General features: G+C 39.9%; 9 protein-coding genes across 10 annotated transcripts in view; 4 read left to right on the top strand and 5 right to left on the bottom strand.

The window, feature by feature from the left end:
• Window positions 1–11086, bottom strand: part of LOC140937230 (tetratricopeptide repeat protein 37-like) — a 46401-nt gene extending 35315 nt beyond the window's left edge. The window contains exons 1-10 of the mRNA XM_073386772.1: window positions 10955–11086; window positions 8704–8847; window positions 6240–6331; window positions 5395–5467; window positions 5018–5110; window positions 4395–4424; window positions 4076–4192; window positions 2145–2286; window positions 1465–1599; window positions 897–998 (exon numbers count right to left, since the gene is read on the bottom strand). Of these exons, the coding sequence (XP_073242873.1) occupies window positions 897–998; window positions 1465–1599; window positions 2145–2286; window positions 4076–4192; window positions 4395–4424; window positions 5018–5110; window positions 5395–5467; window positions 6240–6331; window positions 8704–8847; window positions 10955–11050 (1024 nt within the window). The 5' untranslated portion in view covers window positions 11051–11086. The remainder of the gene's footprint in view (window positions 1–896; window positions 999–1464; window positions 1600–2144; window positions 2287–4075; window positions 4193–4394; window positions 4425–5017; window positions 5111–5394; window positions 5468–6239; window positions 6332–8703; window positions 8848–10954) is intronic.
• A 3488-nt stretch (window positions 11087–14574) lies between these two features.
• LOC140938119 (transcription termination factor 3, mitochondrial-like) lies at window positions 14575–17022 on the bottom strand. The gene is made up of 2 exons (XM_073387646.1): window positions 16480–17022; window positions 14575–15396 (listed from the first exon to the last, which is right to left on the bottom strand). Exons 1-2 carry the CDS (start codon window positions 17020–17022, stop codon window positions 14815–14817), a joined length of 1125 nt encoding a protein of 374 aa, XP_073243747.1. The 3' UTR covers window positions 14575–14814.
• A 143-nt stretch (window positions 17023–17165) lies between these two features.
• On the top strand, window positions 17166–25884 carry LOC140938117 (uncharacterized). Its single transcript, XM_073387645.1, has 6 exons — window positions 17166–17431; window positions 19371–19612; window positions 20542–20699; window positions 21819–21961; window positions 23064–23187; window positions 23594–25884. The coding sequence occupies exons 1-6, from the start codon at window positions 17313–17315 to the stop codon at window positions 23669–23671; spliced, it is 864 nt and encodes a 287-aa protein (XP_073243746.1). The 5' UTR covers window positions 17166–17312; the 3' UTR covers window positions 23672–25884.
• A 2847-nt stretch (window positions 25885–28731) lies between these two features.
• Window positions 28732–34965, bottom strand: LOC140937112 (uncharacterized). Its single transcript, XM_073386644.1, has 3 exons — window positions 34572–34965; window positions 30970–31484; window positions 28732–30172 (listed from the first exon to the last, which is right to left on the bottom strand). Exons 1-3 carry the CDS (start codon window positions 34921–34923, stop codon window positions 29960–29962), a joined length of 1080 nt encoding a protein of 359 aa, XP_073242745.1. The 5' UTR covers window positions 34924–34965; the 3' UTR covers window positions 28732–29959.
• A 3923-nt stretch (window positions 34966–38888) lies between these two features.
• On the top strand, window positions 38889–55106 carry LOC140938928 (SCO-spondin-like). 2 transcript variants are annotated; one of them, XM_073388455.1, is made up of 17 exons: window positions 38889–39417; window positions 40307–40468; window positions 41317–41484; window positions 42073–42246; window positions 43010–43180; window positions 44160–44330; window positions 44723–44893; window positions 45234–45401; window positions 45880–46050; window positions 46913–47083; window positions 47311–47481; window positions 47860–48024; window positions 48237–48407; window positions 49845–50015; window positions 50777–50956; window positions 52394–52576; window positions 54832–55106. In XM_073388455.1, the coding sequence occupies exons 1-17, from the start codon at window positions 39051–39053 to the stop codon at window positions 54834–54836; spliced, it is 2940 nt and encodes a 979-aa protein (XP_073244556.1). In that variant the 5' UTR covers window positions 38889–39050; the 3' UTR covers window positions 54837–55106. The 2 variants fall into 2 exon arrangements, with proteins under 2 accessions (XP_073244556.1, XP_073244555.1); XM_073388454.1 differs by lacking the exon at window positions 54832–55106 and adding an exon at window positions 53723–53905.
• Window positions 55107–58443: 3337 nt separating this feature from the next.
• On the bottom strand, window positions 58444–95634 carry LOC140936253 (chloride channel protein D-like). The gene is made up of 24 exons (XM_073385690.1): window positions 95270–95634; window positions 92294–92415; window positions 91226–91259; window positions 89712–89792; window positions 89213–89391; window positions 88438–88530; window positions 87445–87604; window positions 78899–78982; window positions 78562–78666; window positions 77132–77221; window positions 76597–76676; window positions 74198–74346; window positions 73568–73649; window positions 72039–72128; window positions 70041–70111; window positions 68866–68966; window positions 67906–68072; window positions 65897–65948; window positions 65311–65435; window positions 64515–64620; window positions 63383–63481; window positions 61249–61337; window positions 59853–59882; window positions 58444–58752 (listed from the first exon to the last, which is right to left on the bottom strand). Exons 1-24 carry the CDS (start codon window positions 95465–95467, stop codon window positions 58611–58613), a joined length of 2529 nt encoding a protein of 842 aa, XP_073241791.1. The 5' UTR covers window positions 95468–95634; the 3' UTR covers window positions 58444–58610.
• A 10243-nt stretch (window positions 95635–105877) lies between these two features.
• LOC140938482 (thrombospondin-1-like) lies at window positions 105878–108556 on the top strand. Its single transcript, XM_073387959.1, has 3 exons — window positions 105878–106296; window positions 107103–107282; window positions 107842–108556. Exons 1-3 carry the CDS (start codon window positions 105912–105914, stop codon window positions 108129–108131), a joined length of 855 nt encoding a protein of 284 aa, XP_073244060.1. The 5' UTR covers window positions 105878–105911; the 3' UTR covers window positions 108132–108556.
• Window positions 108557–110234: 1678 nt separating this feature from the next.
• Window positions 110235–134599, bottom strand: LOC140936254 (chloride channel protein C-like). The gene is made up of 24 exons (XM_073385691.1): window positions 134327–134599; window positions 133390–133511; window positions 131978–132011; window positions 131309–131389; window positions 130290–130465; window positions 128641–128733; window positions 126642–126801; window positions 125798–125881; window positions 124706–124810; window positions 123860–123949; window positions 123348–123433; window positions 121512–121639; window positions 120863–120944; window positions 120143–120232; window positions 119196–119266; window positions 118267–118367; window positions 117503–117672; window positions 115650–115701; window positions 115026–115150; window positions 114494–114599; window positions 113195–113290; window positions 111535–111623; window positions 110851–110880; window positions 110235–110528 (listed from the first exon to the last, which is right to left on the bottom strand). Exons 1-24 carry the CDS (start codon window positions 134537–134539, stop codon window positions 110387–110389), a joined length of 2526 nt encoding a protein of 841 aa, XP_073241792.1. The 5' UTR covers window positions 134540–134599; the 3' UTR covers window positions 110235–110386.
• Window positions 134600–140298: 5699 nt separating this feature from the next.
• Window positions 140299–143402, top strand: part of LOC140939205 (tyrosine-protein kinase RYK-like) — a 15066-nt gene continuing 11962 nt past the window's right edge. The window contains exons 1-2 of the mRNA XM_073388775.1: window positions 140299–140657; window positions 140756–140901. Coding sequence (XP_073244876.1) covers window positions 140519–140657; window positions 140756–140901 — 285 coding nt within the window. The 5' untranslated portion in view covers window positions 140299–140518. The remainder of the gene's footprint in view (window positions 140658–140755; window positions 140902–143402) is intronic.

Below are 143402 nucleotides of genomic sequence, written 5' to 3'. Positions count from 1 at the left end.
ACTTTCAGCATTAAAAAGACTTAAGACATTTTTTGCACCCAATACATAATTTACTAAAAGGGGTTGAGTTTTAAACATTCCTAGTTACTTATCACAGCATTTCAGTAGGTCAGTGCTAGATTTGGCCAGAACCCTGTTACACCGTCCTGTAGATAAAAGTATTTGCCGTGCACGTTTTCTTTTCATAACGAAAAAATAGGCAAAATACTGACGTTCTCCAACAACTTTCAGCCTGGTGTACGTTCATGGTGTGTTCTCAAAGAACAACATATATAAAACAAATACAAACTCTTATTAAAGCTATGGTAAAACAGGCAACAAAACGTGCAACTTGTTTTGCAATATTGCAGCAGGACGAGTTAAAAAGTGATGTTGCGCGTTTTACCTCCCACGGTCAAACCTGTCTTAAAACAAATCGGGTCGGCTGACTTCTGAACGGATAATAAACGCAGGAGTCACCCCAAATATGGGACTTATGTTCCTTGTTGCAAGTTTGCCTTGGGGCCGGTAAAACGCGCAACATATACAGACTTTGCTGCAAAAGGTAGAACTTCTCTCTGCTTTCTGCAACAACTCTTCGCAACCAGTAGCAACCTGATCTGCTGCAAGACAGGTTTGATTCGTTGGCGTAAAAACGCAAAACATAGCTGTTCAACTCTTTTTGCAGCAATGCTGCGAAACAAGTTGCACGTTTTTACTGCCCGTTTTAACGTATCTTAAGTTGCAAGATTTTGAAATATAAATATGGATAAAAGAAGAGTGTGGTATTTGTTTTTTGAGGCCATGTATGATTGGACTGCAAAACAGTCCGTACTTTTGCGCATTCAAGTACGCGCGAGCAGTCAAACAAAAGGTCTGGAACAAGGCTGAAAACAGAGAGCGAGACTATGCTGTACCTTTTAGAGCACTTTTCTCTGCTTCCTTGTAGTCGTGAAGACTCATCTGAGAATGACATAAAGCCAGCCAGCCAAATGGACAATTACTGAACACCTGCAAACCTGTATACAAGAACCATGTAACTAACTGGTCTACTCCACTCCAAGCTGAATATGTTATAGTTAAAGGTCATTAAAAATTGTCACTGACAGAAACTTGTCTCTCGCTTGGAATGGGAGAGTTGCTCACCTAACCATAGTTAATACAATGGAATGGTTATAAAGCCCGTCAGTCTCTTTTGTCATTTGTTTTAATTAAACTTTACGGTGCCCAAAGTTCAATAGCATTGCCAACATTTTGAACTTACTGACCAACTGCAATGAAGACGTCACAATCTGCGATTTGTGAACAAAAAACATAGGACAATGCACAATCAGGGAACTCCCAACATAACGCTGCAGCACTGTTGTTTTTATCTTTGATGTTTGCCGCCTTTCATAACCAGTCTCTTCTACTATGACCAAACAAACTAAAGAGACCCAAGTTAAAGTCGTTTTCATTCATCAGTTTAATTACACTTTTGCTTGCCTTTGTTTAGTAATGCTTTGGCCATTATAACCTCCTTCTGATGAAGTAATACAATTCCTAGTCCGACCAAGCCTACACCAGATTCAGGATACATGTGACACAATCTCTGAAATAAGGCTGTCATCTCTGCAGTGGCTGTAAGTACATAGTAACGCCATGTTAGAGACTAGCCTGTTCCAGGCGTTTAGATAGTGGGGAGCAACAACGTCAAAAACAATGTACGAAAAAAAGTGTGCTGCTAAATAGACCTATTGATTTTTTTAAATTTATTTTTATTTTTTATTTTGCTGTTCTCGTTGCCGTCGCCGTTTAGCATTACACGATTTTATTTTTTTGTTTGAGTAAATTATAAATATATTAACGAGAGCTTCGGTTTTAGCCCTAGCTAAATCGTTATATTATTTCAAAAAGATTTCCCAATGGACTATAAGAATTTGTAGGCAATTTATGATTAATTTGCAACATTTCCACAGACAGTGAATTCTACATTTTTCCTTAAAGTGAATCACAAAGTTGGTGAGTTGAAGAATCAAGACACACGATATTCATGTCTTGTAAACCTATGTTAATCACCCTCAGACTCAACAAAAGAAAACTGTCGTAAAGAAGAAGTGAAGAACACTAACACTGAGCAAAGACGGACCCAACCTGTAGAAAAATCCTTTCAAAGAAATACTTACTTGCAGTAACCATTGAGTGAATAAAATGTCTTCCCAGTAACTCCAAAGGAAACAATGCACAAGGAAACAACTGAGCCATGGCTTTAGCTTCATCATGAATCTTCAGTCTTTGTTTTTTCTCCAGTTCTTCATCCCCACTAGCCTAAGAGAGAGGTGTTTCCATTAAACAGAGAAACAGTGTTTTGATAACAATGATAACATATGTATGTTTTAGAGCAACACCATGAATAGAATTTGGAAGAAGGAGAATTGTAACACCAGAAAGCTCAGAAAAAATTCGGAGCTCCAAGTAAGAATCAAACTCAAGACCCTCTGAGTTCTAGTTCGAGTTCTACTTTGACGTACATGCAGAAACATATCTTACTACAAGTAACTGATTAAATGAAGTGGGGGATTTTGGGTCAAGGGTCATTAGAGAGATTAAGCATTGCGTTTATGGCAAATTGCAAACGTGAATTTGTACCACGTGACCAAGTTTTCCATTTACTTATTGTCTACTGTTCATTATAAGTACACGAAAATCGGTAGATTCACATCAGTTCTATCCGTGAGAATTGTTTTAAGCTGTTTTTATCTGCTCATTTCTCATTTTGAGAATTTCTCAACTTGAATCTCACGTTTGTCATTTGCTGTAAACACAATGCATATATGTCTCTATTAATAGCACGTCAAAAAAACCCACTTAAATAACTACCGTAAATGCTCGAATAAGCTTAACCATAGTTTTCATTATTACTCAACTCATCAACAATTTTTGATAATACAATCAACTCTTTCTTAATGGAAAGAGTTTCTGTTCTATAAGACAGAAACCTCGCTAACGGACACCTAGAGTTGAACCCTACTTTATCCTTTTAGTTGACTCTCTATAAGACAGACATCTGTCTAAGGGCACTTTCCAAAAGTCAGAACTGGCCAGCTGGACCATGGCAGCACCAGTCATTTTGAAAATGAAATAGGCTTTTTCCAAGAGTTTTAGATGAAAAACTATTTCCTTCGTGCATACTATTTAGCATTTGACTGATCTGGCTGGTTAGCTTTGATTAAAAGTAAAATTCTCATTACGAAGGGCATGTCCTGCCGGTCAGTTCTGGCAAATCGAAAGCCCCCAAAGATGGACACATACATCTGTAATGCTGGTTCTCAAAGGTGTCCATCTAAGAGGGAGTTGAATGTATACTATGTCTACCATAGTTAATACACTTAAAACAATCTTCCACAACTATACATGATAAAAAATGGCAAGCTTTTCTTAATTCAAGGAAGAAGTGGCAAAAGAGAAAGTCCCACATTTACAAGACCAGGTTTGTATCAAAACCTTTTCCCATCATTTTAAAGTGGATATATGTACAGCTGTATGTTACAGGTCAAAATTGTTTAACCTAAGTTGATTCTCAATTCCTCTGTATCCTGGCCCTAATTCATGAATAATAAAGGGCTAGGAAACATTAAAGGAAATCGAGAATTAACCTAGGTTAAAAAAATTTAACCTGAATTTAATTTTGACCTGTAACAGATGTAATAGTAACTATTGTCAAATCTGATTGGCTATCAACTGCCCTGATTTCAGCCTTAATTGCACAGTTTAATAGGACAATACGCGTCATGCCTAACTAATTGGACAGTACGCGCCATCACGCACGCACTTAAATGGCTTTTTTTTTTCAGTGCTAGCTAAACAAAATTTCGAATTTCTTGTGTTTTGATTTAAAATATAATCTATTATATCACAAATTTTGTTAAAGTTATGATTAATTGGTAACAGAACTTCGTGTCATCCAATTCGGTCTGTAATCATACTTGTGATTAAAAAAAACGGCCTCCCACTACGCGGTCGTCCGATTTTGTTAATCACTCGTATGATTACAGACCGAATGGGACTCCACTCAGTCCTGTTACCATTACTAATAATTATCATAATTGCTGTTTACCTGATGTTTCAACAAAAATCTGAGGAAATTTTCATAATGATTTTCCAGCTCATTATTTGGGCCCAGCTCAGACCATGGCCAGTGGCCATGAGCAACTTTCTCATAGGCATCCTGTAACTTAAAATTCCATACAATATTTTATTACAATTAAATAGTACCAATATTAAAGTAGACAGGTAGTATTCTTATCAACGAAAAGGAATACAGTAAAATGATGTGCAAGTGACAAAGATTTGCAGAATAAGACAGAATAGATTTTGCAAGAGTTTCATACTCTAATAAGATTGTGTTATTGATGCAAAAAGCTTTTTGTAGCTACCTTCCCAATATCTTTATCTTCTAGGGATTCCTGGAAAAAAATAATTTAAAAAATGTATCATTTTTCATAGTTTAATCATTATCAGACAATAAGCTGTCTGATAATAATTAAATTATATTTAAATTACAAGATAACAAACCTTCTGTTAACATTTAACGTATTACATGTATGACTTGCCCAAGAATGCAAATGCTGCCAAGCGAAACAAAATGAATGAGATTCTGGTCAACAGTGTTCGTTGCGCTGTGCTTTCATTGATTTTGAAACACTGCATGCCCTCTCCAAGAAACAGTTTATTGTGAAATGTCATAAGACCTGGTAGTTAAGTCAAATATGACAACAAGCATACTTGCAGAATAAATTCATGCTATATAAAATCACAAAGTATGGCTGTCACTCATCTTCTCTTGCAGTTCAGGAACATTCTTCCATTTATTTTTATCCCTGCTACAAATTTATGATATGATTTTCCCAAAATTACATCTTACATGTGACAACCTGTATAAATAACCCTAATGCAACTCTCTTTAGTTCCATGTCCCTAACTAATGCATCTAATATCATGGCCTTTTCCAGCAGAGTGTAGATTTTTTAAGAGGAGCCGAATGTTTATCTCAACTAACCTTTTCAAGCAGTTTAATAATTCTCAACCAAATGTTCAACTCCTCTGTGACATTTTCAGTTGCCATAACAATCTTCTCCCACAATTCTGCTACCTATAAAAGTTAAAAGCTTATTTATAAATAAATTGAATAAGTTAAGACTCACATAACTGTTTTGCTTTGCAAAAGAGTAATTATTTATTATTACTCTTCCGTGCATTGCCCCTTTTCATAAAAAAATAATAACTACACTGACATTTATAAAGTCATACAAAATTTGGTAACACAGTTTCCAGTATGTACAACTTTCAATTCCTGCAAATCTGTTGGCTAAATCTAGTGAAAACTTGCTGGTCATTGATGTGAGCATGAATGCATTTCAAGTTAATTTATCCTACCTTTATAGTGTCGCCCTGATTTTCAAGAACCTCAGCAAGTTTAGAGGCAATTTCAATCCATTTTGTCTTGTCACTGTGTAAAGAGAAAGTGATGGACTTACTCCTCGGACATACATTGTATTTTCAGTACAGATGTTTGTCCATATTAACACTATACATTTACTTCTACCATTTTATAATAACACAGGTGACTGTCAAATCTCCACATATAACAATTTCTCATGAGCGACCACCATCCCAATTTTACAATATAAGTGTGCTTCCAGCAGGCAAAGCATAATTTAATAAATTTAGCCAGGGCTTAAGGCAAAGTACCCATCAATAAATAGACATCCACTCAAAGTTAACCCTGAGATCAATCGAAAAATAGTGACTTGTCAGCAGAGAACTTAAAAGAACATGTAACCTGGATGGTTTGACACTTGAGCCCGCAATACGGTCACGTTAGGCTGGTTAGCAGATAACCTGTTTTTACAGCTGTCAATTGATCACAACATGGATGTGCAATATCAGGTTGCAGGCTCCCACACTAGCTAGAAAGTATGACATTTAATGTTGATTTCGCTGTGGTGTGGACTAACAAGTGATCAGGTGGAGGAAAGGTCACATGATTACATAACCACAAAAATTTCTCAGATGGCTAGATTACCACATTTTCTTAGGTATGGGGCTCCGCTAGTGCACGTGTGGAGCTCCACCATTATTTTGGAACTTCTTGCTAGCAATCACATGACTTGTAAGTGACCATCAAATTTCGGCATATCAAGCAAGCATTACAATTTTACAGGAGGTTCGACTTAAAACACCCACAACCACTACAAAATCACATTGTAGAAGCAACATACCTCTCAAAAAACTGAAGAAGCTTGGTGTAAACTTGTGGAAGTTCACCTTTAAGAAGTGGATTGGTTTCTTTTTCACAAAGAGCAGCAAGACCCTTAAAACAACAAGGTTTTGCATTTAAATTTCACTAAGGAGCAAATCTTTTTCAGGTGCTTGAGACAATCTTAAGTACATCACTGATGAAAACTTAACAATAATGGCCATCTTTCTTCCTGCCAGTTAAAGAACTAACAGCACAAACTGTCTACAGTATATGATGTTGTTTCTTCCTTTAGCTTAGTTCCTTTCACATCCAAGACTCATTCAAAAACTTGAAATTACATGGACTTGTACCCAGTCTTCCACTATATGAAATCTGGTGATCATGACATGAAAACCAAAAATAAACAAAACCCAGGCAAGAAACAAAATTGGCTTTTGGCCAGTTTTGCTTATTGCCTGGATTAGAACCCTTGTAGAAATTCAGTACATTTAAAGTATACTTTATATAGGTGATAAACACTTTAAAAAGTATACTTCATTTGTACTTAAAGTATACTTTAAGTATACTTACCAGAAGTATACTTTAAGTACACAACTTTTCGACACCTAAAAAGTATACTTAAAGTATACTTAAATGAAAGTATACTTGAAGTATACTTAATGGGAAGTATACTTCAAGTATACTTAAAATATACTTAAAGTATACTCAATGCAATATGTTTATCAATCACTGAGACACGTCAGACTGGGATCAATTATATTGTAAAATCATTTATTGATATAACAAAAAAAGCAATACAAATGTACTAAGAAAACATAAAAAAATATATAGCAAATCTTGTTGGAATAGGTTTCCACAACATAAAAATATACATTTTCTATTCTTATCAAAGGAACTCACTGCATTTGATTACCATAATATATTATTCTTCTTGATTTTAGTAAAATTTTCATTGGCAATGAGAACATTTCAAGGAAGGTACATGTATATTAACAGGTTTCTTTCTGAACTTTCTTTAACTCACTTGTACTTAATAATTATTGCTTAGAACCATCACACAATATTCTTCTTAATTTTAGTAAATGTTTAATAGACAAGAATGATTAGATCTGTACTCTTTGGCCACAAAGTAAATTGTGCCATTACCTTATTAAAGAAATATGTCTACCTATTACGTACAAAAACTGGAACGAAATGCGATCTAACGAAAACAAGACTTGGGTTTTATATTTTGAATTTACACTGCACATTAGGCGAAGTAAACAAGCTTTTACTTTGTAAACCTTAAGGCTCAACTCGTGTGTCATTTGCAAAGAAGAATCGATATATATTGAAACGACTGGAACCGATACATTTTTCACCCCAAAACTTACTTGTATCGTCAAAATTCAGTCATGGTGTACTTCTTTTGTTTTCTTTTCAAGTTCCACTCATATTGTGCTCGAATTGTGAAGATAAATTAAAGGCAATATTCCAAGCGTATAAATATCTTGAAGACACTCTCTGCAAAGCTCAACGAACGTTCCTTCGAAACTGTATCGCCCGCCAAAACCATATATGGAAGTTAGGTATGCCGTAAATGATTCATACATGACCGTATTAGGAAATCCACAAGATCCCGTATATTTTGCGACGGTACTGGAAGTCAGCGGTAATTCAACACCTTCATATATGCATTTCTTTCCTCGAACGTAAAGATGTCCGACGATGAGCAATGGTTTTGCTTCGAGTTCTCGTTCTATTTCTTAAGGTCCTCGTAAAAAAGGAGGTAAAACGACACGGGCCTTACAAAAATTCCACGAAAGACGTTAAAGAAATGACCAGAATGAAACTGTGCGACTTTGCCATTTCGCCCAGGGATCGGCGGATGATCTTCTTACGAAGGAAGTCGACTGAACAGCTAATTAATGTGTGCCCTGTGTATCTAGAAACCTGTTATATACTTCACCACTCGGAAGAAATCTTTACATGATCTCAACTGTGTCCTTAATAGAAGAAAACTGATTTGATCTGAATAGTATTTTGAAGTTAAATTATACTTAAAACATACTTTTAGTATACTTTTGTCTTGTAGTGATTTCAAGATCCGGACAAACCTTCTTAGATCCTCAGATCAGAATGTGTCTTTAAGTTTCAAAGTATACTTAAAGTACACTTTTCTTTGCGAAACTATTTTTCACAAGCACTGAAGTTTGAAGAAGTACACTTAAAGTATACTTAAGTATTTGAAGTATAAATGAAGTACATTTGCCAAATATACTTCATTTATACTTTTTTTCTGGAAGTACAAACGAGGTATACTTCAAATGTACTTTTTTTCTGAGAAGTACATATAAAGTATACTTGAAGTATACTTAAAGTATACTTAATTTCTACAAGGGAAATCACACACATACAAAAAAATAAAACCAGGGAAATTTGATATAGCATACTAAAAAAAAGCACACATGCACAGGACTCTCTATAAGGGTTTAATCCCTTACCTGCCAAGCAAGGACCTGTGACTCATCAGATTCAATTGCCTTTCTGTAGGCCATGAGTGCCTGGTCAGCTTGGTCAAGCTCTGAAGCACATTTGCCAATGAACACTAAGGCAGTGTAGTTGGTTTTATCCAACTTCAAGACAGCCTATAAATATACATACCAATATGGAACAATAAACACTAACTTAGTGACTGGTCCCTCAGGTAGCAGTTAACAATAAAACTTGGTGCGTGGGTAAGCCTGCCAGATACATTGAGATATGAAGTACAACAGATGTTTGGAGAGCATGATAACAAAGAGGCTTAAGAGTTGCTCGAGGCACAAGGAAAAATCATTTAGATTAAATCTCTGGAACTGTGTTGAAAGTGATTTGTTTTACAGACCACACAGGAAAACTTATACAGCTGTACATTTAAAAATTTAGGAAATTAAATCATGGTGGGCCGTGAACATTTTCGGATATAATTTGGGGGTGGTGTCATTTCAACAGGGGTTCTCATCATCTTTAAAGGGGAAAATTTTTGTCGGAAGTGCCATAAGATGAAAAGCTTCCATAAGAGGTGTTGCAGTATCTCTTACAGTATTGAACCAAAAAAACGAAAGAAGCTGTATAATTTTTTGCTGTTAAAATGATAGCTATGATGAAATGAGATGTTCCAGTAATTTAATAAGGCATGTTTTTTATAAAATTATTGTTAATAACAATAATATTATACATTTGCCTATTTAAACAGCTCCAAAATCATTTTTTAGAGGTGTTCCCCAACCCCCCAGGCTGCTACCATCAGATTTTGCAATTAGCAAGCTTTTAAAGCAATGAAAAGTTTACATCCCAGACGTCATGAACAGCAACCAGAAGTTCGATGTCTCGCTTGACAGAACGCTTCTGACTAATATAACAAAATCTGAATGCCTTTGTGTTAACTCCCGCTGTATAAATTTGTCGAGCCACAGTACTGAAAGAGAGAAAATATCAACTTGGGATTGCCGTTTTTGACGTCCAGGATGTCAAAGTCTTCACTGCTTAACCCATTCGCCCCTGAACCGCCCGTAACCGCCCGTGCGGATCCAGGTCCTTTCTACCCTTTGTGACGTCATCAGTTTTAACGGTCAAGGACAACTTTCTTTGCTAACTTGTGCAGAGTGAAGAGATCTTTCAAACCATACCAGAATGAGCACAATTCAGTCAAGGACACCGGAGAAAGAAGCAAAAAACCACGTGACATTGACCTGAAAATCTCCATGAAAATCTTGTTCCATTACCCACCTACCTTTCCTTTCACCTAATCCTAAGATCCTAAAAGCTTTCCTAAAAACTCTTCCCACCAAATTGAAGCCTACTAAATGCCCAGCAAGAGAAAAAAAAAATGAGGCAAGAAAAGCGAAAAAAGAAGGGAGGAGAGAAAGCAAAAAGTAAAAGTCAAGACTGCTGTGTCACTTTTAAACCCAAAAACTATCTCGAAATTTTGCTTTCTGCGCATGACCGAACTTCGCAAGCTGATATTTTGCATCTGGATCAGAAGGCCATGAAGTGTACGACCTGTAAACCGGTTTGTGGTGAGTTTTAGCTCTTTATAGCACGACAGTGACCAGAAAACCACTCGACTAGCTTCAAAACGCGTTTTTCTGCAAAATCTCCAGGAGCGAATGGGTTAATGCATCAGTCAATTCCAGCTGCACACAGGTTTCCCCCGGGCTATTACTGGGGCATTGCCTGCCTTGTCAGTCCTGGGTGGTGGGGCATTTGCAAATTTTGCTCGGCCCGGGGACTGGGCACTTTCCAACCCAGGGGGCCATTCCCAAGCTTTCAACACGCACGCAGTTTCCTATCAGAATATAAGTACACAGAGGATTTTACTAGCAAAACAAGCATATTGGGTGCAGCTGGAATTTTTGACTGATGCACAAGGTCCCCAATGTTGACCGTTTGGTAGGAGACAGTTTTATTAAAAAGTCATGTGAAAGTTATTCATAGTAAATAGCAGTTTGAAATGATATAATTATATTTCTGTTTATCTTTCTTTTTTTTCTGATCATTATATGTCAACCACACACTTATTGTCTTCAGAAATCTTGACAAGACCAGCCATACCGCGTGCCAGAAGCATATGACCCTCAGGGTTACCTCTGTGCGTACTTAAAATGTTAAGCTCACACAGGTTCGCAGTTGTATTAAGACCTAATTTAAAGGGATTTATACTGATCTGATGAAGTACCAAGATTTCACATAAGGTAATAGTTGGATATTTACCTTACAGTGCTTGAGAGCCTCCTTATATTCCTTATTTTTGATGCACTCTCGTGCATTTCTCAAAGATGTCTTCATTTCTTTCGTGCCTGTCGCCATTTTTAAAGTGTTCGTTACTACTTCATGTAAAACGAAGAGAAAGTCCATCCCCGCAAGGCGGGTCACGCGCAGCTTCCGAGATTCAGAGAAGAACAAATTTTTCAATAAAGAAAACAGTTTAGTTTCGAGGAGTTAAGCTAAATAACGTGCAATGACAAAAACAAGCACTTGTAAGAAATTTATTAATTGTGAGAAAAAATCGTATTCAAAGTGAATACAAAGGTGGCAGCTATTATCCATGGTGGCAGGCCCCAAGAAGAGGTCTATCTCTCTAGAAAAAAAAAAATAATCATATCGATCTCAATGTTTTACAAAACTTGAAATTATTCCGTTTGCCTTGATCGGAGACAATCCTCAATCAATGACGTGTCCTACAAAGCGAACAATTTAAATCGAAGGTAGTCTCAAAGTTACTGCAGTCACCAGGTGTCTAAGGTTGATTATGAGCATCAAGCCAGAGTCATCCCTTTGAATTCTATCAGTATTCCACCCAGTTTTGAGAGAAATAACCATGATCAAACTCCATTTCTTGGTGTTAGTTGCCGCGACGTACTTGGTCAATTAAGGGGCACGATCTCAAGGATCAAAACAAATTATTGAGCTACGCCGCTGACTACCGGTATCTTATGGCCAGTATGAAATCAATGTCCAAGGATGGAAGAAGAGAAAACGGACTTGGTATAGAAGAGATTATAGTAGGGGTGCATTTTAAAAATTGTTATTGCGAAGGGTGGGGGGTACAATTTACGACATAATAACAAGTAAGACTGAACTCCTGGTTCTGCACGCTAAACATCGCCCTAAGCCACCATTAGATTCGATTACTGTGGGTGGTGCTACTGTGGAGCCCACATCTAGCGCACGGAACATTGGTGCCGTCTTCGACGATACCATGAGTTTCGAGGAACACGTCAATGAACTATGCAGTGCTGCTTTTTATCACATCAGAAACATTAGTCGTATACGTCCATACCTTAGTATTGACTAAACCAAAACACTAGTGCATGCATTAGTAACGTCTCGCTTAGATCATTGTAATTCGCTTCTCTATGGCCTACCTGATTATCTTATTCAGAGACTACAATCAGGGGCACCCAACGAGAAATTAGTTCAAAACCGCTAAAACATAGCATTGTTAAACGTATTTTGATATTTAAACGGTAGATATAGGCATATTTTTATCCCCTAAAAATTTTTCATCTGTTCGGATTTCCTAGCTGAAAGTCTAGTGATCCGAAAATTTTAGGGATCAAAACTGACCTTTTCGAAAATTTCAGCCAGAAAAAAGGCTCCCGAAAATTCTGGGTGACCTTTTTAGGGTAAAAATCCGTTGAAAATAGGCAATTATACCATATTTTAGATGTACGAATATCCTAGGAGAAGCAGGCAAGCAAGAAATTTTACAACAATTGTTCCGAAAATTCTAGATCTCAAATCATCTTCCGAACAGATATTTTTCCGAAAATTGTCGTTGGGTGCCCCTGTACAATATATTCTGAACGCGGCGGCCAAAGTGATCACTTGCAAGCGAAAGTTTGATCATGTCACACCACTACTTATTGAGCTACACTGGCTTCCCGTCCGTCAGCGTATTGTTTTTAAGATCTTATTGTACACCTTTAAGGCACTCCATGGTGCGACTCTAACGTACCTGACTGAGCTCATCAGTCCTTATGTTCCTAGGCGAGCTCTTAGGTCTGCCGACCAACTTCTACTGGAGCAGCCAACGCACAAGCTCAATTTGATTGATTTGTCTTTCCCAGTGTGCGCGCCTTACCTCTGAAACTCGATTCCATTTGAGATTAAAAGCAGCGCATCTGTCTCTACCTTTAAAGCTAAGTTTAAGACATAAGTTTTTCGACAAGCATATTTTTAGACTTTCAATGTTTTTTCTTTTTTTTTGATTTTTAGGACTTTTAGACTTTTGATTTTTTCGATTCTTTGGATTTTTTACATTTTTTAGTGTATAGATTATAATATATTTGACACTGTAAAGCGCATTTGGGCGTTAGGAAAATGCGCTATAGAAATTTATTATTATTATTATTATTATTATTATTATCATTATTATTATTATTATTATTATTATTATTATTATTATTATTATTATTATTATTAATTTTCATATGTAATTATTTTGCGGGGGGGGGGGGTAAACTTTTGATACACCACACTTTTCAGAAAAGGTAAATTCCTTCCCGGAACAACGTTTACTATTTGTACAAATCGGTTCCATTTACCAAAAAAATGCTGCGAAGGCCTGAAACTGATATCAAAGCTAAGATGACTTTAAAAATGAGACACGAATTTCCGTATGCGATATTCCGTCCGGAAAAACAATTAAAGGCAAATTGGGCACCGGAAGTCGAGTTCCGTCCTTTCCGCGCGTTTTACCGTCGTCAAATGACGTTCCTGTTCTGTTGCTAAATCAGCTACATCCGGTGCCGTGCGAACATAGCCTTAAAAAAGGTTTTTATGGTAACATCAAGAGACAAGAAAATGAATAGTTAAGATTTTTTTTGAACCAACACACGCAAAGAAACGAGGAATATTCATGACACGTTCATCTCGCTAAGCTCTAAGCCGGTATACCTTTTGTGTCAACGAACAGAACGAAATGGTTAAGTCAAACTCAAACACAAACCTGAACTTCAGCTCAAACTCTGGCTCCTCTAACAATCAATTAAGCATCAGTCATAATCCAAGACATGACATGACAGTAAGGCAGCTGTGTCTGTAACATGTCTACGCACATTTTTTTTCTTTTTTTTTTTGGATGAATTTGGCGAGCGCGCAAGCTAAGCGAGTACAAGAAAAAAGAAAAAAAATAACAAGTTACAGTTGTTCCAAAGATGTACTACGGACCGTCTGTTTTCCCATTTACCAAACCCTACACCCTTGGGCTAGCGATCCATAAATCCCTATCAATCATACCTAACAGTAACAAAATTCTCAGAACTGATTGGCTATCAACTGTCCTGATTTCAGCACTAATAGGACAGTGTAATAGGACAGTACGCGTCATGCATAAGTATTTGGACAGTACACGCCATCGTACGCGCGCACTTAAATGGCTTTTTTCACTGCTAGCAAAAAAAACTCTCGGAATTTCTTGTGTTTTAATTTCAAAAAAAGCCTACAATATCACAAATTTTGTTATGGTTATGATTAATTGGTAACAGAAATTCATGTCGTCCAATTCGGTCTGTAATCATACTCGTGATTAAACAGATCAGACTTACGCTACGTGGTCATCCGATTTTGTTAATCGCTCGTATGATTACCCACTGAACTGGACTCCACTCAGTCCTATTGCCATTATAAATCAGGACAGTTGATAGCTAATCAGATTTGAGAATTTTGAAGGTCTGTGAAATGTCGGGTACTGTGTGTAAGGCAAAGGATACTTTGAATTCTCTGTGTATAAAAGAAACTGTGTGAGTTTGTGTGACTTAATGTTCATTTATTGATCTGAGTGGCAAAGACTAGTTAAATCCTTCACACGCTCTCAGGGTTTCCTCTGTTACTAACGCTTTTTCAGCTACCAGCCTTATCAAAACATAGCCTGCGAGCAAGCTCTTGATTCGAGTTTCCTTTTGCATGCGGCTCCCGCGTGACTCCTCGCGACTCCCCCAAATGGAGAGCATGTTCGCAGGCTAATCAAAATGGGATCACTAAATCATCAGTTCATTTGGTTTCTCTAATACACAAGTGATGTTAATCTAAACATCAATTTGTTTAAAGCAGTTGTACATGTACATTTGCTATGTTTCCGCAGTTGGCTTTTTTGGTTCACTTTCCTCCATCTTCCCTTCTTTATACTGTTTATTATTTAACTCAATTTCATTGGCACAGCTGATGAGTGAGTCAATATTGTTTATAAAGGATTTAAAATCCTCTATTGATGTCTTTGCAACCTTTTCCACAAACTGTTTATCTGAGGTTGTGACGATAAGACCTAGTCCATAATCATCCATCCTCATCTCATCTGTAATGCGACCCACATGTTTCAAAAACTGGTGCCTTTCTCTTATTCGCTTTAGAGAACATTGAAACACGCGAGGGCAGCGTGCAATGCTGGATGGGCTCAAATTCATTTTCTCAAAGCAGTAATTGTATTTTTTAAGGATTGCTTCTTCACTAAATGTCAAAACAGAAGGCTGTTTAAGGATTAAATTCTTTATATGGTGCTTGTTAAATTTCAGTTCTTTCTCAAACAGCTCGATTTTTTCTTCCAGAGACTTAACGGTGTAACTGGCGATGAGGTGAGGGCACTTGGTCAGTACATGAAGTATTTCATCAGTGGTAAACTTTGGTTTGACTTTCAAGTTCTCAAAAAATTTTACCTGGGAAAAGAATAATGAAAGCATCAATAAAAGGTTATAATGTAATAACAACTACCTCTATACTGTACACACTGAGGGACATTTTTATAACTGTGCTTGATGTATGGGTGGGAAATTTAACACCATATCAGAGGAGTGGGGTTGAAAATATTGACTTGAATTCATATGCCTCTCAAAAAGTAATGCCTCAGTCTGACTGTGGAACAGGTAATAAACGCTGTCAAACCTCATAAGCCACCACCTAAAATGCAAAGACTTAGTGGCCACTTACAGCAGCTGGTGGTCGCTTACCAGAATAGAACCACGGGGGGTCTCTTCCAAGAGGATCTATGGACATATTTACTTTATGGAAGATAATTTATTGCATGCAATTTCTAAGTTACGATATTGTAGTTTCATGCATGTTGTTACTTAAGTTCTTTTTATATTCTAAGTAGCATAGTACACATAGTGAACATGACAGATAAGATAAATTGCCAAGCTGGAAAATGTAATTTGTTTGTCCCAGGGTGGGACATTATTTTGTAACCTATTTTTAAGCCCCACTGTGGAGCATTTGCAGCTTTACAAACATTGGGCTTTTACATTTTAATATCCACACCCTTCCAGTTGAGGAACATGGAATTCTCCGGGGTTACAAATTGAGGATTTCTTTAGGGATAGAGTAAAAGAATATGGAATTCTTTGGGGTGAAGCTTTAATTTTCATGGAATTCTTCAGGCGTAAACCCATATTCTTCAGGGGTGGGACCCATATTCTTCAGGGGTAAGCCCACATTTTTTATGGAAGTCTTCAGGGGTGAATGCAATTTAAGTCCTCAAATGTGGGGGGGGGGGGATATTTAATGCAACAGCCCATTCTGGTATATTTGCTAACCGTAAATATGAAGAACTGTCTTACCCCAAAAATCTGAAAATGTGTGACCCCATTCTAGTAACTCTATTGAAAATTTCACCCGATTATTGTCAATCCAGTCACAAAAATGCAACCCCATCCAGCCGCACATCCCCTTTAGTCTCTTATAAGGAAGTACTCCCCCCCTCCACCCCCCCACCCCCGCCGAAACCGGGACTGAGCCATTACCTTATCTGGCAATGATATTTCTGTTCTTCCTGTCAACACGCCAGGCGACTCCTTAACGACATAAGCCACAGATTCGGGATAGATTCCAGCCTTTTTCATGGCTTCTATTCGCATCCTCAGCAAATTCTCCTTTGCTGTCAAAATACCTGGTCTTCGAGAAATTATTTTCCCTTTATCTTGATGCTCAATCCCAATTTCGTCCAGAAAGTTTAAAATTTTCTTCACTTTCTCAACTGACAATTTTTTCACGTCAATCCTGGCGTTATTTTTTTCCACTTTGAAACCTATGTTCTCTAATAAACTTTGCGATGTAACTCGTTTCACTTTACACCCTTCTAAATGCTTTTCAGCACTTTGCGAGCAAATGTTCGTTTTCTCAGTCTTGCGTAAAGATTGGTTCGTTGTTGACGAATGCCGAGCTTTTCTTCGTATGTATGTCATATGATCAGCATGTATATAACTTGTCTGGTTCAATGACACCATTTTTCGGAGAGGAATAGAGTCCATTATCCGAACATAGCGAGACACCGAGGAGGTCGCCATCTTTACTTTCATTAGATCCCAGTTTTCTCACATGTAGGTCACGCAAATCTTTAGGATTGCGTGATAGGTGCTGGACTCCCCCAGAGAGATACATACTCTTCACGCGAATCAAGATTTTTGTCCCCTGATAAGAGGAAGATAAGAGGGCACGAGCGCTTATCAGAAAACCTGAACACTAGCTTATCTAGTAATCGTTTACGTGACACTCTACATTGCAGCGTACCCTAACTAGTAGCCTGGTAACCAAAATGCCGCAAATATCACGTGAATCAACGTGAAGATCAGGCAAAATGGCGGAAAAGTGGGTTTGTTCTATTGTTCCACTTCTCTTTACAGCTCATCTTGTGCTTCCAGGAGTTTTAGGAGAAGAATGTGCTCCAGTTAACCACAATATTAAGGTCCTAAAAGAGTAAGTTTGTCGTCGATAGATTTTTGTCTGATGTTTTGATTTGTGTACAGGAGGGGTCGAGTGGCACATCGATCGGTAGTTTCGAAAACGAAGCACTCGAAAACGAAGACTTAAGCAGGAAGCACCCAAATCTCGAAAACGAAGCACCAAGAACTGGAAAACGAAGCACCCAAATCCCGAAAACGAAGCACCCAAACTCGAAAACGAAGCACCCACCCAAAACGCGGAACCTGTCTGCCCTTAAAAACCAAAATGAAAATGACGGAAGAGGAAGCGCTTTTTTGGCCCCAGGCTATTACCCGAGGACAATTTCTGTCTGGATCTGATCTGTATCACGCAGTGTCATAGATCCCTAATATGTCGTCATAAACATGTATGTGTACCCAAAAAATGCTTATTAGATAAGATGTGTCAAGTATCACGAGACTAATGATGCAGGACTTGCTATCTAGAAACGTTCAGTTAAACAGCAGCCTGGTCAAACAGTTCGCAGGCTCAAAATAAAACCTTAGGATGGATTTGTGGACCTTTGGAGGTGCGGATGCATCCATTGCCTCCTTAAAGTTGTAGTTTGTCAACGTAGAGTGGTTTTGGGTGCTTCGTTTTCGAGTTTTGGGTGCTTCGTTTTTGAGATTTGAGTGCTTCGTTTTCAAGTTTGGGTGCTTCGTTTTCGAGTTTTGGGTGCTTCGTTTTCGAGATTTGGGTGCTTCGTTTTCGAGATTTGGGTGCTTCATGCTTCGGTCTTTGTTTGCGAGTGCTTCATTTTCGAAACTACCCAGGTCGAACTGTATGAAGAAATACAACGATCGAGACCCTTGTTATCTAATTTTGAGTCCAAGACTAATCCAAGGCTAGGATACAACATGAAAAAAAAAAGGAACAAACATAACAACATATATGTGATGTGTTGTGTTACAAGGTCTTAAAACAGATCGCACACATATTATTTTGAGGTGCTGTGTTACAACGGTCAGAGGTTTGTATGAGACTGAAACAGATTTAATTCAAAAAAAGAAAGAAAGAAGGTTAATTTATAAAGAAAGTTACCTTACCTTGTTTCAATGTTGCATTCCTTGTCTTTCATCTGCATTTTAGCCCAATTTCAGAAGATGTAGCTCAACAATTTCGTGGGGAAAACACGGGAGATGGCAATTTGTCAAGATGGGCAGAAATCAGGCTTAAAAGCAGATGAACACCTGGCCCCGGTTGTTTAAAAAATGAATAGCGCCATCCACCAGATAAATCAGTATCCAGCGGATAAGTAGTATGAAGACCAAATGCGTTATTCATCGGATAGTGATTTATCCAGTAGATAGTGCTATCCACCTTTTGAACAACTGGAGGCTGTAGTGAATGACATTTCTTGCCCTGAGACATTCATTATAAACAAAGCAACTGGTTTTCCAATTCGTGTTTACATGACATGTTTACTTTTATTATTATTATTTTTTTTGCATCCTTTTCTATTTCGTCGCTGACTGTTTTAGCATCCTGTATAGTCACATGACTTCTAGGATTAATAAAAATGTATGTATATATGTATGACTGTGTAATTAGACTGCTAGCAGTCCCTCAGCTGGATTGTCCCACATGAACGCATGTTACTTGTAAGTCAGGAAAAGATGAAATGAAAAGGAAGGGCTGCATTCCCTTATACTGCTACTACTATATGCCAGCCAAACTACCTTGCAAGCAAGTGTAACAGTAAGTTGACATGTCAATAAGTAGAATTGTTCGAGCTTGAAAAACAGTGTGTTGACCATGCCTCCTTGTTTATGGATAAATCACATTTTCCATTGTCGGGGCTGCAGTGAATTTGAACACGTTGATTACAAAAGAGATTGTAGTCATCTCTTTTCTTTTCATCTTCTCCTTCACATGTTTGGTTATAATGGATTCGTGCATGATATTTTTGCATTTTTTTGTCATTAACATCTAGGCGTGAGTACTGGGAGTTTGAAATACAAGATCCGGGAGTGCCAAGATGCGATCAATTCGAAGTAGAAGGCAAAAACACCTCATGTGTATTCTACTTTTCAATATGTAAAGAAGTTCCGGGATACTGCCCTGCAGGTTCTGGGATTTGTCTGGCAAACAAAGTCTTTCTTGCAGACAAACTGAACAAAACTTTGTATACACGATTTATCGACATTGGAACTGCCAGTAAAGATTTCAATTCAGGTAGGGCTCTAGTCTTATTTAGTCAACATTCGCAGTAGGTCGAGATGCAGTTGAACTTCCTGTAAGCTTATAATATTATTAGGGTCAGCTTAAGGGGTGGGGTAACAGTAAAAAAAGTTAGTTTGTCACTGGAGTTCAAAATACATGCTTCAGTCCAGATAAAGAACGGCGGCCCAGGAATATTGCCAAAATCGCAGGAAAAGCTAGAGATTCATATATGTGTACATACAGTCAACTTTCGCCTTGCAGACACCCCTTTATTATGCAAACCCTGATAAAACGGACAGTAGCTAAATCCCTGGCAAAAACAAATTACAGACATTTGACTGAAAGAAACTCCGACTATTATGAACTCTCGCTAAAGAGGACACTAACTCGCAGTCCCTACAATGTCCTCTATAAAGGGAGTTGATTGTATAATGAATCGTTCCATTGTGTGTGTCTGAAAAAGGGAAATTGTTGCCAGCATTAACCTCCACAGGTGAGGTGACCAGTCGCAGCAATTTTATGACCATTATATAGATTATGGCATATATAGAAAACCCTCTGATCATTTGAAGGCTGTACAATCAGTGACGTGTAGTAGTGTTGCACAATATTTTTAGAATAGATTGATATTTTTCAAAATCTGTTCATGAAGACAAATTTTTAACCAAGGTGGTTAATGCATGTATTGCATTTGTTTCTTTTCAAATGTTGATAACATTAGTTTGTGGTAAGGACTTGAGGTTAGAAAATAAGCTTCGAATGAGGTTAAAATGCAAAAGAACATTTATAAATAATAAATTATAAATGGATTATCTTTTAGGATTTAACCATTAAATTACTCTTGCTTGCATAATTTAATTATCATTACCTTCAGGAAATGGTCTCCATTCCCTTATTCATTTTTCATTTCTTCTTTTCTTCTTTTTTTCACTGCTGTCAAGGACCAAACGATTTCACTCTGACATTCTTTCACTCCAAGTCTACTATAACTCTATTCACGTTCAAGTGTGACGAGTTTGCAAAGTGGGAAGATCATTTAGATGATGGTAAAGTTAATCAATACCTAGTCAGTGCAACTTATCCTCCTGAGGAATATGAGGTATTAAGAACCGGGCATATTATTATTAAACAGTGCTTAATACATGTAGTCTTTAGAATTTATAACGTCATCTATGTGATCGAAATATAGGTGGATTGAAAAGGAACTGTGTTCTGTCTTCATTTGTGATTAGTTTACTAGTTCGAGCACTCTGGCATGGCTTAAATGATACCACAATAATAATTGTGGGATCATTTGGGGTGGCTTTATAGCTAAACCTCCACCATAGCATCAGTGGTGCTGCAAAAGTAATGTTTACATACAAATGTGCCTTTTACAGTTAAAGGTGCATATTTTAAAAAATGCAAAAGCAAAAAAGGAAGGCTGACACAATGTGGTACATGTGGGTAAGGTGCATGTCATTGGAATATCTAAGAAAATCCAGGGATGTTTGCGATTTGATTGACCTTTCTCAAGAAGTGATTGGATCTTGTGTGATTATTCACATTTTCCATCAAAGCAACTTCAAAATACCTGACCACCTTGAATCAAACTTAATCAACTGCTCCATTTGTCCCAAAGTGCTAAAAAGTGTGTTTCAGTTCACAGTCCTGTTGTACTTTGAGTCATCGAGTAAAACGACTGAAGTACCCGAGTCTTGTGGTTTCAAATTTTGAATTAGTTTAAGTTGCTTGAGAAGAATCATACATAAATTATTATTTGAAATCGCTTAATTTGAAGTCTTAAAAGAACATAGAATGATCCTTTATTCTTGCATTTGTTATGCAGTAATTTTGAGAATTGTGGGTCTCCAGGAGCAACATTTAAAGATGCATTAAAAGTGGCTGAGTAATCTGAACTTTAACCTTTCCATCCTCCTTAGCTGCAAACGCGAACACCGGCTGGCCACGATGCAATTCAGACTGTTTCTTTTTCATCTTGTTTTGTTTTAATTTTTCTCAGGCTCACATGTGTGCTCCTCTATTAGTTTCATTTCTCCTTTATCCCTCTCACTCTTAACCTGTGTACAGACAAGAGGGGGGCGTCTGTACACAGCCTATCCCACTCTCTAAAAGACAAAGGAATGAAAACTAAAAAACACGTAAGAACAGGGGTCAGAGAAGCTGTTCTTATGGATACAGTGTAAGCCAAACTCTCAGGATTTGATGTTCACTCTCTCTCTCTTCTCACATTCAGTACAGTTTTGTGTTCAACTATTCTGGTGCGTGCAAACAGGGCGGTGGTGGAGGTGGTGGTGGTGGAGGAGGAGGTGACGAGGGACCTAAGGATGTTCTGAGTGTTGGCTCAATTCTACTTATTGTGTAAGTACTGTACTGCTTTTAATTTCCTTTGTTTTAGTTTCTTATCACCGAATTAGCAAGATAATTTAGACTACAATCAGACCCTCGTTTTCCTCAGGGTTAGGCCTGTCCCGGCAGAGCTGAGTCAACTTTAGCGAACATTTATTTGTTTTAGACAAAACTTAACCCCTTTGCCCGATACGTGCGAAGAGCTGAAAACAACGCTCGCATATGCTCTGATTGACTTTCCTTGACCGATTTGACTCAGGTGGGCGGAGAAAAAGAAGAAAAATTGGCCCCGCTAGAAGGCTGGTCAACCTTCTAGTCGAGGCATTTTTTTGTTTCTCAGGTAAACGATTCGCCGAGTTATGAAGGGAAATGTAGGAAACGTTGGCTCGCGCAGGGTAGCTTGGGTAAGCGAGTGAAAAAACAGCGCCTTATAGCAGAGCAAGGGAAATTCGCGAGTGCACTGTACATGCAGGGTTGTTTTTGTTAATTTTTCATCAAAGCTATCACTTTTAGACGTTCTCGTTGCCATTGCCATCGCCGTGGTCGTTGCTAAAGTTTCCTGGTGTCTGGGGAACTCCTCCCTCCCCCCCCCCCTTTCCGCCCCCGCCGCACTTACCTGAAGATCCAGATCCGGTAGTGACGTACATTTCCGTGGGGTATTTTAAATTGCTTTACTCAAGGGTGTACCCTCTTGTTGTGTTTAAGGCCTAGGCAAAAGTCGAACTTACACTATATCGTGAGACGAAGCAAACTCTAATTTAGGTCGACTTAAGTTAAGATCTTCTGTTGGGTCAGTAGTCGAACTTAGGACGCGTTGAACTAATCGACTGACTCAGACTAAAAAGCAACTTTCTCACTTTTAAATTTTTCCCGAACGAGGCTAAATATACATTTTCATACAATTAGTTTAGTTCGTTCGTTCGTTCGAAGATCGACGTTTTTGTCCCGGAGACGATCTACAAACTTTCTATCCGTCTGAAGCAGGCGAATAGAACGTGTTTAACGATCCAAACTCACACAGACGACCTTATATGAGCCAGAAAAGATTGGTTTGTCTCATGAAAAGGTCGACGTTTGGCCAAGGCCTAAGTGTGACAAGTTTTTCCTTGTGCAGATTTTTTCCTGGAATATTTTTGTATTGCGTGGTTGGAGCACTGATCAATAAAGGGTCTGGAAAGACTGGTAAAGACATGATACCAAATGCCAAGTTCTGGTCAAATCTTCCAGGACTGATTTCGGTAAGTGTTTTAGTGTCCGAGAAGTTACCATCGTTTTTATAACTTGTTCCACGCAGACATTTGCAGGCTAATGAAAGAAATTTTTTTTAATCATCACGGAAAAAAAGAAAGGACCCACCGAAGGATTTTACAACCCTATAAACATGTTCTTTTTTAGTAAGCACCTAAATTAAAAGTGCATCAGAATGGTTTTGAAAACTACACCTACGCCACATTTATATTTTAATGGCTTTCTTTGTCGAGATAGGCGCACCGGTTACGACGGAATTGAGAGAAAGAAAGAATCTTTGACTTTCCGTACAGTATTAATTACGGACCGAAAGTTCCATGAAGAGAACGTGGAATGACTGTGTTATAAATAATGCTGTTATTTTTTAAATTAAGGTTTGAATAATTTCTCTTTCAGGATGGATTCTCCTTTGTTATATCGAAGATCACATGTTCGGAGATGTCCACAACACAAGAACGTTACGACCGCATGTAGTTTTCGATCGTGCATTCCAGGTTTAACTGTGGACTTGTTACGTCTGTAACAAGTTAGTGTGAAAAAAAAGGCTGAGTGCATCTGCTTTTAGTGATGTAGCAGCTCAATCCGTGGATTAAAATGCCTTGGTAAACAAGCAAACCTTTTAACAACATTTTGTGCTTAGTGTAAGACGTTGTATTGTAATTTTTCGTCATGTTTCAGGGCCTTAGCGCGTATCCCAAAGCATTATAGTGTATAACATCGTGGCAGTTACTGCAACTGACTGCTTGTAGTTGGAATCTGAAAGGAAAAGCATGATCTGCAATAAACGTAAACATAAAGTACATAAACTCAACTGTAGTAGGTAACTTACGCGACTTTAAATAGCCTTTACAGAACACTTTTGTCCGGAAATGCAAGAAAACTCGGAACTTAGGTACTTCATACTGGACACAATTATTTCCATATGACTTCATGTAGACACTAAGAGGTCACGTGATCAATGCTTTCTTTAAACAATGACTTGGAATCTTGCTGATGCCAAACATTGACAGAGCACATGAAAATTATCTTACGCCCGAAATTTGAGAGGAAACGCATTGAAGGCAGATATTTTATGGCACTTTGATTTTTCAACAAAGTAGTATGATTTGTATTGGCCGCCATGTTGGAGGGCATACTCTAGCCCTCCAACATGGCGGCCAAAACTACTTTTTGCTTATATCTTTAGACGTTTGACAGTTACGCTCAGATGTGCTGTAAACGTTACCACATCATCTTTTCAACATTTTCCTCGAAATTTAAATGCAATATTTGTGTTCAGTAAGAGGTAATTCATAATTTTAAAAAAAAATCACATTTTGGTCACGTGACCAGCTACGAAGTTACTCATTTTAAGAAAATGGTACGGGTTTGAAAAACCAAATCACTATTATTTTGCTTAAGACATGACCCACTAATCGTTTTTTGAAGGCAAAATCACATAACTTTCATTTTCATAAAAACGATGTCACAGGACCTCTTAGTGCAAATGGCCTATTGCTTACGTTTAAGTGAGGATTAGGGCGAGGGCACACTTCGTGATGTTTACCATGAGGAGCATGAATCTCATTACAGACGCTCAGTAAACTGGGCTTAGCCAATAACCTCTCCGTTTTAGTAGGCGGTGCAAATTTTAATGAAACCGTACCTGCTTAGTAAGGTCCATTCATTACCCTTAGAATGGTTTTCTCACGTTGAAGTCCTCGTGACCATTTAAGTTCTCCAAGTATCTTGATAAAAAAAAATCAGAGTGATATTTCAACACCTCTCACGTAAAATGTCGGATTAGAAAAATTCACGTCGTAGTCTTGCATGGCCACCGCCAGAAATAAATGAACCAAAAAGAGTGATGCACGTGCTAAGATTTAATTTTGCTCATTCAGCTTATTCTTCTTTACGTTCATGCCATCGCCGTCGTTGTTTCGTAAGCTCCGCTATTTTTAATGCGCCTAGTTTTCATTAGCAAGGGAGCAAGAGTCCGATTCCGTTTACGACTCCGTTGCTTACGATCAAGTGAAAAGCAGATCTGTATGAGTCGCAACCAGGGGCGGAAGAACTAAACCACCAATCACAACGCATGAGAACGGCAGTGGGAACGAGCATTGTGATTGGTTTATTCTTCGCCTTCCGACTTCCGACGGCTTCTGACTCCCGAAACACTAGTTTTCACCAAACGTAAGGCGACAGAGTTAAAAGCAGAGTCGGAAGAAAAATGAACCATTATCAATCCATCAACCCTATGGCTCACATTACGACTCCGTCGTTAGCGAAAACCAACCTTTAGGCTTTAAGGATAGGCTTGATACTTCATTTATTTACATGAAGGCAGGTGTTCACAAAGTTGTAGATAAACTTTGGGAACTAAATACTGGTACTCATTTTTTGTTCACTTCAATATTGTTCACAAGTCTAATATATCGTACGTGTGACTTAGTCTAGTTTAATTATGATAATATGAGCGGGGAAAGATTTAATAGTGGGTCAATAGTCAGCTTGCCATCTGCTTAGCGTTACTGTTAAGAAACGGCCTATGGTACATAATAATGTGGCTGTCTGTGTATCGTACAGTTTGCTTATGTAGGTTGTTAGGCACCATATTAAATATATTGAATATTTTGATTCAGTAATGTGTCAGTATTTAAGAGGATATAATGAATTGTTGGTCAATAAAAAGCTTTGTTTTATGTAGATGTATTGTAGGAGATAATTTCGCTGTACCTTCTTGGGTAGGAAGTCGACATGAGCTCACTGAAGAGTGCATGATGGTGATTGCAATTACACTGAATTCAGCTTGGGAGGGTCTCAACCCTCGTCCGCGTTTTAGGATGACTGATTAAAGATTGGCCGCTAATAATAAAGCAGGGGAAAATGTGTAGCCGCGGAATGAGAAGCGAAAACCGGTGCGAAGCCGTGGAAAAAAGCGGAAACCGATGCAAAAATTGTGTAAAACCATGTTATGAATTAGAGTTTTACCAGCATTTTTAAGCTTTTATGCTAGACATGTCAGCCCGTCAAGACATTTTACCAAAAAATTAAATTATACCTAAGAAATGTTATCATGAATTTTTCTCAAGAAGAAATCGACTTGCCTGAACACGTCAAGACCAAGAAATTCTTCTAACCAGAGCCAGGCTTCACCAGTATATGGCGTCATCGCCCCACTCTAAGAAGTCACTTGAGAAGAAGCAGGTGAGGGTGTTGTATTAAACAGGATATGTATTCTAGGATTTTTCTCCTAAACGGAGCCAGGGTTTGAAACCGTTAGCGGCTCACCAATACCCGAGTACCCCCCCCCCCCCCGGCGAGGTTTATTTGAGTAGAAAATAGTAGTAAAAAAATAATCATCAATAAAGCTACACGGCTGGGAGTTACTATAAAGTTCTCGCTAACCGGTGCTGACACCTTCTCCAGTCGAGGCAATCCCTTTCTTCATCAAGCGTCCGTGAGGCAATGCGAACAGGAGATACCTCTCTTCCAACGACAGTGTACTGATGCGCAGATCGTAAGATCTCCTTTCAATCGGCTCCTGACAGATGCCTGGACATTATGTAATGTTGCCCTGGGACTAGCCTGCAGTCCAGGCGTATTTTGGGTGGGCGAAAGCTTGTTCATGTTCGTGTTGTTATTGCCGCCATCTTTGATTTTATGACGGAGGAAGGTTGGGGAGAGTAGAAATAGTAACCAGGCGCTTTCGCGAGCAAAAACATTCACGCGCCCAAAGAAAACGCATGCACTGCAGGCTACCCTGGGAAAAGGATGGAAACCCTTTAGTGATCTCACTGGTGTAGAGTGCGATGCCTTGGGTCAACAAGTGCCCCGTCAGACTTTTGAAGATCACTCTACCATTATCAACTTCCTCGAACAGTTACTCCGTGGCAGCAGGGTTGTTTGTGATAGTGGTTTTCGGCACAGTCAGCCCAACCTACTGCGCGAGACGCAGGTGATGAGGCTTGGAGCTCAACAGGTCAACAATGGACAATGGATTCATCCACCGCGCGTGGGGCGTATGGAAAAGCCGGAATCCGGAACCGGAATCGGAACCGGAATCGGAGCCGGAAACGGAACCGGAACCCGAACCGGAACCCGAACCTAAGATATAAAAATTGGAGACGTTTCTGTCTTGAGAATGTCACTAAAAATAATTGCTCGATCAAGACTTTTCATCCCACATTATATTTATTTATTGTTATTATATTTTTTACTGTCGCATTTTTTGCGTACGACGCAAAATTTTTCTTCGAGAATTTCATATACGCGTGAGTGTTGCAACTTGGGATCATGATTGACATGAGAACTCCTCCTCCCTTTGCCGCCTTTCCCTCACAATGGATGAAACACGGGGTCCTTTTAAGAAAAGGTACGAGTAAGAATATAAAAGTTTTCATTCTTTTCCGTTTTACTGAGTTTGAAAAAATGTTACCATTTACAAAAACATATCTGTTTACAGATCGCGACAAAGCGACGAATCGATTGAAATGTAAGTATGTGTGAAAATGTGAAGTTGTTGTGCCTTGAATTTATGCTCGAGAATGCGGCGGAACAGCATGGGCTGATTCTTTAAATTTTAGTGGTTATGTTATTTTTTTTTTTTTTTTTGCAAGTCATTTTCCGAATGTGAGTATATCTTTGGTATCACGATCTCTGTGCTGAAAATTTCTCAAAACAATGATAACAGAGGACGCCATCTTGAATTTTATTTCCACACAGGGTATCGGGAACTGGTTTCAGTGTTTTCCAGTTTACCCCGTTCTCAATTTAAGTTCCGGTTCCGGTTCCGGTTCCGTTTCCGTTTCCGGCTCTGGTTCCGGATTCCGGATTCCGGCTTTTCCACACGTCCCCGCGCGTGGGAAAGATAACACGCTAGCGGGCGAATCATCGATTTCCACTCATTTAAGGAGAAGACATTTTGCAATAACACCTGATTAAAAAAAATAAACGTTCAGCCAACTTTCAGTTTTTGCCGGGATAAAGCAACAAGCACTTCATCATTAAGCCGCTATTTCTCACTGATCTTCCCTATCCTGAATTTGGATCCGTTTACGTAACTGGCAGTACATTAATAAATCAGCCATTAGAATTTGGAAGAAAGGTATCATTAAAGTCATAGTTTATCATCTGTTATTGATATTTATCAGATAAATGTGAACGTTTATGCAATATTTATAACTAGCGGTTAGGTTTTGATCAGATTATTACAGATTTCCTATAAAAATGGCACTGGAAAATGCAATTTTAAGGTTGTCCTGGGGTTGTCCCCACTGTAGGGTTTTTGTATGAGCCGCCCGGCCCCACCGTGACGCATATCCAGCTTTTCCACCAAAAAATAAAAATGACAACTGCCCATCCAACAAATGTCCGGGGAGATGGGCACGCTTGGAATTGACTGAGCCATTAAGTTCACTTATATATGTAAACAAGAGGGCTCTTGATAAATTGTAAAGTAGCGATAATCATGATGAAGCACAAATTACACAGTCTATATTGAGTTTATCTAAGGTTCGATAAAGAAATTCAATTATAACACATGGGAAGGTAAGTGCGCTTTGATCATTTTAATTTTCTGAAGTAAAGCAACAATTATCTTTACTCACAGTCATTGGTAGGGGTCTACGCGTTAAATTGATCGATCACCTTCACAACGTCCCGTCGCGTCCCGTACCGTCCACACCACCACTCCATGAAGTTTATCCTACTGGCAAGTGAGTCCTGGGGAAAGGGATTGTTTATAAAGTTCTAACAGCGGAGCATTTCTTGACTTCCTTTACAATGGGAGTCTTAAAAAGTTAATTCTTGTATCGGTTCAGACTTGATTCTAGGCTACCGATGATTGTAAAAATGAAAAAGCGACAACAAAACCCGTCATCGTATTTTCACGAAATAAGTAATGGCGGCAATATTGATGGCAAGGCGTTCTTTGATCAGTCTTATTTTGTTTGGGTAGGGCCTTTGCTTCTCTACCATTTGGTGGCTAAATTTTTCGGTGTGGTCGGTAGACATCTGGCAAAATGAAGAGAAATACAGACATCTCTGATTACGTTTTTTGAAATTTAAGGTTGATAGATATAACTGAGTTAGTGAGATCTAATAAAGGGGCAATGTCATGCTATCTACAAAAATACTAAAATAATGCCTACAGTTTGTTATTAAGACAATATTTAGGTATTGAAAATGTTCCCGGGCGTCTCTGTCGCCAAGGATGGCAAAAATGGAGATTGATTGAAAGTTGAAAAATCTGGGCCAATTTTTTCAAGTTTTAATTCTATGCTTGCAAAACAATCGCCAAACAAATTACTATAGTTAGTACCCTCTTTTTCATAACCCCACAGGAGCATTCACTAATTATAAGTAGTTTCTTCAGCACAGAACTGACTTAAAACAGCGATAACCTCGTGACATTGCCCCTTCAAAGCGGAGAAACAGACGACAATCAGTGTATAACAGTATCGGTCATGAATTCCCTTGAGGATGGTAATGAGACGTTTTCTGGAGATAAAAAAAAAATGTTAGTCAGATCTGATCATCGATCTCATGCGTAAACCGCTTTGTTACGAATAAAAGGTACTAGAGAAAAAAAAGCCGGGAAATGAAAGAGAAAAGTGCTTTTCATACAGAATGGAACATCAAAATTATCTAAGAAAATCGTTAGCGAAAAAAATATATATTAAGCTACTCATTTAAACTGTACGCTTATTCTAGTTCCATTCACGTCTTGTTGTTTCACGTTTTGTGATTGTACGTAACTTAAAGTTTAGCCCCATTCATTGTTTAGGTCTCAAGTTCCTCTAAACCCAGTAGAAATCGCGCGACGTGCAAGGACACTTTAATGCCAACAAATTCTTCCAGCCAAAGCCACGCTCCTCCCATGTTACACTCCAGGAATATGATGTCATCGCCGCGCTCTAAGAAGTCGTAAGCGCCATAATTTATCCCTGCTTTTTCTTGGAACTTTAGCAAGCGCTGCCTAAGTACGTCAGATATCTGTTAGGAAGGATCAGAATTAAAATTGGCCGTTAGTGATTTGCAAAGTGTAACAAAGTTTAATAGTGGCTCGTCCAAGGGCTCCCTTGGCATGGGCATGCGTGGTGTCTTATGAAGTATGCCCTTACCTCGCTGCTCGCGGTCATTACTTTCCATGGTGACCCGACGGCTTCTTTTTTGGCCCTTCATTCGCGCCTGGTTACCAGGGAATCAAGGATTTTTAATTCTGATTCGAGGGAATCAGAATGAGCAATCCCCATTAGTGATTTTTAAGCTGTAACAATCCAGCTTGATAACGATCGTCCCCAGGCTCCCTTTTCCTTAGTTACGCGGGGTACGTGGTGTTTTAGGACGTTTGCGCGCACTGTACTCGCTGCTCGATCTAAATCCTTCCCATGACTCCACAATGATTCCTTCTTTTTCGAGCGGCAATAGCTCTTAGGGACGAGGCACAACCTCGTCCCCAGGGTCTTCTCGCTTTCCAATATGGCCGCGGCGTATTGGAAAGCTAGAAGTACCTGGGGACGAGGTTGGGACGAGGCAGAGCTTGTTAAATGCTTAGACCTAGAGGAAGGACTCAATTTTAAGCAGTAATAGGCCCTTTACAGCTGATCACTCACGTGGTACAAAGTCGCCACGCTGGAGAGCAAGGGACGTACCGTGACAAGACAAATAAAGGAAATTTCTATTTAAATAATGTAAACCTTTTATTTGTCATTTACCAATGTGTTCCCTGCTCTCTATCATGGCGGTTCTGTACCACGTGAATGACTAGTTACAAACGGCCTTTCATGCACCTGTGCTTCGCTGTAAAGCTCTTTCTTATCTTGCCTTCTTCTCCAATCCAAGCGATCTTCATGTTCATCGAGTGTTTGCGAGGCAATACGAACAGCAAAGACTTTGTTTCCGACAACAGTGATGCGTAGATCGGATCTCCGTTCCACCAGCTCTTGATAAATGCTCGGGCAATGGGTGATACCGTCCTGTGACACCGATGGAAACTCTTTAGTGATCTCAGTTGTGAAAAGTCCAATATCTGGCGGCACAAAAAGTCCTGTCAAACTCTTAAACACCACGCGTCCGTTTTCCACTCTGCTAAAGAGCTTCTCTACAGCAGGAGGGTTATTTGTGATAGTGGTCTTCGGCACAGTCAGCCCAACCTGCTGCGCAAGTCGTAACTGAGAAGGCTTGCAGTTCAGGAGATCCACTTGCGGTGTCAGTGGGTTAATCCATCGCGCGTGGGAAAGATACATCGACAATGAACGAAGCACCGACATCCACTCTTTGGAGACAAAATTTGCAATGATCACACCTGAAGATAAACAAAAGTCCCACCTTTTAGCCATTGATTGCACTTCCGTGGGAGTGCTACTTATTTGTCGCTTTCCCAACATTTTCCGTTTATTATTGTACGTATAAAGATGTCAAAGTTCAACGCTCAGCATAATCTTGCAGCTATCTCTAACTCGCTCAAAGCCATCTCTTCCGTAGACTACGAGTAGTGCCCATTTTTCCTCAGGGATACTAGAGCGAGCGAAACGCACGTGCGCTTGAAAATCAACCCATTTGAGAAAGGCGATTTTTCTCTCTCACCGCCGCGTCTCGCCTGTCTCGAGGATCGAGTGGGATGATTTTCACGCGCGCTCGCGTTTTGCTCGCTCTAATATCCCTTAGGAAAAATGGGGACTACTCCTACTCTTCCGTCTCTATTATATTAACGAGGGAAGCGCGGGGGAGGGGGGAGTGGGAAGGAAGAAGAAAGGGAGCCATTTTGCCGCTCTTTCCTTCTGGCCGTCCCCTTCGTCGAGATGCCGTGTTACTTTCCCTCGGCCGATCCGCGACCGTGTAGAAATCATAAGAGAGTCAGATACTGATCCAAGGTCCGAGGAACGTTTCTTGAGACTTCTCATTCTGCATTTTACACTCAGTCTTCATTTTACCTCTGGTCCGCAGTCTGCAGTCTGCAGTCCGCAGACCGCGTTTTACACTGACCGACTGAACAACATTTCTTGAAAGTATCGACTCCTACAAATAACAAGAGATTCGGCCACTTTCCCCTTTCTCCGCGATGCTGAGGAGGATTTGCATTGTGAGTATCGATTTTCATCGATTGGTGAAACCAATCGATACTAATCGATTGATTTTTATAGATTATATTAATTATATTGATTGGTTTCCGATGACCGATTTTCATTGATTGGGCACGCCGGGGTATGAACCCACCCCTGAAAATGACCACAATAGGCAAATTCTCTTACCCAGCTCTGTAGAAAATGTATGGAGCGCAGTGCAGAGAATGTGCAAAGCAATATTAGTATCGAGGAGTACTCTACACCACCACAAATCATTTTGCGACGCAAAGTAAAACTTACCTATTACTACTTATAACAACTACCAGGGGCACCCACCGGCCGAATGTTTCCAAACACGCCAAAAGTGTCTCAAATGGTTTTCTACTGGCTTTAGAAGCCTGTTTAGTTAATTTGGGGTTGCTCTGAAAGTCTTAAGTGCTTTTTCGTCCGGGTCCGAAAGTGTCAGCTACCCTTCGGGATGGATCCGGTAGAAAGTTTGAGGACATGAAGTCATAGGCGTACGGGAAATTTTTTGCCAGGGGGGGCGGTAAACCATTTGCCCCCAAAAATCTCGCAAGTTGCCCAAATTTTTACGAAAGAGTCGAAAAGAAATGAGGGCCATATTGCAACAACATAGGCCGTCCTGGCATATGAAGGTGGCTCGATACAGTTTTTCAGGGTCAATACCAAGTCTGAGCATAAACTACGTCGCCATAAACAAACATTTGGAAAAATTGCGACCACAGTTGTATTAAGATGAAAATTTGTCATCATCAGGGTTGCAATGACATCGGAGTTGTCATAGCAACGAAATGACTCCATTACCTATTTTACTTCAGCAATGATTCTCGGCAAGGGAACCTTACAAAATCGTTCACAGGAGCTTTTTTCTCTAATACGGTCGCCTCGATGTTCGTGAAGTTTAAGCAAACCTTAAGAGCGTTATCGAGATATTTTGGAATGAAGTTTTTATTATTAGAAATACGGTAAGAAAAGGAAAATCTTGATTTTTGGCCGTTATCTGTAGAGAACGGAGCGCTTTTGACCTGCAATTTCACCTCATAGTGGTCTTAATCTTTTTAAAAACATGTGTGAAAGATCGTGGAGATAGCTCTACTTGATTGCTAGAATCGAAAGAAGGATTTGATTAGTATGTATCGAGACACTCTTGTTAGCGGTTTTGTAAACATTTCGGTCTACTTTAACAAATTAGCGAATAATTTTAAACCGCTCGATAGATTTTTTACAAGAATTAAGATTCTTCTCGTAATTCAGACTGAGAATTAGTCAGCCACTTTTTCATTTTCATACCCATTGTAGCCTACGTAGCAAGCGTTTCCAAACGAACTCGCGCGGAAACGCTTGCTATGCAGGCCATACCCATTGCTAAATGCTATCTGCCATACACTGTTCTTCGAATTGAGATGATTCTAGAAAGTTATGCGAAAGGTTATTTTAATCAATTCACGACTGGAAATAGCCCATTCCAGCTAGTGCAGTATAGTATAGTGCCCAACAAAAAATGCTGCAAATATGTAAAATTACTCATCACATGCTAGGCATCCACTGTAATGTAACTGGATTATTACGCCGACTTCAGGTTAATATTCAGGCCCGGGTTGCTCGAAGCATGGTTAGTGCTAACCGGCGTTAAATACCATGGAAACCTATACATTTTGATACCTCTTAACCAACGGTTAGCGCTAACCAGGCTTCGAGCAACCGGCCCCAGGTCTTTAAAATAATTAAATAAACATGGAGACGTCTTTATTAACCGGCTTTGCCCAAATTTTCTCTCGCTGCCCAAAAAATCTGAGTTGCCCAAAATTTGGGGGGGGCTGCAGCCCCCCTCGCCCCCCCGGGCCTGTACGCCTATGCATGAAGTAGCCTAGCCTCCCCGCAGACGTTCTTAGGTGGAACGCGTGACGCACGCCTAAGAATGTCTGCTGGGGTCGCTAGAAGTAGCCTTGCTTTCATCAGTTTCATTAGAAAATTATATCTTTATAACGAAATTTTTAGGAGACCTTTTTTGACAATAATCGGATACCTTGGTATTAAAATGTGAACATAACACAACCTCCGAAAATCGCAGTTAAGCTATTAGAAAAACCTCCCAACATTTAAGACAAATGGAGCGGTTATCCAGAAATTTTTAGCTTTTCTCAAGCTTTAGAAATTTCTAGGCAATATGTGCTCCTTCAAACAGTTATTTTACAGAAGCAAATCGCTGGGTGCCCCTTAACTACGCACATAAAAAGTAAAAAAACAAAACAAAAGAATAAAACGCCTTGAAAATTTTTAAAAATTACTATATATAAAAGATCTACCTTGTAGGTCTTCATCACCCTTTAGAATTACAGGTTTCATGCGATACCAGACAGATGTGATTGATTGAGCGGGAATTCGATCGCCATCCACGACGATAACGCAGCTCGGACTAAGCTCCGAATCTTTTCCTGCGGTGATTTCAATGTAATGACCTCTAGAATAAGGATTAAGGCAAACAAATTTTGCCTCATTATCGAGTAATTTTACTTGTTCTAAAACGGCCTGGATGTGTGGATCCAAATCATCGTCGAGACTTCTAATACATAAAATTGTTTTTGCCATAACTACCCAATTACCAAAAGATGAATGACACAATACCTCTTGGTGGATGTAAATCTTAGCTTTGAACATCACAAGACATTCACGCTCCTATGATCTCGGCTCAAAACTGCGCACGATGGAAACACATGAAATATCACCTGCCGGCCATGGCCGTTAGCATGATTGTGTCTCACATCACGCAGCCGTTTTTGTCTCGTCACGCAACGCTCTTCCTCTTGGAAGAAGCGTCCCCGGGGGTAATCAAAAAAGTTTAATCGGGGGAGGCTTCGCTCCGAGTTCCAACCTCTTAACCTTTTCTATACCATTTTTGACGAAAACAAAAAAGTATCCCCTTCACATACCTAGTTTAGAAGTCTCTCAACTGCTGTAAATGCACTGTCCATAAATTGTGAATAAATCACTAAATCAGAACGTTTCCTCGACTTTTTCAAACAGCCTTAAAATGCATCTTAGCTTTTTTGAGCCTTTTTACCGACCGAAATTGCAGATCTCCCTACCGTTTCACGTACTTCAACAAGTGAAATCCTTACCTTTCATATACCCATTTCCTATTTGGTTTGAATTGGGCCTATGTTCCTCTACCATTTGGTAGCTAAATCCTTTTCGGTATAATAGACACATCTGCTCGGGGGGTACTCAACAAATGTTTATACGGGGAGGCTCCGCCCCGAGGTCCAACCCCTTCCCCTTTTATATACCACTTTTCACACGAAAAAAGAACCCCTTTCGTATACCTTCTATTGACAAATGGTACCCAGTTCACATACCTTGTTTAGAACTTTGCATTCCTTTTAACTGCTTCAAATGAACTGTCTTTTAAATAAGAATAAATCACTAAAATAAAAGGTTTTCTCGACTTTCTAAAGCCATAAAGTTCATCTATTAGCCCTTGTAGGCCCTTTCACGGACCCAAATGACAGATTGCCCCACCCATTTATATACTTGAACTAGTGAAACCCCTTAACCCCTACCCTTTTAGAGCGGTTTTCATTTGAGTGTCGAAAAGTAATTGGTTTTGCACTTTCTACACGATGCGATTGGCTTAAAAGATTCGCGCCACCTTTTCATCCAATCAGAAGTAAAACCAAAGCCAGTTGTGACGCGCTCGCATGCATTTTCCCGCGCTTTGCGTCAGCCACATGTAATTACTTCGAGTTTTGATTGGTTCAATGTATTGTCTGTGTCCTATGTGATTGGCCAGAGTAATTACTTTGGTTTTGGTTTTACGACACTCAAACGAAAACCACTCTATATAGGTGGTTTTCAAGCAATCTCGGGAGACACAAATAACAATGGTGAAATGAACAAATGCTGGTGGACAAACAAAGCGAGCTAATGAGCGATCTTTTTTTACCGTCCACCAGCATGGCGGCGATGACGTAACGTGAAAACCACCTATATCTAAAGCCTGAAAAAGATACCCCTTTCGGGCGGAGCCTCCCCCTATAGGCCATCATAGGGAGTACCCCCTGGGCATACATGGCAAAAGGAAGAGAACTGATGGACAATATAGGTACATGTATATAAATAGAACTGGTTAAAGAGGAGAGAGAAATAGACCACGGTGTGTAACAGTGTAAGTTATATTCCCTTGAGAGTGGTACTGAGACGTTTTCGGCGATAATCAATTGTCAGTCAAATTTCATCGATCTCCTAAGTAAACTCCTTATTAAGAATCAGAGGTAACAGAAAACAAAATACGAAATTGAAACAGAAAAGTGCCTCTTACACTAAATGGAACATCAAAATTATCTAAGAGGATCGCAAACGAAAGAAAAAAACAATAACATCAACAAAATCAGCTATTCATTTTATCTCTCATTTATTCAAGTTCCATTCTCGCCTTGTTTCACGTTTTTTAGTTGCAGGTAACTTAGAATTTAGCCCCAATCATTGTTTAGGTCTCAGGTTCTTATATAGGGGGTGTTTACATGAGAAAACTCGCACCGGCGTGAGTTTCATACCGGGATGACTTTTTTATTTCCTACCGCTTTTACATCATGACTGGGTCTACTTGAAAGTACGCTTCATGTTGATAAAATACACGTTAAGACTCAAAATCACAAACATAACGCATGCGCTACCCGCTCCAGTCTACCGGCAGACCGATTTCATGATACCTTTAAGGGATTTCGTACCGGAGTGAAATTCTCGCCCCGGTACAACTACGGGGTGAACTCACGCCGGGGTGACTCGCGCCGGCATGACATTTTGTGGTGGTATCATATAAACAAATGTAGAGCCATGTGAGGGAACCGGAGTGAACTCACTCCAGCGCGAAAGTCGCCCCGGTGTCATGTAAACAGCCACTCATATGGGGTAACGCAATCTCGTTCTCAGAGTCCGCGTTACCCTTGTCTAGCGAAACGGACAACGCTGGACAAGGGTAACGCGGCCTCTGGGAAACAGATATCTCGACTCTTTCAAATTAATTCAACGTTACAAAACGTTCCAGGACAAGAGATAGCAAAAGACGTACAAACAAAGCGCTACTAGTTGTCTGATTAACTGGTTCCGAGGAAGTAAATATTGCAAGCGTTGCTTTGGTTTGTTTCTAGTAACGTTACGTTCTAATTTATAACGTGGAATATTGTTCCATTTTCACTTGATATCCCTTGCATGTGCACAGCGCAGTAAACATCTTTTTTCTTAGGGTGCGTTCGATTGGGAAATCTGGATTTAGATTTCAAAACCGGATTTCGGATTTGCAATCGAAAGCGAAATCCGAAAACGGATTTCGACGCTCAGATATCTGTTTTTACAGTTTCATTTTTGACGTTCGATTGGGAAATCCGAAAAATTATTTGAAAAACTGTCTTTATGAACAGCGGTCTCGCACGCGCACGCATTATCAGCAAAAAGAAGACCACTGTTCACGAGAATAGTCTTGCAAATCCTTTTCCCAATCGAACGGTAAAAAGGAGATCCACGAAATCTTGATTTGGATTTCTTAATTGAAATCCACCCTGAAGACGGATTTTCCCTAGGTGAAATCCGTTTTCGGATTCGCGTTCTATTCCAAAATCCGAAATCCGGATCTCCCAATCGAACGAGACCTTATATTTCAAGTAATTTTTTCCGAACTCCCTTGAAGGTACAATCAAGCGCGGACGGACACTGAGGGGCCATAAAAAGTGTACTTATTAACGGGGTGTCCATATTAAGCGGGCTGAATTTAGAAAAAGATGTAAGGGCTTGACAAAGTAATTAAGGTGTGCGTAATAAAGAGATGTCCGTAAAGCGGGGTTTGACTGTGTGTAGCCTGTTCCAGGGTCCCAGATAGTAGGGATGACGCCTAAGTGTAAGGCACGGGAAAATAATAGCGCGTGATTCGTTTGGGAAAAGGGTCAGGGTTCCTGTTTTATTTTCGTGTTCGCTCTTTCTCAATTTTCGCGGACCCAGCTATCTCGGAGCCTGGAACAGGCTAGACTGTACGTTGTTATCATGAGTCGGCTGTTCAAGCAGATCAAAGGAGGCGCCGTGGGTGGAAAGTCTTATGGAAATTCAATGACAGCTTTCTGTTTGCAGAAAACTAGGCAAAAAAAATATTTTTGCCGCTTTTTGAAGAGGTCGAATTCTGGGTTTAAGTACTTTTTAAAACGTCGTTAATACACTGTCACTGACACTGTAGAACAAAGCTTGAGGTATTCAAGTATGGTCATTAGTTAGTCTTTTGGCTATAAACAACTGGGATAAGATATTACTTAAAATGATTTTAATAAATTTTGATAAATTAAAAAAACTTTAAAGCATGCATGTTTACGTTTCGTTTGGTCTTTTCCTGAGAAAAATGAAGAATAATTCTAAGGTTCGTACGCTTAAGCCTCTTCGGTGTCACTGAATATATTTCTGATATTTCTAAAAATGTCTTCGGTTTCGTCTTACGAGGACGCAAAAAAATTGCTAACCTTCTTGAAAAACGAAAGGAGAGTCTGTTTTAATCTAATTTCTTTTTAAGTAGAGCGCCACTATGTAAATATTTTCTCAATTTAAATGGAAAAATCATGCTATAACATTCCGGGGTTGCACATGAACCTCGCCCACGTCTGATAAAGGAGTAAGCAAACCTGAAATTTGCAGAAAACCAACTGCAAAAAATTGTCATTACCCTTATAGACGCGTCAAAACCAGCACAAACTGGAAGGGCACATTTGACATATTGGAAATTGTAGGCTAGGGAGTGAGCCATAGACAAAATGAGGTGTGAATATGTCACTCGAATAACTTCAATAGTGTTAATTATCATCTGTCTGGTGAATGAAATGGTTTCCGAGCCAAGATTTAGTTGGGCTGCTAGACGTCGTCGTCGAAGGTATTGTAAGCCAGTGGACTGCATCCCTGGAGACTGGAGCCCATGGAGTGACTGTTCTCACACTTGTGGCCCTAACGGTCATTCCACTACAAGAAGAAAGATCATCAAACCTGCTCAATGTGGAGGCAAATGCCTAGTGACCACTGTCGGTGCTAGGGCGTGCAATCGCTTTTGCTTGAATGGTGGAACGCTGATACGTTCGTCGTGTCACTGCAAGAATGGCTACAAGGGAGAATGCTGCGGTGAAATGGGTGAGTTAAAAAAGTTTAAAAACCTGTTTCGTGAACAGGTTTTTGAACAGTCAGTCGCTGCATAGCGTAGCTCGTTTGCATTATATTTGCATCGTCACAAAACTGTAATCAGTGGCCTGAGAAGACTAAGAATAGAAAAATCCTGTATATTGCAATAAATAACGCTGCTGAATATTTCAGCTTTTTTTAGGATTGTCTGAAAGGTATGGACTCCAAAGTCAACTCGGCATCGCAATGTACGATAAAAACAAATGGATGAAAAAGCACTAGGTTGTAGCTTGGGAGGGGGCAGTTGCCATGAAGATATGAATTCTTACATGAAAACTTGACTAACTTTGTTTATTTAGGTATAGCCGGACAACTAATCATAATATGATCTCTTGGTTGTCTCTCTTGATTGTCAAATAATGTTAGGGAATGAATATGGGGAAAATATACTGAGGTTCACTGATAATAACAAGTGAGAAGAAAGCAAAACTTTGATCGCATCATGAGTATGCTATGCGTGCTGGAATTTTCACCTTTAACGGCGTTTTAGGTCCCCACTTTTTTCAAAGGTAACTTAAACGCTTCGCTGTAAACCAGAAAGATCTGCTTTAGCCCTGAAAATGGAGTCGTATAGGTGAGTAAAATACAGTCCTATTTTTGGGTCAGAGCCACTGAATACAGTCTTATTAGCTAAGGCTGATATGGAACCAATGGCTGACTGAAATGAGTCCCAGCGTGGGCTGAAATGAGCTCAGTTTTGATAGGGCTGTTTTTGGCTTACGTTGTGCTTAAATGGCTCCAGGAGAGGTAAATAGGTCTTTAGCCTAACCAAAGAAAGTTCATGAATAACTTCGCAAAGAACAGGAACTGTTTACAACAATAACACTGTTATTTACTGTAGAAAGCGGAACATGGACCAGTTGGGGAGCATGGTGCGCTTGTTCCAAGACCTGCGGCAGAGGGACACAATACCGTAAGCGCTCCTGCACCAAGCCCGGTGGTTACGGTTGTCTGGGGAACTCTGAAGAATACAGATCATGTATGATGAAATCATGCAACTTAGGTAAGAGTTTGATTTCAGTGTTTAACTGGTAATTTCATCGCTCTTTAATCTCAAGAATGTAATGAACGAGGCTACTGCAAGTGCCAGAGGCTTTCTCTCATCTTTCGAAGCAGCCAATCATTTACAAAAGAGTCCATTTTCTTTCCCTAACAAATTTGAAATTTGCATGTGCTGTCGAAGAGGCTAGAGGCTTAATCATGATTCTCCGGCCACCGACGAGAAAGTTAGTAGATGGGAAAATAGCCGTAGTGAAACGGTTTTATAAGATTTCGGAATCTCTGTGGCCCAGCATTCTTTCCGCAAGCCCATACCAGGTTCAATCAGGGGATCGTGCAACCAAGTCGTAGATTGTGCCGGGAGGCTTTAAACGCTTCGTTCTCGCAAGAAGGGAGGGTAGGTGGGCTGGCAATCGTTTTATGCCCCGGACTAGAGCGGAGTAGAGAGCACCTTTTATCAAGAGAGAATGAGGTGTAATTCTCTTTTCCCTTTTGTACAACTATTTGCATTATCACATTATCCACTGCGAAAACGTCCGTAAAATTTGGCGATTTGTCAAGAAATTGCTAAGCTACATCTTCGCTCGTTTTTAATAAAACGTATCACTTTCAAACTTGGCAAGTTTACTTAGTTTTAGGTTTTTATTCCGGGTCGTCAGTGTATTTTTGCTAACGGGTCCGAGACCAAAGTTGGCGGGAAAAATCGTGCAGGAGCCTATTCAAATAGCTGGCCTGCGAAGATATAATATTCTTTACCAAAAACTTTCAAAACTGCAGCAACAACTCAGCTGACATTGCATAGCTGTTAGTATCCCTGTTCACGTGACTCTTCCCCTCTGATCACATCACCAGATGGAGGCTGGTCAGCCTGGTCACCCTGGGGACAATGCACAGGTTCGTGTGGCTCGGGACTACAGACCCGTAAGAGATCCTGTACAAACCCGCCTCCAGGCTACGGCGGGAAAAAATGTTCAGGCCCCGCAGAGCAGCATAAAAACTGTTTTTTGCAACGGTGTCCAGGTGATGTATCAATTATTACCTGTTAGCTTCTGACATAAGAAAGATTAAAATATTCAATACTGTAGTAGAAAGACTTTTCCCGCAGGCCATGACGTGCACTGATATCATTGTTCACAAATTAAATGTCCTGCCATGACGCTTTCGATGGTGGTCAGTTTAGGTTTTTGTAAATTAAAGTAAACTAAAGTAAAAAATGCACTTTCTTTGAGTTATAATGTTTTTAGCACAAACGTTTTAAATAATTACGAACAATCGGTTATAAGTTTTTCTACTTGAGACAGGACCGCCATTTTACGTGGTCATCCGAGCCACGCAAAGATCTAGCCGTTTTCATGAGGGCAAAGGCAATACCTTAATTAATTTCTCAGTTATTTTAAGACCCTGAGTAAGAGTCCGGCTCCGGGATCGAGCCCAGGCCCTCCCGTTCTGCAGTCAAGCGCTCTACCAACTGAGCTATATAGTCCAGCCGCGATTAATAGAGTGTACCTTGGACTTGATTGATTAATGTGTGCACGCCTCAAACCGGTTTTTGAGTGTGTCGTTATCGGGGTGTAGAACACAGAGGCAAATCTTTCCTTTTTGCGTTAGTGAATGGCGGATGGTCAAGCTGGAGTTCCTGGGCTTCCTGTTCCAAGAGTTGTGGGTACGGATATCAATACAAAAGAAGATACTGCAACAATCCATCCCCGGGGTATGGAGGAAAGCCCTGTGTTGGACCCAGCACAAAAACACGAGGATGTTCTGTAAAACGCCAATGCTCAGGTTTGGTGAATTTAATTTTACAACATTCTACATAAGAAGTGTGTCAACTCTTATTTGAGTTCAAACTCATTGAAAGAGCGATTTTTCTTAACTTGACTTAAAATGATTATGCAGGAACAAATTGAATTAAAGCAACAAACGAACAAATGTAAGAATGATATTGGTTTCACGCGGAGGAATGTGTTTGGCGTCAGTACGTGGGGGCATCAAAGTTTTACAAATGCGGGAGCGTGAATGGCTTTTAGCGTATCGATCATCAGCTGTGAGAAAGTTAAGTGTATACAATAAGTGTGAACTACGACAACGTGAAAAACGAGAAGGCGAAGTGCTAGGACATCATATGTAATCAATAATGACTGGATCCAATGGAGCGTTCTTAGTGATAGATAGCTAAAAGTGAAAAGAGTAACATGGAGAGTGATTGTTCTGTTCAATTATAGTTACTGCATTTTATTTATTTTTCAACCTCGGATAAGGCATCTCTAGCCTCATCATGATCATTGGCTCACTGTATATCGATTTTCATCCATTATTCCTAAGTATGACCTTAAATGGAAAAGGGGTGCGACAACAACAACGACGATGTTGGAACACCCAACAGCTTGAAATCCTACGGAATTACAGATGACGTTTTGTAAGATCAAATGAAATTGGGTAAAGTTTAGTTAATTTAATTTCCATTTTCCCTGTTGGATACAAGATTGGGGGCTTATGCAACGCAGGCTCATGGAATAACTGTTCAAAATATTTCGCACTTATTTAGTGGATGGTGGATGGTCAGGTTGGCATTCTTGGAGCAAATGCTCGAGGACTTGCGGACAAGGGCACCAGTTCAGCCACAGATACTGCAACAATCCAACTCCGAAATATGGAGGCAAGCACTGTGTTGGATCAAACAAGAAGACACGATCGTGTTCCATTAAATCGTGTGCAGGTATTGAGTCTCTTCGAATTCACCCAGCTATACAGAATCCCTTAGCCTGTTCAGAGACCCTATATTTTCTCTTCAGAGATGGTCAAGTGCGCGTATGAAAATAAAACCTTGGGGGATTTCTTGACGACTAGGGCCAAAAACATCTGTGGACAGGCTAAGAACACACTAAGAATCCTGCGGTTGCGAAGCGCTTTGTCACTGAAGGACCTGAAAGAAAACTTCATTTGTTGTTGATAATTTTTTTTCTTTTAAAGACAACGTGTTCCAACTGTTTTTTTTTTCAACAGTCAGTTGTCAACTCTGCTTGCAACTGAGTAGGACTAAGAGAGTGTTTTTTCTTTTCGATTTCAGAAAAAAAAAACAACTTGTCGTAAGAACAGCTTTCTTAAAGTAATATGTAATGCAATGTCGCGGATGAAATAACAACCGTTTTTGTGCTCTTTATACTATATAATGAAAGTACTGCAGTTCAAAAGATGACTCGCTGTACTTGTCTTACTCCAACCTGTTCACAGACTATGATTTGTGGGGTAAAATTATGTACCAGTTAATGTAAACCGCCACACCCTCCCGGTGAGACTTAGCAGGGCATCAAACTACCGCTCACTGCTAAAGTTGGAAAATCCCCAAAATTCAAGGTTAACTGATTCTTCTAATTGGAGCTAATGACCCCGCTTAGAGCCAGAAGCTGTTATCTGGCGCTCTTGCTTCAATGCGCGGATTCTTGAGTAAGTCCACCTTGGTGGAAAATACCTCGCCTATCTTGGCTGCCATGATTTGATCAGTCTCCTTGACCTACGACCCTTTCGCAAAAAACTCCCTGCAAATTCCCCACTATGTCCGAGCCGGGAGCGGGGATGGAAGGGTGGGGCTGCGAGAGTTTATATTGACTAGTGTTGTGACTAGTGCATCCTTGCTTGGATCACATGCAATAAGTATTGAATGAAGCATGTTGTGTAACTTATGTATTTCGTTACAGTGAATGGTGGCTGGAGTTCATGGGGTAACTGGTGCGCATGCTCTAAAACGTGTGGTACTGGATCACAGTACCGCACACGATCCTGTACTAAGCCCCCTCCATCATATGGAGGAAAACCATGCGAGGGACAAGCTAAACAGACAAGAGCCTGTAACCAGAAGCTTTGTCCTGGTATGTGTTATGGTTTGTAACCTTCGAAACAACAACACTGGAGTTAAAACTTATTTTCAGCTTTCATTTGGAACGCTAAAGAGAATCGTTGAGATATTTGTGTTGATTAACCAATATTCGTTTAGCGTAGGAATCACCCTCTGAAAGAAAATTTGGATAAAAAGAAAGCATTTATTATCCAAATAAAGCAGTAGAAACTCGCCCCACAGTGCTCAAGTTACTGGAAATTTTCATTTTCTTCAGTTTCCTTTTCCACCAACCTCGTCTTCAGGGCTTTTCCCATTTTCTAAGGAAAAGTCCTTGGGGACAAGGTTAACTTCCCCCTAAATTTCCGCCTTCATTTTATTCTCTTAACATCAAATCTGTCAAATGTTTTTTGTTGTTGTTCTTAGTACATGGTGGTTGGTCTAGCTGGACTCAGTGGGGTGCATGCTCTAAAACATGTGGAAATGGAAAGCAGTACAGCAGACGGTACTGTAATAATCCCGTGCCAAAATATGGAGGCAAGAGATGCTATGGGGCAGCTGTAAAGACTAGGGAGTGTAAAGTCAGACCTTGTCCAGGTAACTGGGTTAATTCTCAAAAACATTAACTCTGGACTTTTGACTTTCAAAATGGTCAATAGTCAGTGTTAGCAGACTGTTTGAACAGACCAATTATTTTGAAAAAACAAGTGCACATGTACGGATTCATCGATTCGATTGTCATGTTAACCCAACTGTTTTATCGTGTTGTTTTGTATTGTAGTTTCGAAATGTTTCGGACGGGTGGAATCACCAAATGTAATACAAAAGATTGGAAAGACGCTGAATAATATCTACACCACAGAACAAAGTGAACCAACAATATTGTCGCAGCTCCACGTCACGAAACACCTCTCAATGTCCAATAATTTTCTTTCAGTAAACGGCCGCTGGTCAAAATGGGCAGCTTGGTCCAAGTGCTCTAGGACTTGTGGGCAGGGAAAACAAACCCGAAACCGAACCTGTACCAATCCCCCGCCAAAATATGGAGGCACGTGCGTGGGTCCGGCTACTCAAACGAAGTCCTGTCTCGTAAAGAAATGCCCTGGTTTGTGGAACCTCAAGTGCTTTCTCAATTTTTCATTATTTATTAAAATCTGTTAGAAACTACAAAACTTTGAGGAAGTCAACCTGTTACTTATTGCCGCAGCAGTGGGTTGTTTAGGCCATTGTTCTTTTCACAGATCCACTGGTTGGGTAGCCTTTGCCAGGCTCTCAGTCAGTAGAGACGAGCGAAAAAAGCGGGCGAACAATGAAAAAGTGGGGGCGAGCGAAAACCGGCAGGGGGAGAGAAGGGGAGAGTCTGGAACAGGCTACGGGTTGTGTCAAGGGGGAACTGTATAGTAAGTTCTATGCGCACTTTGGAGAACAAAAAAAACAAATAAAGTTCTGATTAAATAGCTGCAGTTACTGTAGCAGTTTGTCTTTTATCAACTGAAGGTCCATTTTCACCGACGCCTGTTTTGTTTGGTCTTGTTTGTCTCGAACTAATGTTTCACGTAGTTTATGGTCTCGTTAATTTGCAGTCAACGGTGGCTGGGGTACTTGGAGTAAATGGCATGCATGCTCTAAAACGTGTGGCAACGGTACACAGTACCGCAGTCGCTTCTGCAATAAACCAAGTCCAGCACATGGAGGAAAGCAATGTTCAGGGCCAAACAAAGAGACACGAAAATGTAACACCAAGATCTGTCCAGGTAGGCTCACTTTTCGCTTTTATAAATTTATCTTACAGAGAATAAGGACATGAAAACTCTTCGGTGGCCTTCTTTTTCATTCCTACAATATTCACCAATCATTACTGTCACACTCAGAAAAGCGTGAACACCTGAAAAATTTTAGGAATGTTGATTGTGTACTGGCTAATCACAATAAAGTTCAGGATACGCAAGCGAACCTCAAACCACAAATTAATTACCGTTGCTGTTTGTGGTTTAGTTATCTCGCGCCTTATTGGCTTATTTCTCGCAACACAATAACATTCCATAAATATTTCTGGTGTTCACGGTTTTGTGAGTTTCACAGTAAATACAAAGAAAAAATCTTGAAAACATAAAAGGCGCAATCGAAATGGGCGAGAGGAGCTAAAAGGAGCAAACCAGAGCAGAGGGAACAGGAAGAAGAGAGACCCTGGGAACGAGTGGATTCGTTTCAGTATCTTCTTTTTAAATTACTTAACACGATTACGTGCGTTGTATCCTTAACTTCTGCGAGGCAATGTCTCGTTCGATAACCCACTCGGAGAATCGACCTACGCCCTACAATTTAGGCACTTATTCACTCTATATTGAGAAATAAACCGCAAAGTTATTATCAGTGCATTCTAGGACATTTTTACTGGAATGACGCTTGCAGTTGAAAAGACTCGGCCGGTGAAAAAAATGCGACATTTCAGTTTTTATAGAAGCAAACATAAAGGAAGATAGATAATTTTGAAATCCGGGGAGTCTAGCTTCATACACTCACTTGACTCTCCAAGTGTTTCTCCCGATCAGTTTTCGCTAAAAATATTTTATCGCAACCGTTTTGCACTTACTCTTTTATGGGGAATCTTCTTAGTCAACGGTCGCTGGTCATTATGGGCAACATGGTCCGCGTGTTCTAAGACGTGTGGGACTGGAACCAAGACTCGGAAGCGATCGTGCACCAATCCCCCGCCTCAGAACGGAGGAAAGGGATGCAAAGGAATTGATAAACAAACAAAGTCCTGTTTGCTGAAGACATGTCCTAGTAAGTTCAACTCAAGTTTAAAAATAAGATTACTCTTTTACTTAATAACATCACAATTACGTTATTAATAACATCCTCTTTGTCGCCCGTTATTACTGACTGCATTCACTTGTTCAGTTGTTTTCACTGCGTGGCACTGAACTAACGATAACAAAACACTTTCTAAAAAGAAAAATGCTTTGTGTGTTTTTCTAACAATTGAGCGTTACGAATGATTAATTTTTTAGCGGACGGTGGTTGGAGCGCATGGGGAAAATGGTGCGCATGCTCTAAGACGTGTGGCACTGGAACACAGCACCGCAGTCGGACCTGCACGAATCCAAGGCCTGTGTATGGAGGGAGACAGTGCCTTGGAGAAAACACGGAGACCAGGAACTGTAACACAAATTCTTGCCCAGGTGCGCATGCTCTTTAACCAAAAAACGCTCACAGTACTACTGCCATGCAATATCATTGGCTAAAATAAAGGAAAATGATTTCTGTTCTTGTAACTTTTTAGTAATCAGCGGCTGTCGAAATTCCAGCCATGGCTTAAAACCGCTCATATATTGACCAATAACTGAAAACAGCATTAAGAAATATTGCCGTCCCTATCAATCTCTCACCCCCCCCCCCCCCCCCCCCCCCCCCCCCCCAAAGCGAAGGGTCGCCTTACACTAAAGCTAGCTTTATTTTTCATGAAAAGCAAGTAAAATCTGATATAGCTGAACTTACCACTTCCTGCAGGCCGGCTCTTTCTTGACACTTGGGCTTCCTGTTTTTCTGATCCTTCTTAGGTTATGGCGGCTGGGGTTCCTGGGGAACATGGTCAGCATGTTCAAAAACCTGTGGAACTGGATCTCAAAGCCGGAAAAGAACTTGTTTTGGTTACAACTCTGGATATGACAAATGTCCTGGAACACATGAGGAGACGCGTGACTGTAACACTCAAATGTGCCCCGGTAAGTCACGTTTTAGTTATCTTGAACAGGGAAACAGTCATTAAAGGAAAGATGAACAAAGCAAAAGTAAAATAAAATAAATAAAACGGAGAGATTTTCAGCATGAACAAGCAAACGATCTAATGAATGAAGTAACGCACTATAAACAACAAGCTGCTGCTCCATGGCGATCTGATTAAACACGTGACTGTTTTATTTTAAACCCTTTTCAGTCAACGGCCGCTGGTCATTATGGGCAACATGGTCCGCGTGTTCTAAGACGTGTGGGACTGGAACCAAGACTCGAAAGCGATCGTGCACCAATCCCCCGCCTCAGAACGGAGGAAAGAGCTACAAAGGGATTGATAAACAGACAAAGTCCTGTTTGCTGAAGGCATGTTCCAGTAAGTTCACCCGCCACCCCCCTCAACTCTAAGGGCCGACAATACATTTTTTGTATACACGCATAATCATAATATTACATTGCATTCCTAGGGTAGCGAAATGAACTGTAATTTGTACTAAAACTGAACTACACTGATTAGATGGGGATATGTATCACGTGCGTTTAATCATAATTATTTTAATGGGAAAGGCGAATTATAAACTTTAATTGGCCTTACGTAGCTAGTCAGACCAACCTCGTCCCCAGGGCTTTTCCCTTAAAAAATGAGTGGGGCGGGGGAAGAGGTTGTAGTCAGAAGCAATGGGACAAGTCAGGCAAGGACATGGACAACGATGTGCGCTCTTTGTTCAAGTCTTGTCCGAGAGCGTTTCTTGCGTCCCAGCATGGCGTTTTTGTACCACGTGACTCAATGGCTGCAAAGGGCCTATCGTTATTATTAGCAAGTATTTTCAAGTACGAAAATAGAGATCAAGAGGCGGAGCGGGAGGAGACGTCACTTTAATGGAGCTGAATCACGGATTTCATCCAAATTCTAAAAGTAGAAACTGTCACCAAATTGAGTGAAACAAAAATAATCGCTAAAAACATTACAACAAGGTATTAACTAGTAAAATTAAAACGGGTTAAAATCTTTTTGGGGATTATGAAACCTTGTTAGCCTTTTAATAGTTCATTTTTGTTGTTTGTAACGTTTGATATGTCGCTTGGGAAGTATAATTGTTGGTCAAGATGCTGTGATTTTATCGTTAGAGAAATTTCTTCGTTAACGTTAAGTTCTATAGCGCATAAGAAAGAGAGTTGTAGTCTGCGAGCAAGCTCTCCGGGGCGCTCTGCCTGCGGGGCGGGAAAAGGAGGGAGAGCCTGCATCTACGTCTCTGGAATTTGAATATCTGCATCGAAAAAGTCGATGCGAAATGCTGATTGGCGTTGACGACATTAGTAATGAAGTCATTACCCTGGGACGTGTTTTTCAATGTTTATTTACATTCGCACTCGTTTCCGCTTCGCCCTGATTGGCGGATTCTGACAGTTAAGTCGACGGGGAGCCACAGGGGAATTGGAGGTGGAATTTAAATTCCAGGGACGCAGTTGCAAGCTCTCCTTCCCCCTCCCGCCCTGCCGCCATAGTGAACTAGACGGCCGTGACACAGCACTTTTGAGGATAAAACTAATCCATATGCATTATATTACAGTGCTTTGGTAAATCACGTTTTTTTAGTTGTATTAAACATGGTAACGGTCATAAAAATGAATAAATAAATAAAACAAGGATTCACAAAACAAAGAAAAACTGCGGAAAGATTTTGAGTATGAACGAGCAAGCGATCTAGTGAACGAAGTAAACGCTGGATAAATGTAAAGCTGCTCCGATGATCAATTGCTCCGATGATGATCTGACTAAACACGTGACTGTTTTCTTGCGAACCCTTTTCAGTCAACGGCCGCTGGTCATTATGGGCAACATGGTCCGCGTGTTCTAAGACGTGTGGGACTGGAACCAAGACTCGAAAGCGATCGTGTACCAATCCCCCGTCTCAGAACGGAGGAAAGAGCTGCAAAGGAATTCATAACCAAACGAAGTCCTGTTTGCTGAAGGCATGTCCCAGTAAGTTCCTCTCACACCCTCAACTCTGCACGCCTAGAGTAAACCTTTTGCATACACACACAATTACACAACCAGATTCCTAAGAGAAAAAGTTACCTGTTGTTCGTACTAGTGACTCTAATTAGAGGCGGAAATACATCCACCTGCGTTTTATCATATTTGAATGGAAAAGGCGCATTATAAATTTTTGTGAGGTTCATGTTTGTCTTGTCCCAGAGCGTTTCTTGCATCCCAGCCGAGCGCTTATGTACCACGTGACTGACCAGCCGCAAAGGGACTATTGCTGTTAGAGCGAATTTCGTATGACCTTGAAATATGGTTTCGGTAAGTGTTCGTTATTTGTTTTATCAGCCAATGGATGAAAAGATCAAAACATGCATGGCCTCTTCATTTTCCTGCCAAAGAAACTCCTAATATGGAGAAGGCGTTGTTCGATTGGCCAATCGTGTTGCAGTATGACGTCAAAGCAAAGTATCGATTGATTTCTAGAAAGTTGTCGGACATGAAGTTTTTTTACCCGACCGTTTGCTTAACCAGCCAAAAGACACGCGCGTTTGTGTCCGCCCGATGAACCAATCATATCGCCCTATTTCCGTTCGTTACTTGTTTCGGTTTTGTTCGCCCGTTTTCATTCCAAGGTCAAACGAAAATCGCTCTATCAGTCAGCATAGAAAAGTTTAGGAGTGGAGACCCAGGAGCGGGGAGAAGAGGTCCCTTTAAGAACAAAAATAATCCTTGAATCTGATTAAATTTTTTTGAAGTTGTTGTTAACGGCGGATGGGGAAACTGGAGTGACTGGAGCGCATGTAGTGCATCATGTGGGCCTGGGAACAGCACAAGGACCCGGCGATGCGACAGTCCTCCCCCGGGTCCCGGGGGAAACCCTTGTGTGGGACTTCGTTTGGAGAACAAGCCTTGCAATTTAAGACCATGTCGTACAGGTAAATATACAGAGCAAGACCAGCACATGTATAAATGCGAGTAAACGAAGGCGGGAATTAAAGTATGTAACCAACATCGATTGAGGTTCCTAGGTAACTGATCACCTATCCCTCCCCAAAGTCACAATTTTACCCTAAGGGAGAAGTAAGTGTTAATGTTAACTTAGGGGAGGGGTAGGTACTCAGTTACCCAGAACCTAAACAAGAGCCGATTAGATTCGGCTCCTAAAGAAACTTATTTACGACCAAGTCTGAAAAATGAATGGAGGAGGAAGGATTGACAAAACAAAGAAAGAAACAAATTAACGGCGGACGAAAGAATAAATAAAGGTGACAGGAACTCGACAGGTAATGACTTGACGCTGCAATTATTTGGTAAGACGACAGAGATAAACAAGATAATTTTGCAAAAAATTCAATTGAAATTCCATGATAAGGTCACAATTTCCATTATTAAAAGTGTGACACCTTATTTCGTACGCTGCTGAGTTTCTTATTTCTGAAAAATACGGCCGTGCCGGCACCAAACTCGTCCAAGCAGTACAAATACATGTAGACGTTCCTACCTTTACTCTTTTAGGGACCAGTCATTATTTATGTTGGGGGGTGGGGGGGATTTTTTTTGTTTTAGTATGAAAGAAAAAACGTGACCCACCCCTTTCCATTAGTTAATTCTTGACCCACCCCCATATAACTTTATATAAGAGGTGACCCACCCCCAACCCCCTTCAATCTATACCTCTATAAGGAGTTCCTGTTCACTGAACAAAATCAGCATATCTTGTGGACCAGTGTCCTACTTTGCGGCCACTTCTTGTTGGTGTGCCTTCTTGTATTGTTACAGTATGACTGTCATCATCTGATTCACTTTCGCTTTCAATTTCATCACACAAAACAAGGTCATTGTCACTGTCACTCTCATCACTGTCCTCACCAACACCGATGCTTGAAGGAAATGTAGATTCCTTTGAATTTCATAATAGTGTACTGTGATTCGCTTGATTTTGTCGATTTTCTTTCCGTTCTTGCTAAGTTTATTATGCTCAATGTATTTGTCCAACTCGGGGACTTTCAGAGTGTCTAGCTCCCCCTTCTCTACAAGTGTTTTCCAGTCATAGCAATGTACATCTTTTAAGGCTCGAACTTGCTTTTCTTTTCTTCGCTCTTGCTTACGGATCTCATCGACACGTAGGTTGGATTGCTACTATGACACCCAGTTGTGTTATATTTTATGTCCAGCATTGCATTAGAATTTATTTAGATCTTCCACATGAATTGTAGTGAGTGTGATTCTTTACAAAACACACAATGACCCACCCCCAATCATCGTGAAATTCTCTTTTGGCCCACCCCTTTTCCCTAAAAAAGATAGGCCTGGCCCACCCCATGATTTTTTCCCCCCCCACCCCCCCACATAAATAATGACCGGTCCCTTAGTTGCAGTTGTTAACGGCGGATGGGGGAACTGGAGCGAGTGGAGTGCCTGTAGTACATCATGTGGGCCTGGGACTAGTATCAGAACCCGGCGATGTGATAATCCCCCTCCGAGTCCCGGAGGTAAATCTTGTGTGGGACTTCCCGTGGATAACAAGCCATGTGATCTGGGACCATGTCCAGGAGGTGAGTGAATTGCGTTACACGTCAACATTCATACGAACTATCCCATCTAACCCTACACTGGACAAAGAACAGGTCCCGGTTGCTCAACCGTTGGATAGCGCTATCCACCGGATAAATCACTATCCAGCGGTAAGTGTTAGGCAATCCTATTGCGTTACCCAGTGGATAAACATCTGTCCAGTGGATAGTGCTATCCACCTTTTGAACTAGTGTGGCCAGTAATGTAAAGTAGCAAACAGGGCCTGAAAGAAACAAATGGCGGGTATCTCGCTTATCGCACTTATTTACAGGCAATATATTTTCCTGTGTTCGAACGATGTAACCACATGTTCAAACACAAGGGGGAAGGGGGATTTTCTATTTCGGGGATGCTCTTCGTCTCGCTTTGGGGTGTAAATTGCAGAATTTGGTCTCACTTAGGGTGTTTGGGATGGAAAGTCACTGTATTTGCCCATTCAGGTATCGCTTAGTACTGTGCATAAAGAAAGTTAAAAAAATGCCCTGACTGACCACACAGAATCTCCCTAAGGGATCAGTTTAAGCTTGAGCCACCCCGACATTGGTCTTTCTTAGGGTTTTAATTTGAATTTTCCGTCAAGCATCCCCCTCACTTTATATATATAGGAGTCCCCCACCCCCAACCGGGCGCTGAACCAACATAGCTCAAACGAGAGGATTTCGAAACCTTGTTAACACTTGTTTCCTTTTCATTTAACTTGACCCTTTACTTTGCGCTGCATGTCCATCATTAGAAGCTCTTTTTCTCTGGTATTTCGTTACAGTCCTTTGCTCAGACTTCGCGCAATCTTGTGGTTCCGTGCTTAGCGCCCATTCATTTTAAAAGCCCCATTCAAAGGGACCAATATTACGAAAGTAGTAATTATCCAGACCACACCGACATATCGTAAAACATTTCGATTGTCATCGTGAATTCCTTTTTAATTGTGGGCGTGCAGACACAGAGTGACACCAATTCTAGTTGGCTTCTTGAGACTTTCCTGTCTTTCTAAGACCCGACATAATTAAAGGTCGACTCAACTGAAGTGTGGAGGTTAAATAAGTGTCCCAGTGATGAGTTCCTTGTGGTACTTTCTCGTTTTCCCTTCAGTATTTGTTGTTCGCTTACACTTGTCCTTGAACCTGCAGATTGCTGGAGTGACTGGAGTGGCTGGAGCCAATGCACTAAGGCCTGTGGCTGTGGGAAACAATTCAGGGTCCGATTTTGCAACTGCGCCTACGGCCAAGGATATAGCCAGTGCAAGGGGCCCGGAGAGAGCTCACAAACGTGCAACTGCAATGCGTGCCCGAATGGTCCCCCTTTTTGATGACGTATTTGTATGTATAACGAGAAAAACTCCTTGGTACTCTAGTGGTTCTATGAGTTATATTTTACCACGTTTGTTTTCTCGCGGTTTCACGTACAGCTGGTGACTGAACGTCTTACTCCCAATGTTGCAGCAGTTACTTTGTTCTGGAAATCTTGAAGTCTCAGTTAGGATTAAAAAATTTCCACCTTTTCTCTGCGTAGTGAGCAAAACAACAACTGGGCTCTCTAAAAATTTATTTACCTCAATTCTGTCTAGTTGAAAGTATTTCAATTCAAATTCTAGCGTAGCAATGTAAAACACATAAAATACGTAAACAACTACATCACTGGCCAAGCGATAATCGAACTTAAGTCACCTATTCTTGATATTTCATGTGCCAACCAGACGCGCATTGGTTCTTGAAACAAGATTCTTTCGTTTCACTCGTTACACATTTGAATAACAACCAGCCAAACATCCTCTGCAGCACTTAATTAAGTGTCCAAACAGGGTAGCTGGGTTACAAACAAACGTTAATCAAGTACATTATTGAACCGCCTACTGGTAGCTCAATATAATGTGTACCGTTGTACACCAGACTTCTAAGCGGTGGGCCCGGGTTCCAGTCCATCTCGGACCCACCCTCAGGGTCTTAACACAACTGAGAAGAATGTGCTTCCTTTGTTTCAAAGCAAAGGGTCCCGTTCGTTTCACAGCACTTTCACTGGTCTAACCCTTGTATGACGTAAAAGAATCCACACTGCTGTTCGTAGAGTAGGGGACCTAGAACCCGGTGAAGTGGTCAACATCTCATGGGCTGAGGGGATGATTTAGAGTTTGATATCAGTTGGAGGGCAGATCCACCTGTTTTATCCCCTGTCATCGTGTTGATTCACATGGCGAATTTCACTAGTTTTTGCATTAAATGTATGCTTTTTTCTCTTTTAGGTTAAGCCAAGAAATGCCACTGTGGTCCAGGGAAAGGGATATTCAATTTTACTTAGATCGACTGACTAGTTTAAAACTTTGTATTAAATAAGTAATAAAGGTTTTGAACTGAATTTACTATTCAAAGCTTGTTTCAAATATCTTTACTCCATTATTTAGTTTCAGAAACACGTATACATCTATTTAGACATACGTGCATTCCAAAAACTCAAGTACAAATAAACATGTATTTTATATTAGTAGAAAGACAATAAAAACTGTCGTTTGAAACGGGATCTTCACCCGTGTATGGAAATTTTTTTTTTGTACTAAATAGCTGTAGCGTTGGGAGGTTTATATTGGCTCTGGGCGCAGGCAAAATACTCACAGAACTGCCAGACTCCGACAGGTCATTTCCGACTCCCAGGTTTTACGAAGTAAAAGCATATTAAATAAATTCAGTATCTCTAGCGGAAAAAGGATGTACAATTTCAAGGAAAGTCTAAATAAATAAAAAAAGAAACAATGTAGAATTCAGTTTGCAGATTGAAATTTTTGAAAGGGGAGAGTTGGATCAGATATAAGTTGTCCTCTAAAAATATCCCGCACATTCCAAAATCCAACGATAATAGAAGACACCATAGTTTTGGTTAGCAAAGCAAAAGATGACAACCCGCCCTAAAACCATTTTTCTCATAATATCGAGATCATCCTCCTCAGTAGCAACATTGTCTCGCGACGCGTTTGTTACTTCAGTTCTCTGAAGTGTGAGGCAAGACGCCAGGCAAACCGCATCATGGGTAAAACGAAAGAGAAGAAGAGAGACGCCTGAGTACAAAAACGTATTTAGATTTTAATCAAAAGGCGCTTTCAACAAATAAGCGCCTCACTAACCGCTAAAATGTTAAGCGCAATGAGAACGTGGCTCTCTCAAGTTTAGAGGTGGCGCTAAAGCATCACGTTAAAACCGCCTCCGAAAACCATCAACCAACTCTCACACAAAGATCGCTCTTCTTTGTGGCTTTTTTGTAGCTTGCGCGGTCGGGAGAATCAAAGTGGCGGTAAATACTTATTTCGACAAATCTCATCAGTTGTGTTACCGGATGGCCGATGAGAGTATAGCCTCCCACGCAGACGTTCTTAAGGGTTCGTCGTGCGTTCATGCTACAGGAATGCATGACGAGCCCCTAAGAACGCCGTCTGCATGGGAAACTAATGAAAGTACTGGCAAACAAAATGTTAACCACCGTTTAAGCAAATACCTTTCACAGCGAACAGCTTTAAAAAACCAAGTTAACGAAAAGAAACCCCACGCCTAAACGAAAAGCGCATCTTTTTATGGCTGCCTAAGATCGATAATACGCTCTGCTCCCAAAAAACGCGGCATCGAAAGGATAAAAGGATTAAAAGCGCAGTGATATCTTAGTTTACAGCTATTTCGAGAAAGGTTGTCGCAAAAAATGTGCGCGCGACAATCTCGAAAGATAATATGGTATATGCTCAATACATTGTTCCTGACACTGTAGCTGTCGAACCTACTTTTGTTACTTTCCTTTAGCAATCGCAGACATATGTCTATGGCTTCTCCTGCCATTATTTCAAACTTCTTTGAAAAACAGTGAACTCAAAACCACCCACAATACCTTTCGGGATTGTCGCGTGCACTTTATCCGACAACCTTTCTCAAAATAGCTGTATATGGTGGGCCACACTGCAAAACGGAATGACCTAATGGCTGAATAATGGAACAGTTAAAAACGAATAAAACAAGCCCATGATTAGGCAAAATGTACATCATATTTTTAATTTATTTCTTATTTACTGGACATTTATAGAATTCTATATATTAAAAATCGACCAATGGAAAATCATTTGAAATTTGTGGAAATTTATGAACTATTTCTTATTTACTGGACATTTGCAGAATCCTATATATTAAAAATTGACCTATGGAAAATCATTTGAAATTTACGGAAATTTATGAAGTAAAATTAATCTGAAGATAACAATTAAATTGATAATTCAGGTTCATTCTTTCTTTAAAGCAATTCTGATTTTATATATTTTGGTACGTACAAATTTTTGACAACACAAGAATACAAGTACAGTCTACTCCCGGTAACTCGAACCTTCTAAGGAAACCGAAAAAGGTTCGAGTTAGCGGGAGTTCAAAGCAAATAACTGGAAAAAAGAAAATGGGATGGGGAATGAATGCAAGTAACATACACACTTCAAAATTTGATTAATACAAAGTGCTGTTACTTCGAGTTAGCGGGAGGTTCGAGTGCTCAAGGGTTTGAGTTACCGAGGGTAAAATTATAATAAACGTATGAAGGAAATCCAGGGGAAATCGATTTTGGTTACAACCAGTTGCAAAAATGTTGAGACACTCCCACGAAAAAACGACGTTTCTTGCTTCAAATCGCTGCTTGTCACAGGTCTGAGAGATATATAGTACTGACCTCCCCCCTCCCTCCCATTCAAAGTGGTTCCTCTAAGTTTTGAGCATGATCTTGTATTGCTAGCAACTTTGATAAGGGGTGGAGGGGCGATCACGAGCATACGATCATGGACAGTCCATTTATGCCAAAATACGGTACAGTGTCTCAGCTATTTTTGCAACTGGTTGTAGCACAAGGTTCGAGCTACAGCTGTAGCGAGGGTTCGAGTTATCGGGAGTGGACTGTATATTTCCACCAAAATCTAAATCTGATTAATTCCACTAGTAATTAATATCATATTATACCTTATAAATGTTTTTCTGTTACGATTGCTTATAGGTATATCATAACTACCATATAATACCAAAACTATTTGCGACGTCTATCACCGATGTATATTAGATAAAAGTGTATCTAATATACATATAATAATATAATGCTACTAATATATGCTATTACAAGGAAAGCGAACTCTTCCCTCGGCTAATGCTATCAATATTATGCTACTAATATCTGCTATAATTACAGGGAAAGCGAACTCTTCCCTCCGCTTCTTGAGAAGAAATCTATATAACTGCTCCGAACAGATCAAGACACAGGCGTATTATTCTTTAGTTAGACCCCACTTGGAGTATGCATGCTCGGTGTGGGACCCACATACACAAAAGAACATTCAATCAATTGAGAAAGTCCAGCGCAGAGCGGCTCGTTTCGTTAAGAAGTGCAATCAGCGCACACCGGGTACCAACATAAGTTTACAAGAGGAGCTAAAATGGCCATCATTGGAACAGAGAAGAAAACAAACAAGATTAACAAACTTGTATGAGATCGTAAATGGCACCCTGGCAGTAGAAATTCCAAATTACTACAGGCAGAAGGAACGCCAAACAAGAAATTACTATCCACTTAAATTTATAAACGCTGGTTGCAGGACTAATATATATATAAATAAGGCTTTTTTCCCAGATCCGTTAAAGAATGGAACGAACTGCCCGAAACAATTATTGAAACTGCCAACACAGAGGCCTTCAAGCTTGACTTGAGGGCCCACGCCAGGTCCCATTGAGCATTTGAACATTTTTTATTTTTATATCACCAACACAAATTCACTGCACTGTTTTTTTACCGCACAGAGCACGAGCACAGCACATATCTGCTGAAGATGGGCTGCACTGCCCTTTGCAGATCAGACATTTAGATTTAGATTTAAATCTGTCAGAATTCAACGCCGTATTCAACGCATTATTTTCCTCATAAAGAGTGAAGAATTCTATAACTGAGATAGGTACGTTGGAGGTAAGTTAGGCCAAATAACACGCTCGACAAATAAGCAAGAGAGGTGACAGGTTCGAACTCACTTTAAGCGTCCATGCTTCGCCGGTGCCCTTGTGACGAACTCGGTGGCTGCATTTCGCGGTTCCGGGACGAGTGAAGGGATTTACGGATACGTTTCTCCATTTGGAATCCCATGAGATCTTTGCGGGTTATTATTCCCCTGACCCTAGAATAAAGGAATTATTAATCAAGAACTTATGTATTTTTCACACAAAGCAATTCTCACAAAAGCTCAGAAACTAAAGAGAGGTGGATTCTTCCTCGTTTTGCAGTTGGAGCGATCCCCCTTACTATGCAATTCCAGCGAAATTCGCCTACTTTGACAAGCTGAGCGAGTTCAAGAGAGGATTCGCGAAGAAGTCTAAAGGAGCAAAAATTCACTTTACTTGTGACACTAATATATAGATTTAGCCAGGGCTAAAAGCGAAGCTCTCGATAAGATTTATAGTTTGCTCAAACAAAATGTAAAATAGCGAAATACTATGCGGCGAAGGCAACGAGAACGGTGAAAACAGAACAATAGGTCTAATTAGCAAAAAAGCAACTCTGCACGTGCAGCACACTTTTTTTGTACATTTCTTTGCCGTTGCTTTGCACGACTATAACGAGAAATTTCCAGAAACTTCCTGGCTACACGTTTTATGGAGGAAATGTCGTACGTGTTCTTGTCCATTTTTTTTCCAGTGTCGCTCATTTTCGCCCAGGTGGCCGCTAGCATTTCTTATTTTTCACCGCCGCTACAAAATTTCATGTTGTTCCTCCAACAAAAAATGTCTCCTTTCTTTTTTTCTATCTCGCTCTAGCTCTTTTTCTCGTTGAGCTTCGCTGGCCTGTCGCCTTACTTTCTCCGTTTTTCTCTGTCTTTCTCTTTCTCTATTTTCCAAATTTGTAGACATGACAATTAATCTAAACTTAACACTTTAGACAACAGAATACAAAAACATTTTCCGCTTTCCGTTTTTGACTCTTTCGCTGTCTCTGCTTCACAACACAAATAAAATAACCTGACATTTAGCACCGGCTTACATGAAGTGGGTGTACGGACGGTCGGCGTTCGTACGCTACGTCACAACCAAATTTTCTCAGATGGATAGTTTACCAAATTTTCTTACCCTTGGTGCTCCGCTGGCGCGCTAGCGCGCGCGAGAGCTCCGCTGTTACTGCCGTTGTCGTTACGGTAGTTTCATCTCATGAGCGAGCAGCGACTTTTTTTCATTAAAGCAAACAAGCACGACGGAAAAAAGCCACAAAGAAACTACAACATACCTGTTTCTCTCGTCAACGACTGTTAAATGCCTGTTGGTAACAGAAGGTTAAAAAAGTGGGTCGCACCCGTCTCTGTTTTCGCTGGCTCAAGTAGACTGTTTACAGTCCCCTATTTTTTCGTAAGATCGTCAGGATCGAGCGCTTACCGGTCCGGCGGCCATCTTGGTTTTATATGTACCAAGGGGGCGGGCGTCGGGGCTTCAAGCGGTGGCGGTCCCACTCCCCCTAAGTATATTGGACACTCATCCAAGGTGGCCCCCGTAACGCAAAGCGCTCGATCTCGACGATCTTACAATAGACCGTTCACAGTCTATGGCTCAAGTGATAGTCAACAACAGCTTATCTGCCCCCGCAGTGTTCTTGCCGACAGGCGTGGTCATTAACAGAATTTACGTTATATTGAACGAAATTTATTACTAAAGGAGAAAACAGTTTTCAGAAATAACTTAGCTACATCTTTGTGAAGATACCATTTATTGGTATATATGTGAAATAACTTAGGTCCTTTCTTGTTTGGATATCATCTTAATTATTTTCAGTCCCGCCCTCCAGCCCCACCGTAATACCAATTTGCCTGGCCACGGTGACAAATATTTAACAATTATTCCTCGATCCGGAATGGGCTCTAAGTCAGTAGCCCATGAGGCCGGCGGTCGTTACTTGTTTCCATCCGCCAAACTGACATTTTCCTCTCAGTGGCTATCACAGGACATTTCACTTTTCTTACTTGAAATTTCTCTGTCTCTTGAAATTCTGTTCATAAAAGTCTAAGTCTCTTCAATTTTTAAGGGAAAAAATAAGATGGCACGAGTAGGATTCGATCTCGGAGCATCGCCTCTGGTTTGATTTGAATATCTATAGCAACAACCCTAACCTTAACCCTAACCCTAACCTCAGTTTGGCGGATGGAATAAGTGTTCACCGAGGCCGAAGGCCGAATTGGCTATTGACTAAGAGGCCATGAGAGCGAGAGGAATACTAGACCTTTGTCACGCGGCGGCTATTTTGTCTCAGGAGATTTAAAAAGCTTTGTAAATGCACGGCTAGCCTTGTAGAGAGAACGAAGCTAGTCGTCCATAAACAAAGCTTTTTAAATCTTTTGAGACAAAATGGCCCTCGCGTGACAAAGGTCTATTGTTTTAGTAAAATCCAACTAGTTGCTCAAAAGTATTGAGACAAAACAACTTTAGCTAGCAAAACGCGATTCAACCGCCATTGTTTTGGTAGTGGGTTATAACATGTAGCCTAGTAGAAGCTCAACCAATCAGAACGCAGCATTGATAATAGACCACTAGTTGAATTTTACTAAACGGCAATAGCTTTGTATCCCAAGGTATCGTCCTTAAAATTCGCTGAAGTCATTGTCAGTATCAGTATCATCAGTAGACAGACATACCTCAAACCCAGTGTCCTGAATATGATGTAGGTTCTGTGAAGAGAGAACGTGTCTTGTACCGTGGGAGCGGAATGATTCACATAAGGTGACTGCAAACGATACAAAAAGTTGCATATAAATCAGTTTGAATCCAAATAAGAAAAAAGGAGTACACTATACATCTACAGCACCTATCTGCTCTTTGTTTGTCGATTAATCGAATCTCTTAATAGACCGCTTTAGCTTATGTTTTTTTTCCCAATGAAGCTCCCAGGGGAATTTGTTCCTTGAGTATTATCACATGACGTACACTGTCGTGCGTTCCTCTGAGATAATCAGGATCAGGATCAGTGATCCCAGACCCCTCGGATCATAGCACATCAAAGGAACCGTCTAATTCACCCTGTGATAGGATTCAACGATTCATTAAAGCCTGGTTTCCATATGATCGCTACGATCGCTGAGAAAAAAAAAAGTTCAGCGATCGCGGAGATCATATAAAAATCATTTTCATTTTCATGATCGCTATGATCGCTTCGATCGCTGAACTTTTTTTTTCTCAGCGATCGCAGGTATCGTAGCGAGCATATGGAAACCAGGCTTTAATGTGCTATGATCCGGGTGCTCGTGGATCAATGATTCCGATTAGGATCATCCCAAAGGAACGCACCCACAACATACCAGTTAAAGAGATCTATTCTCTGTTGCCCAAGAACATTTTTAAAAGAGACTAAGGAAGAGAAGAAGAGCCTCATTCAAAATATGAGGATAAAACCTTTGGACACTCTTGTTGTACTAGATGCCTGAACCCGCATCTTTTCCACCTCGTTCAACATGATGACAATTTTTGACCTGCCGTTACGAATAGAAAATGTATCTCTCCAGGCATTGGAATCTATTCGAATATAATGGATACAATGGACTCCATCGGAACGACTTTTCCACCCCCTCATACAACAGGAGTGGAATTTTCTAAATCTCTCACGAATAGACAAATGTACTTTTCCATCGGAATCTATTCGTTTCCAATGGATCCGATGGACTCCATCGGAACGACTTTTATACCCCCTCATCCAACATCAGTGGAATCTTTCAAAGCCTCTCACTAACAGAAAATAAACTTTTCTATTGGAATTTATTCGTGTCCAATGGATCCGATGGACTCCATCGGAACGACTTTCCACCCTCTCATCCAACATGGGTGGAATTTTTTTTAAGTCTCCCACGAATAGAAAATGAACTTTTCCATCGGAATCTATTCGTGTCCAATGGATCCAATACACTTGGTAGGACTTTACACCACTAGACTTCCGGTTTTCCGATGGAAAGAGGGAGGATACGACTGGATTCTAGTGGACAGTATTGGACAACCCTCCCAGATCGGAACTCTGTCCCGCTGGCCCTGAGGAGCGAACATGATTTATATAAGTTTGGACTTGGCCTTAGAGCGGTTTTCATTTGAGTGTCGAAAAGTAATTGGTTTTGCACTTTCTACACGATGCGATTGGCTTAAAAGATTCGCGCCACCTTTTCATCCAATCAGAAGTAAAACCAAAGCCAATTGTGACGCGCTCGCATGCATTTTCCCGCGCTTTGCGTCAGCCACATGTAATTACTTCGAGTTTTGATTGGTTCAATGTATTGTCTGTGTCCTATGTGATTGGCCAGAGTAATTACTTTGGTTTTGGTTTTACGACACTCAAACTAAAACCACTCTAAAAGACCCTTTAGATCCAAGCCAAATTGAGCCTCCAATACTTTTGCTGTACTTAGTTGTTCCATTTTTTGTCTGATATTGTCTTTTGTGTTGTTTTTTCTTTTCCTCTGGGCCCCATTTAAACCAGCCTCACTGAACTGGGCATCCCTGAATAAATATTGTTCAAAATAAAAATAAAGTAGGAAGTAAAAAAACGTTAAGCAAGGAACCCCTGTCTTGTGTAAAATCAATCCCCCCCTCAGTTCTTATCTAATTTCCACCCAAGCCAGGCTTGACGTTTTTAAAAGAGTTCTTGTTTTGACTTGCTTGACCTTTACTTTACTGTGTGGCCTGAATATGAGAGAGGTGTAAACCCGGCACTAACTCACCTCTTCCCAACTTTTGATATTGCTACATGGGGAAAATACTATATTTCTTTTTACCAGTGTCGCTTCTTACTAGATTGATGAACAAATTCTGGTAACGGGGATTTTCCGCGTAAAGATCTAACTGAGTGTTCAATCGAGCAGCATGATCCTTGTGGTATCCTTGGTCCATCTACAAAAAAAGAGAAAGCTCAGTGTTTTTGCGTACAAGAGGTGCTGTCGTGTATTACATGAAGTGGTAAGCGAGATACACTTCGTGTAGACTTACATCACGGGCAGTGAATAAAGGAGCACTTGGTCGACTAGTTGTGCGCTTTCTTTCATGCTAATTTCAGTTGTAGTTTCACAACTAGCAATCCTTCAATTTATATATTAAGAGGATACAACAGGTACGATTTCTTTTGTACGAGTTCACATAAAACTTCCGCCAGAATTCCATTCAGGGTCAAGTTTTTTCAAGTCCAGTCAGCTATGATCCTGATTTGACGGCGAAGAAAGCATATGAGTTGTCAAGGTAACTAAAGCTACGGTAAATGGGGCAACAAGAACGGGCAACCTCTCTCTGCTTTCTTTAACAACTGTTTTCGCAACCTGCAACAACCTAATTGTTGCAAGACAGGTTTTATGTGGGTGGTAAAACGCACAACATCGCTATTCGACTCGTTTTGCAGCAATGTTGCGAAACAAGTTGCACGTTTTTGGTACCCATTCTTCCGTACCTTAACCCTGGATGCACATGCACAGGCCAAATCGTGTCAGGCAACGTTTAAAAGACTACCAGGAGAACTCTTCCATTAGACACAAATTTTACTCAACTGATGCCGTGTGATTTTCCTAATTTCATAGATAAACCACACGCTAAACAGGTTGGATTAACGTTTGGGATTTTACTCTAAGGTGCTGTTTATATGCAGGTGGGGGCGGGGGGGGGGGGGGGGGGGGGGGTAACCAGCCTGTCTGTATAATCTTTCATATGATCACCCTACCTATCACGTAAACGTGATCAAATTAAAATGAGATATTATATGAACAGGCGGGTTACCCCATCTAAGCGGGTTACTTCACCTACCTGGGGTCCACCACCTCCATGAAAACAGACCTTACAACTTTAATTAGCATCCACTGTGCAGACTACACTTTCGTCAAAGCTTCTCTTCTTTACCTCAAACAACGACAGCAACAAATTTGTCAAAAGCCGCACTCACCTGTTTGTAGTCAAGCCTGTTTATGTCCGACTCCTCTTGGTACAGTGATAGATTCTCTCGAGAGCAAAATATATCTTCGCGAGACAGAAGAACCATGATGTCGTTTCTAAAAGGCAACAACAGAAATGGACATTGGCGATATTATGCCACCTTAGAAACGAAATAAATTTTGTGTTACATAAAGAGACTATAAATAACTAATAGAGTGTAAGTGTAAAAATAAATTTTGATTAATTCTTTCTTCGTAATTAAATTATCAGCTTCCTTTGTCTCCCTTTCATTATTTTCAGTAATTTAGGTTACAAAAAAAGAATATCGAGAATCAACCTAGGTTACAATTTTTTCACCTGAATTTCCTTTTTTACCTACAACATACCTATGCACCCCTCAAGGGAAGGACGTAAAAAATCCTTATATTTCGAATGTTACGCAACAATGCCGATGTTCGCCGATGCTCATATTTCGAGCTTGGGCTACCTGTGGTAAAACCTCTTATTTGCGGTGTCAGACAAGTACCGCGCTGTGCCTATACGTGCATTATTCGCTAGCACAGGTTACCCAAATTTGTGTGCGTCAAACTCAGTCCCTCTCACCCATAGTAACAGGAAAAAAAAGTGGCTGACGACAAGGCTATAGTCCTTGGAGGACGGCCAGCACGTAACGCGCGTGGAAAGAGAGATGTCAGTAGGTAACGCAAGTGAGGAGGGAGCAGTGAATGAGGAGAATTTGGGCAGAAGGGAAGGTTAGAGGAAATTAAAGGGAAGGAGTACACTTACCCTAGACAGGAAATACTTACCGAGATATTAAACCTGAGAACACTTCATCCCCTCTGTCGGTTTTCACCACCACAGGGTACCCACAGTGGCGGGTATCTTGCAAAAGCTGAGTGAGTCGAGACACTGACTCGATTTTGTGAACAACCTGAAAGATGAAAATGCAAACTTCAAGGATTTATTTCCTGAGCGTGCGAGGAATTGAATCCTTCAGGTATGCACCGAAGACGAGGACCCAGCTGTACGTCTATACTTCCAAAAGTCTCCTCGAGTTTCTTAAACACTATGAAAAATGCAATTAAGTGATTCGCTCCTAACCATACTGGACCAAAGCCGCACTCTAACCGCGTGTGTCCCTGGGATGGTCGCTGATTAGTGCATCATTTCAGGACGCCGAAACTACCCACCTACCCCTCCCCTAAGCCAGCATTTTGACCTTAGTGAGAAGTAAGAGTTAATGGTGGCTTAGGGATGGGGTAGGTGGGCAGTTTCCGAGAAACGTTAAAATGATCCGTTTGCTTTTGGAAATATGAAACTCCCTAAAATTTTTTTACAGCAACTTCCGGTTTCAAATAATAAAAAAGTATGAGTTAATTCTGTTAAACTTACAATGGCCGGCGACGACATAGCATCTCCAGCTTTTAACAACTCCAAGTTAATCCTAAAAGAGCAAAGAAGTTGCTTAAAAGAAAAAAATTTGAGGAAGATTTTTGATTAGCAGGCTTTAATAATAACAAAGGGGAACACGGTGCGAAGAAGGAAACAAAAACGTGATTGATGAGTAAATCAATGCATTGCCTTGTGTTGGTTTTTACATTTCAGTCCTGCTCTCTGCGTGACAACATTTGTTGATATTCCTTTGCCTTTATGAACTTGAATTCGCAACTCACATTCGCAACCCGGAAATTTACGTGAATCACAAACTTTAACAAGAGTTCCAAAAACTCTCACTTGCAATGCCTTTTTTTGCGAAAATGAGATTTATTTGCATGGGAATGTAACCTTATTTTCATATTAAGAGCTTTGAAACAAGAGCCTTTGGGTAACTCGCGAATGGCCAATTTCAGATCGATTTGAGAGAGCGAGACTCGTTTATAAGTGGTATTCCTCTTAGTATTGCCTTCATAGTCAATTTAAAACCTCACCGAATGTCTAAAACTGAAACCAAATCTCTAAAGACCGATCTAAAACTGAATTCACGACTTCAGCAATGTACAGCAAACTCAGAAAATTCAAGGAATCAATCAGGCCCCAGTTGTTGAAAAGGTGGATAGCCCTATACGCTGGATAAATCTCTATCCATTGGATAACGCAATTGGTTTCCCGAATATTTATCCACTGGACATTTAGCCCTCGCGCGCGCCTCAACCTAGTCCCCAGTCTTCTCTCATCCCAAAAAACACTTAAATAGCGACTGGGTACGAGTCTGGCACGGTGGGGCCAAACCACCTCCCAATCAATCAAAGCATGGTAATTTTGGTTAATTTAGAATAACTTTGTTAGCTTATACCCTTTCCTTACTAAACTTTGCCTGAAAATACGGAACATCAAGCCAATTAAAATGGTTTATAGGATGACACCAAATGTCAAATTATGACGTCACATTTGTTGACGTCATTCATACGTACTTTTTAAACTTTTGAACGACTCAATTTTTATACCGTTTTTGATAGAAATATTCAAGGGAAGTTGAAAGCTGAAAAAAATTTCTACCAATATCCCGAATATGAACTCAGATTTGACATTTTGAATTTGGATAAATTGGTACCACAAAACGGGGTAACCCCTTGTAAATCAAGTCTAAATTTAAGAGTTTTCTTGTCAAGTTGCCCTTGCTATTTAAGTTACAAATAACACATCTTTACTGTCGAAAGCTAAAGGAAAAGAAAAATTTGAAAAAACAAATTCCTAACGGCACCAAAACCTTGAAAACAGCTTTGTGATGTCATAAAATGTCACGTGATCAATATTTTGGTTTGTAAAATTAGTGTTTTTGAGTCAACAAAACGAAAATCTAAAATGATACGATTTTGGCCAACTATAAAAGGTTGGTGCTACCGGAAAATCAGCTTATTTTGCAAAAAACTGTGAAAAAAATATCATAGGGATAGTTTTTGAAGAAAAACTAAGGTTCCCTAATATTTACCCACTGGACAGTGATTTATCCAGTGGATAGTGCTGACCAGCTTTTGAACAATTGCGGCCAGAACTTAAAGCAATAAATGTCGTCATAGCTACGCGCGGGAAACACACGAGAATACTGAGCGACCTGAGTACGATCATGCGTCGTTTGAAGGTGAAAGTTCACTAACAGGGAACTAAAGCAAAGGCGTTGCCTGAGCCACGCAAGTCAACCGAATGCGAGGCCTTAAGTTTTCTTTTAATATGCCTTGACGCTATTCAACTTTTTTTGCTAAGTTATTTTACTCTTACACATACGATTGGTCCGAATTATTGGGCAAAACCACTGCTCATGAATCCACATAGTCCATTTCCGGTGTACAAACGTGCGTTGTTTAAAACGTCTTTATAACCTAAGCTCCCGAATGAAAACCAGCCAATGCGTGGGAGGAAAAAAACTGGGACAATCTGAGAGCCATTCGACTATAATGACTTACGCTCGTGATCCCTTGTGGAGAATAACAGGTTCAGCAAGGAAGGGAATGCAGTTTAATTCCAGCAGCGCATAATAAAGAGGATGGGTGACAAAGTCACCAACCCACTTCGCTACCATGATGGCGACCATGATCGGTAACAAGAACTGGACGTCATTTGTGATCTCCATCTGAAAGTCCAATGAATTTGTAAGAGATATAATTCTTAACAGTGGTTTGATGCTAGCACTGTTCCGCAGGATTAAAAAACATTTAGCAGTAGGTTGGCTATTTCTTGTTCGAAAAACGTGTCAACATTTCCGCCATTTTCTCCAGCTCTACCAAAGCAGCTAATGCCCAGTTTAAACGTTGATCTTTTCATGTACCGAACTTAATACCTATTTAGGTCGACCCAAATGATACAAGTTCGACGGTTAATTCAGACGTCGAACTTAATTAGTTGGACTAAATTCATTTTCACAATGTACAATGGTCTAAAATGCTTACTAGTGAAAATAAATTTTAGTAATTTATGCATTAGTTTCGGCATATGAGAAGTTAGACGTTTGAAGCGTAATCACTCCACGGTCGAAATTCCCATGTGGGCCACTCGATTTTAATTAATAGTCGACGCAAATTCCGGATATGCTGGACCATTGATTCAAACGTCGATCTCTTCATGTTCTAAAGTGAAGGGATTAGGTTCGCTACATGAAAAGATCGACGTTTGAACTGGACCTAAGCAAACGCAACCTCGTCCCCATATCTTCTGTACTGCTGATGTCATTTTCCTGGTTATCACAAACTCTTCCAAATTTGGTCAACGCCAACTTGTCATGAAGAATTAGCCGAGGGATTTGAGCCAATCAGAAACGGAGAAATATACTAAACAAATAATAATAAAAGATAACGAATCGCTCATTAAGAGCCGATTCTTTTCAGTTTTGACTGTTCTAGTTCTTTTAACCCGATATTTTTACTTACCATAATCACTGTTAATGAAACGGTTAGTCTTGACACTCCACCACAAAATGATGCTGCACCGATAAGCGCAAAGGCTCCTGGATCCATCCACGCCCAGTAACCTGATGTAAAAATACAAAGTAAGACAGAACATACGATTACTTTCAAATCCACTTCTTTAGGGGTTGCACAGGGGACTTCTTGTAAATGCAAACTACTGTCCCGAAGGTCATAGTCAACGAATGGAATGTCCTGTTAATTGACAAAAGTAAGATTTTTATTTTCCTAACCCGTTTATGAAAAAGTTAAAACGATCAAAACAAGCTTCGCTAGATTTCCAATCAAGTGTAACCCAACGAGTCAAAAAGTCTCGTCCTCTTAACCAGTCAGAATGAACAGAATATTTAACAATTATTCCTCGAGCCCCAATGGGCTCTGAGTCATTCGGCCTCATGGGCTACTGAGTCGAAGGCCATGAGGGCGGGAGGAATAATTGTTTTAGTAAAACCCAACTAGTTGGTCAAAAATATTGAGAAAAAAAAAATGTTAGCTAGTTAAAAGCTACACTTTAATCCTTTTTTGCCGCCAAAAAGCCCACGCTTTTCGCTACTAGGGGGCTATAACATATAGCCTAGTAGTAGCTCAACCAATCAGAACGCAGTATTGATAATAGACCACTAGTTGGATTTTACTAACTAGTTTTAGTTCGTAATAAACTGGCTTTGCTTTGTACCTCATACGAGAGTCGCTCGCGTAAAGTTCATTTAACTCGATCATTATAAGTTGCCCACCTACCCCTCCACCAAGCCAACATTTTTCCGTAAGTGAGAAGTAAGTCTTAATGTTGGCTTAGGAGAGGGGTAGGTGGGCAAAAGTATCATGATCCATTTAATTCATCCAATTTATCTACATCCTGCCAGCAGGGCAAAAAAAGACAAACGAAGGCTCTGTCGTAGTCTACGTTGTAGCCGGCCCAAGCACTTGTCTAAACCAGGCTCTATACAGAAGGTTTAGAGATTTAGAGAGTCTGCGACGCAGGCAAGCTCTGTTGGCAGAGTGTGATTCATCTATTGTTTTAGTTGCATTAAAAATCGCTGCAACGGGATGAGAGGAAAGGCGGCTGTGTTCGCAGGCTATGCATTTTCTTGTTTTCTCAAGTTGGCGCGAACAAGCACACTTGTTTAAAAGCCACACACCTGTTGAGTGAAAACCGAACATGTCAACCATAGCTCTTCCAATAATCCGTCCATACGTCGCACCTATAAATCTAAAAAGATTAGATCTCTGCGTGAATTGGTGACCAGATAAAGTACTTTATTTTTCATTCCAAATATTTCTTCGTTTCTGATAGGCTAAAAGCACACGCATAATTCACCATAACAAGCTACTGTTGACCAAATTTCGAAGAATTTTGCGATTAATCAAACGATGACGTCAAAAGTGCAGCACAGTCGCAGCCTAATGCAATGTTAACTGAGCAGACCTGGGGACGAGGTTGAGTTGTTCTTGAAAAGAAAAATGGCCGAACGGTCGGCGGAACATATTACTCGTTTCACGACGAACTATTGTCTAAACCTTAACTTTAACTTGATTATTCCATCGTTCACATAGAGTGTGTGGGCTGCGGCTATGTTGGAGGAGTAAAACAATAACACGATTTTCCTCTGGGCAAAAAATTCATTTTTATGCAAATATTTCATTTATTGTCTATTCTTCCAACATGGTCGCCTCGCACAGGCTCTATAGTACAAACTCAGTAAAGCCGAAACCGGGGGCTTATGCGGGCCTGTGGTCAGCGTGACAGAAATTACTTTATGTAGAAATGAAGATTGTAGGCTAAATTACAACACTAAGACAAGATACAAAACTGAAATTAAGTACGTTTACACGCATGCAGTCCGATAACTGAGACAAAACTAGTGACAAATAAACTAACAAACTATGAGAATCCTGCGCTAGTTCAATTAAGGCTTAAAAAGTGAAGTTTTAGCTTCTTTTTAAAGTTAGTAGTGGTAAGACTGTCAAGTACCGTCAAGGGGATATCGTTCCAAATAATCGGGGCTTGAGAACTAATAGCAAATTGATACCTGACGGACATTTTATGCAAGTTGAAACGAGAACGAGTTAGATAACCTTGAAAATCACGATTAAAGTGGAAAAGCGAGGAAAGAGAGGCAGGTAGAAGGCGATTAAAGTGTGAGAATACAAAACTAGAAACATGGAATTTGTGGAGTGAATGGAGACAAAAAATATTAAGCTTCGACAAAAGAGGCTTAGAGCGTGTTCATGGAAAAGAAAAGGTGATAATTCGAATGGCTTTCTTTTGGAGTAGATAGAGGGGTTCAAGGTAGGAGGCATATGTAGATGCCCACATGAGATTACAATAGTTGATATAAGGTAGAAAGAAGGAATAATATAAGGTTTTCAGAGTGACCGACGGTAAGTATCGTGTCGATTTAGACAAAATTCCTATAACCTTAGCGACTTTATCACAGATGGAAGTGATGCGCGGTTTCCATGAAAGGTTTTCGTGAATAATTATTCCAAGAAATTTACGTTCCTGTTTATGTTCATGCACTATCGAGGTGAACTTAACATCGACGAAGGTATGTATTATTTAGCTTGTTTTTAAACTAGGAATTATTTTGAATGAATAATAAAGCAATTAATGAATTCGGCTTTCGTAGGATACAAAGAATTACGCAGATCTCGTAGGATGTTATCCACATCGGCCATCGATCTGCATAATTCTTCATGAGCAATCACAACAGCTGCAAACGGTGCCATTAACCAATCAGAACTCAAAGAAAAGAACATTTAGCTGCGGATCAATGCCAAGCGCGGGAAAATAAGTGTATGCAATCCACGAGTTCCTCAAGTTGGCCAAAGGCTTGATTAGTAAGATAACACATCTAGTAACACTTAAAAAGCCCTACTAACACCAACAAAACATGTTTAGTCAAGCTAAAACAAAACGAATATCAGGAAAAGAAAACTTAATAACGACTGCCTTTACATAGATTTGAAGTAAGTTTTGACTTATGCTTTGCAGCCTTTCAATTGTGCCACATTTGCAGCTGACAAATGTGGCAGTTTCTTTAGACAACTGCATCGTACATATAGGCTTCAGGCTACCCTTCCTGATCATAGCACAGGTTTCCCAAGCATCCTGAACCCACAGAAATTGTACTTACAACATAGGCACGACCAAACCGCTAGAGATAGCAGTTCCAGCTGACCAACACGCTAGTAGAAAGTAGATTACTAAAACTGTAAACAGCGACCTGAAAAAAAGAGACAAAATCCATCTACAAGGTTCGATATTTGCTTACTATTAAAAACGTCAATCACACTAGATTTAATGATCAAGATATGTCATATAAATTTACCTTTTTAGTAAGTGGCGAAAAAATCATGGTGTCGGCTGTGACTATGCAAGTGAAACCTCTTTAACAGTACTTTACCATCATGATGGTGCCATTTGTTTTACAGAATTTTTCAAAATCAGATATGAGATTTGTCTTCCTTTCATCAGACACAATAGGGCCATTTATACGAGGAAAAATAAGACGCCTCTTACATAAGACGCGTCTTAAATAAGACGCGAACTGTACCATTTATACGAGCATGTCTTATCTAAGACAAGAACAGCTCGTATAAATGGTTCGCGTCTTATTTCTGTTCTTGACTCGTTTTATGCGTACTATGCGTTCGCGTCTTATGAGGACGCGAAGGTCATTTATACGAAGTTTTTTCGTCTTAGCTAAGACGCGTCTTATCTAAGAACAGGTGTTAAGGGTTGTTCTAAAATAAGACGCGTCTTAGCTAAGCCGCGTCTTATTTTAGACGAAATGTGCCGTTTATACGGAAAGTTCGTGTCTTATTTAAGACGCGTCTTATTTTTCCTCGTATAAATGGCCCTAATAGCTAAGTCCACTCTTAAATATACAAAAAGCCTTCAGTGCCAAGAATCAGGTCTGTGCAATTTTTCATATGCGAGATATTTGGAAAAACGTTTTACCCAAATTTATAAAGCTTTGTTTAGAGACGCCATGCTTGTGTCCCTTTCAGGAGCACAAATACGGCCGCCGGAAACCAACAGAAACGTCTGTTTTTGGGTTTCCCTACTAATGCTTGAACTGTTCGGTTGAGGAACTCACAAAGATTAAAGTAATATTTATGTTTAGACAGCGAAATCTCCCAAAATCCGTAACGTTTTTAACAAACATAAGAGCTTTCCCGGCCGCCAGCTAAATCCCGCGTCACGCAAAAGCCTGGAAATTAAAGCGTCCAGTATTGCAAAACGAAGAACCGTTTTAGACCGAGAATTTGTTTGTATAAAGGCTTTAGGGTGCTCTAGTACCAAATGAAAGTAGAAGCTCAGAAGAAGCGATAGTTTCTTAGTTTGAATTTTGGTGACGTCATTTGAAAACCTCGAGGAACACTTGGAAATTCACAACGAAAGTAGTTTAACTGCTTGAAAGAAAAACAGCTGTGAAGTTACTATAATTAAGGGAGAACTAATTTTCAAAAGTTTTTTAAGTGTTGAAAAAAAACAACTACAAAATGAGATAAAAGAGAAGAGCTTCTGTTCCGCTATAGCTAGAGAGAAAATTGTTCTTTGGGAAAATTATTTTTTGGAAACTCATACAAGTTTGAGATTTTGGAGGCCACTTATAATTGTCTTGTCTAAGGTTGCGTTAAGAGAATTATTGCTACATACGCATATCCCAGCTTATCAGGCGTATTCCTGGAGAACAAGCGATGAATGGCTTTTTCCCCAGTTGCAAATAACAATGTGGCAACTAAAGAAAAAGAAAAGACAAGAAATATATCCCACAATGATTAGAAACCACGATAGACATCCATGAGCTACCACTAGTAATTAGGGGAGTGAGGTGGGGAATGGAAAAGTTCCATCAATGTCTGAGAGTTAATCTTCCTTTTTACATTTTGGTCTTTGCGTTGATTCCTTTTTTGGATTCTCCAACGCAAATGTACCGCTTACTTGTCCCCAAAATGATTTTAACAGAGCCTCGGTACGTCCATTTAACGTAAAGTGTTTTCAGGTAGGGTACCGTTGCACACAAAATCTTATATCAGACGCAGCTTTTAACGTCTGAAGCTATAGCAACGATGGCGGCGATGGCAACGGCTACGAGAACGTCAAGGGCTCAAGTGATCCTACTGCGACTCTCTTCTTATCGCTTTGAAAGACTGTGCTCAAACGCCACGCTCAGAAATTTAATATACTAGAAACTATTGAAAACGTTTGAAAAACTTCAATTGCTGAAAATGTTTTCACTCATAACCAAATTCATTACCCCCACCCCTTCCCCCATTCCCTGGTTACCTTCATTAAACGAAGAGTTGGTAAACTCTGTTCCATTGATGACTCTAGTGATTCCTACAGGACAGGTGTAGTTCTTGACGTCTCTCTCAGTGAGCATAGGACGCTGACTGCTTGATAAACACTTTTCACCAGGATTGAAAGTCATGTTCCTTGGACAATATTATTTACAAGAGATGGAGCATTAGCAAACGGGCTTGTGAGGGTGCACATTTGCCTAGATAATTTAGCCCAGGTCAATGGTGATCAGTGATGGATTTGAAAATGATATTTCTTCAGTCAGTGACAGAGAGGAATCAGAAGAAAATCTGAGTTACACAAAAACTCCTTGTCTCGTTTTGGCGTAAAACTTTGGAATGAGATAACTTGTCATATTAGAGATCTTCCTAAAAAGGAATTTACGAAAGTACTTCACAGATTGCTTTTCGATACCTTAAAAAGACAAAATGACCATATCGATTACGCCGTTGATAATTAAAAAAGCTGAATTAAAAGTTGAGTAATTTCTGTATTAAATTATATGTTTTCCGCTCCCAATCAATTCCTTTTTCGTTTTCCTTAGATGTAATGGCAATGAAAATAAAACTATGATAGAAATAAGAATTACTGTTACTTCAAATATTTTCCTTCCTTTCATTTCATTTCATTTTTTTCTTTTAACTGGGCCTTCTACATTAGCAATTGCTATCTTGCGGCCAGTCTATTGTAATACCATTTTTAATGAACAACGTTGAAGTTGAAGTTGAGTTCTCCCAGCTAGAGTCGAATCCTTGATAACCTTCTTGTTTCTAGTCCAGATGCTCTATTGCTGAGCTTTAAGAAACCTGTGGCAGCTCAGGTTCATGTTTCAAACATTCTGAATACTGCTAGGTGGCAAGTTGACAATGATATGACTGTGAAGAAGAATTCTAAGCCCGGTGACTAGCCTGAGAAAACAGCCGACATTCGCGATGCCACCACTGGTTTCCCCGCCAAAATGATCTCTGAGAAAGCAGTGCAAAAAATCCATACTGGAGATCCTTTGGGTAGTGCTTCTGATTGGCTGAAGCAAATTCCCCGCGTGGCCAGCCAATCAGAAGCACTACCCGGATCTGGATAGTGACGTCATCAGTATACAACTTCTGCACTTGTTTCTCAGACGTCATTTCACGGGGAAACAAGTGGAGGCGTTGTGAAATGACGGCCTGGTAAATAAAATTAAAGAGCCGAACAATGGTTCATCAGTCAGTGACAAATAGAGAGAGTCAATAGAGGCCTGGTGCTGACTCTACTATCGCTCTGTTTCCTTAACCAAGCACTTCTGTCATTTGTTTTTTCTGCACTCTACTTTCTGGCCTCACTTTTTCTTACAACAGGGTTCGTACTCTTTTTTGAACAAAAAATTCAAGGACTTTTCAAGTATACATTTCCTATTTTTCAAGGACTCCATTCAGTGCAAAAAAGAGCCTTGACTCTATGTCTTTCTCAGTTCTTCCACAACATGAGTAACTTTATCCTGAAGGTTTTTCTGTGTTTGCTCCTTTTTGTTTTGAGTTCTACTTAAACTATGAAGTTAGCATTGATGAACATCTAACTTACGAATTGCATGTCGATAAACTCTGCATCAAACTTTCGAAGCGACTGGGCCTTTTACGCCATATTAGCCCCTACTTAAAGAAAAACCAGAGGATAATCTATTTTAACGCCGTAATTAAACCTCTTATGATGTATGCAAGCACAGTATGGACTTCGTGCAACAAAGAGGTACTTGAGAGAGTTCTCCGTATGCAGAAACGGGCCGCACGTATTATTCTTGAAGCACAACGCACAAGTCGAACAGTAACATTATTTAACAACCTAAGCTGGATCCCCTTTTATAATGAAGCGTGTATTAAACGTTGTGAACTGGCATTTAAAAGGATAAATGGTAGTCAGTTACCCGACTATTTAAGCGCATCTCTGAGAAAAAACTCCGATGTTCACTCAAGAAACACGAGAAATTGTGATGTGAACTTATTGTGCCCTCTTCGCAGGAACATCTCAGAGGGAGGAAGCACCTTTGCTGTAAGAACTGTAAAGGACTGGAACAATCTACCCCGATCACTAAAAACAAGGAGGTCTTTGAAATCCTTTAAGGCTGAATTATGGAAAATAGTTTTAAATTCTCAGAAGTCAAAGGGATCGTTTGATCTAAATTAATGACAATAGATGGATATTGGATGCTCTTCGTTTTTAATAGTTTTTTATTTTTATTTTTATCGAATTCTAGGAATTTTTTATCGTAAATAATAATTTATTGCTAAAGTATTTTTTATAAATTGTATTTTTATATTTTTAGAGGGCCACAAGTTGATCAGTAATGTTTAGTTACTGTTACGTGTCACCCTCATAAAATAAAGTCTCTAACTTACTTACTTACTTACCCTTCAGTGGTAAAACTGCTCTGAAACGAGGTGCAAGGGAATGCAGCAGGCAAAAATACAGAAGCTGTACCGATTATAATCTGCAGTACAATAAACAACCTGAGATTACTTAAGTTTATCCACGTTTAATGCAAGTGGAGCTGTGCAGCACACAGTACGAGCAGTAATTTGCAGCTAACACTGGGGAATTGTCTAGTACAAACACCCTTTTTTCTAGCCTGCACTAATGGGCTTCATATTTGAACTTGAAAAAGACAACTTTCTATGCTGATACAATGCACCATTTTCACCCTAAGCCAACATTTTGCCCTAAGTGAGAAGAAAGTGTTAATGTTAGCTTAGGGGAGGGATAGGTGGGCAGTTTCCCAAAAACCTGAATTGATCCGAGACTTATTGAGATGCCTCCCACTCTTCTTTATGCAAGACACCCATAGAAAGAAAGAAGAGAAGCTACGTACTCTTTTGATTTAGATTCTGATTAAAAGTTTATATTATATTTTAATAGATATTAATGCACGTTATATTAGGCACATACCATTATAAGAACTGGTTCAGATATCTTGGCTACGTTCTTCCACCGCACGGATTTTATTTTGCAAATTTGTGATCGTCTAAACCTTACAATCTTCAAGAACAATCAATAAAATCAGCCCATATGAACATACTGAACTGATAAAAACCAACAACTGAAAATGAAGGTAATGTCAACCGCTGTAAACTTCACGCATGTTATATACAACTGATTGAATAAACGTTGTTGCTTTGAAAAGGTATAAAAAGCCATGATCGATGGGACGTAATGGATTTATGGTAGAACTTTATTAGCACTGCAAATTTATAGGTCTTTCCAGAATAGTTTACATTATCGAAGCTTTTCACGACAATGCATTCCAAAAAGATCAAACAGTTTCCGGCTTTCTTAATGATAAGCTCACAACTACACCTGTGCAGGGAACATCAGTGATCTCTACAGTTAAAGAGTGTAGCCACACTTGAAAATCATGAGATAGGACCTAAAAGCCTTCTTAGAAGACATAAAAAGACAAGGCATGCCTTAAACAAAGTACTCTAGGGATTTGCATCTGCATGAGCAGCTCACGACAATGTCAACTTTTGTTGAAAGAACTTTATATATGCCAAGTGTTAATGAACGTATACCTTGAAGTTTCATCATTCATGGTTGATACTTTTAAAGGAACACCGTTTTTTCAATCAGGTAGTTGTAGTTCAATTTTATCCTTGGTATACAGCTACATCAAAAAAGGTTGCTTTAGTAATTGGTCATTGACAATTGGGCATTGGCCATCTAGGCATAGGAAACAATGCAATGATTTTAACAGGGTTTGCAAATTTTATTGATGAGTGGAATCACTGTGACTTCTGCTTCACAAATTTTGGAGCCATTTTGGAATAGTTGGAGTCAAGTATCACAACGAAAAAAGCCATTTTCAGACTTTCCAGCACGTGGTCCTGGCATGTATACACTATCGTGGGGGATACACTAAGTAGCTGTGGCGGTCCGCTGACCTGGAAAGCTCAAATCCATGATGGCGGTCATCGAGTAAACTTTGATCGTAATTTATCCTCTTCCTGTTTTGTCGTGCAGTATAATTCTTTAATTTTGATGATTTAATTAAGGTTTACAACGTTTAAACTGTATTTGTTGTGAAAAAGGTAAGGACAAAACTGTGTTACCGAAAATTTCTGGAGTCGAAGTGACTCCCTCTGTAACCTCTGTGGAGTCATCTGAACAATTTTGGCGTAAAATAAGCGAAATTTGGCGTATATGCGAACCCTGTGATTTACTTGAGTGAACACCAAACAATACCTTCCCAATGCGCAATTCCCAATGCCGCAAAGCAACCTTTATTGAATCAGCTGTACCCAAAAGATGGTGCATTTACAGAAGCTAAAAGGGATACAGGGTTCTCAGCAACCAATCATTATCATACATACATATTATACCTTTAAATAAATAAATGTAAACGCAGCACCCAACAGTCCACCAATAATGCCGAGAATAACAGTAGGTATGAATGCCAGAATGTTTACACCAATGTCGTAGCTAACCTGCAATGAAACAAATATATCATATTGGGGCGCACTTAAAGCTGGGGACCATTACAGGGATGGAGATGTGTAAAAATACAGATCATGCAGCAAATTCCACCCATACTCAGATGCAAACAAAAGGCATGTTCTTCTGTTTGAACTTGTATATCAAAATACACTACACTAATACAGCCACATTATGGCTACATTAAATGTTTGAAAAATACTTTTAATTTACCAAGATACTTGCCTGAAATATTATGTTCTTTTCAGCTTTGAACAATCCAAAGTCTCCTTGATACTTGAATCCTTTCAAAGCTGAATTCAACAAAACCTATATAACAGCAAAATCAAATAAGACATTTATTTTAATATCTCACTCTTTCAGGGTGACCAACAACTCAAGGGAAGTTTTTATTTTTACCTAATAAAGTTTACTTTGCACTGTCCCCCTATCTTTGAGCATAAAATTTGTATCGAAACATCAGTTCTCCAGTCAAAACATCAAATTGACTGGGATTCTGCGACATGTATAACGTATACTACAGACTACTATCAACGTCTTACTTTAGAAAACTGGTTTACTAACTTAGAACAAACACCACTGAATCGTAGCCAACAGTTACCAGCGCCTTACAAACGACTTTTTGACGAGATCAAGCAAAACTAACTATGAGAGAACGACTGGAGAACTGACAATTTTACTAACAATAGTCGACTGTTTAACTGTGACAAAAGACGGATCGAAACGCACCAATTACTGATTATGAGTCTTCATAGCCAATAACATCACGGCTTAACTTACAGACGACCAATAACATCGCGACGTAATTGACCAATCAGATCAATAACCAGAATATAATACCATCAACTGACGTGATACAACTCACTTTGACTCTGAAGATGACTACCGCACACGGGTTGGCGAAACGTCAGTCACTGTCAACAACAGTCCTATTCAGGACTACGTTCACCCGGACGATCAAACTTAACCTACTTTTGATTAATTATGCTACTACCTATACTAACAATAGTATTCTATTCACATACATTCATATTCATGCTCAGTTCTAATAAGGTATGGGAAAAAAGATTGATCAGCGGACTAAGCCAAGCTGGGACAGCTTGGCTTAGGAAGAGTTCAAGATACGACTCACGCGATTTTTGGGCGGGACTGGGTGGGCCGTCCACCTCTTCGCGGCTCCGCTGAAAAACTGAGCAAGAATGGTCTATTTTCGCGCCAAACCAGAATTTATTATCGGTAATTACGTAATCGCACGTGAGACCGCTAGGCTAGCCATGAAAGAACCCATTATTGAATTATTTTAACCTCGCATATCATTATGAGTGTTGTGAATAGTATTCTATTCACATACATTCATATTCATGCTCAGTTCTAATAAGGTATGGGAAAAAAGATTGATCAGCGCCCAACAGCCCTCACTGTTCCTTAAATAGTCTTAGATAATTGCACTCCGACTCTCAAATCCTCTTACAACTTCCCAATCCTCAATCCTCCAACCCCTCTCATAACTTTAATCCCCAAGGACAGTAAGACACAGCTATACGTTTACAATTATAATCAAACTAAACTGGTATGAGTTTCCATAACAACATCTCTTCATTAAAGAAACGATAGTACAAAGGTTATAATCCATTCCAAAAACACCCTAGCCAAACAAAGTATCCTCATTCTGCTGGGCGTTTCCTCTGCTCAGCAGCTGGAAAAGCACACACAAAACGTTTCAGCTGATTCACATCCTGCCATGGAGCCACCACATTCTCAGCAGAAGGCGTAGCAAGTCGTCCCGACGGGCCATCATGTTTCAGAACCTTGGCCAGCTGAAGGTAATATAAGGCGGTATGCCTCCTAGCCCAACCCACGTGTTCCATAATCTCAGACAGATCCGCTCCTGTGAGGGCCAACGTTATCGCACAACCCGAACGAAAGCCATGCAATGTCTCACCATCATCAGCTTTCATCTGCTTGAGATACACTTTAAGACGCGCATCTGCTGCTGAAGAACTAAATGGAGAATCTTGGACACCATTATTAGAAGTTGTCGGACGAAACAAATATCCCTTTGTTAAATCAACGCCTAACTCCCTTGCCACTTCGACATATTGCTCAACGCCCTTCACAGGACAGATGACCGACTGGGGATTTCTGCGAACACCAAAGACATTACTGTCACCATCCCGCAAAGTCTTACCCCAGATATGATTAAATAAGAACCCATCATCATTCGGAAAACGAAGGATCTCCGGAACTTTTACCTGACCAAGATCTCCTGGGCGGTCCCCACTAAAGAACGCCAACTTAAAATAAGCTTGGTCACGTGCGATAATGAAACGGTCAAGTTTCGACTTTGATCTCGCTAGCTCGCCTTCAAGATACTTCGATAACTGAGTCAATTTGTCCACAAAGAATGGCGTGGCTTGTTTTGGAGTAACACGGGCCTGTAACTGCTCCGCTGTGACAAGACGAAGGTAATCTTTAACCAATTTATCAGAGGCTGGGTTACCAAGACCTAGCCGCTTGTCCCACTCTCCGTCCCGACCAATGGAATGGAAAATCGATCTTAACTTTCCTATGTAAGAGTCCACAGTCTTGTACGACAATCTCAAGGGGCAGCCACATGACTGTTTACCATGCTGACCCAAAAATTCACACGTATTGAGATGTACCTGTGTTTTGCCACGCTTGTCTTTAAAGATCAGGAAGCGACACAAGTCCCTAGGCGTCACTGTCGCGAGAGTAACAAAACCCGGCAGAGCACCAAGAAAAGCCCCAAGTTCCCTCTGAAGAGAATCCTTCTGCTTTTTATAACTGGTTGCCTGATCGTAGTGAAGTAACTGCTGCAACCGCACTTCAATTCCATCAAGGTCAACGATAACATCAGAGTGTTCCTTGCCAAGCGTTGTCATAACCTTTCGCTTGTAGCCACAACGTTGACAAAAACGGAAGTCAAAATCATTAGCGTGTCCACAGGTTGGGCATTTAACCGACTGGACAAACAGCTTTGCCATGACTGGAAGCTCCTACAAACCAGAAAAGAAGAACCCTATCATACACCACAAACCAGTAGCACAACAGGTCAAAATGTATGCCAAGACACACCTAAAAACACACTGCAAAAACCCAGAGATCTCCAGGAATGCCCTTGTGAGGCAGCCACCCCTTTTTGGACGGGACCAAGAGAGCGTTGCCATCGCCACGAACAGCCAGACATCTACTCTTTACAGCTTTATTCATAAGGAGAGGCCACCAGTACTTCTTAGGAAACACGTCCAACACCACTACTGTGCACGACTGTTTAAAACTCTGCAGAAATTTTAAGACAGGCCCCGTTAAGGCCATGGGAGGAAAAACATACGGTCTGGCCATAAGCGCTCCGAGGGAAGCAAGGTCCTGTGTGAAGAGATTTACACCAGACGATCCGGGAGAGGGAATCGGCGTAAAATGAGGGAGAGAATACCCGTGCGCATCCGTCATACTATTCGAATCCAAGGCCATAAGGTCGCAAGTATGGCCTTCCCTACCACCAAACTCCTTCTGAACAATCTGCCACAAGCCATCCGACAATTTACTATCTGAGTGGGACAGGCGCCTTGATGGAGCATCAGCAGGATTCTGACCAGTCGGAATGTAAGACATGTGCAGAGATAAGCTAAGCTTCGACGTTGTGAAGAAAAGCCGTTTCAATGCCATATTAAGCTCCAAGCTTCTACCACCCTGGTTGTTCCAAGCCTCGACAACGGCCTTATTGTCAACAAAAGCATCAACTCTAGCATTGAACAGTTTGTCTTTAAAAGCCATTAACGCCATGTCGACCGCAATAGCTTCCTTCGCGGCAATCCCCCATTTGCACTGCTCTTCCGTCCAATAATCTGATATTTCCTCACGATGAGGGGCTAACAAAACAGCACCCCAGCCTGATGCGGAAGCATCAGTTGCAACGGACACACGAATATGACGCTCATCCCGCCATGTTACCGGATCATCCCAACCCTCCAAAAACAGCCAATGGGAGATCTCCTCACGCAGATCCCCCCTGATGGGTATTAGCCTGTGGGGAGTACGTTGGCCACCGGCAATAGCTGCATTCATCTGCTTCGTAAACAACTGGGCTGCAGGTACTGCTAGACTAAAAGAGACACATTTCCCAACCAGGCGTTGCAAGGTTTTCACCGTAACCTTAGAGGCATGGAGTATTTCACGGACAAGTTGCAAGAATTTCTCCTTCTTTTCCGGCTTTAAGCAGAACACCTCCCTAGAAGAATCCGCTAAAAAACCAAGGTAGGGAACCACTTTACTTGGGAACAATATTGACTTTTGCAAACCAAGGAAATAGCCCAAGCTGACAAGATGGTAAGCAACAAGAAATATAGCCGACCTAGCCGCCGCAAGATGACGATCATCAACAGTGTTAATAGTAGCGTATTCCCCCTTATCGAGTGCCACCTGCAGTTCGCCATTGTGTCGATCATCGATGTAGAGCAAACAAGGGATTCCTATAGCTCTAAGGAAATTACTAGCCAACAGGCCAGTAGTATGATATACAAACGGGGAGATCTTCCACCCAAAAGGAAGGGTATTATACGTGAAATACCACCCTCCCCATTGGATCCCAAAATACGTGCGGCTGTCTTCAGAAAGAAGAATATGGTCATAGCCAGACTTATCGTCTAGGACCGTTTGGTAGGTATCCTTGCCCACGTAACGCGGTAAATCTATCAGCCTGTCTAAAGAGAAAGGCATATCACGCATCCATAAATTAAGATAGCGCGCATCGTGACATAACCTTGGCTTTGTTGGCTCAACTGTAAGGGGAAGAACAATAAATGGAGGGTCAACCACACCCACTCTCCCCAACAGCGAAATAGCTCCAGATCTCAAGCGCGCAACTAACGTTTCCTCCACAAATGACACAAAAGGCTTGCAAGAGACATTGTTCTTAAACACCTTCATCGGAGGCTCGTCTGAATCGAACAATTCTCCTTTAAAACTTCCTTTAAAATGCTTGAAAAACGGCTTAATCGAGACCTTGTCCCTTATCCACCCAAGAATCTGTGCCTGTTGGGGTGACGAGCTATCTTGCGCAATGTACTGCCAATACTCGAAATGGTTATGCAATTCTCCAGCTCGAAAACAACGTGGATCACGGAACAATAACTCCGAAATATCACCAATTAACTCTCCCCTCTGTATCCTCTGTAATCTAACACGGTCACAGGCTGTCACTTCTCCACTGACCTCGACGGGGTTACCGAAACAATCGACCCAGGACATTGGAAGCTCAATTTCTTTGCCTCGTAACTCCTGAAGTCGAAGATCAAAGGAGTCAGATTTTTCCCAACACCACATGTTTCCCTAGGAAAAAGGGGTAGTGAAGACACCTTTAAACACTGAATCGCCGAAAAATCTAAGACCATATTAAAATCATCCCCGTCAAAGTCAGCAGAGAAATAACAGCTAAGACCAGCGAGGCTGGAGGGCCCTTGTCTCAAGGATACCCCTTTTTCAAAGTCGTTATAACTATGCTGACAAAATAGACAGAGTAAAATATGCACTAGATTGATTCAATACACACAAAAGTTTGTTTATTATCGCAAAGAATTAAGCAATATTACAACACACAGCCTTGTCCAGGCGGCCTTCAACCTATAACACCGGTGCGAACTAACGAGATCTAAACACAAGCTACTTGTCTGATTTGGGATCCGTTTTCCTCTGCTTGGACTTCAAATCAGGACAATCAGCTTTGATATGACCTCGCCTATGACAAAAATAACATCGCAAAGAAAATAGACGAGACGGACGTGCCACACCAGAACCCCTGTTGTCGTTCGCTTGAGGCTTCTTGCGATTTGACTTCTTTTCTACTTTAGAAACGATATCCAGGACCCTCTCGTGGTCCTTGTCTCCTAATAGGCGCATAACAAGGTCCTTGAAGTGGTCCTTCGACAACTCCACCTTTTCCCTCGCCGACTGATGAACGAGCCGATAGTAGTTCTTCCTGTCATGATTACGGTCAGCGGCCTTGTTATGCAGAGTCTCCAGCATCTCAAGCACCTCATACTTGTTAAACTCTGTCAACGGGCGGGAAGCATAAGCCAAGATCTGTTCCACGAGCTTCTCAGGCGACGCGTTGGTTACTGCCTCCACTGACTGCTTTAACTGTGTCACCTCCTCACGCAATCTCTCCAAAGGAACAAAGAGACTCTTAATCACCGCCCACCTCAATGTGCGAAGCACTCAGTGTTATGCATAAAAAACCTCATTACAGGCCTCGTGAAAAAACAAAACATCACGTAACTTCTCGCGTTACCATGTATAAACATCCTTCGGCAGGCACAGCCAAAGGAGAAAATACAAGTAAGACGACCTAGCAACGTTCAACAATTAACGATGACCCATTATCATAACTCATAACAAACATCCAAAGGCCACATCAGCCGAAGGAAAAGACAAAACACAAATGACACCTCGCTGTCACCATTCGTAACCATCCCACGACCGCAAAAAGGCTGAAGGAAATACAAATAAGCGAATTCACGGCGTCTCTCTAGCCAAAAGCTAGATGTCACCGCCGAACAAAACGGCCACGTCGCTTGTACAATAAGCGAGTCCACAGCGTTCCTCTAGCTAAAAGCTAAACGCCCAACGCTGGTCCGTCAACCAACCACCGCCGAACAAATCGGCCACCTCGCCTGTACGGTTTGTAACCATCCAACGACCACAAAGGCCGAAGAAAATACAAACAAGCGAGTCCACGGCGTTCCTCTAGCCAAGAGCCAGGCGCCGACCGCTAATCCGTCAACTAGCCACCGCCGAACAAATCGGCCACCTCGCTCGTACGGTTTTGTAACCATCCAACGACCACAAAGGCCGAAAGAAATACAAAATAAGCGAATCCACGGCGTTCCTCCAGCCACAAGCCAGACGCCGAACGCTAGTTCGTTAACTAGCCACGCGGAATAACCCGACAATCTTCCGAAAAGATTTCGATAACAGGCCGCGATCGGGCCAAAAGCTCTCCGTTATTCTCTCCACCATGCTGTGTGAAGAACCTGAAAGATACGACAGACAAGAGAAATATGCCACGAAAGAATTCATAACAACTAAAAGAGAACTACCTCCAGTTCCTGAGGCTGAGCGACATTAACATTCTGGTTGCCATCCGGTGGATTCACAACCGGCGGATTCACCACTAGCGGGTTCACGACCGGTGGATTCACGACTGGCTCTACAGGATCGACAAGTAACTGAACGTTCGGCTCCGGAGGTTGACCCTCAGCCATCAGGAAATCGTTAAGAAAATCGCGTGGGTCGTATCTTCCAAAAGAAAAGAGACCAGCTCTTCGCGGCTCCGCTGAAAAACTGAGCAAGAATGGTCTATTTTCGCGCCAAACCAGAATTTATTATCGGTAATTACGTAATCGCACGTGAGACCGCTAGGCTAGCCATGAAAGAACCCATTATTGAATTATTTTAACCTCGCATATCATTATGAGTGTTGTGAATATTGGTCTAAATATTCTGAACTACTTACATCACTCTTAAAAGTGGAATAGAAACGCAATTTTTTGTAAGATGGCAACATGTTCATTTGATTCTTTTTAAAGTAATCTATGACAGCCTATTTTGTTTCTGGCAACTTTGAGTTAACTAATTTTGGCTCTTCAATGGATAGACAGGATATTCTGCATTTATGTTAGACTACGAGTAGTCCCCCATTTTTCCTCAAGGATAGTAGAGCGAGCGAAACGCGAGCGCGCGTGAAAATCACCCCACGCGAGAAAAGGCGACGCCTTTTCCCGCGTGGGGCGATTTTCACGCGCGCTCCCGTTTCGCTCGCTCTACTATCTCTGAGGAAAAATAAGGTACTACTGGTAGTATCTCTGAGGAAAAATAAGGGACTACTGGTAGTCTACATTTATGTGCACTGTTGATGCTTTCACAGAAAGCAATTAATATTTAATTCTTCTTGAGCTTATTACAGTTAAGAAAATAACTGCCTCTCTGGTCATTAAAACACCTATCATGTTAAACGCCCCTCTTGGACCTTAAAATTAAATACAGTGGAAGCTCTCATTTGCGGACGCCCTTGGGACGACAAAAAAGGTGCCCATAACTGAGGCTGGCTACCTGTTGTACAAGAATGGTTCTCAGAGCGGCCACTAGAGGTGAAGGAGTTAAATGGCCACGTACTTTTGGGAGCCCACCCAGCTACAAATAAACATTGAAAATGCAACAAAACTGTTTGTTACTGTTTGGCAATACTGTTGTACTGACAATGTTGCAAGATAGTCACCATCAAAAAATTCAAGTGGTCTTTCGAAGTGTAACCATGAAAAAAAGTATGTAAGAAAACCATCACAGAAACTGATATACCGCACATTTATTTTAAAGACCGGTGATTTAAAGTTAATTTATGAAAGTACAAGATTCAGAGGAGACTAGGATTTTATTTCGGGTGTTCTCTTACTGGCAGCTTAAAAAACAAAGCCAAAATCTAACTAATAAACCCTAAACATGTCCGCGGCTTCTTACAGAAGGAATGTAAAAATACAGAGTTTTTATAGGATTTGAACCAGGGATTTATGAAGGCGGCTGAAAGAAGAGCTAGCAGTCCAATTACAAGAGTCTCCTTAGGAGAGCTTTCGCTAGACCTAAGCTTGAGTGTACAAGCAAGTTTTCCACCCAACAGGAGATGACAAGCAAACTATGTGTCCCGCTGCATTCTAATGTATGAAAGAAAATGACATAATTTGTAAATTTATTATACTTACTGTAGTGAATGTTGACACCATGCAGGCAAAGAATGTTTGCCAGGATAATTTCATGTTCCAAAAAGAAGACACCTCTTCCATAGAAAAGAGCAGACCACCAACAGGAGCCCCAAACGCTGAGGCCACACCTGCTGCTGCACCAGCAGAAATAAAGTTACGCCTGGTAAAAGGGATTTGATACACTTAACATCACTAAAACTTACTTAATCTTTTAGACTTAAACAATTAACAATTATTATTATTGAACTTGGTAATCGAAAAATATCCTGATGTTTCAGTGGGGAGCACAAAAATAATTGATCTGTGAGACACTGATCTGCAAGACACATTCGATCACTGAGTTTGTTTTTTAATCAAAATCTCTTTGGGAAGCAAAGCGATCTGCCATTTTCACGCATGAGCGATCCCAAGGAGGAAAAAAGCACGGTTTCATTTTTGCATGAGCAGAATATCATTTGCAGCCAAACACGTCAGTTGGACGACGTCACGCATGAGCAGACCTTTATTGTAGGTAGTCATTTGCAGGTCACATGGTCAGGGCTGTCAACCCCCCCCCCCCCCCCCCCCACATCATCAAATATTGAGAAATGATAGATGACATCATATCGCACGACAAATAACGTCATTTGTTCCAAAAATGTTTGTTGATTAGGATCGACATGTATAGCACATAAACATTTCATATTTAGCCACATTATTGCTTAAATCACAGTGGCATACAAGAATTTATGAGGAAATGTTCCATGCTAACAGTAGCTCAAAAAATGCAAATATTTGAAATTAATTTTTATGGTCAGAAAGTCGAGTCTACAAGAAATAGCAACTTTGGCGATTACACGGGAGATATCAGACTCTAATCTGGAGCTGGGGAGATAGGGTCCAAAATCTGGAGTCTCCCGGATTATCTGGGAGAGTTGACAGCACTGCGTGGTGGGCTTTTGGCCAATGAAAAGAAAGAAAAATTTGTATCAAAGGTGTGCAGCAGCTCCTTACCTGTCTTCTGTGTTCCGAAATCTTTCAAAGAATGGCAACTGAAATTTAAGGGTGTCTGACTTGAACTGGCTCAGGCCTGCACCAACCAAACTCCTACAAACAAAAATATATAAACTGTAATTAGTGAGTCAACACATACCAATATGATAATGCCAAATGTATGGGATGGTTTAAATAAAAGAACATATCTCCATGCAATGGGTTACACATTACATGTACATATGTATTATTGTCAATGAAAACAGAATTAGAGAGAGGATACAGGTCCAGTGTTGGGACAACTTCTTAGACATCTGCCTCTACATTTGCTTTTATTTATTATAGAAACAGTGGGGTGTTCATTAGGTTTGATAGAAAATAAGAAGGGAGGTTCTACTTAATTTTTAGGGATAGTGGCAACATGGTAAAATCTAAAGCTCCCCCATCCTAGTCCCTATAGGCATTCTCTCTTGATCCATTGTCCATGCGAAGTCTGGGAGAGAGCGAGCGAGAGAACGAGTATCTCTTGGTGACGTCACAGCTTATGGTAGAGTCCAGGAATGACCGAGCCGAAAACGCCTGGGGACTAGGCTGAAGCTCCCCCAGATGCAACTCTGGGATAAAAAGAAACACAACACAGAGACACCCCATCACAGACAAGACCTACTTCTTTTAGCTGTACCATTAATTTTTAATATCTCTATAATATTACTTGACTAATTAAATTTGTGGAATATTAATTTAATTTTTGGATTATGCAAAATGTAACTATCCTAGATTTCTTTGATTTACATACCCCAAATGAATCATAGGTCCTTCTGGACCAACAGGAAGGCCTGCACCAACTGCACATACACAGGAGAAGAACTTGATAAGCATTGTCTTGATACTGAAAATATGTTTCACGACTGTACCATTCAAGAACCCAATTAATTCAGGTATACCTGACCCTTCAGCAGAATTAGGACGGAAATACTAAAAGACGACAATCAAAAAACACAATGTATTACATTTTTGTTAGTAATTTGAAGAGATTTTATGCGTACATAACTGCGACGATCATTCTTCATTTAATGAAGTCATACTATTATAATTGATAACAGTATGTATAAAATTGATCTGACCATAACTTATGAAATAACGTTTGTGGTGTCATGCATTTAAACAGTCTTGCACTGATTTTAAGAATTAGGATCTGAATAAAGGGACCATTCAGGGGTTTTTTAAAAATCGTATTGTGCACTTTGTTAAACGGGGTCAAAATCTGAAATTACGACAAACAAGTTCGCACTTACCACAACTGGAACAGAACTTGCCAAGACAAAAAAAACACTATATCCAATGACCCATACCCAAGCCAAGCCAAAGTTTCTATCCTAAAAAAAAGATAAACTTGTAAAGTTAAGAATATAGGAATGTAAATTTAACAATTAATACAGTAACTCTAGATTCACTATATATGGCTCTGTGATTGCTGTTAAATTCAGGTGTCTGATTCAGAAAATTGATTGTATTCACTCCATTGACACAAAACTTTGCTCCACTTCAAGACACAGTTTCATGAAATAAAGAAGACAGTATGGTACCAGAGAGTCACGTTAAACTTGGTCGTGGGTCACAGTTCAGTTAGCTGTTGGGAACCCCATAATGGAACCACTATTTAAGTGTAGTATTAGCTGGTACTTTAAGAGAAATCATCAAGGACATTGTTCAACCTAAACAGAATAGGATAGTTGAACTTGCCTAGTACAGGAATAGCTGTATCCATGTCTACATTTTTGTGTTCTTTCTGTTTCTTCATTATATACAGTGATTTTGTTACAAATAGTTTATATGGTGAGTCCTGAGACTCATCTTGTGCAAAATCACTAGTCCCAGTCCAGAACCTGTGATCGAGTCCCAGTTAAAAAAAAAATGAGTCCAAAATTGAAAATGCCAATGGGCCTTTATGTATTACCAGACAGTTAATCTGACTTGACAGACTCCAAAACTCTGTATTTTTGCGTATACTGAAATTAAAATCATTGTCTTTCTATTTTCAAGCACAAAAAAGGCTAAATAGAAATATTCATCATTAAACAACAGCCATGCATAATAACTGCCACAGAAATGACACAAATTAGATATTTCTACAAAAAACACATGTTCAGATTGATCAACTGACCATGAATTATTTTGTATCTTTAAGGATTTTTATGCAGCAGGGACGCAGGACAAAGAAGTAACAAAATCACTGTCATGATTATGTTAATTAGAATAATTTAGCATACATTAGTGTTGCATGTGCTCATGTAAAATCACTGATCCATATATTAAATCTTTGAGTCTCACATGGTAGTTGTGTGCATTGGTGACTAAATATTACAATCGCTGGATATTAAGGATAGCATCTGTAGTTGGTGGAACCCTTTGTTCTCTCAGTATTACATTGAGACCCTGCCGGGGGGGGGGGGGGGGGGGGGGTCCCATGTGGCCCGTCTGAATTTTAAAACGTCTCATGGCGGTGTTTATAAATGCTTGTCGCTTATTGTTGGCTTTGCCGTCACTGTGGCAATTTTGCGGAGGGAGGTTGTCTCTTGTCGCGATTTCATTTTACATGCTGTCGCTACTTTTTGGGCCATGTCGCTTATCGGAATTTACCCTGGCAGGGCCTCTACATTCCACCTGCCAACAAACCTCCCCCCACCACTCCAATCAATGCTACATACCACCTCAGGGTAACCTACTATGTGTTCTTTACTCATCCCAAGGACAGCTTCAAGATGTCAGTGATTGATGAAGAAAAACGTAAACAAGCCCTTAACAGTACCTTTATAAACTCAGAAGCCTTATCCCACTTCAACCTGTTAAAAAAGGAACAAATGTTTTTAGTACAACTATTGCCGCACTAACTGAATAAAACAATATTGTTTGGAAATTGCAGGGTAAGCATGTTCTAGCAGCACCCTGAGCGGGCCCTGGCGCCTTCCTATTGCTCTTGGGTGCCTGGAAAAGCTAAGCTTCTTTAGAAAAATCATATGCTGGGCACATTGGATTTCACAGGTTCAGAGCAATGGGCTCCCTTCAGTTTTTCTTAGAGCACGGCCTTGAAATGGTATAGAATACGCGGAAAGATGATAGTGATCTGGGTCCTGCTTCTCAATATTCCTGATAATTTTCAGAGCTGAATCCATATTCTTAAATCAAGACCTAAATTAAATTAGTTAGGTCCTAGCTCACAAACCTTTCCATTTTGTTTTGCTTTTAATGGTTCTATTCTATTAGCTTTTAAAACTTCTGTGTCTTCAATAATTTGACCTCAAATGTAAAGAGCAAAAACAACTGCCAGTAATGATTTTTCCATCCCTAGATTATACAAACTTGAGAAACTGATCCCGTGCCAGATACTAAGGAGACTAGCCATATAAAAGTGACAGGGATGCGTGTCATCTTACTCAGGGATGTAAATTGCAGATACTTGTCTCACTTATTGGGCTGTTTGGGATACAAGGTCACTATATTTTCCCATTCGGATATTGCTTAGGGTTGTGCAAAAAGAAATTTACAAAAAGTGTTGTGACACAGACCACACAGAAATCTAAAGTTTAAAAAAGACCACAATCTCTCTCTTATTTTCCTCTTTTTCTCAGCTCTTATTTAGATGTCTGTTTTAGCATGGTCTGCTTTTTAGCAGTCAGGATAAGCTTGAGCCACACCCACATTTGTCTCCCTGAGGAGCATAGTTTTAATTTTCGAAAAAGCATCCTAGTCACTTTTATATGGGAGTCCCCCCGGACAGCTACTGTGCTGATAAAAACAGGTGATTTGTTCAGAGAAGGAAAGCTAAGATTGAGACAAATTTAAGGAAACTGTAATTGTGTAAAAAATCTGTTCTTACTTTGATATGACATCAATTAGTTGATGCATCAGAAACCCAATGACTCCAACAGAGAAGCCAATCATTCCCATCATAAGCCAGCGATCCCAGTCCAGCCGTGATGGCTGCTGTTCTAGCCAGTTCTAAAATGAAGCATCAACAAAAAATGTTACTGTAAGTTGTAAATGTGTGGAATTACATCTTATAGTTTTTTATGCTACTTAAATAAAATGTTTAATGCTTTAATATTGTGCTAGTAACAACTGCAGCTCCTAGCTTAGTACTGATTTTGTAATTTTGTAGTGACACAATGCAACCATGGTAAAATAAAGGAAGAAAAAACAGAAAGTTGATTTTGTTATTTTGGCTTCACGATTACATTGTTTTTGCTTCAAATGAATGAAACTGTCAGAGTAAATGGGGAATCAGAAGGTATCTTTTAGTATAAAATTAAATATGTGTTATGCGTAACGTCACATATACATTTTAGGTTCATAAAACTTTAGACAAACAAATTTCAAGGACTATTCAAGGATTTTTCAAGGACAAAGTATAGTTTTTCAAAGACTTAATTTATCCAATAAATCAGAATTCTTTAACCTTTTTTTAACAACTCATGCATGGCTAAACATACCATGGAGTCATTTACGATTTTTACTTTTTCAGCCATGGTTGATCATGTTATTTTAAACTTTCTGCAACAACACTTTGAAAAATGACTTGCAAGTGCATCTCAGGAACAGAAATAACATTTGAGATAAAGAAACAGAAACTTTTCTGAGAATATCTGTTGAGGATTTAAATGAACTTTATACACATGCCATGTAAGGAGAAAGATTAGACACCCGGAAAAATCTCTGATTTACTTAGATCAAAATTAATGATAATAGGATACTTGTTAATGAAGTAAATATTTAGCAATTATTGAATTCGGCTTTTGTAGGATATGGAGAATTCTTCAGATCAAGGGGGGAATTTTCAGCCTCCATGGATAACACCCTCTGAGACTTGCAAAATTCTTCATATCCTACGAAAGCCTAGACTACGAGCAGTCTCTCTTTTTTCTTGGTCTATTGAGCAAAATGCGCAAGACATGCAAATGACCACACGCGTGTAAAGACATGACAGTTCCACCATTTTGTTCAAACAACCAAAACAACTCCACGTCATCCCAGGTTTTCTTAGTCAACAGTTAGTTCAATAACCTACAACCAGCTGCACTTTTGACATCATTTTGACATCATCAGTTCAATATGGTGAATTATGCATGTGGTTTAAACCAATCAGAAACAGGGAAATATTTTGAATCAATAATAATTTATTTTATTATTTATTCAAAATATTTCCCCAATTCTGATTGGCTAAAAGCACGTGCATAATTCACCATAACCAGTTACTGATGACCAAATTTGGAAGAATTTTGTGTTTAACGAGGAAACGACGTCAAAAATGCAGCCCACTACAGGTTAATGCACTGTTAACCGAGAAGACCTGGGGACGAGGTTGAGTTGTTTTGGTTGTGGCAAAAAAATGGCGGACACTTCACTCGTTTCAAGAGTAAGAACTTACGGTGGCCCACAACTATCACAACAAAACCAAAAACCTCACAACAAAAACAAAATACCTCACAGCAAAACTAAAAACCTCACAGCAAAAACAAAATACCTCACAGCAAAACCAAAAACCTCATGGCAAAAACAAAATACCTCATGATCATGGCAAAACCGAAAACCTCACGTCAAAAACAAAATACCTCACAGCAAAACCAAAAACCTCATGGCAAAAACAAAATACCTCATGATCATGGCAAAACCGAAAACCTCACGTCAAAAACAAAATACCTCACAGCAAAACCAAAAACCTCATGGCAAAAACAAAATACCTCATGATCATGGCAAAACCGAAAACCTCACGTCAAAAACAAAAACCTCACAGCAAAACCAAAAACCTCACAGCAAAAACAAAATACCTCACGACAAAACCAAAAACCTCACGGCAAAACCAAAGACCTCACGGCAAAACCAAAGCTATTTTGCTTTCGCTGTGAAGTATTTGGTTTTGCCGTGAGGTTTTTGGTTTTGCTGTGAGGTATTTTGTTTTTGCCGTGAGGTTTTTGGTTTTGCCGTGAGGTATTTTGTTTTTGCCGTGAGGTTTTTGGTTTTGCCGTAATATTTTTGTTTTTGCCGTGAGGTTTTTGGTTTTGCTGTGACAGTTGTGGGCCACCATAAGAACTACAGCTGGAACTAGGCAAAATGATAGCTAAAAACATAGCAAAAACAGCAAAAAGACAACTCGGAGGACGACACCTGCTACTTGGAAAATATTTGTGGAGATGGACAAACCTGCACGTACACTATCGAAGATGAACTTAACATCGATGCAGGTAAGCATGTACTAGCAATGTTTTTAAAGTAAGAATTATTTTGAATGAATAATAAAGCAATTAATGAATTCTGCTTTCATAAGATATAAAGAATTAAGCAGATCTCGGAGGGTGTTATCCACCTCGGCCTTCGGCCTTGGTCGATAACACCCTCGATCTGCTTAATTCTTCATATCCTACTCAGCCTCATTCATTAATTGCTAATTATTTTTCCATGATGCACGTGATAGGTACCCCCCTCCCCCCGCCTTGCCGCCCTGTAGGGACACTACTTCAAACAGGGCACTTATTTGAAGGAGCCACCAATTTGAGCATTTGCGGCTTCTTGTTAACTATATACTTTCTCCCTTCATTACCCCTCCCCCTCAAATATATTGTTTCTAAAAGAATGGTTCCTGTTTCTCAATGGTACACTGGTAACAATTCACGAGAAAAAGTTGCTGGGTAGGCACAGTAAAGAAATAGCAGCCCACCAGCCGGAAATGATTTCAAATTTAAGCATCAGAGAGACACTCCTGGGTTAAAGCCTCTAGTCAGCTAAATTAATTGCAAGTTATCCAGGACCTTAGGTCCGTAGGTGCAGCCATATTTACTTTATAGATAGTCTACAATACCTTGTAAACAGTACTGTGAGGTGGCAGATAGTCCACACTCTCAAATTTTCCAAGCTGTTCTCTCTCCTCCTCCGTGTAATGATGATTTACATAGCGACTTTCGAATTCACGGCCCTTTTGGAAGAAGCTTATATGGGTTTCTGTAGCCCGCAGGGGGATATCTTCATGGGTCGATTCAGCATTCCTCCTCAAGGACATGTTGTTTTGCAAGGATCAGAGGTTCACAAGCTTAACAAGTTCGGTTAATCAAAGCAGGGCCGCTCCACAAACCCGCTGAACCTTTGATGAACGTACCCGCACAACGCTTCACTAAGCTATCCTTCCTGTCCTTGGGTATTGCTCTTGCTAGGGCAAAGGATATTACAAGAACGAACTATCGCTACAAGTGGGCATCTGAAGAATCAATTACGTCACATACAGTTGCTCACGTACACATTCATTTTGGAGATATCCATCACGGAAACTAGCATAGTAATTAACTCGTTTAACACATCTACGATAAAAACATTCAATTACTATCACAGACTCAGTGGATGGGGGTATACAGATTTTTATAGAAACACGGGAAAAAAACTGGCAATAGAACTTGAACTCCCCAAACAAATTGGTAAATGAGATCTAGAAAGTCGGGTTGTGAAAAGAGTGAGGATGTTAAACTTTTGTGCGTTAGAAAGAGTAAGATAAACCAAATAAGCTAGGGCAAAGGATATTACAAGAATGAACTATCGCTATCAAGGGGGCTTCTAAAGAATCTATAGCGGTACTCACCTATATCGGCTACGAAATGTCAAACTGGCACTAATGTTGTAAACACTGAGCCGCAGGGCACGCACGTGAGGCACGACTTCGCTCCACTGCGTTCGGACACAGTTACATACTACATACGGGCACTGTTAACTGTTCGCTCAGTTTAACCCAGAAGGCGTTGCGTGTTTCGATTTCTTCCCATTTCAGCGCAACATTTTATTTTTCCTCAACTTTTTTAAAATGCAACACGTCACAGGAAAAAATAACGGATTCCCATTTTTGGATATTTTAGGGTATTTAAAGAATACCCATGAAAATCCCAAATTTGGCAAAGTGAGACAAGTCCCAACCAGGCAATTCCCAACCAAGTTCCCTGGTTGGGACTTGTCTCACTCTTCCAAATTTGGGATTTTTGTGGGTATTCTTTAAATTCCCTAAAATATCCAAAAATGGGAATCCGTTATTTTTTCCTGCACACGCCTTTTTAGAGGTCTATATCTCGGATAAGGTCGGACGACGGACTTTACACTTCGAGAAAACAAAGACTATTGCATTATAATACTATGATAAGATCTGTATTGCATTATGTCAGTTCAATCTGGACTAGTTGTGATAAGTTAAATTTAAGCCTTGTTTTTAAGTTACAAAAGAGGGCAGCAAGGGTAATTTCCGCACTCCAGTACCCTTGCAACGCTTGAAACCGTTGCAACACTTGAAACCCTTCCAACACTTGAAACCCTCGCAACGCTTGAAACACTTGCAACACTTGAAACGCCTTAAACCCTGGCAACGCTTGAAACACTTGCAACACTTGAAACGCCTTAAACCCTGGCAACGCTTGAAACACTTGTAACACTTGAAACGCCTTAAACCCTGACAACGCTTGAAACACTTGCAACACTTGAAACGCCTTAAACCCTGGCAACGCTTGAAACACTTGCAACACTTGAAACGCCTTAAACCCTGGCAACGCTTGAAACACTTGCAACACTTGAAACGCCTTAAACCCTGGCAACGCTTGAAACACTTGCAACACTTGAAACGCCTTAAACCCTGGCAACGCTTGAAACACTTGCAACACTTGAAACGCCTTAAACCCTGGCAACGCTTGAAACACTTGTAACACTTGAAAGGCTTACAAGCCTCGCAACGCTTGAAACCCTTTCAATGCTTGAAACCGGTCTTGCAACACTTAAAACTCTTGCAACGCTTGAACCACCTGCAACACTTGAAACCATTGCAACCCTCGCAAAACTCTTGAAACCCTAGCAATCAATCAATCAAATCAATCAAGCTTTATTAACAAAATCTATCCTATAATTTATTACACAAAAATCAATCAACCTTAAAAGTACGTGATTAAATAACTAAAATAAATTCTATCTTAAAGGGCAACTCTCGGGAAAATTACCCCTGTTTTTTAAGTTCTCTACAGTTTCCTAATGGTATGTAATATCTCTCTTTGGTGAAATTTCCGATACATCTGCGAAACTTATTTTTTTATAATTTTTCGAAAACTCGATTTTGGCCGCCATTTTGAAAACATTCGGATTTCAGATTAGTCACGTGATTTTACGTCACACGTTTGGAACAGGGATTGCCAAGAGAAGATTATAAGAGAAAAACGCACCAGATTTCTCTTGCAAATAAAGGAGAAATAGAGCCTCTACTGTCATATTAACGTTCAGGAAAAGCATTTCGATCATGGTTCCATTTTTTAAATTTACACGGGCATCAGATGCGGGTGATTTAGATTTTTTTTGGATTTTTTTGTTAGGGTAATTTTGAAGTCGCGTTAGACATTTATCGACCCGAGGTCATTAATTGTAAACAGCTATGCTGCTAATCTGCTACGTATAATACAAAGAACATCTTTCCTATAGCAGATTTAAAATTCTGATACAACCTTTAATGTTACCTGATGGGTGTTGATGCCCTTCATTCCTCGAAAACGACTTAATTTATTCCCGCGAAATACTCGCATCTTTGAAGAGAACTCCGTCACAGACCGCCGTACCGGCCTGATTCTATACCGCCTTTTTTGTTTTCACTTAAGTGTGTTGTTCTTGTCTGAAATCTGCAGGTTCTATCCATTTACCTTTGCTCCTAAACAGGCGAAATAAAACTCACTTCTCGCCGAAAGTTGCGATTTTATGATCATTATTTTGAATGTAGTTATTCGAGATGTGCTCTCGAGATTGTAGCGTCGTTCCATTGCAAAACCTGTACACACGCTAAAATTACATGTAATGTGCCTTTTAAGGGTAGAAGGAAATTAAAACGGTTAAAAAATTTGATTAAAATAAGATTGCTTCATTATCTTTAGCGGTACTTTGTACCCGTCCTACTTGCGAACACTATAAAACTGCCTTGATAGCACGAGTGTCACGCTTCTTTTGCAATACTCCCCTTAGGGACTTCTCACAAGAAAGGAAAAAAGAAATTATTAGAGAGATTAAGATTCACGTTTACGCCAAACGGCAGACGTGAATTTCTACGACGTGACCAAGTTTCCCCCTTATTTTCCGTTTACTCTTTATTGCTTCTACACAAAAATAAGTAGTTTTATGTCAGTTTTAACCATAGGAATCGTTTGGAGCTGTTTTTATCTGCTTATTTTCTATTCTGAGAAATTCTCAACTTGGATCTGACGTTTGCCGTTTGTGGTAAACGTGAATCTTAATCTCTCTATTAACTCGTTGTTAAATCCCCGACGCGATACTTATGGAAAATTCCAAGGAGAAAAAAGCGACAACGGGAGCGAAAAAGAAGAGAGAACTAGACAAGGTTCACTCCTGCAGTATGAACCTTTTATTGAAGGTTATGGCTCAAGTCTTTGCTGGCTATTAAGAAAATTCAAGGGCTTTAAAAAACTACATGTTGAACCTGCAACTGAATACCCCTGCACTACTTGCTGCATCCATAGAGAGGCCCAACAGAGATGAGGCAATGGGTTCTTTCGTTAGCAGATAAAATCTTTCCAGCCTTGTCAACTAAAGAAGGACTACAATGCCCTGCAATGTTTTGATTCTTTGTAGTTTAGGCTAAGCTAGGTCACTACTGCAATTAGTGACTTAGATGACCATGCACTGTATGGTCCACTTAAACTATGACCGGTTTTCTTTATTATTATTGCCTTATCAATTAAATATGCAAGATGGAAACAATCCATTTGTGAATTCTAATTTAAAAATGAGGATTTCCAATTATAACCTAAAGATATACAGCAATGAACAATAAAATATCATTTTATTATTAAGATATAAAGTTTCAACTTGTACATTTTTTCCCAGTTAACAATCACACCTGCTGGAAAAAAAGGGCGACATGTTATTAGTCAAACACTAATCCACCATTATTATTCAGAAGCTGTGAGCAAATAGAGAGAAGAATTATGTATTTCCCACACACCATTGGACTTTAAAAGACCATGTAGTCAGATTTTTAGTCAGATTTTTAGTTCCAACAATTATTGTTGACATTTCCATGCTGCATATTTGAGTTAGGGGCATTTTGTTTGCTGGGTAGCAACCATTTTAATGGCAACAAAGTTGCTCTAGCCCAGTCTTCCAGTGGTGAGCGAGAAAATTGCATCATATTTTATATAAAGTAGGGTTATTTGCAATATATCATATATATATTCAACTGCACAATGGAATCCTGTGAACTCCATCTCATCCTCCAACCTTTCAGGCTCCTGGAAATGAGGTCGTATGCACTTAACTGCACAGGAATCAAGGACGGTAATGTAACTCCTGTGTCCCTTCCAAGGCCTGAAGGCAATGTGCCTGCTTTTTTTATGATCTGATTCTTCTTATGCCAAGGCACCATACTGCTGCTTTTATTGCCATGCAGCTCATAACACCCAGTAATTCAGACAAACTGCCTGGAATCCTTGTTGTTCCACAATGCACTTTGGACGGCTCCTTCATATTTTCAACTTCAACTGCCTCCAAATATTTACATTTTACAAACAGCCACCTCTTGGAAGCAGATATTTTCCTCCTGCTATCACATTGTCTGGCAGTAGCCATACAAGCACCTTGTAACCATTCAATAGTAGTTATTTTCTTTAGTCATAAATACTGAACGTCGGTAAATGAAGGGCAACAAAACAAGTGTTGAACATTGACCTTCTCAATCTGCACCCAGAAAATTATCAACCTGCCACGAGTCAAGACATAAAACATTATTTCAATTTTGAGCTTATTCACTCTTTAACGTTTATGGCTTCATCATACTTTCTCAAACTCATTAATAATTCATTAAGAAAATACAAAGGAAATTAATGTTTAATGAGTGTTTGGAAATCGGATGAAACACTGCTTAGTATTTGCATCTTTAATTTCTCCTTCAAAAATGATTTTGTTTGAGAAGAAATATCAAACATTCGACACAGTGTTTCATCACCAGATGAAACACCTCGAAGTTCGTCAAAAATACTCCGCTGCGCGTCGTATTTTCAACTCTCTTCTCGGTGTTTCATCTGGTGATGAAACACTGCATCTCATGTTTGATATATTACATCTCCTGCCCATAACCACAAAATAGTTTCAAATATGTACACGTTTTCAATACTGGGTGTATTAGGTATAGAAATTCCTGCAGTTACCTGTATATCTCATCAAATGCAATATTATCGTAGTTAACACAACCATTGTTATGCTCTAGACAAAAACATAAGTGAATACGGCATGTCCCAGCCTCAAAAATCATATACTTGGGAGCAGACACGTTTTATGCAAGCAGTTAGTGGAGGTGTATCTAATCCCAACTTTTAATTCTCTTCATAATAACATCAGGATACGTAGAAGCAGTGTAGAAGCTAGAATAATAACTTCTGAACCAAATTTATTAACAGAGCAAGACAAAGTAAAAGGGTGAGTGAACGACTTGTAGGAAAACAACTGTACAGCGCCTTTCAATTATTATGTATAACAATCTGTATAACAACAAAAGAGACAAATTTTAAAGTGCAAGCACCCCACGAGTCGAGCATGAACGGCTGTCAAGGGGCAAAGATATGGAAATTTTATTTGCGTTGCAGTCAACGGATTACGAGAGCGTAGTTATTGCTTCCGGTATGAATTACTGCTTTTGTAAAACCAAGATTAAAGCAGAAATTAAAAAAAAAAACTACACTGAGACAACTTGCCCAGATTATTTTTGCCTCGTCGTGAGAGACCTCTGCTAGCAGGGAATCGTTACAAGTGGAAGGTGGTCGCTTTCGACTACTTGTACATGTGAAAACAATGATCTAAAATTATAAACGCTCAGTATACAAAAAAAAATGCGTGTTTAATTAGTCCTTTTCCTTTTACAATTTGAAGCATTCATAGCATTGATGAAATCAAGCGATATGCGGATCGCACTGTACACAAGAATTGTTTAAAACCATCTAGCCACTCACCATACTTCACTATCGAGATCACAGCGGGCGAGTGGCAGGCTCGATGTTTTCTGGCGACGCACAAACTTCATCAGCTTCGGACGATCTTCCGGCCGGTCAAAACGCCGGGGTTGAATTGCCGTGAGGGGTTGCCTTATACTTCGCATTCTAAAAGTTCTTGTACATCCGAATAATCGGACAAAGAGGTAGCGCTATCACTTGAAGAACTACAGTCAGCCATATTCGAGATCATTTGTTGTTCCACACCTGTGACGTCACGTCACGTGATAGGCAAAATCGAAGCGTTAATGGCGGAAGTTCGAGTAAGCGGCAAATTTAACACTTTGAATCTCGATTTCTGAGCCAAATAGATCGCTGACGATATATTTCTTGATGGTATTACAATGAGAAAAACATTTGCAAGGTTTTCCGAAAAATGTTGCCCTACGCGAGAGTTGCCCTTTAACCCCTTCAAGGTAATCCCTGGTTCAAGACAAAGACAGGGCAGACTTGAAAGAGTTGAGATTTATCTCGTCTTTAAGCACATTTTCTAGGCCATTCCACATGACTGCTCCCCTATAGCTAAAAGCCCGCTTAACAGCTTCAGTACGGGGCCTTAGTACAAAAATGTTCGAGGCACCTCGCACGTTGTAGGAATGAACCCCAGAGGTTGGTTTAAACATGTTCTTTAAACTCTTAGAGTAAAGGTTATTTAGAGATTTAAAAACACTTATTGCCACCTGTTTAGAGCGTCTTTGCTCAAGGGTATCCCATCTCAAGTCTTGGAGGATATCCGCAGATCTTGTATTATAATCACTAAATCTTATAATTCTCCCAGCCCTATTTTGCAGTCTCTGGAGTCTGTCACACAGGCCTTTTCCCATACATCCCCAAACTTCGGAGCAATAATCAAAATAAGGAGCGACTAAAGCTTCATACATTTTAAGTAGGGTTTAGCGAGGCACCAGGGAATACGATTTATGGCCCCTATACCTGCAGATACCTTTTTACAGACGGTATCTACATGGGATTGCTACCCCAATGCCTCGTCAACCTCTATTCCCAGATATCTATAATTAGTCACCCGAGTCAATTGTTGACTATTAACAGTAACGTTTAAGTCACCATTTAAATGCCTTCCAAATTATTATCATATATTTTGTCTTTTTGACATTTAATGTGAGTTTATTGGATTTCAGCCACTTTTGAACCTCATCCAAGTCTTTGTTTAACTTTTCTTCAAAAGTTGCGGGGTCATAAGCGGAAAGGGTAAGGGAGGTGTCATCAGCATACATGAGTGCAGATGATGACAGCTCGCATTCTTGTAGGTCATTTATATAAATGAGCAACAAAGTACAGAAACAAGGTAACAGAACCTTGTGGGACCCCACAACTATACTAACAGGAAGATAGTCTGATAGAGTTCCATTTACATAAGTACTCTGAAAGCGATTTGATAGGTATGATTTGAACCACTGAACTGCATGCGGGGCAAGACCATAAAGTTGCAGTTTTTTTAACAATGTGCTGTGGTCAACCGTATCAAAGGCTCTCTTAAGATCCAGAAAGAGTACACTGTTAATTAGGCCATCATCAATATTTAAGTAACAGTTGTTAGTAGCTTCAAGCAAGGTAGTCAAAGTAGAATGCATCGGTCTGAAACCATGCTGAGAAACTGTCAGCAAATTATTGTGAGTTAGGTACTCATAAAGTTGTTTGAAACAACCTTTTCGATTATTATACTGACAACTGGTAGAATAGATATAGATCTATAGTTGTTAGGATCAGACTTAATATCCTCCTTATATAAAGGTAATACTTTGGAAATTTTCCACTCGTCTGGAAAATACCCACACCTAATGGATAGGTTAATTATATGGGGTGAGAGAAGGCACGATTTCAGGACAAGCTTCTTTCAAAAGCCTTGCAGAAATACCATCTAGGCCCGTAGCCTTGTCGACTCGAAGGGAACTCACTAGACGGTGAACAACACCGCAGTGAGTTTCGTTCAGGGTAAAACTAGAATCTGATAGCGTAATGTAGTCCTCGAAACAAACACTAGTTTTGGGAATATTATCGGCTAACCTAGGCCCCATGTGAGTATAGTGATAATCAAGAGCATTAGAGATTTCTAATGGGGTAGTACTTGAGTTATCTCCAACATCTATTCTATTTATTTCAGTTTTTGGTAAATTTCCGCCCAATATTGAATTTACTCCTTTCCATGATTTCTTAATATCCCCTAGATTTGTTTCGAAATACCTTTTATAGTAGTTAGTTTTTGCTTTCCTGATATTAGCATTTACATTGTTTCGAGCAATCTTATACTCGGTCCAATAAGCATCTGAATTGTTGATAATTGCAGCCCTTTTCAGTTTGTCCCTCTCAAACATCATCCTTTTTATCTCTGGTGTTAGCCAGGGAGCATCATTATTTCTTACTTTCCTTTCCTTTTACAACAACACCTTGTAACGCTTTACAACAACCCTTGTAACGCTTGAAACACTTGTAACGCTTGAAACCCTTGCAACGCTTGAAACCCTCGCAACTTGAAATCCTTGAACCCTTAAAATCCATGAAAATCCTGTAGAATGCTGGTCTCCGTGACAGGCGAAAAAAGGAGAGAGTGAGAGAGTAGGAAGAAAGGCTCTCTTTTCCCCCTTTCTCCTTATGCCTTTCCTCTTCTCAGTTTTGGACGCCTGCTAGGCAGGCTATCTTATAAATGCGTTGAATACGTCTCTTTATGTGTCAAGCTCTCTATACGAAATGCTCCCTTTCCATTTAAGTCTTAGAATGACAATCTCTAGTATGAAATTTAAATTAACCTTCTAGTTTAATAACAATCAACTATCAAACATCATCTCAGGTTGAAAAATTATAAAGGGACATATAAAAATTAATATAACAAAGGAATAAGCTGTTAGCCAATCAGAGGAGACCTTACGATAGCTGCTACATCACTCAAAATTTCCACCTTTTCTCTGCGCAGTGAGCAAAACAACCACTGTGCTCTCTAAAATTTCTCTACCTCAATTTTGTCTAGCCAGTTGAAAGTATTTCAATTCAGATTCTAGGGTAGTAATGTAAAACACATTAAAAAACGTACACAAACTAGACCACTGGCCAAGCGATAATCGCACTTTCGTCACATATCGATATTTCATGTGCCAACAAGAAGATCATTCGTTCTTGAAACCAGATTCTTTCGTTTTACTCGTTACACATTTGAATAACAACCAACCAAACATCCTCTGCAGCACTTAACTAAGGGTCCAAACAGGGTAGCTGTGTTACAAAGTAAACGTTAATCAAGTACATTATTGAACCGCCGACTGGAAGCTCAATCCGTGCTGTGTACCGTTGTACACCATGCCCAGGCCCTGGTTGTTCAAACGTTGGATAGCGCTGTCCACCGGATAAATCACTATTCAGCGGATACGTATTAGGGAAACCAATTGTGTTATCCACTGAATAGATTTTTATCCGGTGGATAGCGCTATCCAGCCTTTGAACAACCAGGGCCAGACTTCCAAGCAGTGGGCCCGTGTTCCAGTCCCTCTCGGACCCACCCTCACGGTCTTAAAATAACTGAGAAGAATGTGCTGCCTTTGTTTCAAATCCAAGGGTCCCGTTTCACAGCACTTTCGCTGGTATGACGTAAAATAATCCACACTGCTGTTCGTAAAGAGTAGGGGACCTAGAACCCGGTGAAGCGATCAACATCTCATGGGCTGAGTGGGTAATGAAGAGTTTGATATCAATTGGGAGGAAAGTCCACCTGTTTTATCCCCTGTCATCGTGTTGATTCACCATGGCGAATTTCACTAGTTTTTACATTAAATGTATTCTTTTTTTCTCTTCTTCTCTTTAGGTTAAGCCAAGAAATTCCATTGAGGCCAGTTCAGGGACAGGGAGAATCAATTTTACTTAGATCGTCTGACTAATTTACAACTTTTTATTAAATAAGCAATATAGGTTTTGAACTGAATTTACTATTCACAGCTTGTTTCAAATACCGTTACTACATTATTTAGTTTCAGAAACACGTATACATCCATTTAGACATACGTGCATTTCATAAATTAAAGTAGAAATAAACATGTATTTTATATTAGTAGAGAGACAATAAAAACTGTCGTTTGAAACGGGATCTTGACCCGGGTATGGAAATATTATTTTTTGTACTAAACAACCGTTTCGTTCGGAGGTTTATATTTGCTCAGGGCGCAGGCAAAAGACTCAGAGAACTGCCAAACTCCGACAGGTCATTTCCGACTCCAGGGAAAACCCAGGTCACTAATGTTCCAAAATGTATGATTGGTTTGATCTTGCCAAATATCTAATAATGATGAAAAAATTAATTGTTACATTGAAAGAAATGTCCAAAAAATAAACAATTCTTTAAGTGGTCTAGGAAAGAAACAGCTTTGAACAAATTGAAGATATTTTCATCTCTCTCATATTAAAAACAAAGAGGGTTTCCCACCGAAACCTTGATTTAAAAAAATGATTCCTTGTCTGGTTCTAACAGTTTTGCTCACCATCGCTTCGCCGCATTTCTGCGAAGGAGGAAGTCTCGACGCTAACTACGCTGAAAGCTCCTCGCAGTCATTTAAAACACCTTGTTGGTTGTGTGAAGTACCAAAGTGTAAAGAATGTTTAACAAGCCAGTGGACTCAATGGGGTTCATGCTCGTCTCCTTGCGGGAAAAAAGGATACCAGTCGAGAACTAGGCTCGTCCATCATCCGTCATCTTGTCCAAATGGATCGTGCACACATGTGTTACCAAAGGAATGGCGGCCATGCAACAGATTTTGTCGCAATGGAGGGACACCAAATCGATGGTTTTGCTCGTGTCCGTTAAATTACATTGGCGATTGCTGTGAAACAGGTTTGTTAGTTTGTGTTAAGAAATGACATCGATCGGCTTCAATCAGTATAATTTCAAATATCAAATCCAGTTAAACTGATTTCAATATTCTTTACAATTCCAAAATTCTAGTTGAAATGGTAAAAGCAAATTGAGTGTCACACGAAAAAAAATAAAACAGCGATGGAGGCGAAGAGAGTATATTTTAGTTTAACCTTAAGTTACATAGAGCGTAGTGAATCACCAAAGCTAGTTGCTTGCCATCAGATCGACTATTAAGACAAGGGAGTAACTCAGGATATAACTTTTCCAAGGCCTTCTAGGTGATTCAGAACTTACTTTATCGACCAGATTTTTGTGTTTGACCAGACTTACTCGACCGACCATATAGGACCCTCCCCTTCAACAACTTCTCTGCCACATCCTAGCAACAACCAAAGACACGCTTCAACAAAACATCTTTTTACCCTCTAAAATAATAATGAACGTAAAGTATCAAGCGAGCCCTTTCAAAGATTGGAGTCTTCGTTAAAATGTCGCATGGTAGGGTTTTGTCAACAGACTCAAAAATTGTCTACAACAGGTCAATATTGACATTTAACCAGGACCTATATAATTAAATGGTCAGGTTGTCAACTTCACCGTCTGACTTGCCACAAATTAATAACCTAAGGATGGAACATTGGCAATAAGAAAAAAGGGGAACGCAGATGTTCTTTAAACTGATATTTGATATCATTTTAGTTTGAAAAAGGACGATCCTTTTACAATTCTCCTTTCCTGTTTATTTGTCATGCATAGAGGTTAATTTGTCGATTCCCTTGTAGAATTTTTGGGGTGGAGCAGGTGGGGAGACTGGAGCAAATGCAACAAGTCGTGCGGTTCCGGTGTACAAGAACGCATGCGCATGTGTATTGGGTCAATACAGTCCAACGCGTCTGCATGTGGTGGAGCGTGCAATGGGCCGAGTATGGAGACTAGAGCTTGCAACCCGAAAGACTGTCCAGGTATTACGCTTGTATACTTTTGTGATGTCGTTAAAATGTTCTGCGCAAGCGAAGACGCACAGTTTAAATTCTATCATTTTACTTTCTTTTATAATATAACATCTCTGACTCACTGGTTCTTTTCACTTGCGCGTGACAGCAAAGGCCTCCGTCTTGTTCGTCGACCCCAAAAGAGATTTGGGAATGAGATTAAAGGGAAGTCTAAAGTAAAATTCACGTTATGATACAAATCAAGTCTAATTTAGAACAAAATACACCCTACTAGTGAGAAAGGCTAATGTATCACAGAAGCGGGTTGTAGAGATCAGAAGTTAGAGGAACGCTACAGAATGCAGGATGAAAAAACAGACGACCTTTCAAAAGTCAAATCAAATGAGCAATCTCGCACACGAATGTCGCGCAAATCACGTACCGAATGTCACGCTTTGATCGTGATTTTTTTTATGAGGTTTTGAACACAAGTGAGAAATAGTAGTGTCCCGTCACCCGTTTTTCTCACCCACCCCCGCCCCCCCACACCACTTTCTTTTCTTTTTATTTCCTTTTTTATCATTTTCAGTTCAGTTCGAGTCGCTTGGATGCTTCAAAGACAGCAGGCCTCGCTCTCTTCCTTTGCTCGTCGAGAACCTTCGAAAAAACATTGACTGGAACAACCTGACTAAAACAGTGAGAGCATGCGCGGAACTAGTCCAGAGGCGTGGTCTTACCATATTTGGTATCCAGTTTTATGGAGAATGTTGGAGTGGAGTGGACGCCTGGAAGACATACGACAAATACGGACCTTCGAAGAACTGCTGGAGAGGGGTTGGAAGGGAGGGAAGCAACTTCGTTTATAAGCTCAAAGAGTAAAAGCATAAATTTAGTATCACCAGCGGATAAAGGTTGTATAATTTCAAGGAAAGTCAAAATAAATAATAAAAGAAACAATGTAGAATTCAGTTTGAAATCTTTGAAAGGAGAGAATTGGATCAGATATACGTTGTTGTCAAAAAATAAACCACAGAATCCAAAATTCAACGATAACAGAGGACACCATTGTTTTGGTCAGCAAAGCAAAAGATAACAACCCGCCTTAAAACCATTTTTCTCATAATAACAAGATCACCCTCTTCAATAGCAACATTGTCGCGCGACGCGTTTGTTACTTCAGTTCTCTGAAGTGAGAGGCAAGAGTGGCAGGCAACACGCGAGGCAAACCGCTCCATAAGTCAAATGAAAGAGAGCCTGAGTACAAAAACGTATTTAGATTTTACTCCAAAAAAGCGCTTTCATCAAATAAGCACCGGACTAACCACTGAAATGTTAAGCGCAATGAGAACCTGGATCTCTCAATTTTAGAGGTGGTGAGTATCTAAGCATCACGTTAAACCCACCTTCGAAAACCATTGACCAGCTCTCACTCAAAAATGGTACTTCTTTGCTGCTTTTTCGTAGCTTGTACGGTCGCGAGAATCAAAGTGGCGGTAAATAATTATTTCGGCAAATCTCATCAGTTGTTTTACCGGATGGCCGTTGACAGTGCTGGCAAACAAAATGCTAACCACCGCTTGAGTAAATACCTTGAGGAAGAGCTCGTTAAAACTCCGCGCCTAAACAAAAAGCGGGTCAAAGCATCTTCTGTTTAACGCTGCCTAAGATCGATAATACGCACTGCTCCCAAACAACGCTGCATCGAAAAGATAAAAGCGTTATAAGCGCAGTGATATTTTAGTATATATTGTGGGCCACAAAGCGAAACTGAACGACCTAATGGCTGCATAATGGATCAATTATAAACGAATAAAACAAGCGTATGATTGGGCAAAATTTAAATTATATTATTAATTTCTTTCTTATTTACTGGACATTTGTAGAATCCTATGCATTAAAAAACGATCTATGGAAAATACTTTTAAAATTTATGGACTAATCGTTTAAAATAAACTAAAATTAATCAGATAAGATAACATCTAAATTGATATTTCTGTTCATTATTTCTTTTCAATAAGCAATTCTGATTTCTATTTTAATTGGTGCGTCATACTTGTAGGAATTTAACATCACTTTAAAGAAAAATTTTGAACAACACAAGAATACAAGTACAGTCAACTCCTGATTACTCGAACCTTCAGGGAAATCGAAAAAGGTTCGAGTTAGTGGGAATTCGAAGCAAAAACCGGAAAAAAAAGAAATGGGATGAGGAATGAAAGCAAGTAACATGCACACTTCAAAACTTGATTAACACACAGTGCTGGAAACTGTATTTAAACTGGACTGACAAAAAAGAAGAGACAAAGAATGTATGGAGGTTAAAATAATTTCAATGTTTCAGACTGCAGTACACTTTTTTCGACTTGTCAGGCGTTAAAGTATGGTTCGAGTTATCGAGGGTAAAGTTACGTAAAAATGATCTGAAGGGAAATAAAGTTAGCGGGAGTTTCGAGTTACCGAGGGTAAAATTACAGTAAATGTACAATGGAAATACAGGGAAAATCGATTTTGGTTCGAGTTAGCAAGGGTTCGAGTTATCGGGAGTCGACTGTATTTTCACCAAAATCTAAATTTGATTAATTCCACTAATAATTTATATAATATTATACCTTATAAATGTTTTTCTGCTACGATTTTACATAGGTATGTCATAAGTACCGTATAATACCAAAACTACTCGCGACGTCTATCACTACTGTGTATTAGATATTAGTAAAATCCAACTAGTGGTCTATTATCAATGCTGCGTTCTGATTGGTTGAGCTACTACTAGGCTATATGTTATAGCCCACTAGTAGCGAAAAGCGCGGGCTTTTTGGCGGCAAAAAAGGATTAAAGTCTAGCTTTAACTAACTAAAAGTTTTTTATTCTCGATGTTTTTGACCAACTAGTTGGATTTTACTAAAACAATTATTCCTCTCGCCCTCATGGCCTCTGAGTCAATAGCCCATTCGGCCTTCGGCCTCATGGGGCTCGAGGAATAATTGTTAACAAGTTTACCTGTATTCAACGCATGATTTTCCTCATAAAAAGGGAAGAATTTTTTCTAACTCAGATAGGTACGCTGGAAGTAAGCAAGGCCACATAACACCGCTCGACAAGTAAGCAAGAGAGGTGACAGGTTCGAACTCACTTTAAGCGTCCATGCTTGACCGGTGCACTAGTGACGAACTCGGTGACTGCATTTCATGGTCCCGGGACGAGTGAAGGAATTTGTGGATGCGTTCCTCCATTTGGAATCCCATGAGATCTTTGCGGGTTATTATTCCCTTGACCCTGGAGTAAAGGAATCATTAATCGAGAACTTTTGTAGTTTCATACACAGTAATTATCACAAAAGCTCAGAAACTAAAGAGAGGTGGATTCTTCCTCGTTTTGAAGCTGGAGCGACCTTACTATGCAAATTCAGCGAAATTCGCCTATTTTGACAAATTGAGCGAGTTCAAGAGAGGATTCGCGAAGAAGTTTAAAGGAGCATAACTTCGCTTCACTAGTGACGCTATTACTGCTGTTGTCGTCACGATAGAGCGAGCAGCGACTTTTTCATTAAAGCAAACAAGCATGACGGAAGAAAGCCATAAAAGAAACTATAACTCACCTGTTTCTCTCGTCAACGACCGTTAAATGCCTGTTGGTAAAAGAAGGTTGAAAAAAGTGGGTCAAACCCGTCCCTGTTTTCACTGGCTCAAGTAGACTGTTCACAGTCCCCTATTTTTTCGTAAGATCGTCAGGATCGAGCGCCTACCGGTCCGACAGCCATCTTGGTTTCATATGTACCAAGGGGGGCGGGCGTCGGGGTTTAAAGAGGTGGCGGTCCCACTCCCCATAAGTATATTTGACACTCACCCAAGATGGCCGCCCGTAACGCAAAGCGCTCGATCTCGACCGGATCTTAAAAAGGACTGTGAACAGTCTATGTCTCAAGTGATAGTCAACAACTGCTTATCAGCCCAAGCAGTATTCTTGCCGGGAGGCGTGGTCATTAACAGAATTTAGTTTATGTTGAACGAAATTTATTACTAAAGGAGAAAGCAGTTTTAACTTAGCTAAATCTTTGTGAATATACCATTATTGGTATATATGTGAAATAACTTGGGTCCTCCCTTGTTTGGGTATCATCTTAATTATTTTGACAGTCCCGCCCTGGCCTCCAACCCCACCCTAATACCATTTTCCTGGCCACGATGACAAATATACGGTAATAGCTCTGTATCCGAAGGTATCGTCCTTAAAATTTGCTCAACTCATTATCAGTGTTAGTATCATCAGTAGACAGACATACCTCAAACCCAGTGTCCTGAATATGATGTAGGTTCTGTGAAGAGAGAACGTCTCTTGTACCGTGGGAGCGGAATGATTCACGTAAGGTGACTGCAAAGAATGCAAAAAGTTACATACAAGTCAATTTGAATTCTTATACTACTACATGAGAAATTTCTGCAATTTGATTGGCTTAGTATTTCAGCTTAATCTGAAATACCTACATGTGAAAATTCCAAACCTTTTGCGGGTAGTAGTATAAACAAATAATAGCATAATTTGTACGTGATATTTGGCATAAATACAGCTCGTGATATTTCAAAATTGTCTCAAATTTAAGTACAACAATTTGGGAATATCACTAGTTATATTTACGCCAAATATCACTACAAATCATGCTATTACCTATACAAATCCGAAAAAGGAATCAGGGGCACCCAACGTCAATTTTCGGAAAATATCTGTTCGGAAGACGATTTGAGATCTAGAATTTTCGGAACATTTGTTGTAAAATTTCTTGCTTGCCTGCTTCTCCTAAGATTTTTGAACATCTGAAAAATGGTATAATAGTCCATTTTTAACTGATTTTCACCCTAAAAAGGAGCCTTTTTTTCTAGCTGAAATTTTCGGAAAGATGAGTTTTGATCCCTATAATTTTCGGATCACTAGACTTTTAGTTAGGAAATCCGAACAGATGAAAAATGATTAGGGGATAAAAATATGCCTATATCTACCGTTTAAATACTAAAATACGTTTAACAATGCTAGGTTTAAGTGTTTTTGAACTATATTCTCGTTGGGTGCCCCTGAAGGAATTACACCATACATCTACAGCACCAGGTCTGCTCCTTGTTTGTCGATTAATCCAATCTCTCAATAGACCTCTCTTTAGCTCAGTTTTTTCCCAATGAAGCTCCCAGGGGAAATTGTTCCTTTGTCTTTTACTAAATATTCGTACATATGCAGCTATGTCTTCGCTCACTTAAGACCTATCACTTTCAAATTTGGCAATTTTATTAATTTTAAGACGCTCTTTCCGGGGTGGTGTCAACGGCTTTTCCCCAACTGGTCTATGTAAAAAGTTGAAAAAGTCCGTGGAAGGGTCTGTTGATTAAGTATGCTTGTGTAAATACACGAAAATCAAGGGCCTCGATTCGAGAGAAATTACATCATTGCCAAAGAGCAGAAACGTGATAAACATATACACGTCAACTATTACAAATGCACTAGTTGTACGCGGATGAGTCTTGTGATGAGTATGGGGTTTAATTTCGGGGATGATTGAAATGACACGCCATGTTCATCACGTTTGTGCTCTCTGGCAATGATGTAATTTCCCTCGAATTGTGTATTTATACACGCGTATAAATCGTCGAATACGATATAAAAACCAAATATCCTGAAGAATACTCGACCGTCGATGAAGTAGGAAATGAAAAACTTTAAGCGGGGAAATACTGTTTCGTGTAGAATTAATCGCCTCCACATTTCTTATCTAAGGTCCAAGCAAGCGAGACTTTCACTTTTAAGAGCGTTCTTGTCTTGACTTGCTTGAACTTTACTTTACTGTGTGGCCTGAAGATGAGAGAGGTGTAAACCCGACACTAACTCACCCCTCCCCAACTTTTGATATTGCTACACGGGGAAAATACTATATATTTTTTTCCAGTGTCATTTCTTACCAGATCGATGAATAAATTCTGGTAACGAGGATCTTCTGCATAAAGGTCTAACTGAGAGTTCAATCGATCAGCATCCTTGTGGTATCCTTGGTGCATCTACAAAAAAAAGAGAAACCTTAGTGTTTTGGCGTACAAGAGCATACTTGTGATAAGTACGAATTCTTTTTTTAACAGGTAACTAAATACCAACCATGCAGAAGCAGAGATCAATACTTAGTCAATAAGATTTCGCTCATATTATCACTAAACCACCAAGTGCAAAAAAATAAACGCTATAGACTTTCATATAGACTAAGGGGACAGCTAATAAACAGGAGTTCACAGCGAAGAAAGCATATGAGTTGTTAAGGTAAATAAAGCTACGGTAAAAGGGGCAACAAGAACGGGCAACTTGTTATGGAACATTACTACAGAAGGTGTTGAACTCGATGTTGCGCGTTTTATCACCCACGTTCAAACCTGTCTTGCAATAAATCAGGCTGTCGCAAGTTGCGCGAATACTGACTACTGATTGGACAAAATTACGCCGGAGTCAGGACATAGACAGGACTGAGTCACTCGTTGCAAAGTAAGTGTGCCTTGGCCGGTAAAACGTGCAATATGTAAAGGTTTTGTTGCAAAAGTTGAACTACTCTCTGCTTTCTTTAACAACTTTTTCCCCAACCTGCAACAACCTAATTGTTGCAAGACAGGTTTGATTAGTGGGTGGTAAAACGGCGCAACAGCGCTTTTCAACTCGTTGGGCAGCAATGCTGCAAACCAAGTTGCACGTTTTTAGTGCCCGTTTTTCCGTACTTTAACCCTGGATGCACATGCACCGGCGAAATCGTGTCAGGCAATGTTTAGAAGACGAGCAGGAGAACTCTTCTACTAGTCACCAATTTTACTCAACTGATGCCTTGTGATCTTCCTAATTTCAGATTAAAAAGATAAACACCACGCCAAAAAGGGTGGATCAACGTTTGGGATTTTAATCTAAGGGCCCGTTTACATGTAGGTGGGGGAACCCAAGTAGGTGAAGTAACCCACTTAGGTGGGGTAACCAGCCTGTCCGTATAATCTTTCGTATGGTCACCCCACCTAGAATGCAAACGTGATCAAATTACAATGAGAGATTATATGGACAGGCGGGTTGCCGCACCAAAGCAGGTTACCTCACCTACCTGGGGTCCCCCAGCTCCATGAAAACAGGCCTTAAAATGTTAATGAGCATCCACTGTGCAGACTACAGTTTCGTAAAAACTTCGCCTCTTCACCTCAAACAACGACAGCAACAAATTTTTAAACAGCCGTACTCACTTGATAGTAGTCAAGTCTGTTTACGTCCAACTCTTCTTCGTACAGTGATAGATTCTCTCGAGAGGAAAATATATCTTCGCGAGACAGAAGAACCGTGATGTCGTTTCTAAAAGGTAACAACAGAAGCGGACATTGGCAATATTAATCCACCTTAGAAACGAAAGAAATTTTGTGATGCATAAAGCGACCATAAATAACTAACAGAGTATAAATGTTTCAAGTCCAAATCAAATTTGGATTAATTTTTTTGTCGTAATTTAATTATCAGCTTCCTTTGTCTCCCTTTCATTATTGTAATAATTTAGGTTGGAAAAAAGAATATAGAGGATCAACCTAGGTTACAATTTTGTCACCTGAATTTCCTTTTTTACCTACAACATACTTATGCACCCCTCAAAGGAAGGAGGTAAAAAATCCTTATATTTCGAATGTTATGCAACAATGCCGATGTTCGCCGATGCTCATATTTCGAGCTTGGGCTACCTGTAAAAGGAAATTACCGGGAAGGAGTACTGGATAGGGAAACACTTACCGAGATATTAAACCTGAGAACACTTCATCCTCTCTGTCAGTTTTCACCACCACAGGGTACCCACCGTGAGGGGTATCTTGCAAAAGCTGAGTGAGTCGAGACACTGACTCGATTTTGTGAACAACCTGAAAGATGAAAATGCAAAATTCAAGGATTTAGTTCCTGAGCGTGCGAGGAATTGAATCGTTCAGGTATGCACCGAAGAAGAGGACCCAGCTGTACGTCTATACTTCCAAAAGTCTCCTCGAGTTTCTTAAACACTATGAAAAGTGCAATTAAGTGATTCACTCCCAGCCATCCCGAACTAAAACTGGCGACAAAAGTAAACAAAACCCGCACCCTACCCGCCCGTGCCCCTTCGATGGTCGCTGATTAGTGCATCACTTCAGGACGCCCTGGGAAAGTGAAAGTGGGAAAGTGAGCAGTTTCCCAGACACGTATCATGATCCGTTTACTTTTGGAAATAAAATGCAACGAAAGTTTTAAAACTAACGTGACCGATGGATTTCTGCAAAACTTTCTAGTATTTTTAACCTTTTTCAGGCATGAAGTTACGTAAAAGTTTTTACAGCAATTTCCGATTTCAAATAATCAAAAAGTATGAGTTAATTCTGTTAAACTTACAATGGCAGGCGACGACATGGCATCTTCAGCTTTAAACAACTCCAAGTTAATCCTAAAAGAGCAAAGAAAGTTGCTTACAAGAAAAAAGTCGATGGAGATTTTTAGTTAGCACGTTTTAATAATAACAAAGGGGAAAGCGGCGCGAAGAAGAAAACAAAAACGTGATTGACGGGTAAATCATGTCTTCCTTGTATTGGTTTTTACGTTTATGTCTCGCTCTCTGCATGACAATAATTGTTAATATTCATTTGCCTTTATGAACTTGAATTCGCAACTCGAATTCGCAACCCGGAAATTTCCTTGAAACACAAACTTTAACAAGAGTTCCAAAAACTCTCACTTGCAATGCCTTTCTTGTGAAAATGAAATTTATTTGCACGGGAATGTAAAATCATTTTCATATTAACGGCTTGGCAGTAGGCCACGCTTTGAAACAGAGCCTTAAGGCAACTCAGAAATGAGGGATTAGAGAGAACGAGACTCGTTTATTCTTTGTGTTGCCTCCATAGTCAATATAACACTTCGCCGAATGTCTAAAACTGAAGCCAAATCTCTAAAAACCAATCTAAAACTGAATTTACCACTTCGGCCATGTACAGCAAACTCAGAAAATTCAAGGAATCAATCAGAATTTAAGGCAATGAATGCCGTCATAACCACGCGCGGGAAAACACATGAGAATACTGAGGGACCTTGGTACGATCATGTGTCGTTTGAATGAGAAAGTTCACCAACAGGCATCTTAAGCCCCGTGCAAACGGACGCAACATTGTTGACCAACAACTCCCAACATTGTTTGATGTTACATGTTGCGTCCGTTTGCACACCCTGTTGTAGTTGTTGGATGTTGTTGCGTGTTGTTGCGCAAAGTTTGAAACCGGTCAAACTTTTCAGCCAACAACTCCCAACATTTCTTTTGTTCCGTGATTGCCGAAGCGTAGCGCAACAATGTTGGATGCGTTTGCACAGCTCTTCCAACATTGTTGGGGCCGCGCACGCTCATTACGCATGGTTTACAAAGACTTATGGGTTGTATCTTTCCCACGATGCACTGCAGGTCCCAACATTGTAGGGAGTTGTTGCATCCGTTTGCACACCACTGCCAACACGCATGCAATAACTGCCAACATTGTTGGCGCAACAATGTTGGGAGTTGTTACGTCCGTTTGCACGCAGCCTTAAGCAAAGGTGTTGCCTGTGCCCGGCATATCAACCGAATGTGAGCCCTTTTCCCTGTCAATATGCCCTGACGCTACCAAACTTATCTTGCTAAGTTTCTTCACTCTTAAAGAGACTATTGGTCCGAAGTATTGGGCAAAACCGCTGCTGATGAATGCAAAAAGTCCATTTCCGGTGGACGGACGTGCGTTATTTTAAACGCCTTTACTTAGTTCCCTAAAGGTGATGTCACACGGGACGATTCGCAACGACCATTTTTAACGCAACACAGCGTCGCAATATTGGTACAATGTTATAACTATTCGAAACAATGTCGCAACAATGTAGCAACACTGTGTTGCGCTAAAAATCGTCGTTGCGAATCGTCTTGTGTAACATCACTTTAATGAAAACCGGCCAATGCGTGAGAGAAAAAAGAATTGGGATAATCTGAGAGCCATTCGACTTATAAGGTGCTGCACTTACGTTTGATCAATGAATATACAGTCAACTCTCTCTAAGACGGATCCCTTTGGGACCGGCACTAGCTGTCCGTCTTAGAGAGATGTCCGTCTTATAGAGAGTCAAATAGAGGGAGGGAAGAAAGGAAGGGACCAACACTAGGTGTCCGTATTACAGAGGTGTCCGTCTTATAGAGGTGTCCGTTATGAGAGAGTCGACTGTAAACGACTTACGCTTGTGATCCCTCGTGAAGAATAACAGGTTCCGAATCAAGGAAGGGAATGCACTTCAATTCCAGCAACGCATGATAAAGGGGATGAGTGGCAAAGTCACCAACCCACTTCGCTACCATAATGGCGACCATGATCGGTAACAAGAACTGGATGTCATTTGTGATCTCCATCTGAAAGTCCAATGAATTTATAAGAACTACAATTCGACCGTTCATTCAGACGTCGAACTTAATTGGTCGGATTCAATTCATTTTCACGATGTACAATGGTCTAAAATGCTTACCAGTGAAAATGAATTTAAGTAACTGATGCATTAGTTTCGGCATAAGAGAAAATCGACGTTTGAAACTAAATCACTCCCTGGTCGAAATTCCCATGTGGGCCACTCGATCTTAATTCATAGGTCGACCCAAATTCATGATATGTCGGAATTAATTGATTCAAAAGGCGATCTCTTCATGTTCTACCTTGAAGGGATTAGGTTCGGTACATGAAAAGATTGACGTTTGAACTGGGCCTAAGTTAACGCAACCTCCTGTCCTGTCTTGTTGATGTCATTTTCCCGGATATCGCAGACTCTTCCAAATTCGGTCAACGCCACCTCGTCATGAAGAATTTGCAGGGGGAATTTGAGGCAATCAGAAACGGAGGAATATATAAATGAATAATAATGAAAGATAACAAATCGCTCATTAAGAGCCGGTTCTTTTCAGTTTCGACTGTTGTAGTTCTTTTAAACCGTCCCTGTTGATATTTTGACCTACCATAATCACTGTTAACGACATGGTCAGTCTTGACACTCCACCAAAAAATGATGCTGCACCGATAAGCGCAAAGGCCCCTGGATCCATCCACGCCCAGTAACCTGATGTAAAAATACAAAGTCAGCCGGAATATAACGTTACTTTCAAATCCACTTCTTTAGGGGTTGCACAGAGGACTTCTTGTAAGTGCAAAGTGCTGTCCCGATGGTCATAGTCAACGAATGGAATGTCACATTAATTTACAAAAGTACTATTTTTGTTTCCCTAGCGCGTTCATGAATAGTTTCATCCGCCATCATTTGAAAGTTAAAACGATCAAAACAAGCTTTGCTGGAATTCCAATCAAAAATAATTTAACGAGCCAAAAAAAGGGTCGTGCTATTGACCAATCAGAATGAAGAAAAGAATATCTAGTTTTAGTTCGTAATAAATTCGCTTTGCATTGTACGTCACACGATAGTCCGTCGAGTAATTCTGTTCCTTTAACTTAGCCAATTTATCTACACCCCCGGGGGGGAGGGGGTACTCCGGATTTCAAGTGACAGGGATGATCTAATGGGGGGCAAAAATCAATACCGAAAAAAATCCCTGGAGCAAAATTTAAAAGAAAATCCCATGCCGAATTTCCGAGCCATAAAAATTTCCAGAAAGAATGATATATAACACGAAAAATGGAAACATTAGTTTTGAATACCCAAAAAACCCCTTCTTAAATCAAGCTACCAAAAAAATACTTGCCAAAATTTTCCCACCCAAAAAAATCCCCAAATGAATCTGCTCGATATTTCACCAATTTCTCCCGACCACTTCCGTTGGAAATGAATAGGGGCAACAAATGAGAATTCAGATTTTGATCTTTGGGTTTAAAGGTTTAAAAATCGCTGCAACGAGTTGGCGGGAACAAGCACGCTCGTTTAAAAGCCACACACCTGTTGAGTGAAAACCGAACATGTCAACCATAGCTCTTCCAATAATCCGTCCATAAGTCCCACCTATAAATCTAAAATGATTAGATCTCTACGTGAACTGGTGACAAGATAAAGTATTGTAATACTAATTACTGAGCCTGGCAGATTCAAAGCAAGTTCACGGACGACCTGACCAATCACATTAGCTGCAAACGGTCTAGCCTGCGTGGCAGGCGTTTGAAAGGGAATGAAAGGGTGTTTTGGAAAAGGGAGTTTTAGGCGCGAGAGAAACGCGAGGGGCGTGGTCTCGCGCCCTAATTCCCTTCCCCTTTCCTTTCGAACGCCTGCCACGCAGGCTACAAACGGTCCCATTAACCAATCAGAACTCAAAGAAAAGTACATTTAGCTGCGGGTCAATGCCAAGCTTTGCCAAGCGCGGGAAAGTTAGTGCATGCAATCCACGAGTTCTTCAAGTTGGTCTTAGGCTTGATAAGTAACAGAACACAGCTAGTAACTAAAGCCCTGCTCACACCAACGAAACATGTTTAGATAAACCAGTTTTAACAAAATGAATACCAGGAAAAGAAAACTTAGCGACTAACTTTTACATAGATTTGAAGTTCAGTTTTGATTTATGCCTTCCAGCCTTTCAATTGTGCCAAATTTGTAACTGACAAAAATCATTAGGAAGTTTTTATGGAGGAAAAAATTTAAACCGTATTGAACCAAACAACTTTTACACGCGTCTAATGGTGTGAATGGGGCATAAATAAGAATTCAAAGCAAAGTACACGTGTCCAAGGGTTCCACGCACACGAAGTAGTTCCAGTTTTTACTTTTGAAAACTTGGGAAAATGCCACAAGTTTCTTTAGACAAGTGCATTTCCGTACATGTAGGCTTCAGGTTACCCTTCCTGATCTTAGCACAGGTTTCCCATGCATCTTGCTCGCACAGAAATTGTACTTACAACATAGGCACGACCAAACCGCTAGAGATAGCAGTTCCAGCTGACCAACATGCTAGCAGAAAGTAGATTACTAAAACTGAAAACAGCGACCTGAAAAAAGAGACAAAATCCATCTACAACGTTCGATATTTGCTTATTATTAAAAACTTCAAGCACAGAATTAATGATCAAAATATGTCATATAAATACACCTTTTTAGTTAGTGACAAAAAAAATCATGGTGTCGACTGAGACTATGCAAATGAAATCTGTTTAACAGAACTTTAACATGGTGTCATTTGTTTTACAGAATTTTTAAAAACAGTAATATGAGATTTGTCTTTCTTTCATCAGACACAATAGTAAAGTTCACTCTCAGGAAAACCACTTATTACTAAATGTTCAATAGCACATTCCAAATTAAATCGTGAGAAATAATTGGAACTTCACAATGATAGTAGTTTAACTGCTCGAAAAGAGAACAATAGCTGTCAAGTTACTTATAATTTCGGGAGAAATTATTTTCAAAAGTTTTTCAAGTTTTCGAAAAAAACAACAACTACAAAATGAGGTAAAAGAGAAGAGCTTATGTTCAGCTATAGCTAGAGAGATAATTGCTCTATAAAGCTTAGACGTTAGGAGAATTATTTTTTGCAAAATCTTACAAGTTTGAGAGTTTGGAGGCCACTTATAATTGTCTTCTCTAAGGTTGCGTTAAGACAAATTATCATTGCTACATACGCATATCCCAGCTCATAAGGTGTATCCCTGGAAAACAAGTGATGAATGGCTTTTTCTCCAGTTACAAATAACAATGTGGCAACTAAAGGAAAAGAAAAGAAAAGAAATACATCCCACAATGATTAGAATCTACGATTGGCGTCCATGAGCTACCACTAGTAACTAGAGGAGTCGGGTGGGGAATGAAAAAGTGGCATCAATGTCTGAGAGTTACCCTTCCTTTTTGCATTTGGTCTTTTTCTCAGTCCGATTCCTGTTTTAGATTCTTCAACGCAAATGTACCGCTTATTTGCCCCCAAAACGATTTGAACAGAACCTTGATACGTCCATTTAACGTAAAGTGTTTTAAGGCAGGGCCCCGTTGCACATAAACCTTTTATCAGAGGCAACTTTTAACGTCTGGAATCGCCGCGTTAAAATAGGGAGCTATAGCGACGATGGCCGCGACAACAACGAGAACGTCAAGGGTTCATGTGATCCTATTGCGACCCTCTTTTTATAATTTTGAAAGACTGTGCCCAAAATGTTTTCACTCATAACCAAATTTATTACCCCCACCCCACTCCTCACTTTCTACTTTTGCCTTTTCCTTAAACCCCCCCCCCCCCTTCCCCAACCCACCACCCCCACCACCACCACCACCAGTTACCTTCATTAAAGGAAGAGTTGGTAAACTCTGTTCCATTGATGACTCTAGTGATTCCTACAGGACAGGTGTAGTTCTTGACGTCTCTCTCAGTGTGCAAAGGATGCTGACTGCTTGTCAAACACTTTTCACTAAGATAGAACATCACATTCCTTAGACAATATTACTTACAAGAGATGGTGCATTAGCAAAGGACTTTTAAGGGTACACATTTGCCTAGATAGTTTAGCCCAGGTCAATGATGATAAGTCGTGGATTTGAAAATGCCTGATCTTTTTTCAGTCAGTGACACAGAGGAATCAGAAGAAAATCAAAATTTCACAAAACTCCTTGTCTCGCTTTAGCGTAAAACTTTGGAATGAGATACCTTGTGGTATTAGAGTGCTCCGAAAAAGGAATTTGCGAAAGTACCTCACGGATTGCTTTACGATATCTTAAAAAGAGAAAAGGACTATATTGAGACGCCATTGATACTTTAAAAAGTTGGATTGACAGTTAAGTAATTTCTGTATAAAATTTATAAGGTTTCCGCTCTCCGTCAATTCCTTTTTCGTTTTTCCTTAGATGTAATGGTAATTAAAATAAAACTATGATAGAAATAAGAATTACTGTAACTTAAAATAGTTTCCTTCGTTTCCCTTCATTGTATTTTTTCTTTTAACTGGTGCGCCTAGATTAGTAATTGCTTTTTTGCGGGCCAGCCTATTGTAATACCATTTTTAATAAATAAAGTTGAAGCTGAAGTTTAGTTCTCCCAGTTGGAGTCGGATCCTTGATAACCTCCTGGTTTCTAGCCTAGATGTTCTGTTACTAAGGTGGCAAGTTCACAATGATATGAATGTGAAGATGAATTTTAAACCTGGTGACTAGCCTGAAAAACACAGCCGACATTCGCGATACCACTACTGGTTTCCCAGCAAAATGACCTCTCAGAGAGCAGTGCAGATATTCCACACTGGAGATCTGGGTAGAGCTTCTGATTGGCTGAAGCAAATTTCCCATGCGGGGATGGCCAATCAAAAGTACTACCCAGGCCCCGGTTGTTCAAACGTTGGATAACGCTATCTACCGGATAAAAATCTATCCAGTGGATAACGCAATTGGTTTCCCTAATACTTATCCGCTGGATAGTGATTTATCCGGTGGATAGCGCTATCCGACGTTTGAACAACTGGGACCTGATCTAGATAGTGACGTCATCAGTATACAATTTCTGCACTTGTTTCTCAGACGTCATTTCACGGGGAAACCAGTGGAGGCGTTGTAAAATGTCAGCCTTGTTAATAAAATTAAAGAGAACGATGTTTTCTCAGGCAGTGACAAATAGAGAGAGTCAGTAGAGGCCTGGTGCTGACTCTGCTATCGTTTCCTTAACCAAGCACTTCACTTGTTTCTTCTGCACTCTAATTTCTGGCCTCACTTTTCTAACAAACAAGCAGAAAGAATAGGGACAAAAACCTCTGAAAAGGGTCCCTCCAAGAAAATTTAAGGTAGAATGTTTGCACACCTCTATTTTCTCATGTGCCTGTTGAAGGCAAGCATTAAGTTCAACAGGTTGTCGATGCAAATCGCTGGTTAGAACGAGGGTTGGGGTGTTAGAAATTCAGAAAATCCGTTATAAAGCAGCAATCTATCATGTCAATCTGATGGTCTCCTGACAGTCTGGATTTACGGTCACATGCAAAAATCCAGACAAAATTAAGCCAAAAGAAAAAAAAAACAGCCTTAAAATTGACGTAGATAACTGTTACATCATGTCTGTTCCTAGTAATTTTATTTAAATGGTTGAGATCTAGAATGCACTGACTCTATGTGGAAAAATTAAGGTAGTACCATTACCTGAACCCTTCAGATGTAAAACTGCACTGAAACAAGGTACAAGGGAATGCAGCAGGCAAAAATACAGAGGCTGTACCGGTTATAACCTGCAAACACAATAAACAATCTGGGATTACTTAAGTTTATCCGTGCTTAATGCACACAGAGTTGTGGCGTACACAGTACGAGCAGTAAGTTGCACCTAACCCTCGGAGATTGTCTAGTACAAACATAAAACTCAAAAACCCTTTTTTCTAGCCTGCACTAATGGGTTTCTTATTTGAACTTGAAAAAGACCACTTTCTATGCTGATACAATGCACAATTTTCACTAGAGAGAATACTTAGAAATTCTCCATTGAATTTGGTGTAGCACCTAAGAGACTTTTTCAGATGCCTCCCACTCTTCCTCATGAGTGAAACCCATAGAAAGAAAGAGGAGAAGCAGCATACTCTTTGGATTGACGTGCTGATTAAAAGTTTATATATTTTAGCAAAAATTATTTTAATGCAGGATTTATATTAAGCACATACCATTATAAGAACTGGTTCAGATATCTTGGCTATGTTCTTCCACTGCTTGGATTTTATTTTGCTAATTTGTGATCGTCTAAACCTTGCAATCTTCAAGAACAATCAAGACAATCAACCCATGCGGACATGCTGAACTGATAAAAACCAACCACTGATTCAAATAAAGGTAATGTCAACCACTGTAAACTTCAAGCATGTTATATACACCTGATTGGAGAAACACCGGTGCTTTAAAAGGTATAAAAAGCCATGATCAATAGGACCTAATGAATTTATTGCAGAACTTTATTAGCATTGCAAATTTAAAGTTACTTTCCAGAATAGTGTACATTATCGAAGCTTTTCACGACGATGGATTCCAAAAAGATCAAATGGATTCCAGTTTTCAAAGCAGTAAGCCCACAACTTCACCTGTTCAGCCTGGCACATCAGAGATCTCTACAGTTAAAGAGCGTAGCCACATTGCTAACGCACCCTTGAAATCATAAGATAGGACCTAAAAGCTTTCTTAGAAGACATAAAAAGACATCAGCATGCCTTAAACAAAATACTCTAGCGATTTGCATCTGCACGAGCAGCTCGTGACAATGTTGAAAGAACTTTCTACTATATTTGCCAAGTGCTAATGAAAGTATACCTTGAAGCTTTAGTTGGTTGATACTTTCAAAGCAAAACATTTTTTTCAATCAGTTATATGTTGTGGTTCAATTTTACCCTGTGTTTCAAACTCATTATCACCTCATTATCATACATTACCACACCCCAAAACGAAAGACAACAAAATTTAAACCAAGGATAAAATTGAACCACAACATATCCATTCATTATCATACATACATATTGTACCTTCAAATTAATAAATGTAAACACAGCACCCAACAGTCCACCAATAATGCCAATAATAACTGTAGGTATGAATGCCAGAATATTTAAGCCAATGCCATGACTAATCTGCAGTGAAACAAATATATCAGCTTGGTGTGTACTAAGCTGGGGGCCATTAGAGGGTTGTGGATGTGTAAAACTACAGATCACACAGCAAATTCTGCCTCAGATTCAGATGCAAACAAAAGGCACATCATCACCAATAAATTTGCTGTGGGCCTTGTTTTTGTGTTTTCTAGTTTTGCGTATGCTGGACTAGGATAATTTTTTAATATCTTTTTTATGTAAATACACCACCATATTAAGTCCCAATGGTGACCGACATCAATATTCTCCTAATGATACCAATACATTGTCAAGAGATTAGGTTATGAGAATTAATAAAATGATCACCAAAAAGGAAATGCTTTGATCTCTCATCAAATTCTCTGAACAAATTCTTTAAGGAAATGTATAGAGATCAGTTGGGAGAATTTGTTTCTGGATATTGGGGCTTAAAGGGTTAAGGGGCTTGTTAATCAAAAGGACCTAACATTTGAGAAGCAGACAAAAGACATTGCCATGGCCCTTGTTTATATGTTTTTTAGATTTGCCTATGCCAAACTAGAAGATGAATTTTTTTTATGTGAATACATGAAATTCTGCAGATAAGCCCCTGAGCTTATTGTTTTCAAGGCCCAATCAGGGCTTATATTCAAAGTGGCTTATTATGGGAGTTTTTTTGCTTGAATTTTAAGGGACAAACATTCATATTCCAATTCTGTATTTTAAAGCATCTTCCATATTTTTAAAATAAGAGCTAGCACTAAAAAAAATCAAACTAGCACTGAACATCCTAACATTATAAAGGCAGTATGCAGTGGAGGATGGAATTTAAATCAACTTGAAATCAATGGGTTTTTCTAATTCTATCAAGTTTTAAATTAAATTAAATACTGAATGAGAAGAAAAATGTGCTCCTGTTTGAACTTGTACATAAAAATACACAACAATAATACAGTCATGTTATGGCTATATTAAATGTTTGAAAAAATATTTTATGGAGATACTTGCCTGAAACAAAATGTTTTTTTCGGCTTTGAACAATCCAAAGTCTCCTTGATACTTGAATCCATCAAAAGCTGAATTAAACAAATCCTTAAAAGAGCAAAATTAAATAAGACATTTAATTTAATATTTCACTCTTTCAGAGTCATGACCAACAATTTAAAGGTAGTTTTTGTTTTTACTTAATAAAGTTTGCTTCGCTCTGTGTCTCCCTATCTTTGAGCACAAAATTATGAACACTACCGTAAATTATCTAGTAATTGACGCACTGTCTCAAATACTCCAAAAAATAGCAAAAAATAGTCCTCTGAGAGGACACGAGCTTACTGGTGATGAATAGTCTTTACTCCAGTAACCATAATTTAAAAGGAGAAAAAAAAGGAATCTACATATTTTCCAAAGGGAAAATTAAAATTATTTACTAGTTTGTTTTACTCAGTGTACCTTGTTTTTCCAATAGATTTGTTTTCTATTAGCTATATTTATATCTTTCTAAAAATAGCATTTTGATAATAAAAAACAGATCTCGTGAGGGCATGTTACCACAGTTTCTATGTTTGAGGAAAATGTTTGTAACAAGATCGTGACTAACTGCATCAAGTGACCTGCCTCCTCCACGGGCTTGTATGGGAATTGAGAAAGGGATTTGTGAAGGCAGCCGTAAGTAGAGCTGTCCACTTACAAGAGTGTCCTTAGGAGAGCTTCCCGGGTATCTATTAAATCATTTACGGTAAACCTAAGCTTGCTATAAGAAACTTTTCCAACCAACAGAGGTGACAAGCAACTATGTGTCATGCTGCCTTCTAATGCATGAAGGAAAATAACATTTTTGTAAATTTATCATACTTACTGTAGTGAATGTTGACACCATGCAGGCAAAGAATGTTTGCCAGGATAATTTCATGTTCCAAAAAGAAGACACCTCTTCCATAGAAAAGAGCAGACCACCAACAGGAGCCCCAAACGCTGAGGCCACACCCGCTGCGGCACCAGCAGAAATAAAGTTACGCCTGGTGAAAGGGATTTTCTACACTTAACATCACTAAAACTTACTTTCAGCCACAACCTTTAAATTTCATTATTCTCTTGTACACAAGAAATAATCTTTCAGACTTTTTAAACTTGTCTTGCAGATCAATAAAATTATTTGCCTCAGCCTTTGGCTAATTTATCTGCTCATCACTGACACATCAGGAAATTTTGCAATAACCAAGTTCAATAATTGTTTTATCATTCGATCACTGAGTTTGTTTTAATCAAAATCTAAGTGATCTGTCATTTTCACACAAGAGCGATCCCAAGAAGGAGAAATGCATGGTTTCATTATACACATGAGCAGAGTATCGAGGGTGGCGTAAGGGTTTGCGGTATTGGGGTTTTTTTGGTGTGGTTTTGCGGTAATTTTTATTTCAAAGTACGGTATTGCAGTTTTCAGAGCCCAAGCGGTGTGCGGTGAGTTTAAATTTTACATCGCGGTAGTCGGTGGAAAAATCGTTGTGTCACGGTGATCTGCTTCTTTTTCATGACTTAAATGTAAGAGGATACAAATACTAGCCGGCGTGACCTGCGTGTCTTCCTATAGGTGCACAGTCCGGGATCGTATATTGCGCAAACAGTCCAGACAAATCGTATGGCTTGTAATTTCAATTAATACTTGATATGATTAACGACATTAACTTTTTTATCATAAACACGTCGCATTATTTATGACCCCGTGGACCTTGTGGGAATAGTCAGCTTGGTTAACCTCCTTACCAATCTTACCGCCACTTTCGTGCCACTTGCGAAACAATGGCAAGCAATCCAGAGAGTCAACTAAGTGATCAGTCAGATATTCCAGCAAATAGTGAGGTCAGTGAGGTCGTTATAAATTTCGTAGTGTCGAAAGATAATATGTGAAGATGGTGTGGTCTAATGATTACTACTCGTCCTTCTCGTTGTGCATGCAGGAATATAGAATGTACAAGTATTCGTGTGTTTAGCATACGTAGCATGGCAGCCAGGGAGGGGGTGGGGGGGGGGGTTACTTCCTTATAAGAGGCTAATGGGGATGTGCCGTTGGATGGGGCCGTATTTTCACAAGTGGAGTGACTAGAATGGGGTTGCATTTTCAAGAGAGGAACTAGAATGGGGTCGCGCATTTTCTGATTTTTGGGGGTAGGACAATTCTTCATATTTACGGTTAGCAAATGTACCAGAATGTTTGTACTGTAGATGAAAAGTTAAGTGTTCTTCATTCAATCTAAAAAAATGATCAGTTCATAAAAATAGAAAGCGACTGAGCTGGGATCGGAAAATTAAATATTTGTCCAAAAGTGACTAAGATGGGGTCTATAATTGGCCACAGAATAGACTATAATGGGGTGGGGGCTCTGAGAAGCCAGCGGCACATACCCAGCAAAAATTAACCCAAGTATCATTTATGTAAACAAAATTAAACGAGTGCGATGATCTTATGTTTATCGCATGCTTGACTTCAACGCACGTTGATTTGCAAACACTGACATAAAAGTATTATTTCTGTTTGAAAGGGGGATTTGTAGTATTGACAACGTCAACTTTTCCCCATTTGTAATTGCGGTTTCGGTATTTGGCTAAATTTTGATGCGGTATTGTGGTATGCTCGCGCTACCATGTGCGGTATTGCGGTATTCGTACCCCCCTTACGCCCGCCTCAGTATCACTTGCAGCCAAACACTGATGGACAACATCAAGCATGAGCAGACCTTTGTTTGTTGGCAGTTATTTGCAGGTCACATGGTGGGCTCTTGGCCGATGAAAAGGAAGAAAAATTTGCATCAAATGACAAAAATTTTATAATAATTCGAAGGTGTGCAGTAGCTCCTTACCTATCTTCTGTGTTCCGAAATCTTTCAAAGAATGGCAATTGAAATTTAAGGGTGTGTGATTTGAACTGGCTCAGGCCTGCACCAACCAAACTCCTGCAAACAAACATAAACTGTGAGTAAGTCATGATACACCCATATGAAAATGCCAGATGTATGAGATGGTTTAAATAAAAGAAAATATCTCCATGGGTTACACAATACATGTAAGTACTTGAAGAGTAATTATTGGTGTCAATAAAAACAGATTTAAGGAAAGGATGCAGGCCCAGTGTTGGAACTGCTTAGACATCTGCGTAGCTACATTTGCTTTTATTAGAAACAGTGGGGTGTTAAGGTTTAATAGAAAATAACATAGACTGTTCACAGTCCTCTATTTTTCCATAAGATCGTCGAGATCGAGCGCTTTGCATTTCGGGCTGCATCTTGTGTGAGTGTCAAAACTACTTTTCCGTAAGATCGTCGAGATCAAGCGCTTTGCGTTTCGGGCTGCATCTTGCATGAGTGTCAAAACTACTTAGGGGGCAGGGTGCGGTTTGGAAGGGAGCAAGAAAAATAGAGGGACTGTAATAACATCACTGCAGCTCGCATTCAGGAGGCATGACAGGAATTTCACGCCTTTTACCATTCATTAATTAAGAAACTCCGCTGGCAATGAAAAACATGCCAGACACATTTAGCATCGACTACGCGTGTTTACAAATATCCCCTTTTGAAACAGTGATTTTATAATGTTTCTAGGCCATTCCTACAAATAAAATCGGCAAACAGGCACAAGAGAAACATTTTCCTAATCGAATCGCTAAGCATGCTCACTTGACCATAGACTAAAATGGTTAAAACGTCCCGATAAAAAGCCAGGCATTTCTGACAGGTCATCTTTTTTGCGTCGGCGTTGCATGAAATTTCAATTCGTTTGGCAGAAACTGTGTTACAACATTCCCGCGGCCAGGCTGCTTCCAAAGCATGTTGGCTTACGTGATTCATCCGCAAAATACCAAAAATCGTTCATGTGTTTGCGCAATTTGAACCTTATGGTATGAAAGCGTGCATTTTATAGAAACGACGACTTGTCAATGACTTGTCAGTGTCGGCAACTTAAACTAAACCCGTTGTCAACGCAAATTAACATCTATTGTCTTATGACCAATCAAACGCCTGCGTTGCTGGTACAACACGCTCCGTGAACGCAAACTGCATTGATGTTATTACAGTTCCTCTATTTTTCTTGCCCACCTGCCCCTAGAGCTATAATCCCCGACACCCGCCCCCTCGGTACATTTGAAAACCAAGATGGCTGTCATTAAAGACGTGCTATATCTCAACGATCTCACAAAAAAATAGGGGACTGTGAACAGTCTAAAAATAACAAGGAGGTTACAGTTTTAGGGATGGCAAATGGTAATATCTAAAGCTCCCCCGGATGCTGAGACATTATTGTTTGAAAATTAAGGACCATACAGCAAAACATTATTAATTCTGGGATAAAAAGAAACACAAATTACAGAGACACACTGTCAGAGACAAAATGCAATTCTTTTAGCTGTACCATTCAATATTTCTATAATATTACTTAACTGGTTGAATTTGTGGAATGTTAATTTTTGGACTACACACAATGTAGCTGTCCTAGATATCTTGGATTTACATACCCCAAATGAATCATAGGGCCTTCCGGACCAATAGGAAGGCCTGCACCAACTGCACATACACAAGAGAAGAACTTGACAAGCATTGTCTTGAAGTTGAAAATATGTCTCACCACTGTACCATTCAAGAACCCAATTAATTCAGGTATACCTGACCCTCCAGCAGAAGGACGGAAATACTAAAAAACGACAATCAAAAAACACAATGTATTACTTTTTTGTTACCTACGGTAATTTGAAGAGATATGTCCAGGATTGCAAACTGTACTGAAAACAAATCCTGGGCATTATTAATATGAATCTTAATTATGTGGTGTGACAAAAATTAAGGACAAATTAAGTGTGATTTTGTGGCTGTGTTAGACTGCACTGCAATAACAAATTGACTTAAAAAGAAGAGGATTTATAATACCGCACTGGAAGAAATGCCAGGTTTACTCACACAATGTTAAAGGGAAAGCCACGGCCTGAAGTCAAAGAGCATTACAAAAAAATCCCACCTCCATACAGGTGTATCTCAAGGAAAAATGGACAAACAATGCCGGAAATTTAAGGTAAATTAACAATCTAAGCATAAGTCGATCAGTTCCAATTTATTTTCTAATCCCGGGAAAGCAATAAATATGCAATTCTGGATTTTTTGAGCCTGTGACGTAAATCAGAAAACACACCTTAGATGTGAAAATTGACACCTTGGATATCAATTTTCTGAAAGCTCAGGTCTCGCTTGATAGACTCCCATAATTTTTATTTTGGGAAATTCTTAATTACTTGAGAAATAAATTTCTGAAACAATTGGGTTTGTAGCAAATCTATACTGTCTATTTTAATTGATAACATTATGAATAAAACTGATCTGACCATAACTTATGAAATAATGTTTGTGTCGTCATGCATTAGTCTTGCACTTGTACTGATTTTCTGAATTAAGGGATCATTCAGGGGTTTTAAAAATCTTCTTATTGTCCAACTTGTTAAATGGGGTCAAAATTAGAAATTTAGACAAACAAGTTGGTACTTACCACAACTGGAATAGAACTTGCCAAGACAAAAAGAACACTATATCCAATGACCCATACCCAAGCCAAGCCAAAGTCCCTATCCTAAAAAAAGATAAAGCAGTTAAAAGTTAAGAATAGAACAGGAATGTAACACAATACTACAGATTCACTATGGCTCCCTGTGATTGCTGTTAAATCCAGGTGTCTGGTTCAGAAAATTTGATTGTATTCACTCCTTTGGTCAACACAAAACTTTACTCCACTTCAAGATGTAGTTGTGAAATAAAGAATGTACATAGTACCAGAGAGTCACGTTTAGCTACGGTCGAGGGTCACAGTTCAGTTAGCTGTAGGGAACCTCATAATGGCACCACTATTTAGGTGTAGAAGTAGCTGGTACTTAAAAAGAATTTAAGGACATTGTTCAACCTAAATACAGCAGAATAGTTGAAGTTTCCCAGTACAGGAATAGCTGTATGTTTATACTTTTGTGTTCTTTCTGTTTTTTTGTTATATTCTGCTAGTGTTACATTCCACCTGCCAACCACCTCCTCCACTCCAACGAATGCCACCACCTTGTGCCAGGGCTAACCTACTATGTGCTCTTCACTCATCCCAAGGACAGCTTAGATGTCAGTTATTTATATTTATTAAGAAAAACATTATAAACAAGTTAGCTCTTAATGGTACCTTTATAAACTCAGAAGCTTTATCCCACTTCACTCTGTTGAAAAAGGAACAATGTTTCTGCACTAACTGAATAAAATATTGTTTTGTTATTGCTCTAGCAGCAACCAGCAGGCCCTGGCACCTTACTACTGATCTTGGGTGACAGCCTTTTTCAGAAAAATCATATCATTGCTGGGCACCCTCGATTTCACAGGCTCAGAGCACTGGGCTCCCTTCAATTTTTCTTAGAGCACAGCCTTGAACCTCTATAGAAAAGGCAGAAAGATGATAATGATTTGGGTCCTGCTTCTCAACAGTCCTGATAATTTTTCAGACCTAAAGAAAATTAGTTAGGGTCCTAGCTCACAAACCATTCCATTTTGTTTTGTTTTTATTAGTTCTATTGTATTTGCCTTTAAAACTTCTACAACTTCAATAATTTATTGACCTTAAATGTAAACAGAAAAAACAATTGCAAGTAACAGTTTTTTGGTCCCTAGAAAAGATTATACAAAGTTGAGAAATTGATCCCTTGCAAGATACTCCTGGGGGTAGGGGGGATGGACTCCCATATAAAAGTGGTGGTGATGCTCGTCATCTTGCTTAGGGGTGTACATGTAAATAAATTGTAGATTTTGGTCTCACTTATTAGGGTGTGTGGGACAGAAAGTCACTATATTTTCCCATTCGGGTATTGCCTAGGGTTGTGCATAAAGAAAAAGTGTTGTGATCACACAGAAATCTGTAGTTTAAAAAAGAACACGATATATCCCTCTTATTTTCCTCTTTTTCTTAGCTCTTATTTAGATGTTCGCTTTAGTATGGTCTCCCTAGAGTACTTATGTGTGACGTCATAAAAATGAAATTTCTAAAATCATGGGATTTGTCAGGATATTCTGAAAGAACAATGTCCAAGAGGCTTACTTGAGAAAAATGAGCATTACGGGGCAAATTGTCTCTGTGATTGTAGCTTAGTTATGCTTAGACAACTCTATACAAACCCTTCTAAATTTTTTTGGGTTGACCCAAAAAAAATTAGAAGGGTTTGTATGGAGTTTTCTGAGTATAACCAGCTAACATCTCAGAGACAATTTGCCCCGAATTGCTCATTTTGGTAAGTAGACATCTTGGACATTGTTCTTTCAGAATATCCTGACAAATCCCATAATTTCAGAAACTTAATTTTTATGACGTCATCACTTAGTCCTCTATTATGGGTCAGTTTAAGCTTGAGCCACACCCACATTGGTCTCCCTTAGGGGTTTAATTTTAAGCTTCCAACAGGCATCCAAATCACTTTTATATGGGAGTTCCCCCTGGACAGCTACTGTGCTGATAAAAAAGGTGAGTTGTTCAGAGAAGGAAAGCTATAAGATTGAGACAAATTTAAGTAAACTGTAATGTAAAAAAATCTGTATAGCCTCTGTTCTTACTCTGATATGACATCAATCAGTTGATGCATCAGAAACCCAATGAATCCAACAGAGAAGCCAATCATTCCCATCATAACCCAGCGATCCCAGTCCAGGCGTGATGGCTGCTGTTTTAGCCAGTTCTAACATAAAGCATTAACAAAAAATGTTACTGTAAGTTGTAAATGTGTGGAATTACATCTTATACTTTTGGATACTGATTTCATAAAATGGCAACGCTTTGTGCTAGTAACAAATCTAGCCCCTAGCTTTATAATGGTGATTTTGTAATTTTGTAGAATAGTGACACAACCGTGGTTAAATAAAAGAAGAAACGACAGAAACATTATGAAACACTAATTCGAAGAGGGCAGTCATTTGAAGCGGCCGCCAATTTGAGCATTTGCGGTGTCATGTTAACTTTATATTTTCTCCCTTCATTACCCCTCCCCCCGCCCCAAATATATTGTTTCTAAATTAAAAGAATGGTACTTGTTTCTCAATGAGGGTAGCAAAGGGTTTATGCATGATGTGTGATTAGGCCCAAATCTTGTGTGTGACGCGTGAAAGTTCCCAAGATAGGAACGTGATCCGTGAAACCAGTTATGCATGAGAAGCGGGATTTATCTTATAAGATGTGCAGGACTTGTGAATTACTTTCGCATTTCGTGAAAATCAGCAAGAAAGGACAGATAGATTGAACAGGGCTGTTGGTTTCATTCTTTGCGTTAATTTTTTTTCTTGGTTAATAATTACTACCCAAAGACCAGACCCTAAAAATGCAGGTGACTGTGACCCTTGGGATTAATTTGTCTCCTTCAGCAATTCTCGTGTTGCTTTGTTTTCATGTTTTAAAAACTGAAAGAATTGCCCTAACGAAAGGCTCCAGAGGTGACAGTCAGCCTGCACATTAGGTCCGTGGGTGCAGCAAGATTTACTTTATGAATAGTCGACAGACCTTGTAAACAGCACTGTGCGGCGGCAGATAGTCCACACTCTCGAAAGTTCCAAGCTTTTCTCTCTCCTCTTCCGTGTAATGATGATTTACATAGCGACTTTCGAATTCACGGCCCTTTTGGAAGAAGCTCGTTTGGGTTTCGGTAGGCAGGGTATCTTCATCAGCATGCGTCGATGAGACGCCGTATTTACTTGCATTCCTCCTCAAGGACATGTTGTTTTGCAAGGATGAGAGGTTCACAAGCTTCAACAATTAGGTGAATTGAAGCAGGACCGATCCTCAAACGCACTGATCTCCAACCTTCGATGTACCATGCTTCACTAAGCTGTCCTTCGGGGTGTTATTACCCGAGGAATAATCGATGACCCGACGAAGACTGACGAAGACCGGTTATTTACGGCTCGGTCACGAGGGCGCCAAAAATCGGAAGTGAGGCCCGGGGCTGGGAGAAGGATGTACTCCCTATATAGACTATTAAATCATCTAACTTCGTGTGAGTCTGTCCTATTTCATGAGAGTTAACAGGGTATTGCCTGCACAATAAATTTGATTTGCTAAATTAGTTTCGTTTGTACTCCTGATTATACTAAAGCAGGAGTTATGGGCTCCTGTTACTATGATAAAGCAATGACTATAACGTAAATTTTTCTCTATTGCACGCAATTGCCAATATATAAATGGCTTTAAACAAGACGGCGTGGATTTTGTCTTTGTCCTACTGGCAGTGTAATAAATTTGAGGGTGTTGTCCTAAACAGGGTATCTATTTTAGGAATTTTCTGTCGTCCTAAACAGGTTCAGGTTTTCAAACTCTAAGCGACCCCCCCCCCCCCCCGGGGGGGAAAGGGGTGAAGTTCTTTCAGCGGGAGAGAGACAAGTTTCTGAGTCCCTGTCGTCATAAGCATAGTTAATTTAAGTGGAATCGTTGGGAAACCCTTTGTTATATGTTTTTGTTAGCTTTTTTGGACCTGACCGTGCACAATGTTCAATAGCATTCCTATCATTTTGAACTTACTGACCAATAGAAACATGGCATTATAATTCAGTCACAATTTGTGAACAAAAAACAAAGGTTTGATCACGGTCAGGGAGCTTCCAACATAACCTACAGCACCGTTGTTTTCAACTTTGATGTTTGCTGGCTTTCCTAACCAGTCTCCTCTACTAACTATGTCATAAAGGAGCTTTAGCAACGACAACGGCGACGGCAACGAGAAGGTCAAAAAAGTAAAGAAAACAACAATTTTGCACGAGTATCACGCATTTTTGTACATTTCTCTGCCATCGCCGACTGCACGACTACGACGTAAATATGCCAAATTTCACGTTTTATGGAGGACCGTAAACAAGCGACGACGAATTTTTCTTTCTCTTTCTTGCAGTTGAGAGCGGTCCCCAAGAAATCAACTCCAGGGAAAAGGCAGCTACATTTGACATCCCAATTCCAATCTTATCTCAATCCTCTCCCCTTTTCCCTTCCTTATTATTCCCTACCCCGTCTCGACGCCCTCCACGCCGGCTTCCACCGTCTGTACTTTTTATTCTTTATTATCTACCAGCAAGAGCCAAAATTTATGGCTCTTGTTACAAGTCTGTTTTATGATACGATCAGTTATATACTTAGAAATTGTTAATGAAAGTAAAATAATAAAAAATCTCGGAGTCGCTGTGAAAAACAAGAAAAGAAAAACAAAACAATATTAGCAACCCTGTTAAATTAACTACCTAATTAAACGAAACCCCTAGCCTGTGTGCAGTGCCCATTCAATCCTAGACTGCAAAACAGTCCGTATTTTTGCGTATTCAAGTACGCGCGAGCAGTCAACCAAAAATGAGAAAAAAACCGACTGTTTTGCAGTCTAATTCAATCCTGCTTGGACTGCTTCTCTCTTGTTTCATTTCTCTGCCTCAAACCTGCTCCACGAGGACACGAAACAGGTGACAGAAGCGTGCGAAATACAAATAAACACCAGAACACATTGCTGGTACACCTCAGTCCATCGTCTTATCCACACTGAATTCTCCAGTATTTTCTTTGTTATCGAGTTTGCCTTCCGTCCACGCGTGGCCTCCCACCGCAGGCTAATAAAACGGTCACCGAATCAGCATTTTGAAAGAATCTTCAAGGTCAAATTTTTTTTCAACGACCCGGTTGACGTAGCCTCTCTCTGCTCTCGGTGGATAAGAAAGTCTAATTCGTTGCCACGTTTCCTTTTGTAACAAGAGAGAATAAGCTCATTTCTCTCTTGTTTGTCAAGTTTTGAAGAAAATGTTATTTCCGGTAAAATGTTCAAGCTTCTTTTTTCAGAGTAGAAACTACCGGATGTCTCGAAAACGACGAGAAATCGAAACATCTTGTAAACTTTCGTACCTCACCAACTCTAGCTCGTGCATGTTGCACTGTGCTAAAACTATAAAATGGTCTAAATTAAAATTTTCAACAACAGGAACCAGGCGACTGCAGGAACTTTACTTCAAATGACAATGAAAAGTTGTATCAAGTCAAGCGGAGAGTCTGGGTTCAAGGAGGAAGAGATTAGGGATTCTTTGTTTCTCTGAAAACTATATCAATAAAGGAGGTAAAGAGTGTGTCTGTACAGTATTAAAATTACAAATAACTCTGGCCTCGCATGCCAAGAGGACACATGATCATCGAGCCGTCTTCGTCATCATCAGGAGCCGATCAAGGCCAGGCCCCGTTTAATATTATGGGGTAAAATTCCGACAAGCGACATGACAAATGGATAGTTTAAGGGTGCTAAGTGGCTCAATGGAGAGGCAATGGTCTTTGTGGTTCAACATAATGGTTATACGATTTTTGTTTTCTTTCTGCTTCAGTTGAATCATGGGGCGTGGCCCTCTCGCCGTGGTGTAATTTTTCCAAAAGTTCTCGCAGGTGGTCACCAACAATTGTCACGCCTTTAGCTCTTAACTCGCAAGATCGAAAACATGATGACTGTCTCCGGCCAAGATGAAGGTAACCTCTCTGTTGAGAAATAAAATCATTTGTCTTCGATCGAAGTCAAGTGTCGTTTTCCGGAAGAATTATGGAGCCTCGGAAGAGTGTTAGTTATGCTTTATTACCCTTCACTAGAGTCAGTGAGGCCAAAATTATTATCAATCTCCCATTACTGCGCAAACTCCTTGCCCAACGCGAAAAAAATGATTTTATTTTAATGCTACTCAGATTCATTAATAACGGCACGACACTATTTAACTAATTTTAATTCAGCCCACTTGGTCAAGTCGCGCCGAGGCTTTGAAAGTAACTGATGATAAACATTATCAGTGGTATCAAACAGTATCCGGTCAAAAGGCTTTGGCAAGTGGTCAAAACTTCTATTTTTCAACTGGCTCTAGAGCAAACAACAACAATAACAACTGCGTATGAGCAATTTGTCATCTTCTCTGAAGCAGCATGTCACGTCAACAATAGCCGCAAGCTTTCTAGCCCCAAAACCATACGAACTTGGTCTCTCGCCGTATTATGATTGATTAAGCCGGACGATTGCTGAGTTTACTTCAGTTTTACACGGGGAAAGTCTACGGGAGGAGAACAAGAGGGCTCGTGTATAGATCGCCTCTCTTGACTAGCCTGGTGCAAAATACTCAAGCTTGGCCAAGTATTGCAAAACAAAATCATGAAAAAAAGGACTTTAATTTCTACAAGTCTTGCTTCCTCTGCCGGGATAGCTGATATTATTTCATCACCTGATTTCTTGCTTATCCTAGATTGTCGCCTCTTCATTTTGTAGACAGATATTCAACCAAAACAAAAAGATTAGGAAGGAAGAGTGAAGTGTTTTGGAGAAAAGAGCCACCACTCCCTATAGCTTTTTACCAAAAATGCTCTTCTCTCAATCCGCCCACCCTTAACCTTACTAACAAAAGGATATTTAAAACTCATTTCCTGTTCTGCTTGAAATCACGTATTGTGGTTTAGATCGATGGGGCTAGGGCTTTTGATTGGATGGGTCGTTGGCGACACGCTAGGAATTCCAGGTCGTAGCTACATTGTAGCCAAGAGTCGAGCGGGGAACCAGATCGAAATCACGTACGGACACTGAAAGGTTCATACTGAAAGTGCCTGTATTAACAGTGTTATTAAAGTCAAAAATACACCCTTTGTTTGAAAGAAAAAGGTAGAAAAATTAAACAGAACATTAGCATCGTGTAATCAACCATCTCTAACCTTCACACGGAAACCGGCCGTCATTCTGCCTGGGACTACGTCTAAGCAAACTCTCAAAAGTGGCCCATCTATAATTTACCTTAATAAAATTTGGAGAAGAAGAATTCTAAGACCAGAAAGCTCAGAAAAAATCTGAGCTCGTTCTTCGCATTACTTTGTCTAAAATTGACGTCTACAATTCATCCTGTTACTGTAGCGCGGGGAAGTTCTAAATGCTGTCACTCATGAAGGTTTTCCTTTTACCTTCTAAAAGGAAAAGCTTATTGCTGCACATAGTTAACAATGAAGAGTCCGCATAAGCGAGGTTAACTTTCTGTGAGAATCTGTTGATTAGACCAAGAAACTGATTGTCCGTTAGTTCTCATTTACCGGTATCCGTACGTGTTAAGCGGGTTGAATTTAGAGAAAATCATGTGTAAGGGCTGTCCGAAGGACAAAGAAAACTAGAAGTGATAACGAAGTGTCCGTATTAAGGGTGTCCGTAAAGCGGGCAGTTTGACAGTATTTTGACTTAAATGCAGAGATCTTGATTGGAGTGATTGCTGACAAATTCCGGTTTTTCTGCCCTCTGTATTGGATCGACCGCCCCCATTGGATATCGATTTTCTTTATTTTTGTCTGCCTCCCGAGAGTTAAGAAGTGCCTCATTTCAGCTTCAGGACGAGAAACTACATGGCACGAGAGGAAAATAAATGATCTTGTTTAGTTTCGGGTATAAACGCGCGAAGGCCTGTCGCGAGTGAATCATCTTTCCCGGGCGGCACTCGCGAGTATTGTGGGTACAACTTCGAATCTTACCCTGCGCTCTGCCCTTAGCAAGGCGTGGCCTTCGCATGCGGGTGCTGGGCGAGCTACAGTAGCCTGGATCATGGGGACAGCGCAGAGAGAAGTGAGCAGGAAAACAGCGAGGGGTACAGTCGCTCGACCGCGATTGAAGAAAAAGGCAAATAACAAAACAGGAAAGTCAGCAAAGAGAAAAACAACTTGAGGTTTCCCGATATTTCGGAAGGACAAGCCGTCCTTATTCAGGGGATTTCAAGGAAATCACTGGCAAAATTACGTACTTCTCGTGTCCTGATTCACAAACTGAATGATTGCACTGATTCAGCAGAATCAATCAACTTTCTTTCGACACAGTCAGTTTTCAGACTTCCTCGTTTCCTAAGTCAGTTATGACAGTTATCGAGTTTCTGCAGCCAAAATGAACCACGTGAAACCTTTTAACCTCTTCCTCGGGAGAAAAAAAAGAGCTTCCTGTCTTCAACATGCGAGGATACATGCGTACGCCAGACTATCGCATGCCGTGATCAAGATTTTTATCGTTTAAGTTATCACATGAAATAATAAGCTAGTTGAACAGTAACAATATTAGTGACTTATCATCTTCTGCAATATTGGCCCTCGCAATCTAGCTCATAACGTAATTTTCAACATCATTAAAAGTTTTTTAAAAAAATTGTGTATATCCAAGGAGGTTAAGCATAAAAAATTAAGTTCGTTTTACGGCTTCCTTTCTTTTTGGAACGCGCTAGAATTGGAAGACCAAATGTATTTTTGCGCAGGAGTTCATGTTCATCACTTAAAACCTACTTCCGTTCTACAACTTGTTTTTCCTGTTCGTGCAGGATTCATTGGATTATTATTGGCTCAGTTGCATCATTTACATAAAAGACGCGCGAAACGATGACAGGTTCTTTTGTTCTTGTATCACGAGTAGTAATCGATAACTAATCAATACCTGAACGCCATTGGGCTAAGGGCACGTGACGTCACCCACAAGCCCCACCAAGGAGCAACCACTATCACACGGTGATTCAGGAGTGCGTCATCGAAGCAGTGTTTTGAAATTTAGTACGGAAATTGAAAGCTCGTATACTCCTGCAGATATGTTAGAATTATCTACAAGGCATGCTAAATCATAGTTTATTTAGTGGAGACGTCACCTGAGGGCTGAAGTTTTGCAGTAGAAGCACTGCTCTTAAGATTAGAATACTTGTAAACATGTGTACGGTCGAGCGGTGTTGTCGCTCCACAACGTGGTCCTACTTGGTTGCCGTTTTGGTATTTTCCTCCGTTTTAGACTTAACTTCTGCACAGTTGTACTTGTTTCTGTCAAAGGAGGATGCGAGGAATTACCTGAGTGAGTATTTCTCTTTCGAGAAAGGGGAGAAGTCTGTAAAAATATCCCGCACCATGTGGACAAGAAGAAATCAATCAAGATTTGTTGTTCTATTGCAGAATTGGACTTCCAAGAGAAATTGTATCTCATTCAAGCCGGATTACCAGCAACGATGCTAAAAAATCCTACAGCATTTCACGATTTTATGGCCCCGATAGAGCCGTCAACCTCAGAACTACGAATTAGCTGGTTTTCCTTGCCCCAGGTGAGTGAGACGTGACTACAGCGACGAGGAATATTATAAATTCAATGGCGGAGTGTTTTGATTTGAACTCGGGCTGAACAAAGTCCGCTACCGCTGCTGGAAAGAATCATTCGGCGATTTCTTTTCGCGATTTGGTCATAGCTTTCAGTTTTGTTTAAATTTTATTCTATTTCAGGGAGAAAAAAGTTTTCGTGTGCCTAGTATCTTTCGGTAGTAGAACAAACACAATACAATACTAGCTAGGTTTACGCAATGCCTTGCTAAGGTCCTCTTGGGTTGTCGTCTGACCTCTTAATCACTTCTATATTCTTTCTGTACAGCTTAAGTAGATTCTAGAACACAAATCTGTTTTCAAAAGGTGTCTCAGAAAAATGTAAACGAAATTTTACGGCCCCAATATCGTAAAAAAGAAACAGGGGGACTTATTTTTCTATTTATTATCATTCACTGTTTGCATCGGGGAATGCATTCTTTCAATCGCTGTTGTTTGCTTAGCAATGAATGTAAAGAGTCCTAGTTCTGCGATTTCTAGGTCAATCCTGTTCGCTTGGTTTGATTTCGTTAGCCTTTTCAGTGGGCTTTGTTAATCATTATATACTACGATCTGATAATTCTTGCCTGTAAGGTGTACGCGTATATTATGATGTATTTATTGTTGTTTTCAAATAGGGTGGTCACATTATGTCGTACAATGAATGGAAATGTCCTACACCTTGTTAGAAAAGTTTCTTCTTTTCGGTGTTCATTTTTTACAAAATAACGACGAACGAGGCTTTATGTCTAGTACTTTGGCGGCGAAGCCATTATCTGGCGAAATAGAAAACGCTTGGCGAATTGTATGCCCGTTTTCGAATGAATATTCATAAATGGAATATTATCCTTCTGGAATGCGATCGCCAAAACTTAGTTTTGCAATGAAAACATCATCGAACATCGCAAGGTGGTATGTGTTTTTTTTTTTTTAAATTGATTCTCCAACTTTTTCTTTCGTCCTTTGTGAGAGCAGGATCAAATCATGTCATTGCTATTTTCACGTATCGTGCTGTGGTGCTTAAGTTGTGGAATAATTCGAATGATTTTGTTCTTCCGTTGGTTTGAGTCATTTCCTGTTGTTCAAGTCGAGACTTTTGTAAGACACGAAAAGTCTTGTTTCACTAATTAACGAAAGATCTGAGATAGGTAATGAAACGACAGACAATTTCAACAGATAAAGAACTTGGCTTGTTGCAACACAGTTTAAAGTACAATGTTGGCATCTTAACTGGATTTGTTAGGAATTTTAGGAGACAATACAAAAACAGCCTCCAAACAATAAATTATACACGCTCTATACTTGTGATCGTGGCCTTTTCTAATATCTTTTGAGAATTTTATTTTTCAGTTTTATATCAGATTGTGCCAGGGAACTATTTTTTTATTCAACAATATTAATGCAGCTTAGTTAAGTAAAACTAAAGCTTTTTCTTCCACTTCGAGCATTATATTGAACATTTTGTGGATAATTTTCAAGTGGTCATAAATATTCATTTGCAATACAAAGACAGGTAGAATAAAAACATTACTATTAGTATAGTTACATATACAAGTAGGTAATTTTTGTTCAGTAGGCAGAAGCCTTTAGATCTTCCTGAGTAACACATTGTAAGAATAACTTGCATACATTGTAGGCTACACAATTGCAACTAGGGTGTTTTTCATTTCAAAGTATCCTTAAATTTGGGTCAAAAGTATAGTTGGATGGTCAGGCTAAGTGGAAAATTTGTAAGAAAAAGGTAGAGTGATCTGCTTATCTGAGTGGTCTGTGGATCTTTGATGAGCTTCAGATATTCTTGTTTCAGCAAGCATGCTGAGATGTCATAGGCTGGGGAAGTGTTTGTTGATTGGGGAAGTTGGTTGGAAAGGACGGAGATTTTATGACTCTCTAATATGAATTTAGCTTAAAGGTCACAGCAGAAAATGTGTGGATTGTTTTGTCAAAGTGTCATAGCTTTTCTCTAAATCAGCTTAGTGACAAGTGTCTTAAGTTATGTAACTTGTTTGTGGCATGTGTATACCATACATGCATGTGTATTGTCTGTTCTTGTAGTTTAAAGTTCTAACCCTTTTAAATAAACTGAGCCAAATGATACTTGATACCACTGACATGATTTCAACAAAGCATTTATTATTGATTGTGCAAGTGAAAAAATGAGCAATGACCTTCAAACTTTGACAAAACTCCTATTTAGCAAATCAGGTGCAAAATGGATGGGAAAGAGGTTTCTTTTTTGTGGTGATAGGTCTTAGATGAACATAGAAGTGATATTTCTTGTTTTTTCATTAGAATTTTGAAATGTTAGGGGTAATTATGAAATTAACTGTTATTCAGGGGGTGGTTAATTGATCTTAGAATGTAAGATATGGATTTTAAGGGCAGGGTTGTTTCACAACTCCAGGAAATTAAGCACAAGCAGCACTGTAAGTGACAGCATTCAAATATGTAAAATCTTTTGCCGGCAAAT

The sequence above is a fragment of the Porites lutea genome, chromosome 5 (assembly GCF_958299795.1).
Source record: "Porites lutea chromosome 5, jaPorLute2.1, whole genome shotgun sequence".
Lineage (NCBI taxonomy): Eukaryota > Metazoa > Cnidaria > Anthozoa > Scleractinia > Poritidae > Porites > Porites lutea.
Note: the sequence above shows the minus strand (reverse complement) of the source record. Positions and strands in the feature narration are given on the sequence as shown.

Excerpts from the sequence above, each read along its gene's own strand:
- LOC140938119 (XM_073387646.1), bottom strand. The coding sequence starts at position 17,022 with ATGGCGACCTCCTCGGTGTCTCGCTATGTTCGGATAATGGACTCTATT. Across the intron at positions 15,397-16,479 it reads AAATATCATTGCCAGATAAG|GTAAAATTTTTTGAGAACTT; the intron begins GTAATGGCTCAG and ends TTCTTTTCCCAG.
- LOC140938117 (XM_073387645.1), top strand. The coding sequence starts at position 17,313 with ATGGCGGAAAAGTGGGTTTGTTCTATTGTTCCACTTCTCTTTACAGCT. Across the intron at positions 19,613-20,541 it reads CAGTAAAGATTTCAATTCAG|GACCAAACGATTTCACTCTG; the intron begins GTAGGGCTCTAG and ends ACTGCTGTCAAG. Across the intron at positions 21,962-23,063 it reads GGCTCAATTCTACTTATTGT|ATTTTTTCCTGGAATATTTT; the intron begins GTAAGTACTGTA and ends TTCCTTGTGCAG.
- LOC140937112 (XM_073386644.1), bottom strand. The coding sequence starts at position 34,923 with ATGTTCAAAGCTAAGATTTACATCCACCAAGAGGTATTGTGTCATTCA. Across the intron at positions 31,485-34,571 it reads GGGTGATGAAGACCTACAAG|GTGTGATCATTGCAAATTTT; the intron begins GTAGATCTTTTA and ends GTTTATCTTCAG. Across the intron at positions 30,173-30,969 it reads AGCTTTACAGCGAAGCACAG|ATATCTGACGTACTTAGGCA; the intron begins GTGCATGAAAGG and ends CCTTCCTAACAG.
- LOC140938928 (XM_073388454.1), top strand. The coding sequence starts at position 39,051 with ATGAGGTGTGAATATGTCACTCGAATAACTTCAATAGTGTTAATTATC. Across the intron at positions 47,482-47,859 it reads TAACACAAATTCTTGCCCAG|GTTATGGCGGCTGGGGTTCC; the intron begins GTGCGCATGCTC and ends GATCCTTCTTAG. Across the intron at positions 48,025-48,236 it reads TAACACTCAAATGTGCCCCG|TCAACGGCCGCTGGTCATTA; the intron begins GTAAGTCACGTT and ends AACCCTTTTCAG.
- LOC140936253 (XM_073385690.1), bottom strand. The coding sequence starts at position 95,467 with ATGTCCTTGAGGAGGAATGCTGAATCGACCCATGAAGATATCCCCCTG. Across the intron at positions 78,983-87,444 it reads TGGTGTCAACATTCACTACA|GTTTTGTTGAATTCAGCTTT; the intron begins GTAAGTATAATA and ends GCTGTTATATAG. Across the intron at positions 70,112-72,038 it reads GGTTTGGTCGTGCCTATGTT|ATTTATAGGTGCGACGTATG; the intron begins GTAAGTACAATT and ends TAATCTTTTTAG.
- LOC140938482 (XM_073387959.1), top strand. The coding sequence starts at position 105,912 with ATGATTCCTTGTCTGGTTCTAACAGTTTTGCTCACCATCGCTTCGCCG. Across the intron at positions 106,297-107,102 it reads TGGCGATTGCTGTGAAACAG|AATTTTTGGGGTGGAGCAGG; the intron begins GTTTGTTAGTTT and ends ATTCCCTTGTAG. Across the intron at positions 107,283-107,841 it reads CAACCCGAAAGACTGTCCAG|TTCAGTTCGAGTCGCTTGGA; the intron begins GTATTACGCTTG and ends TATCATTTTCAG.
- LOC140936254 (XM_073385691.1), bottom strand. The coding sequence starts at position 134,539 with ATGTCCTTGAGGAGGAATGCAAGTAAATACGGCGTCTCATCGACGCAT. Across the intron at positions 125,882-126,641 it reads TGGTGTCAACATTCACTACA|GATTTGTTTAATTCAGCTTT; the intron begins GTAAGTATGATA and ends TGCTCTTTTAAG. Across the intron at positions 123,950-124,705 it reads TTACATTTATTAATTTGAAG|ATTGCAAGGTTTAGACGATC; the intron begins GTACAATATGTA and ends TTGTTCTTGAAG.